Source organism: Accipiter gentilis, chromosome Z, assembly GCF_929443795.1.
Source record: "Accipiter gentilis chromosome Z, bAccGen1.1, whole genome shotgun sequence".
NCBI classification, from domain to species: domain Eukaryota; kingdom Metazoa; phylum Chordata; class Aves; order Accipitriformes; family Accipitridae; genus Astur; species Astur gentilis.
The window spans coordinates 24,093,382-24,237,560 of NC_064919.1; the positions used below are offsets into that span (position 1 = coordinate 24,093,382).

Here is a 144,179-nt window from a genome sequence, read left to right on the forward strand (position 1 = left end):
TGTGTGACGAGCAGCCCTTGTACTTCTGTGATAGCTTGACAATGTCTCCATATAAGGTGATAGATAGTATTAAACACAGTGCGTCCCTCTTGATCATTGTCAGGAAACATAATTGCACAATCTCTGACTTTTGATATCCATGACTTGCAGACCTGGTGTGAGGCTTCACTTAAACCTCTTCTAAGCTCTGAAGCTGGTAGCTGGTCAATTCACCTACTTGAATGTTTTCTTTTAACTTCATTATTATTCCTGATGCCACATGATGTTTGATCATTTATCTGGACTGCAGATGCTCTTCTGCTCAGAGACATGCTTTGTTGTAACCACCTACCATAACATGCAGCTCCTCGTTAGACTCAAGATATTTGGAAATGCAGGTTCGGCAGGCAACAAGAGGTCAGAATAAGCATAATTTTAAAGCACAACCTTTTACTCTAACTAAAAGCTTGTTGCTTGCTTCATGTATAATTGAAAACAGTCTAGATTCTCCTAAATATTTGAAGATACTAATGGGTTTAAATGAATCTGAATGCAAGGGAAGTCAGCACAAAGCATTTTATGCTTCACTTCTCCAGCTGATTTGGTTACTTGCCATGTTAGATTGCAACAGGTTCATGTTTGTGCCATGTTTTTTCTTGCACTGCAGATATGTTGCATATCCTCTGTTATGCAGAAAGGCTTTGCAGTCCTCTGCAGGAGAATCTTCTTCATATAAAAGCCTGAAAATTATTGACCTAATGGAGCTTCAAATGTATCACTGTAGTAAAGTCTAATATACAGCAGTATGGTCATGCTAATTCTGGCAACTGCCTCCATTTTAGCTTTCTCAAAGCATGTCTACACACCCTAGCCCAGACTATGCTGCACCTGCTCCATCCATGTGCTCTACTGCCCAGCTGCAAGGAATTCTTGGCAGAGAGTCAAATGCCTGCATGAGGCTTGGTGCTATCCTAAGCCATAAGTCTTGAGCAGAGGTGCATAAATTACCAGAACTCTCTCCTGTTTATTGCGATCATCTTGCGCATTAGGCTGCTCTTGAGAGATGGGGCTTATTTGCTCAGTGCTGTGCTAACTCACTCTATAGTGAGTGAAACCTGTGGTTTCTGGAGTGAGTGAAACCCTGTGGTTTCTGGACCAGAATTGATATGCAAATGGTGAGGCACTCGGATGGATCAGAGCCATACCTGTGCACACCTGGCTGCAAAGTGTCTCCTAAGAATCTGTTTTTCTTTATTCTCTCAGTCACGGAGAGGGCAAAGATCCTTATAGATACTCCTTACAAGGTTTGGAGAAAAAAGGCTAACAGATATTACAGCTCGGTCTTCTCTGCACTTGTGTTAGCGAACCGGTATAGGATAGGATTCATAAGCCCTGATTGATGGATGTAGGTTAATTTTATTATGCATAAAGTTCCACATACATAAATGGTTGGCTCTGGATGTGTGTAAGTTCCACCTCAGGACTGTACTGATATGGGAGTGCTCTTCCTGGGCTACAGCTAGCTTGTTTCTAGGTAGCCAGGAGAGCTGATGGAGGAAATTCGTGACTACTTCTACCAGAGCACATCAATATGCTGATGCGGGGGTAGGTTTCTGAAAGTCAGACACAGCAGTGTTAGCACTTTCCTCCCTTCCCCTCTTTATTTGGCTGCTTCTCACCTCTTAATAATTATTTTGAGAGGGGTCAACTAAAAAGGCAAAAGGACTTTAAGGACTTTCTTTTAAAAAAAGAAACAATATGAGCAACAAAAAACTTGGCAGATGGAGAGACAGACTTACTAATCAGAAAATCTTCCTTCCGTAGATAAAACTTACTAAGAATTTTTCGTAACTTCTAGTTAGGGGAAAAGAGCTTTCAGACAATTTCCATTTGTAGTACTGATATGGGTAATAAGTTTTATTCTGAATATTAAGACACTCATATTTAAACCATTTATTCTTTTATGCTTAGATATACTTTTAGTGTGCAGTGTATCAATTTGAATGTCCACATATGATCTGACATGGAAAGAGTCTTAGAAACTGAGTGGCAGTAAAACAGTATGCCTATCTTTGACCTCTAATGATGACAGTGATTCAGACCCAGTCTGGGGAGCCACAGTTTTTAAATAGCTCACAAGGAAAGGTATGGACTTCCAGAAAGTGTTTAGAGCTCCTAAGCTGGATGCTTAACATTTAGATAGTAAAGCTCTTTCCATATCAGATCCATCTTTATGGAGCAGCAGGAGGTAAAGAAAGGCTGAGTTGCACAAGTCTGTCTAGGAAGATCTGCAGGCTTACAATAGATAACGATTTGCAGAATTAAGAACTGCAGAGCATTTGCAAGTATAATATCTGTGAATGTATTGTTCTGACCCTGCAAAAACTTTTAAATATAACTAAAAAATACTATTGAAATCAATGTACTTAGTTTTAAGCATGGTGAATAACCCTATTTGTGATCTTACATTTCAGTCCTTACAGGCAAGATGTCTTTGCTAAGTGTCATTAAAAATGCAGGGATTAGCAACAAGACTCCAAAGTAACTGATAAATGGAACTGGTGTCTGGAATGTAATGAAAAGGAGAAGTCCAATAGCAACTGAAAGCTGAATTTTCCTATTGGTGAGACTAAAGCAAGAGGTGCATGAAGCTTTTCAACTGTAACATAGTAACTATGCCTTATGCTTTGAGAAAGATTCCTTGTCATTTGTAGACAATCTTTCAAAGTAAAATCTACATTCAACCACACAAGCAGTTTCAGAGATGTGTGAGAATGCCACTTTTTCCTTTTGGTGAGCTCAAACACTGAACATGGTGAAGGAGCTTAAGTTTTAGAAATAAAAAAAACACAGTAATTGAATTTGTGTACTACAAAACTCAAACAAGGAAAGATTAAAAGTTTTTTATCAGGAGTAAGAAAATCAAACCCATACTGCTTTGTGCTCTCCTAAAGTTTATATCTACCTTTTCTTTGACTGCATTCACATGTAGCGCTTAAGTGCTTTTCAGAACCAGGTATTTGAAGAAAAGAATCATCAGTACCAAAAATGCAGATAAAATTTTTGTAGTGAACTTTAGAGTAAATTAAGAAATTGCACTGGAGTATTCTATGATGTCATCATTTGTTATTTGCTTTAAAAACAAAGAAAGGAATCCAAAAGAATTTGGCAGATTGTTGCAGAGCCCTGTAACAATGATGGGGATAATCTTGGTACATTTCACAGCCCTGCTTGCATAAAGCTGATACAAGAATTTAGTAGGTTCAAGCTCCTGCGTCCTACTGTGTAAAAGACATTGAGAAGTCAAAGATTACAGTTGCTCTTTCACATCAGAATAAACCAGCTCAATACTTATAGCTGGATCTTAATTCAAACTTAACTCTGACAGATTGGCAAGAATTTTCAGCGTGGAGCTACAGTTCTTTAAAAACCCAGTTGTACAACCCAGATGAGAAAAAAAACATGTCTTACAAATATAAAAAAGATGTAAACAACAAAAGAGCTAGTTCAAGCTGACAGGACAAAAAGGAATGTATTCAAGCTACAGCAAGTGTATTTCACATTCAATGACAGGAAAAATATTCTAAATTAAACACAAAAAATTGGAGAAGGGACAAAAGAAAGCTTCAAAAAAAGAATTCTGAAACTTGACTATTAATTTCCAATATTATTAATCACTACTTCTAATGCTGCCAACAATGTAAAGCGGGCGGCCTCATGACCACTCAAAAATCTGATGTAGTTTAGGAGTGGGCTAGCACGGTATTAGCACTATGTAATATCCATCTTTTTCTTTGGAAATGAACTTCATAACAACAAAAGCAGAACTGCAAATACTGTGCATACTGCTTATTGTTTCCAGTCACAAAATACCATAGCCTGCTAAACAAGGCACTCCAAAGGCATGCAACTCTCCTGCTCATCTAGGGGGGAAAAGTCATCACCTTTCTCAAGGACATAAAAAATGTTGGAGTAATTCTTGACCTTTTTGTAAACAAGCAATGCCTCTGGATTTAACTTATATTCATCAGTTACATATTTTGTAACCCCCCCCAAAAAAGCAGACCCTTTATTTTAAACAGGCCTAAAGCATTTGCTCTTTTTCAGATTATGTATTTGGTTTGGGGAATTTCAGGTGCTGGGAAGAACAGCTCCTCTGTCTTGTCCAGCACAGCTCTGCCCTGACTTTCTGCATTACTACTTTCCCTGCCTGTTGCTACTGCCTAGAACTCACGATGTCTCAAGCAGCAATCCCCATTTCCTTCAACTGCATGTTAGTTAATTCTAGGTAGATGTAGTATTCCTCGGAAACACATGTATTCCTTGAAAACAAGCATACTTGTTATACTCAGCTACAGTGTTACCTTTGTCTGTAAATTGAGGGGGAAGGGGGAAGGGGGGGGGGAACTAGTATATTTCATAAATAGAAAATACTATAAAATATTTCATAAAGCCAAATAATTCTCTGTTTATAATTAGGAACTGTGAATGGAAGTCACATGTACTGAGCATTTAAGCTTACCTATTTTTCCTGTTCTGGAATATAAACCAGGCAAAAAGTCAGCCAGATCTTTTTCAGAAATGTGTACACTATGCTTTGTGTTGTTTTTTTTTTTTTTTTCAAGAAAGCAGAAGACCACATTATTTGTGCATGAAAGTAAAGCATCACAGATACCCCACTGCTGTACCTCCAGTCTACAGCAGGTTTTTTTTGAAACAGTCTTTGGAAATATTGTTAAAAGTGTCTTGCTAAGCTTGACTGCATAGCAGAAACCATGGGGATTACCCAAACATAATGTATACAGAACACTGTGCTGCCATCACACAATTGTGTATACTATAACTCTGTGTGTCAGTCATTCACCAGAAACATTAAACACAAAAAAAGGGAGTGGAGAAACTAGCAACCTAACACTTTCAAAACCCAAATAATATTAATGGGAGACTGCCAGCTTGAAAGTGGTGCTTCTGTCTGGACATACTTACCTGGCATAATTATGAGACTCTGAATAAATGAACAGGACTTTACCTGTGCTTTTTGCATGCCAGTAGCTTTACAAATAGTCAGTTTAAAAGATCTTTGCCATGGGCATTGCATAAATAATTTTATATACATAAGTATATATGTATATATATTATCTATGTGTGTGTACCAATGCATGTTAAACAAAAGCCCTAAGAAGATTTTAAAAACCCATAGCGTACTTCATAACTTATTTTCTAGGATAAACTATATTTTTAATTAATCACTTCAGAAATCGAAGCTGTCAGTGACCTTTTAAAATGACTATACATATACAGCACACTGATAGATGAATATTGATTTTTTTTTCCCCCTCCACTGCAAGCAAAGTTTAGAGAATTAGTTTTCATACTGAGAGATAATTATTAAGCTTCAATTTTGATTCTTAAAAGTTTATAATTAGGCCTTTAAATTGTGAGCTTTTTTTAGTTGTTAAGTCCAAGTAAACAAGCAACTATATGCAGAAATTAACCTTTTTATTATATTATATACTGTAGTAGTAAAGTTTGTTTGAAGTGCATGAATAAAAAGTTAGTGAAATTACAGGAGGAACAATCTAATATAGCAATAATAGGTGCATTCACTGTGCATCTGAGAGGAGGAGGGGGGAAAAAAGAAGGGTTTTCACTCATTTTGGCCTAAAATGTGTTCAGGTTTCCAGGATTCTGACATCAGAACCCAGATAACACTGGTTAGAACCATAGGGCTTTACAATAAAAGCTAAAATATTGACCATATGATGGCAAAAAGTCTTTATTTTGTGGTTAACTTATTCTCTTCTAGCTACTCTCTGATGAGGTTGGTGGTGCTGTGGAGGATGATCTCCTTCTTCTTGACAAAGATCGTGATCGTTCAGCACTGTAGGCAACATGCTTATCATAATTCTGTATCTGAGCCTCGAGGAAATCCCTCTGTTGCTGGCTGATTGTCTGGCTAATCAGTCCAGGAAGAGCTTGAATGCTACCAATTAAAGTTTCCAGTTTAGTTTCCAGAGTAACAATTCTCTTCTCAAAATCTTCACTTCTTTCATTTAAGTCCGAAATCATGTCATACATGATGTTTTGAGTCTGAAAGTAGAAGGATGTAAACAAAGGTTTAGAGAGACCTTACAGATACTGTAACAAGCAGCACAACTCTACAAGGGTTTGTAAATGCTTTTGCACTTCACAAAAAAAAGAATATGAATATTATAACAATGTCTAGTCTTGTGAAATAATTTTCCTTGTAGATACAGAATAAACCTCCTACTAAATTTGCTGAGCAGAAATGTAATGTATTTTGAGTAACACTTTAGATGACAAGGTCTAAATGAATTAGACAAAAGACAAGACCTTTTTTGGAAGTTCAGGTTCTTAGAAATGCACCATGCTAAGCTTTGTCAACAGTCAGTTGTGTAAGCCACCAGAAGACCGAAGGCTCCAAAGCTGTGATCCATCCTTGACTCTTCTGTACTTCCTCTGGTTTTAAACACCCTCATTCTTCTAAGCAGAACACAAATGTTGGCCATTTGCTTTCTCCTTAAACTGATGAAGTTTTCTTGAACTGGCTGTAGTAAGAGTAGGTGAGTGGATTGTTTTCGAAATGTAGTGCAAGGAGGAAAAACTCCATTGTATGCTTCTCTGCTTCTGCATTCCCCAGACTATCTACCCTCTACAAAACAATGTTTGGTTACAGCAAGTGTATAGGGTGTACTTTAAAATGCCATAGTGGTCACTAAAAATGTAGTCTGAAATGTGTTATGTCACAGAGACTTGGAACTGGTTAAAAATAATGACTAAATTTCTCCCTCTGATAGCCTAAACTGGATGCAATTCAGTAGACGAACTGGTTGAAGTTTATAAACCATCCAAAGGGAATGAATATTAATTAAATGACTGACTGCCTGAAATGTAAAGCACTTCAGTATCGCATGAGTTTCAATAACCCATTTCTCTGCTCCCGGTTTCAAGATGCTAGCATAACCCTTGAAAACAAAGTAGTCTATGTTAAATAGCATCTGAAAAGTCCTTATCAGTTGTGAGAAGCATTAGACTGAAATGTATTTTCAGCAACCGAAGTTGTCTGGTGGTTCTCTAAAGCAAAAGGGGAGTGAACACTGAAGAGTTTAATCTTTGCTTTGATGCACTTTAAATTGAGGGGGGTTGTAAGGTACCTGAAGAAGTGTACAAGAAACCCTTAGGAAAAGCCCATTAATGCCTCTAATGTAGCCTCAAATTAAGATCAAAGTAACTGTTAGATACTGAGGTCTAATGTGAAACCTGGAATGTTATCAGCTCAGCCCTCTAACTCTCTAGGTATTATTTGATATTAATGAAAAATCCCAGCAAAAATAGACAAGCAATTTGCAACTGAATAGCCTGTTTTACCTCATCTCAAATGGCTTAAAAAAGATTAATAAAGCCTTACAATGTATAGGCAAAGTAGGCAGCTATTACTCATTATAAAAGCTTAAAAAAATACAACCCTAAATTTACTTGTCGAAAGTCACTGCTGCATAACACAACAGGAAGGGAAAACCAGAACCTCTAATTCCAGACTGTGTGAGAGCCTGTGTACTATGGTCCCTCATGGCACAGTCACTAACACTGGATGGGAAATCTCTTTACTACACAGCACTACACTACTACGGCCAACTCACGGTTCAGCATTTACCATGACCACTGCAGTCGTTTCAGGTGCTCTCAGGATCAGCCTCTTAACTGTGAAATCTTTTTCAAATGCACAAAAAAAAAATTTATGGTGCAGTCAAACTTTTGTCAGAGCCATAAACAAGATGTTTTATTCAGTAGGCGTTACCAAAAACCACACACATATTTTCATTTTCTACAAATAACAAACTTGTTAACAATATTTGCATGTATAATGCATAACATTTTCACTTACAAACTCTTCATTTTTGAAAGGATGAATATTAAAAAAACAGTAATTGCCTACTAACCTTTGCTAGGTCCACCAAAGTGTTGGCTTGATCATTCAGCTTCCTTTGTTCCATTTTTACACTTCTTAATCTAAAAAGTGGAATGTTAAGTCAGGTTTTTTTGTGTATGTGGTCACATTAGGATTTCTAAAAAGCATGCACAAAACTTACAAGAGCAAATAACTGCATGGACAATGCCTTGAGTACTTTGTGTAAAGTCAGAATTGGTCATGTGTCTGCTACAATGAGAAGCATGCTTCTTCAACACCGCAAAAAAGGAAAGAGCAAGGGAATGTGATGTCCTTGAGAATACCATTTGCCATGGTCAAAGTTGAATTCAAGAAGGGAGATAACAATTTATCCAGACTATATGAAAGAAAGCCAAAACATTCCTGAAAGCCTCAGTATCGTGACAAGTAGATATAGGAAGAAACATAGAGCAACTGGTTTTCATCATTAATGTTATAGCAATCAAGAATCTTCCCATGCCTACATGACTAGATACAGGTATTAGCCCTGTTCTGTCGGAAATGGATTGGGTTAGCAGGTGTTTGAACCTGATGGAAATACAGTGATAAGTGAGTTTCTCATTACTTTTAAACAGAACTTCCATCTGACCAGCAGCTAAATAGCCAACACACTTGCCAATACATTTGATTTGCTTACATAATTTGTGATTCTAAATATAATTATATTTTAAACTTAAATTAGACATTCCTTTTCAGTGCACTATTTAAACTACAGCAATAGTAGTAGCAGCAAGGGTATATTTTTCTCTTTGATGCCTGCCTATCTGCATTATTATTAGTTATGCACATTCTTTGAAAGATATATACATATATATGACCTTTCTTATGTTTTCCCTGAAACAAAATCCATGTTTTTCAGATTAACTACTAGAGGAGTGGTTTGCAGATGCAATTTTCACAAATAAGCAATTTTGTTCTTAAGTACGAGTCATTTGTTCAACATTTCCCAACTGAGAAATACTCGGACTTTCAGTGACTTTTCTGGTGGCTGGTCTAAGCAGGAAATAGCATTTTTTCAAAAACAACATATCAAGTTATAAACAATGTGTTACAAGATACCATGCAGTCTACTAGTATGTCAAGGGCCAACCAAGCTAACCATTTGGTCAGCTGTCACATGAAAATAAGTTTGGCAGCATTTTGTGGCAGGTGGGTTGCTAATGTATATTCTGCCTATTTCTCAGTGATGGTGTTACTTAGAAAGCTTGTTTAAAGAAAGCCTTTTTGGAGATATTCCAAAATCAGGAAGTTTCTGTTCGTATCTTTAGTTACTGAGCACTTCCTTGCATATCTAGGCTAGCCACCATGAGAAAGTAACTTCTGAAGAGTGAAATATCTTTTAAAACACATGGAAATAAGTGTTAAGGTAGAAATCAATTGTTCACATAAAATTGACATTCCAGTGGCTTGTTACTGGCATGTAATATGCTCTTCTTCCCCTGGAGGCTTCCTTCAGAGCACAACATAAATGCAAACTATGAACTGGAGTTATTCTAAAGCAAAAAATACAGAGTAGTCTCCAAGGTATGGAGTTATATCATCACAGTCTCAGAACAGAATAATTACTCAGAGGTAATGATTTGACTGGAGAATGATAACCCTAGTGTTTTGGTGAGCAACTCTCAATTTGTGGAACATGTGTTTTCTGCTTTTCTTAAGAGTCATTAACTCATCTCTTCGCCAGTTAGTATTTTAATTTTAAAATTCCAAGAAATATGTTGTTATTGTAGCAATACAATTACCAGCCGACACCAACATGATAATTCCTCATGGTAACCAACCCAATACCTATCACAGACTGTAAAAATGTATCTCTAGATAATGGCAAGTCTTTAGCTGCAGCAGCCGGATTTAAAGAAAACTGTCAGACTTTCATTCCTAAATTCATTAAAAGAAAATGTGAAACAACTTAATTTTATGAACTTCACTTATCACAGCAAAAGATCATGATTCTCGATCGCGTTTCCATGGCAGCAATCAGACCACTGAAGTTCACAAATAAAGACTCTATTTTTTGCATGCAGACAGTGGTAAATTCTGCAAATTTAGAAAGGAACAGCTTATACAACTTACTTCCGAGCTCTATTTTCATTTTGTTGAAATAAAGAGACAAAACAAAAGAAAACAAACTGTAAAATATACTAAAACAACCAAATGAGCACAGTGGGCTCGATTCAGCAGGTGGTAAGTCCTAGGGAGTTACTACGTCTTTCAGTTAGTAACTGCCTGAAGTGGAGTCTAATTCACTTGCAATTCATGAAGAAGGAACCTGCAATAGCTTCAAACTTTCCCATTAACTATTATCTGTACATTTTCTTATTCATACCATACATAAAATGTCTTTTAATAGGATCATTTAGACTAATATTTTCACCTTCATCTTATTTAGCGTGCATGAGAAGCAAAAAAGACGCAGACCAGCTGAAGGCAGTTTTAGAGCTGTGACTGTGAGTTTGAGACCGTTACCATGATCTGTTCTGGTTTCTTGTATAAAAGTGGCCCTGAAACTTCACTCCTTTTATTTCTGTCTCCAGTGAAATGGTTGGAAAGGTGAAGGAGGGGGACCAATAAAAAAATAAGAATCCAGAAAGATGGAAAAGAGCCATATACTACCATGAGTCACTTGAGAAAAGTTCAGAGATGCAAAGGAAGAAAAAGTAATTTGCACCCATCTACTCTGCTACAGCTGGAAGAAAGCAAACTGCTAGCGAGCAGTGTTTTCATCCACAGAACATTCTTCAGCATATTAAGAAAATTTTCCTTTTTTTTTTTTTCCTTAAATACAAAACTTTTGGAAATGGGATGCAAAGTGCTGAAGGACAGAGGGAAATGCATTATTAACACAGTTGTTCAAAGTTTGGCTGGCACAGTGAGGAAAAAATTACTGCTGCCACCCTCCCCATCCCACCTGATTAATGAATTTTTAAGGCAGATTCAGAACACCACTTTACATCCTGTGAAGATCTTCTGGGCTTGAATGATACATAAACGTGCAGATCGAGCCTGCTGTGCTTTTTAGATTCTTCTCTGAACATGTGTGTGCGCGCACACACAGACATACACACAGACACACACAAAATAAATAGCAAAGATAAAACGTTAAGGAATAACCTTTGCAAACAAGGATTCGAGTCCAGCAAAGGATGCACAGGACATGCCATCCTCTGTCCCAGAACCTCTGCCACTCCTCTCTGCCTCCCAATCCTTTAAGCTAAGCAGGATGACCAAACTGGGAAAATATACTTTTTATATCCACATAAAAAATGCCTCGCCTTTTGTCGTCTTTCTATTCCTTCAAGTATTTCTGCAATAGCACAGTAAAATTTAATCCTGCAAGTTTGTTAAATATAAGATAGTAATCAAGGTTTATAGACTACTCATACCTTAAGCTTAGCCACCCATTGCTGTAAAACATAGCTATGAATCAGAGAAACAATGACTGTTAGCCTAAATTTACTAAAGGAAATATGGTAACCTGGCCTTTCCTTCCTGTCTTTCCTGCCAGATGACACATAAGTGTTCTTTTCCTGCTGGACGCTTCCCTCACATCTCCTCACAGGCTGGCTCAGACAGATACCTACACTCAAAAGTTATTAAAACATCAGTTCAAAATTAAACTTAATTTATCTACATCTCCCCAGTATCTTACGGAAACTAATTGCATAGGCTGTACAAATGGCTACCTCAGGTAGAGCAGACAAATAGTGGCATGGGTCCTGACCGTTCCTCAAGAAGAATGTGTGGTTCCTGGGGACAAAAGTCCCTTTTAACTCCCATGTAGTCCAAGGAATCGCAACTGAATCATTGTGCAATTCTGCTGGTTTTGATGTGCTTTATGACAAATATGTATTATGAATTTTAGATAAATACTTACAGTCTGGCAATACCATAATTCAGCTTAATCCTACCACTGGCTACAGTTTGCAGGCTTGTTTGCAACCTCTTAAGATTTCAGTAGAGGGGAAGAACTCATGTGAATCATGCCAGAGGTGCTCAAAGGTCACACAACAACTGTTGGCATATAGTCCCATTTTCTAGAACAGATGCCAGGGGTCATAGCTGACATACCAACATTCGATTTTATGCACTGAGACTACATGGTGGAGACAGGCAACTAATTGCTGTTGGGCTGTACAATGATGCTTGATGTATATTCTTTTCATTAAACACTATATACATACTCATAGGCTCTCTTCTATCCCATCATTCTGATTTTAAATTCTTAAAACATCTACTACAAATGAATTTTTTTTTCATTTTCTTCTGTCTATTGTAGCTTGTATCTTACTACCTGTAAGCAAATATGTAACAACAAAGGATAGTCCCAGTGGCAAAAGACAAAAAAAGTCTTAGATAATTCAAGAAGCATGGGAAACTTCTAAAAAAAATACAAGTTTGATTTACCCTAGATTGGACATACACAGCCATCATACTTTTTTTTTTTTTTTTTTTTTTTTGTAAACAGGTAATACAGTAAAACCTTATCTTTTTCTTACTCTGAGAGAAAAATCAACCTCAAGAGCAATGTTCTGTGAAGGGGAGGGGAGTGGGGAGAGAAGGGAGGGGGCAGGATGGGACATGGGGACTAAGAGTGACTATGAGGGAAAGGGAAACTAAGAGAGAAAACACCTGGAGAGGAAAACAAAGCAAAATAGTACTTACTGATGAATAGCTTGCAAGAATTTGCGTTGATGTTTCCTTACTTTCGCATGGTCTATCTTTTTAACCAGCTTTGTGTTTTTATAAATTAACCACGTTTCCCTGAGTACATTGGCCGCTGCATTTTTCACCTGTTTAATAAAAGAAAAACACCAGGCTGACAAAAGTAGCATTATGTCATGTTTTGTCTTTCTGGTATAAACTCTTTCTAAAGCACTTAAAACCCTGCCTAACTGTGGGAAGTGGGGACATCAAGAAGCTGCAGCACTGAGGGCAGAAAGCTGTAACTGGACCAAGGGGACTGTTGAGCAATTTCTGTGTTACTTATAATATTGGGACCAGCTCTCTTTGCATCAGGGAATAATTTGTCTCTCTTTTAAAGAGTTAGCACCATTTGGTGTTTATAGCAATATAAATTACAGTGAGGAAATACTAATGCATTATCTGTACGGTAATTAACTAAATTTATTTAATAGGATCATAAAATTTCTCTCTTTCTTGTTCTATGGTTATTACCTCTTAATTCTCTTAGCAATTTAAGAGTCTTTTAAATTTCAGAGATGTTTGAACATATTTTTTTTCTTTTTTTTTGTTTACTTTTTTATTCTTCTTTCTTTTTTACCATTCTCTGAGGAGATGAAAAAAAATATCTTGTCAATTAATATGGCCAGTGTTCTATTTCATAAGTGCTTTGAATTTTTTTTTTTAAATTAGGCTTTCCATAAAATTTTAAAGGTAAGACCACCTACAGTTCCTTCTTTGGTGCTCCAAAATTTGCTTGAAAACAACAGACAAAGAATTTCAGTGCAATGTTGATTAATGACAGAATGACTAGGCTACTTGCAAACTGTCCTTATTATTCATCTTTATTTTTCCTCCCTCCAAATTTATATGCTGCCAGTCACTGCAGCATCAAAGTTAAGTCAATGTCTAGGTAAAGACATTGCAGGAATGCCATGCAATAGCTCTTCCCAGCAAGGTGTCCCCACCTGGTACCTGTAGAAGTGTTGGAGAACCTCGGTCCTGACTTCAATGGAAGCACAATTACATTTTAGAGACCTCCTCAAAATCTCTACCTAGTCCTTGCATTTCCGCAAGGTATGGCTATCTTCAGGCTGTGAGGAAACCTCTCTAGTAGCCGCGTAACTGATTTGTGACCTGATGCGCATCTCAGATTTGTTTGCTTGGTTTGCTTTTCATGTGCTTTGAGTTTCATGAGTTTGAAGCTACCAAAGCACCACTTGGATACAGTATTAGACTGATATTTAGATTCATATGAAGGATAGCTGAATAAAATAAACTTTAACAGGCACAAATGAACACCAGACTCAAAATCTGGCCAATCTTTACAAAATGTTTTTCTCTCCTGAAAGACACTTTGAACTCAGCTCTCAGATTACACTAGAAAAGTGCCTGTGTTAGGAAGGGACAAATTGCTGTCTGTGGTCTAGTATCAACAAGACCGTAACCGACTCTAGTAGGAGTGTACATCAACAAGTTCTGATAGACACTCCAAGTCGGACACCCTTTATACTTACATGAGAACTGCCTTCCCACTCATCCTTAGTCTTTCCCCACCGTGACTGCCTAGGGGAGATACAGGCTGCTAGTGGTGACCAGCATCGAAACAAGGGAGCCAGCACAACCAGAGCTGTGTGCTGACATGTCCTGGAAACACAGCGTGTAGAGACATGACGCAGCTCTCTGCAGCAGAGGACCCGTGGCAGCGCAGCACTGCACCGCTGCACAGACCGGCGGTGAGTCAGCCAACCTCCTTCCCGCCTGGAGCAGAGCCCTGGTTTCCAACTCAGGCATTGACATCCCTCTCCACACCATCGGTAAGGACAAGCTCTGTTGAGCTCGTGTTGTGACTGTAAGGACCTTCTCCACACTGGCTCGTCTCAGTAACGAAAATTAAACAAATTGAGAGCACTGTGTAGCTCCTGCTCGTTTTCTTGTTCCCTCAACGCTGACCTGTTTTATTTCAATAAAGGATATCTATTGCCATGTTCACTGCATTCTTTCACTTCACAAGATGTTATTGTAATTTAAGTCATATTTCATAACGAAAACTTTAAAATTTCTTTGTATTAATTCTAATGATTTCTAAGGGTCTTTTTTTAAATAACAACCTCTAAAAATATTATTTTCTACAAACATCTTTCAAGGCACTTCAGTACTGTGTGCCGGCAAGTGAACCCTGTGCTGAGTACACAAAGGACTGGAAAGACTGTCTCGCACAAACAATGAATATGTCTTTGTCTTAAGAACATCCTTCATAGCATGAAATTCTTGTATATATCAGTCATTTCACCTCTTTTAGCTACAAAAATTTTATATATTCTCACATGCTGCATGAAAGTTTTTTTTAGTTTAATATAAGTCTTTAGTTTCACAGAATTTAACTGTTGGTTATACCAATTATCTTTCAGGCGCAAGGACCCTCTACAGAAGAGTATTCAAATCCTCAGAGTCTGCCCTCAATTCAGAGAAAAGCTCAAGGCATTCACTTCCTCCTCCTTGCAAAATTGCACCCGTGAAAAAGTTCAGTAGGAGGATGGAGCAGGAAACTATTGAAAACAAATGCAGAAATAAATTAACACACATTTCCTTTCAGTTGTCAATATAAAGTGTGACTTACTCTTTTAGTTAGCTGGGTGTCCATCATGAAATTATGCACATGTTTTTCAGCTTTGGTAAGTTCTAACTTCCTTGCCACCACAGCTACCACCAGTGCAGTGCACCCAGCACCCTGAAAACAATAAAACAAACCCCCAAGATGTTACTACTGCATTTTGCAGAGTTTTTAATTGAAGTTTCTCCTTTGCTGTGGAAGTATGGCAGGCATCAGGTGATTCATCCCTGGTAAATATAGTGAACACGCTACAGCTATTTCAGTTCAGAGTAATAGGAAAAGTCAGTAATTACAGGCTGGTAAACTGTCAAGGCATCAAAATAATTTGTGAGCAGCATCATTTAAAAGTCCTGCTTTTTTTCCTGCAGGTGTTGAAAATTTGAACACATCCCACTTCTAGTGCATAAATAAAGGGGGGGATCAAAACAACTTCTAAACCCCAGGATATTAGTAAAAAAAATGCAGAATACCCTGTTCTTAACAATTGTCTCAAGGTTACAGCAATTGCTAAAGAGGAAATAAGATTAGATTAGTATTTAGCATACAAAAAGAGAAAAGCTTCTTAGGATTTTCTGTAGGGCCTAAAAATAATAATAAATTTTGTATTTAATCACTTTAGTATACTTTCCTGTTGCTCTCTGAGTCCCTCAATGATCTTTTCCTGTAGTATTTCTGCTTATCTTATTACCATTTAAAACAGCACACATACATAAGACCATTTCTTCAAAACTTGGATGAATAAAGTATCAATTTTCTCACTTGTGCTGTGTATATGTATGCGTATGCATGTATATACATTGACATTCATGTTCACAACAGGCCAAAGCCAGCAGGTGCCTGTCCCTTTGAAATAGTGCCTTTATCAGCATTACAAATTTAAATGTTTTTGGAGGCGGGGGGGAGGAAAGGAAAGGAGGCTAAAATGAGCCATGTAATGAAAATCAGTGTCTATCATACACATCTAGAGGTATCATTTACTTTACATTATTAATAAATTCTGCTGCTTTAGTCTTTTTTTTAAAAAAAAAATACCTTTACAGGTTCTTTTTTAAAAAGTACAAAAATCACACTAAATATATGAGGCTGTGTTTAACTTGCAGGGTCACCCTAGTTGTTACTAGATCACCTGATCTAGTTGTTACTGCACCTGTTTCAGTTACTCTCCAGTATAAAGCAATCTCTTGTTGCACATTGAAGCTTACCACATCTTCATTTGCAGAGCTTTCTTCCACTCTTTCTGTATTTCTCCCATTTACTCTCTCTCCATTCCCCACCTCTGTAACTGCCTTACTCTCTCCAGAAAATCCAGAAGAAATCTCTGAATCTAGTTTCCAAAATACAAATTCCACTAATAAACACATAGGGACTGCAAAATACATTAACTCATTGGAAACTCTTATTCACACAGTGTCCTCAAAAAAATGAATCTGTTCTCTGTGCTTACTTACTGAGGCACCCAGTGAATTTTGTGAAAGTCTCCAATTAATTTCTTCATTCCCCTGGTAGATTGTTCCAAGAAATCCATCTGCTCCCTCACAAACACCTAATTCTCTGCAATTAGTTCTCACCTATCACAGCTTCTATCCCCAACCACTCTCAACATTCCCTTCAATAAGTCCTTTGTAATTTTGCTGCATTTCCTGCTTCTCTCCCATCCTCAATACTAAGCTTTCTAGCTTTGCTCTCCCTCTGTTCTCCAACCCTGAGCCAACAGAAGTACATGAAATTTACTTGAAGTCTTGCTCTCTCCATGAGATGACTCAAAATGGGGCTGTAAGTTCCTTTGCTTCTCCACATCCCACTAAGAGTTAAAAAAGAAGACAGCCAATGCAGCTCAAGGCACTTCAGAAATGCATCGAGCCTTCTGAGGACTAGGCAGGAGATGCTCTAGTACATGCCCTACCTCCCCAGAAAATAGACAGCTCTCCTTTAGTATCCTTCCTGTGAAGGAGGGCAGGAGGGAAGTGCTAATACGTATAAGACTTCTCTGCAGGCAAATAAATAAATTACCCCATACAATAGCAAGAATATGGAGAGAAAAGTAGACATCTTTTCTCCCAGTATGTCCGGATAACTGGGGCCAGGTGTTGATTTAATGACATAGATTGAGTTCTGCCTGTTTACAGCAAAAATGCTAAAATGGAACGAGATTATTGATATAGACACCAGTGGCAAAATGGCACAAAACAGCTGTTTATGCCAAGTTACCAGGGGAGAGAAATATTAGGTCCCCCTTCCCAGCCCCCCACAAAAAGGCTAGAGGAACGGTGACAGACAAAAGGAATATGGTTTGAGTTGAAATTATTCCAGCCTTTGAGATTAACTCTCATGCTTTTTCAGAGCGGCACAGCAGTTATAAGGGCCAAACACTGTTAAAAACAGCAGGTTTATATCTCACATGAAAAAAACTGCCTGCAGCAGCAGAATACTGTCACTGGCAAGCTATGACAATCACCTCTATAGTGTATATGCACTGCTATCTTCCTTATCTCCAGCACAGCTTACTGCAACAACAAGATATTCTAGGTTTGGGTTACCCCTCTTGGCTTTGTGGGATATGATGAGATCTCAGGATATGAAAATGAGCTCTTTTATCATTTCTGCAAAAGAAGGAAGTATTCTACTATCTGCATGTTTACATTTTGCAGTACCTTGAAGGAGAACAAATTATGCTCATTCTTTAAACAACTAACAGCTTACAGAAAGAAGACTGAAATTCCACTTAAGGCACATGATACTAATTAATACTTTAAGTTATGGTGCTCTGCACTATTATATGGCTCCCCTACAGATCTCAGCATCCTTAAAAATACTAATAAAGTGAGAATTATTCAAATTATGGAAATTAAATAGAAGCAATACAGTTACTTTAAAATGGTAGCACTGTAAGATCTTACTTGCCCTGTTTTTGAATATCCTGATTCACATGAAAACCAGTATGTTCAGGGCTTTTTTAAAAATCAATACTACATAATGCAGCAGCTACTTTTTTACTAAAATTACTTAGGCTACATAAAAGCACCATGATAATTATTTCAGCTGCAAGAAGGGTTCTTTTGAGAATAAAACTCTAAAAAGTCTTATATTTGATTACTGCATTTTATAATTTCCAACATCATTCTTTTTATCCTGTTTTGAAGTAAATAATAAACTAAATCACTGCTTCAAGCTCTTGCTTAACTTTCAGGGGAATTATATATAATACAAAAGAAATTAAAAATGCAGGAATGTATATATTTTCATTATCAAAGCAGTAATTAATTCTATTTGGAATTTGCACTCCTCAGTCAGCCCCCGTCCACCTTTTGCATTACAGAGTTATTGTACTGTATTTTGGCTTGGTAAGCACCCTGATTTTAAGGGCGCTTAGGACCTGCATTATGTCAAAATTTGAGGAAAAAGAGAATGACATAATATTCATAATGTTCCCTCATCAGTCCACTGCAGCTTTAGCTAGAGATACATGTATCTGGAAGCCACCAACTTCCACCCCATTGAACAGTTGGAACAGTTCATTCAAAGTGTGGCTAAAGTAAAAGATGAAAAAGCAAGTGTCAGATTTCAAAGAATTGAAAAGCACCAGTTTGTGCTAGTTAGTAAATGTTCATAACTGTCTACATCAGAACAAGCCTATTTCACAAGAAAGGGAAAAAATGGCCAAAAAAATTTATTAATTGATGCTGACTATTCAGGTTTTCAGTGATTTCAGGCAAATTTGAAAAACACAACAATTCTGCTTTCACGGTTTCTCCAAATTGCAGAATTCTTTTTCTATGCAGAAAAGTTTTCTCTGTGTTCACATGAAACGAAGCATTGAACAGTTACAAGCTGTGTTGACAATTTAGACACAGGTGTTAATAACCTCGACACAAATTACTACAACACACACGGTGTAAGCAACTTGGGCAAGCCAAAGTTAAAGTTTTACTATATTGCTCATTTGATCCATTTAATGGAAACAGGTAATAACAGAATTAACCATCCATTAATCTGATTTCTTTCAAGTACTCTGTGATCAAGGGTTTGTCAGCAACCACCAGTTTTAAAAGCTGATCTACCCTAATTTTTCTCTTTTTCAGAAAGCATGTAGAGGCTGAACAAACTTATCTACTAAACCAGAAGCCCTTAAGGATCACAGATTTAAAAACGTGCTTCTCTAAAACAAGACCAGGATTCCGCCGATGAGCTGAGCAATGCCTATTTCCTATTTGCAAGGATCTGAAGATCAAGCATGTGAACCTCATCCTGAATGCAGGATATTTCTTGCTTGATATGAACTGGTGTGTATTAGTCTTCAGTAAAAGCAAGAGTCTGAAAACAAACATATGACGCATCCTCAATCTTTCAATTGGGCAAAGCAACAAACACTGGACTGCAGTGGCATCAGATCTCTGACGGTGATGTAAAACTTCCATTTGTGAGCAGTACAACCTCGAAGCATAAGGCCTGCCGCTTTTTATGCTGGACAGAACTCCCCTTGACTGTCAATCCATCCTGTATGAAAACACTTTGATGCGTCTGCAGACAACTTTAGGATGTTCTTCATATCTTAAATTCTAAACATGCTGCTCCTGTTCAGGTCAAAGAACGATGCCTTAAGTTCAAATGCTCATGTAGGCAAGCAATAGTCCATGAAAGCCCTCCTTCAGTACCCTCTTTGCTGCCTAGAATCCAAAGTGAGTTGCCCTGATAGAAGTAAGTGTATTAAGTGTATGTGGATATATGACTCACATATATACTTAGGTATTTGTTAAACACTAGTAGGCTAATTATTTTCTCAGTTACACAAGCCTAAATGATGACCGATATTCCTTAGAAAACAAATGGGAGAATGGACTAAGTTGAGGGAAAAAATAAAATGTCAACAGGCATTGGCTTTTTGACGTCAAGCCCACACTATCTGAAAACAGCAAGAGAAGAAAGGTGAAATTCATTGTATTTTAAGTTACACTTTAAATTTAGCAACTTTAACATGCTTAAACACACACTTCAGAACAAAATAAACTATTACTTGGTGTTATCTTTCACTTTACCCTTAGGCATCATAAACTGGAACTTTCCCTATCTGTCTGCACAGTCTCTCCCCTTGGTACTTAGTTCTGAATTACTGCAAGCTTCCTTTCATCTGCTTTAAGAAAGCAAATTTATCTCTTTCTTAGCCGTATCAGAGATTGCTGCAATGGTTATTTTCTTTGCCCATCATTTTTACTATGTTACTGTGCTCTGTCCATTGATTCCCTTCTCTATGGCATCACATATAGAACATTTGTCCTCAACTGCAATATTTTATGACTCCAGGCTCTTCCATCTCATGCATTTGAGCTCTAATAAGCCCTTTCAGACAAAATCCTTTGCATCATCTCTTGACTTATGAAAAGCTCCCTGGAAACATGTACAAATTTAATATATAGTTTTCTTTCAAATTCCTCTCCTTCTTTTTTAGGATTTTACTTACTATAAAGCCTAGCAAAATCAGTGAAGGTACTGAAGATTCTGGTGTGCCAAGATCACTTGTTTTTATCCTACATAATGCCTCCTTGTTCCCCACTTTCTTTGCTATATGGAGATGGTAAACTGTTCAGGAATTTGGACTATATAATTCTACTGTCTTTATACAGTACTGGTACAGTACTGGATCAGGTTTTATGAGTCCTGAAGTGCTACAAGAATATAAATGACAATAAAGATAGATGGTAGGTCTGTATTAACCAATTATACCGTACACATTACAGTACTAGACCTGACTTTGCCTTTGTTCTCCTCCAGATCCTGCTGTGACTTGCCGAGATTATGTATAAATACACTTACTATATACTATACCAGCTGAGATGCCTTTAGCAGTCTAATCACAGTCCTCTGTCCTCTTCACTGATGCAGCCCACCCTGAGCTTTCTGCTGTCATCATCAGAACCGCCAGACCAAAGCTGACTAACTTAAAGTTACCGCAGAGAATTTCACATCATGGCAAATCACAGCAGACATAGCCATGGCAGATGGTGTTGCCGAAAGTATCCAGTGAGGGTGAGGCTATGAAATTTGGATGAAGACAATGCCTTTCCTACCACTCACAAGTGCCAAGACTCAGGGTTCACACTGGTGCAATACACACTGATTGCAAAACTGCAGAGTTCAGGCTTAAATAAAGTTTAGCATTTATATCTAACATTCTGGTAAAGGTCCAGTTTTAGTGATAGCCAAAGAGAGGTCCTTGCAACTCTTCAACTAAAGGGTTATCTAAGGCAAAGAGTGGTTAGCACTGGCTGATAAGCTGTACTGAAAATAGCATTTGGTCAGCAGAGAAACCCTGTACTCTAATCAAATGACTCTGGCATTTCCTCTTGGTTCATTCTTTGGTAAGGTTCCAAAATAACTTCACAAGATAACAATGAATTGAGCCATTTCTGCAACTACCTGGAGGTCATATATATGCCTGGAGGGTTCTAATGGTGCGAAAGGAAGCAATGCTGTATCAGCGTCTCAGCTGAAAGTCTCCTGGCAGCTTTGGTTTACTGGACTGGAAGTGAAGTGCAGTCTGTAGTGCTATAGTGGTCACAAAAATGTCCTGCTATACTTGCCTGTAGCTGAAAGAAGGCAGTTGCCACATTTCTTGCTCACTTCCCTTGGGATCCACTGAGGGAGAGAGAAGGTCCGCTTTGCAGACATATGGTTCTGGTGGGAAAGTTAGCTCTGCACCAGAAAAGGCACAACATTCCTCCTGCTGCTCTGCGTAAAATGAAAATCCTGTAAGAATTTAAACAGGCATTTTGTTCATTTGGGTCTCTAGAAGGTGGACTTAGAGGTCCACCAGGGGAGGGGGGGAAAAAAAAAAAATCTAATCTTGCTTGAAGTAAAAAAATACTCTCCATAACAAGCAATACAAAAGTTGAGGGAGGAATCCATCCACAAGACAGACCGAGGCTAAGGAAATGGTGTTGTATAAATGTGGTTTTGCATTTGTCATTGTTTACTGGGAGAGATGTGTAACTTTGCAACACAGAAACAAAACAGGATGAGTAATAGGACAACTATGCCATCTCAGCCAAAAAGGTGACTTAAAATAGTTTTCCATTATTTATACTTTCATATATTCAGTATTTGCCTGGCTACTATTGTCTTCAGTGGAGTTTGTCTGCGCCACAGCTAGAATTTTATTGCAACATTTAAACTTCTAATCTATACAACAGCAGATGACCAGATTCCTTTACTTCTAATTAGCCCATAAAGTTTTTAGCAATGTTGCAAAAATAAAAATTATGAAGAGCATTAAATGTTATACAGACATAGGAAATTGATTAAATACTCTCAGACGCAGTAATGGGTAATCATAGTGGGGGTGAAGTAAACTCCTTTTCTTGAGTAATGCAAGCTGGGTACCAAGAAAGGCTTCTGGGACAGCACAGAAAATGCTGATTTATAAAATGAAGACGATCTCTCTTCTGCAGGGGAACCTATAAATGATAGTAGTGTTAACTCCAAGAAGCCCAAGAACTGAATGCACCCTGGTGGCTTGGCTCCTGGGAAACCTTCAGTGGTTATAACAGCTAAAAAACCCCTGGAGATCAAGACAGTTTCTATCAATGTGCAAAAACCCTTTTTGCTGAGCAAGAAGGTGAAATCTGATCTCACTAAATGAGCAGGCTCAACAGACTACAAGGCTGATGGGAAACATTACTTTAATAATTCAGGATGTCAGCTACCGATGATGTTCTTGTCCAACACCTGTCTTGTAAATACAGAAGTTTCATGAGACTACATGTGAAAGTATATTAAAATTGCGTTTTAAATCTGAAGTTATTGCAGATGATATTACATTTTTTCAAAATAAAGCAGAAGTTTTGCTGTAACAGTCATCAGCTCCCATCATGTCCATGTAAACAAAGATATCATGGGACAATTGCTGTTCATTCTAGGCAGGAACTAACTGTCTTTGAACTTGCTGAAATGCATCCGTAACTCCTAGCTAGACCTAAGTGGAAAACAGTTCCCCTGGCCTCTGACACTTCAAAACTTTCCCTGCTCTACTGGTATGAACTGAAGACCTTCCAAGGGAGGTTTTTTCTCTTAATTTTTCTAATTCTAAAACAGGGTTACACCTTCCAGGAGATTCTGTTTACTCATATGGAGGTAGAGCCTCTGCCATTCCCTCACATTTCAGATTACTGCCCTAGCTGCCACTACTTCATGGATCACTCTCTGGAGATTCTCAACTCAATTTTGATAATTTATTTTTCTTTACTTCAGTTAGAAATTTCATCCCAACAAGCCATAGCCATAAAATAATCCCAAACTATGTTTGTTCCTTACTAAAGGTTCCACTTTGGCAATCTGGTGTGCTGGAACAACAATAGTAGAGGAGGTGAAGAATTTCTGAGCAGCCCAACTTTTAATAGCTTCAACCCTGATAATTCAAGCATCATTAACTGTCTTCTCCATATTACGTTTCTGCTTGACACACTGTCCAGTTAGGTTGTATTATGTTAAAAGGAATAAACACTATCTGTTCTGAATCCTGATGTCACTTACATTTATTATTCTTAGAACCAACTGAATTAAATTCTACCATATATCTGACACATGGACCCAAGATGCTACCAATTTGTATGAAACGCTTTTCATATTTTCCTGTACTCTTGGGGAACTAAAAACTGAGCTGTGTTCTAGATTTTTTAAATTCCTCTAGCAGGCTTCTTATCCATGAAACTATTGACCGCACTGCTCTGACCTTTTACTACCACATACTAGAAATTATAAAAATACTATAGATTCTTGATACATGTGCAAACTGTTTGAGGTAAACCTTTAAATAGCAATAAAATCCATTATTCTTTTACTGTTATTACAGTAAATTGAGTTGCTTCTATCAGTTCAACCATATTTATCTACTCACAAAGCAGGATATTAATCATACCTTTTCAGTTCTTTGAGTGTAATTCAAAATACATTACTGTGTTTCATAAACAATTATGTGTTTCTGCAACTCATTACAGAATTAAACAATGTAAACAAACATTTTCATAAAAATTCCCACATTTTTTAGGCATTATTACGCAAAGTAGTTTATGACCTCTTTGTACATTAACCATACAAAGTTCTATAAAATAATTTTCATATATCATTGCTCAAATCTTATGTTTTTCTTCGTCTTCTCTTTTTCAGGAATCATCATAGATGATCTGCAGCCAATGTTAACTATGAAGATAGAATCTACTTTTTTCTCTTTTTTTTACAATCTAGTAACCATTAAATTTCAAAGATGTTACAGTTCAGATTTTGCTACCAACAAAAATCATATGGATGAAAACTATACTACTCTAGGTGTCATGTTCCTCTTGTAGATAGTTCTCTGTATTTGTTGGTAAGACCAGGCTGAGTCTGAGACAAAACTGTATGCACAAACACCACAATTTAACCTTAGATGAAGAGTCCTCTATCCTCATAGCAAAAGCACCTCATCCTTGTCACTTCTTTCATGATGCATAGGAAAGGAATTGTGATTCTTTTGAACTAAATGCAGACTTCCGCAAGGACATTAAAAGCTGCAGTGTAAGAAGCTTTAAAATCAGATCTGATTAATTTTTGATTCATGATTTAGAACTAATAAAAACTAGTGTCTGTAAGGCCAGATTGTACACATTGACTGCATTGTGACTACTCTAATAAGAATTCTTCACCTATATGAGTGGTGTTCAAATGCTGTAGTTAAAAGGTGCTACTTAAAAATTTTCCAAAAGAAACATCTAATCTTGTCCACCTTTATGATGTAAATTTAAGAAAACTTCACTAATTTATTTGGTTCTTTCATAGGCTTAACTATCTCTTTGGAGTTCATTTCAATAAGAGAAGCATTTAAGCTGCACTGTCAGGATTAGGAAGGCAGACATTCTGAAATAACAGCTATTTCATTAAAATCAATCTTCATCCAAGCTATAGCCAACCACCCTGCGCATCCTTGACAGAAAAATTGCAACTCATCCATTTTATTGTAGCAACATAGGTTTGACCTACTAGTTCTGCATGTCTGCTTCTAACTGTTGGCAGTTGGCTCTGCAGGAAGATTCTGCATCCTTAACTTTGCATCATATCATAAATGCACTAGCTCACCACATAATGCTGGATGTGAAAGGAAGAGTCCTTCCCAAACCTTGCAAGAAAACCTTGTATTTGGAGTTGGAAGAATGAATTGCCATTATTTTATCTTGCATAGGTACAAGAGCTTAAAAAGATCCATAAAAATTATCCATCTCATAGTCAATAATTATGTATCTTCTCATACCTTCTCACACTTGCCCCCTCCTTTGACTTCTACCAATTTCTACTTCCTTCCTTTAAATTTTTGCTAACTTCATTATACTCCTCATAAAGCAAGGAAACTTTGGCAAATCACTCTAAGGCCCTAACTCCAAAAAGGCATTAAGGAGGTTGAAGTGCTGCCTATATAAGCAGGTCCACTTAGCACCAGCACAAAGTGCTCCAGCTGTAGCTGAGCTCAGCCTGCTGACCAGGATCTGAGATATCTGCTTAGGTGTGCACTGACAACCACGGATGGCATCTTCAGTGGGCAGACAAAACTCCGATGAACTGCATGGCATGATGAAGATGCCATAGGTCTCCCAATCTCTATATCCAGTTCCAATAACAGTGACAGCACTCATATTTCTATCCATCCATCACACTCTTGCAGACCTACCTAATGTATACAGAGGACAGAGGACACATTTGCTATCTGATTTATAGTCTACTCGGCCCATAGTCTACTATTGCTGTTTAATGAAATCTCATTGGAAAAACACTGATACATAATTGAGTTGAGGTACCCAGTTCAGTTTCATGTGCCTGTCTGTGAAGCGTCTCTGCATTAATCCATGCCCCAAAATCCATATTGCACTGTGTCAGTATTTTCATTAATGTTTCACATATTTAAGTGCTTTTCAAGGTGAAACCCTTAATTGTTCAATATGACAGTACATAGTTTTTCACTATTTGCCTTCTTTGTTCACAGTTTGTTTCTGGGGTTTTTTGGGGGTTTTTTGGGTTGGTTTTGTTTTTTTTTTTTTTTTTTTTTTTTAAATTCTAATACATTAATCAGACTTCTTCAGCTTTTTTCCTTTTGGTATAGTCTGAAAAAGCGTAAAGATTTTTCTATTTTCCAGAAGTGTAGATTTGCAGAATTTAAAAGACATCACTTGAACCAGTGCCTCAAGATTGCAGTAGCTGCAGTTTCAATAGCCAGGACAACTTGGTGCCATCAGCAAACTGCATAAAGTCTACTCCCAGGCTGGAGCACAACACAGGGTTCAGCCTGAGCAGTCCGATTTCCATCACACAGAAAGCAGCTCCTGAGCCAGAAGTGGGAGGACAGCCAGGGCACCTGCGCTCTCCCTTCACTAGGGTCAAGACACCAAAGGACCCCTCCATGGGCCACCAGTTTTGCAAAGTCAATATTAACTCTTCAGTGGGCTGTGTAACTACTCTTGTATTTACAAGTACTTCTATTTACTCTCCCTTCCACTCTTTTTAAACAGGGACATTATCTGAAAGCAAAAACTCAGTGGTATTTGGTATTGATCACACCAATCCAACAATGTATTTGCTACTTCAGATGCGAGGGAATTACATCTTCCCTCTTAAAATCACATACACGGTTTCATTTTATTTGTTACATTCATTCAACAATTATCCAGTTGTATCTTTTAATTAGACCAGCAACAACTCCTATTGAAATAAAAATCAGTAAGTCTGGTTTTTTTAGGATCTTATCTATTCCACAACAAACAATTAGTTACTGTACAAGTTTCAGAAGAGTAGCTGGTTTTAAAGAATTCTATTCAACACCTGTAAGCTTTTTAGTATTGCAGGTTAGGCTGGAAGATAGTTCATTATTATGTTCACTGTTTCATACTTCATATCTTTCAGATCCTTTATTAAAAAAAAAAAAAGAAAGAAAGAAAAGAGTAATTTCAAATCTGACTTTCTCCGATCGCTCCATAATGTTTTTCTCAAAGGTGATGTTTGCCAAAGCCATACCATGGATGTCCTTAAAAATGTAATTAGGGGTCAGGCTTTCAGTATTGTTTTACCTATCAACACACACTAGCTACCTGGCTTGTGTTTTGGTTAAGAATGCTTTCTGTCTCTGGAGGTATATATCCCAAATTCATTACCATGAGATTCTGATTGGAGCCTTGGTCCTTCCAAAGCAGCTGCAGAATTTTTAATCATAAAAAACAATCAAAGACATGAAGGTGTGTATTATCCATACATTTTATAAGTCTAATTTTCAACAGAATCTTGTTTCAGTTGTGCAAAAGAAACTCTATGTGTGCAAATGGTAAGTATTAATCAGTACTTTAGTTTTTCACCAAAGCAATGGAAGCACCTGCTATAAATAATTTTACATCTGAATCCAAATGGTGCTATCATAAGCAAAATGACAAATACATCTTACAATTTCAGCTTCTCTGTGGTTCATTCAGAGGCATATAGAATAACACTTGCAATAATCTGGAGTCTGTTTTTCTGATTTTATTTTTACCTTGTTTTCATCATAATAAAATCATAAGCCTACCCACAGGTATTCAAAGTTACAGTCCAGATGCTTCTATCATTTGCACAGTATAAGTGCAATAGCAGTGTGAAACCTATGGATGATTAGTATCAAAACTACTGTTCTCATCGCACTTTTTCAGGCCTTTGAAGATGCTAGATTTCTGTTACTGTAAGGTTTTTTTCATAATGAAATGCTGAAAAGTGCTGAACAATTTGAGAGAACAAAATAATCTGTACCTGCATCTTCAAGTATTTGCTTCTTATTTCTAAACAGTGCTTGGGAAGAAGGAAAGCTTTATAACAGGGTTCTGTCCCCATTCTGTACATCCTCGTGGCAATATATACTGTTTGTCCTCCTTTTTTCCTAATCAACTTATGACCATGTTTTATTCTCTCTGGCACCAAAATCCAGCTCAGAAAGAGCAAAGGCAAATACCCCAGAAGATGGCAGATGTGAGCTTAGCCAACAGCCTTTAAAAAAGCCTTCCGAGTCATTCCTCTGCTTTCAGCCTGTACAAACTCTGTATTGCAAACTCTGTATGTAAGGAGAAATGCATTTGCCACCACCGGCAAAATGTACTGGAAGTCTTTCTCAATAAAGGCCAATGGCCTGAAACCTGTCAGATGTTTTGGTTTTTTTTTTTTTTAAAAAAAGACATTTGAAAAAAATTGTTCAACATTACAAAATTGAATTGATTTATTTTACTCTTTGGACAAAAAATACACACCTATAAATGAAAATTTTACTAAAACACCTGTTCAAAAGGGGCAAATATTTGATTGCTTTCAGCCATAATCCCAATATACCTGTTTTAACAGAGGTAGATATTGGAGCTGCATTACTTATAATCAATGGCAAAAATTCAGAAACAAATATGTATCTTACTGTTATATACAGTATATATGATGCTCATTCTGCCCTTCACATTCACAGGGATTGATACAAGTAAAAGTGGCAGCCTGAAGCTTCTTTACTTCTGATTTAGTGTATATATGCATAAATTTCCCAGATATTTTAACACATCACCTTGTTCCCTGCCTAACGTTGACCAAATGGTGCAATACAGAAAAGTTAAAACCAGACATGAAGTACAGTTAATAAATATATACTGAATATGCATGCACTAACAATTGCTGCATTGTATCAATGGTAACAAAAACTCTTACAGTGAAAACTGCACTACGCAAATCCACTTACAGCAATGGAATGCTATGGGTAGTACATTATTAGACTTATAAGAAATAGAGTAGAAAACTATGCTCAAGCAAAATGCTTTAGCATATTAGCCACCATCACATTTCTTTGTTTGTGAGTAACTTAATTTTAAGAAACAAAAGTCAGAATGGGGGATTCATTATTAGTACTGTCCAATTACACACGTCCAAAGATAATCGAGAAAACTTGATACCTTAACATTTAATGAAAGACTCTATTGAGATTTTGAATCTGCAAATTATGTCAGGGTGGAATTTATTTCTCTGTTTTTCATTACACAGCTGCTAAATTTTACCTAAAGAAAACCCCTCCATTCCATTACCAGGAATGAAAGACCATACGAATGGTGTGAGTAAGTATATGTACTCTACAAGCCAGTAAATAAATATTTCTTTATGACTTCTACAAGTTCCAGGATTAATTGCAGCAAACTTAATATTAATATCCAGTGAATAAATTCAGAAACACTCACCATAATTCCAGTGAGTAAACAGACTCCTTTCCCACAATATGTATTAGGTACCATGTCACCATATCCAATGGATAGAAAAGTTATTGAAATCAACCACATTGCTCCAAGGAAGTTGCTAGTAACATCCTGTTGATCGTGGTACCTGAAAAGAAAAACAATTTCTTTGTCATGAAAACTTTTGTTAAACTTTTGTGCTGTCAGAAAGAATTTGCATTAACTGGTCAAGAACCATTCTTGTATTCTACAGTTATTTGCTTTCAAAAAGTCATTATTAAGGAATTAAAAAAAACCTCAGATACAATTACATCAGCAATAAAGAAACAGAAGGTACAACAATAGCACCAGTAGTAGAGGTGGTTTATAATTGAGTATTCTGTTCTTATTATTAAAATAGCAGAAACCTCGTTTTTTAATAGAATCTCTTAATCAGGGGTACAACTTCTGCTAATCCTCTGCAGTGGCGTAAGACACCAGTCTACTGTAGTTGCTGCAGTCTGAGGCAAACACGAAAGTCAGAAAATGATGTGTGGGCAAGCAGACAGCAGAGCACATCTCCATCTCCTTGGGCTAAACACAAGTCTGTGATTGGAAATCTAATCGTGAACTATCATGTAAATGCTGACTTAGACAACCTAAGATCTTCCCTCTCCTTCAACATTTTCAAGATAAATAGAAAAGTATGCTACTCTATTTATCATCAACAAAAGATCTTTACCTTAAATATAGCAAAACCTCCCTTTTGTGTTAAGTAAGTCAGCTGTTAAGTGTAATTTCCTGTGTGTCATTTGTTGTCTTAGTTTTAAGTGTTGTCTTAGTGTAATATGTTCATTTTTTCCTTCAAAGAAAACAAGTTCAGATGAATAATCTAGTCTTCACATGACATATATACCTAATTAACTGTGAAGCTGTAAGGACACATTTTAGGGCTAAAACCTGTTGTCACCACTCACTTGGGGCAGGGGGGAAATGTCTGATAGCTGAAAATAGGTGGAATTTTGCTCCCCGGACAGAGTAGCTCTGCAACAGAGACTATCTGTGGCAGCCACTGCAGCCTCAAGGTTGCAGTAACCCCCGCAGCTGCTGTGAAGACTCCGGTTAGCTATCTATGCTGTTGGATCCTCAAGTGTATTATTTTAGCCTGTCCCTAAATCCGTGTCTCACAAAGGGCCATTAGGAAATTAGTTCACAAATCCATAAGCAACCTGCTTTCCACAACTTTAAGAATTACTTCAGTGTTCTTCCTTTCTGGACCACAGTCTCCATGGTGGAGCAGGAATGCAGTGAGCACAAAGGCAGTCTCAGGAAATTCCCTATTCTCTCATTTGCAAGATATTTGCTATATATATCTGCAAAATGCCTTCTTCAAAATCCCACCTATGCCCTGATGGTTACAACAACCTAAAAACTCTGACTGCCAGAGACTACAGCAATCACTCCAAAGAAGTTTGTTCCACATTTCAACTGTACTCCTCTCTCTCCTGGTGTCACTGTTGTCTTTCTCACACACTTTATGCAATCTTTCGAAGATTTTTTGTTCTGCACCTAGAACAATGCAGTAACAGCCCACATTTGGAGCTCATAAGGATGACAGTGACACAGAAAATGACAACCACAATAGCAACAAGAGTAGTAAAAAGAACGACACAAACTTGATTTAACTCATGACCACAGAGCTCTGCACAACGAAAAGAGATCTGACATTGTTTTTTTTCAGTCTGCACTAAATGTTATGGATTACACTTCAAAAACTTAGCAAATGATGTCTGTGAAATATATGGATGCAAGGAGAGAGACATATTCACCTCATCTAGGAGGCAAGAAGAAAGGCTATGTAACATGCAAGTCCCTACAGAGTACCATGTAAGTGATATGACCCATAGGCTTTGGATGAGCTTCATGGAAGTGCACTAAAGCCACAACACATATTCTAAGGTTAGCAATTCAGTTAAATACCAACAAATGCTTACATAAACATTTACAATACATTTCTTTAATGCCTCTCTTTGGGTTTTGAACCTGGCCATTTCCACACTTCAGACAGAAAACAGTTTTCCTATGAAGACAAAAATGCAATGCAATGCTTTTTAAATTTTTTTCTACATTTTGTCCAAATAGTTACATCCTTACTAAATTTTAGCCCTACATGGTGATAATTATAGAAATCTTGGTATGACTGAAGACAGAACATTCAAATACAACTCAGTAAGCTCCTGAAATAAACACCAGTTTCACATAAAGAATGCCAAACCCTCTCTTTTAAGCCTTAAACAATGCAGGGAAAAGGTAATGGAGTCTTTATCCATTTATCTTCCTTTAACCATGCCAGGAAACACACAAGCCAATCTATATTTAGATCATTTAACAAAGGTGACATAGGGTTAAATTTCAGAAAGTTTTTCAAGTTTCATTGGAGACATGGATCTTAATTAGTAAGGTCCCCTAGATGAAATACTCATTAAAGCCATCCGCATCCATATTTAGTAACACAATTCAAGGACCTGTTCAAATGTTTTTATCTTCTTAGCTCAGCACTCTTGGATTTCCTATTCTGAATATTTCATCTGGTCGTGCTTTTAAGCTTATAGTTCAGCAATCAAATGGTGCACACTTAATTTAAAAATCATCATCAATACTTATGACTTTACTGTGACTAAGAAACAACAGATACTTTGTACCCCCCATGGGCTCAACTGCTCAAGCATGGCAAAGCATGCCAATTACAACATAATTTCATTGTCCAACAAAACCAAAAAACTCTTTTTCTCTCACAACTTTACAGGAAAAGTTGAAGGAGTGAATTCTCAAGTTAATAATCTGTAAGTAAAACAGAGACAATCTAAAAGGGTGGGCAGTGGGAGGGTATTACTGTCCTCATAATCTCATCATTTCTATGCCAGGTTTATAGACAGGTGGATTGTTTTGTCTTTGTTTTTTGTAACGTCACTCATGATTTTTGAATCTCTGAGGTTAGTAATTCTAGTACACGCCTACACCCTTCTGATTTTCATAAGATTACAGTTGTGCCAGCATACACTTCCAAGTGCCCTGCTGTGCCATTTAGGCACCACCATTGCTTGGGATTCAAGCCTGAATGAGCAAAGCCAGGGGAGTCTTTGGCTACCCTGTGTCCACAATCAGGTAGCAAATTATTACATCTATAACAAAACAGGAAAAACAATTTCTTAAAGAAGTAGAAATTGCAACATCTTATTTATACAGCCATGGGAATGGCTGAAAATGAGCATTGGAGGCATTTTGCTTTGTTTTGAGGAGGGGAAAAGAAATCTACTCATTGCCTTTTTGACTTGCTTTCGAAGTTTTGACTGAACTTTTCCCTTTATGCAGGGAACAGTAAAATGAACACAGCATAAGTTAAACTTTCTCATGTTTTTCCATTAGTGCACCTCTAATGTGTTGCACTCAAGCCACCAGAAGACCTAAGAAAAGTCATTCCTGTCACTGTATTTTTCACTTTGCTATTAAGATTACCCCCAGCAGAGCCAATTGCAATGTACATTACAGTGAGGAGAAAAGCCGTCCACATGAACACCTGGAGCAGAGCTGTCTCGCTTACTGTCAGTCATCATCAGCCACTACAAACATCTCATTCCAGCTGGACTGTGAAAGACAGCTTGGGTGTAACACTCTCCAGAATGCAACTGTGCACTTCTCCTAACTATCCATTCACTCTGTATTGCAGAGCTCTGAAATCTGACGGGAAAATACTGCACCATGAATAGCTCAGAAACCCAAAAGCTCAGGAAGCAAAGAAAAAGAAGATTTCCTTTCAGCAACAAGTTCCACACAAAGCAAAATCCAGTCATTACCAACCAAATTCTCAAACATAAGCTTTTTGTCATTAATCTTTAGTTTGGTAAACATTTTTATTTTTTATAAAGATTTTGATTTTTTATATTCTAATTACTGCAAAAATATTTATTTAAATATTTAAAGCCCACTATTCTTAGTCAATAAAAACTTGCACTAGAAACACAGTGAGCCACTTGAAGTTAAGAGCTAGTATTTAATTGTGTTAAAACTGCAGCTATAAACAGGTTGATTTTCTGGATCACATCCAGCCTCACATGGCAGCAGAATAAAGGGTCATTTAGAAAAGCTATGTATTCCCCTGAGGTAGGAAAACCCTTGGCTGAAGTCACACAGTCGTAAGTCACCCAGGCATAAGTATTATTTATCACTTTTTCTCTCCTTCTCTAATAAGGAATGTGCTAGCAGGCAGGCAGTGCTGCAGCTGGAACACACTACTCACCAGGCAATCCTTATCCTGTGAAACACTACCATCCAGTTCTCACCAACCAGTATATATAAGTCCTGAGACTACTCTAATTTAAACCAAAAATAGCTGAATGGTTAGATTTGTGCAAAAATAGCATGGCTCAATCCCTTCCCAAGCCAAACTGAGTGGGAGTTTTACCATTCATTTCAGGAAGACATAAATACATCCCTCAGCTGACAATACTGCAGTGGCTTGTGTTGTCAAAGCAATTTTCCAGATTCTTTATCAAACAGCAGTCCTTTTCTTCTGGTTTCACTATCGTTATCATGATTTTCAGTACTGCTTTACTTCAGAACTATGTTCATATTTGATGACGTTTCATTTAACTAGTAAAACATCTGCTTTTTAGCTGCACACAGTTATCACACATTGACACCCTGACATCTAAGACACATTCATTTTAAAAAGTGATGAATAAATCAAGCATAACATTAAGCTTGACCACTGGTGCATTAATTCACATTTAGCAGCTTCATTAGAGTTTATCTTGCCTCCATGGACAGCCTCTGATAACTCTGCCATCTTTGGGTTTGCTTTCTTGAACAAGTCAAAGAAAGAATTAAAAAAACAGTTAAAAAATTACCCTTTTTGTAGGGAAGAAAATGGCCTGGTTTTACCACAATCATGAAGAAATTCCTGGCCTGCACTACAATGGCAATCTAGGCTGAATTAGTCTTGTCAAACCTTAAAAACTTTTAGACTAATAACAGCTGGAAGCAGGCTCAGCCCATTAAATCTGAAACTTTTCAAGGCTCTGTTGAGACACTGATTGATCTAACCAGCTATTAGAGGTCTCCCACAGTATCAGGCCATTCTGTTACTGTTAGATGGTAGGTACTGGCAGCTTTTTATCTGTTACTACAGTGATGATAATAGACAGGTCTTTTTATTCCTTCTTACTTCCTCCTGTTTAAAAATAAAAAAAAAAAAAGAAAACCACAACAGCACTTGGAAGGAACGGCGGGGCCGACTCCTAGTCTAATGAAGTCAACAGAAGAAATTTTGCCTGCCTTAACGGGTTTAGGATCAAAAAGGCAGCTTGAAAAGTGCATGTCACACCTTGTCTTTTTCTAACATGTCTGTTGACATCCCTCAAATATTTATGAACAGCAGCAAAAATGTTCTTGTCACAAAAATCACTTAATGAAAAGACCATGGCAAACATCTGGATTTCATACAGACAGACTCACATCAGTAGCAGTTCTGAACTCAACCAAAAGTAACGGATGCGAGTAAGCTATCTGGATTGCTTCTACAGGGGTCAAAATGTTCATTATTTTTCTATTAAGAGCATTTGTGGACTATTTATGGAAAACTAATAAATCCAACAGAGAAATGCTAAATATCATTACACAAGTAGCATATGTTACCATGTTACCTAAGATGGGTAGAAAAAATAATCTAAAAGAAAACAAAAGGACAGAGGAGAGAGAGAAATCAACACAAAAATAGAAGGGTGAGATGACATATTTTAAGAAATTTTATCATTATTCTTGAATATTATTTGCAGTTTAAACATAAGCGTGAAGACCTAAAATTACTTAAAGCCCTAGCTGCTGTCAGGTGTCTACCTCTCAATGCCTGGGCAATGGGTAACCTGCCAGTAGAGAAATAAGGACTAATTGCCCTTTTTTTCAAAGGCTACCAAACTTTTATTTGACCTCCACTGGTGAAAGTCTTGCCTTGTTTTCCTGATGCTGTAAAGAGCTGATGTTCTGCTAAATCGGTATACCTGTCTGCAGCCATGGTAGATGGAGATTTTCCATCTTTCCAAGAGAAGCCATTCAGTTACAAACATAATCTGAAGATATCAAAAGTTGCTGAAGCTCCTTCAAAGTATTACCTGCCCCTTTTTTTTTTTTTAACCTACATTCAACAATGATGTAAGAGTGTTAAGGAGAATCTTTTGAATCGATTCTACAAGTATTGGGAAACTGGGAAACCTTTACATTTGTGACAGACAGCAATCCACTAAAAGGAACAGCAGCAAAGACAGGAGTGCTCAGTATCAGTGTACAAAAAAGAAATGCTGTGAATAAAGTGATAACTACTGCTTCAGAAGGTCTCAGATTATATGAAAACGCTAATGTGTCTTATGAAAGTTTTCAGAGAGTTTGTTCAAGAAGAATTTTTGCTTGCCTTGATTAAGAAACACACTCACCAGCCCCCCAAACCCCACTGCTGTGGCTTATCCCCCAATATAATCATATTCTTTCTCCCACTGTGTTCTTTTCAGCAGTTTCATGGTATTTTGTTCCTGCAGTGGCATAACTGAAGTAAAATCTTATCTCTGCTGAGGTCAGCAGCAAAGATCCCATTGACTTCTGTGGGACCAGGATTTCTTTTTTTTTTTTTCTTTTTTTTTTTTTGCCAGAGTTTCCACTGATCATCTTTTAAAATGTTTCCATTTAGTGTTTCTATGCTTATCCATTTCAGAATTCTTACTTTGCCTTTGTCTTCATCTCACATTTTGGATGCCAATAAAGCTCTGCTGTTATGAGTATCATAATGTATATCGAGATACACCCTAATAAAATTGCTAAGCTAATTAAACTAAAAAACAGTAAAAATCTATGTTTCTCCTCTTCAACATTTAGAAGCATAACAATGAAATGAAATGCTTGTTTGGGGATTTAAACTTGGCTATGACATATGTTTACATCCAACATGCTTGTTGTGACTCAGTAGAAGCATGAATAACACTAAAGATCTTGGAAAGCTGTACCCAAAGCCTTAAACCAACCATTAACTCCCAGAGACCTAATGAGCTCTGCCTGCAGCACGGATTTTTAAACATATATCCTGACTGCTTTGAAAAATAATCAAGTTCACTGTGTCTAAACATGGCTCATTTTAATAAAATATGCACAAGAGAACTAGAAAAGAAACTAAGGCCAGTAGGAATACCTTTCTATCTCTCAGAGACAAAAGCTGGGACTAACAGTAGCAGCTGCCATGAAGGTTACATGACTGATTCTTCCCATTTCAAAAAATTTGTATAAATTATCCTTTGTCCAAAATTTTGCTCAATGTTAAGTATTTGGACTAATACATTTTATTATACTCAATCGTCTTTTGGATAGATCTAGCTTCCTCACACTATGGAGCAGGTTCAGGGAATCTGCTTTTCCCAGCTCTACTGAAATTTGTTTACGTTCAACGTTATTCTGTCTCCAACAAAAACAGCTTTCATGTTTCACAGGGTTGCCTTCAGATATTAAAAACTCAAGTCTCTAGCCTTTCCCAACTCCTATATACATGTCCAGACCATGCAGAAAAACTAAGCATGATTCATATCACTCAAGTGCCAAGAGGCAAACTCAGGCTTTAATGGTTGTTGTCAGCTGCTGGATCAAGAGCAGCAATCAGCACTGAAGCAGTAAGGTCTGGAACAATCTTTATTCATGAATTTTGGCATGCGTATTACAATGCACTCCACAATTCCATGATCATATGCTACTTTTCAGTCTTCACAAAAACACAGTAGTGTGTTTTTCAATGCAAAGTACAGCTCTGCTCCAGGGATGAATCACCATAGCACAAAATACTTTATTGTCATACAACTTTCTGCCTCATTTTTTTTTTAAATGAAAAATCACATTTTAATCTTTCATAGTGCTCTGACAAACTCCCTGCATGAAGTTAACCAGCTTTGTTACAGCTTATCATTATTTTGGTGGTCTTCACCTTCTGAGCTTTCAGCTCTATACTTCACAGTTTGATTAGCCTGGATGCTCAAAGCTCCAACTAAAAACCAATGAACTCAAAGTCCTTTATAATGACACATATGTTTAAAAATAAATCTCTTAAATTAGACATCCAAAAGTTGCATAACACCAAAATTCTTCACTTTGCCAAAAATAGCGGCATGTCCCGAAGCAGCAAAATAGCCCTTTAAATGCCTCAGTATCCATACGTAAAGAAACAAGGATGGAAAAATTCTAAGGGAACAAGTAGCCCATCAGGCTTCCCACAAGACACAGGAGAAAGAGCTGTTGATAGTCTTTTTTGACTTTAGCAGCTTAATGACAAGAGCATTCACCATGGGGAGCAAACTTGCTTTAAGTCACTTCTCAAGCACAAAGCTGATAGACATCAATATCTTCATCTCACTGCCCTACCTGTTAGTATACAGATTGTGAAAATATCTGAAAGTATCTTTTTGAAGCTATTTCAACTTTAAATTGAATTCAAAATGGAGAGAGCGTGACTTTTCAATCTAGTGAAGAGAAGTTTAGGACAGGAGCTTGAGAAGGGAACATGTCCATTCCAATCCCTGACAAACCACTCCTTTGAGTAATCAATAGCTCTGCTTTCAAAGAAAAATCCAACAAGTAATCCAGAAAGTATTGAGACCAAAAGCACATTGACTAATAGAAAAAACCCTCAAAATATCCAAGAGCTGCTCTTTCTGTAGTTCTGTATATCACCTTTAACAAATGAAGTTCAGTAAAAGAAGCCACTATAAATACACAGTTAAAAGAATATTATAATGCATGAATATAAAAGAAGTAAACTGAAGTGACATAAACAAGCTTGAGGGAAAACTTTTATTTTTCAGCACTGCACTTTGTAATCTTAATTTAGAAGATATATACATGGATGTGTATTTCCTTTCTGCAGCCGTATTTTTTTTTTTACACAGTATAATCTTTGAAATTTGTCAATACCATTAAGGTATTGCTTTAATTTTTCAGTCTGTAACAGCATTGGTTAAAGCTGTGTTATGATAGAAATATGAATCATTCAAAATCAGAGTTTCTTATGAGCTCTACTGTGAATCATTCATTACATTCACCAGCAACTAATTCCCTTCTAAAATTTTCCCATACCTTGCATTTTACATTTTCTCTGGAGATACCCTGTTAAAGCCCCCCTCAGAAGAAGGAAAGGTTTGTTTTGTCTTTTTTTTTTTTTTTTAAGTTGAGATCATCAGAATCAACTCATGTCTAAAGAATCTGAAGTAATTTGCTGAAAAAACCCCCTGCAGAAATAGAAGTTTCAGAAATTAGAAATAGAATTAATCATTATGCACTTAAAATTAAGCCCACCTTTTTTTCTGACATAAAATGGTAGAACTAGGTAAAAGTTAGCCTTTCTTTTCTCCTGTATGTGGGAAAAGGGGCGAGAACCAGAAGAAGAGGAAATTATACAGCAAAGATGATGCTGAATTCTCAGAGAAGATTTTCTGACAAACTGAGCACTCTGAAGATATTTTTCTCTCACAGAACTAATTTCATTTATCATCATTCAAATTACTATTTTTCAATATCTTGGTTTTCTGCAAGCTGACGTATTGCCTTCCATAAAAAGAAAGGAAGTACAAGCTCACAACCATAATGCCTGCTTTTTTTTTGGTCCAAACTTCATGTAAATAGCAACAATTTTACCAACATACATATGTTCTCTCATGTAATGAACATTGGAAACAGAGGACCAAAAAAAACCCCCCCAAACCCCAATCCAATTTCATTCTCCTTAGAAATAACAAAATAACCTACAGATTTATCAAAATACATGTTCTGGATAAGCTGGGTAATAAAACTATCTTACATATCACAGCACCTTACAAGTAAACATTTTACAAAATCTAGGCAGAATTTTTTTTAAACTAACTTTGGATGAGAGTGGAAGCCTGTGGTCAGCGGAAAAAAATTCATTGACTGCCTCAGATTTGGGACTAGGCTCACACTCTGTATCATGAACCCTACTGAAGACTATGCTTAATATAAATCAAGCTAAAGTGTACTTATTCCTTAAATATATTTTAATTCCCTTTATGAAAAGGAAAGGCTGATTGAGTTTAGCTTCTGTAAGTCACACTGCTTGAAACTAGACAGATTTTACTGAATATTTATAAAGGCAAATCCAAACCCAAAGCCTGTGTACTTTTGAGAGTCATCGGAAAGTTGTGCCAGATTTCACAAACAGCTCGTTAGTGATGTACTGGGGACAGCACATTTAATGTTATGAAACATAAAGAAGTATAAGAACTGAAAGCACTTGTAACATAAATATTTTCCACTTACATTTTTATGTATGAAACTTCAGCATGAGGTTGTCAATATTAAAAAAAAAGAAAAGTGCTCTCCCTTTTTAAATTCTGTTCATCAAACTGATCAGAAGGCTAGGAAAATACTTCAGAGTGAATTTTTGTGATTAGAGACGCTCACTTGCTAGGGATTAAGAAAGGTTATCTACATAGAAGACAAATTTTTGTGTCTCTCTGCTGCCATATGCCTTACGGTGGAGTGAGTACATACATGGATCAACTATGGGACGGACTTCTGACACAAGTCTCTCAAGGCCAATGCAAGTTGAGTCAGGCTATCAGAAATGTAATACAGCTGTACGTAGTGCTTAACTCTGGTGATGATAATAAAGGAAAATGCTTAAGAGACCTTCACCATAGTACGTTAAAAATGCCAGATGCAGTTACCGTTTTCTTTGCGTGGTTTTAGGCCTTGGCATGTTGTCATCAAATTCTGTAATACTGGGAGTGTGAGATTATATGAAGTCTGACTCTTCCATTTTCTTCCCTACTTTGTCATTAAAAAGAAGATTAAAATAAGGCTTTTTGATTTTCCTAATTTTGTCTTTTCATGTTTGTTTCCTTTCAGGACACAACAGCTTTTGTAGGGATCATTCTCATTTTAATGACAAACTTTTACCAAAAAAGAAAAGAAGAAAAAAGAAAAAAGATCTTGCAGTATTTTCTCTAAAGACCATGCACATGAGAGAGCTCTCTATACTGCCAAATTCTTTTTACCAAGACCATTTTGTTGCCTGGTATTCTGGCCCTCATTCAATACATCCTGACTTCTCTTTTCTATTGATTTCACTGAAGCACTGACGAAAGAAATGAAATTCTGTGCTCTGAAGGAACGCAAGCAGGTGACACTTTCAGCAAGAAAGAGCAGTTACATATTGCCACTCTGTGTTGTACTGAAGGGGAGAAGCCTGGATGGGGTGGCAACTGAACTTATCTTCTGCACTACCTACACTTACAGCATGTATCTTGCAGTCTACATGTTGAACATGTCGGAAAAATCTGTTAATAAAACAGAAATCATCTAATGCCTATTGATTGTTCTATTGGTAATTTCTATGCAAATCATACAGTAGAAGTGTGAGGTATCTATGTGACTTTCATACTTAACTCTTTGGTCATGATTTAGGCAGGCAAGTACATAATCAGGGGTCATGCTTAACTAAGGATGCACAGGATGGGAACATATGATTTTGGGCATGCTGTCTGTAACTATAGTGGCTTGATATGAAAACTAGATTTAATTTCAACTGTTACTAATTATTCCTTTTTCAGACTGTGGAATGGTTTATAAAGGTTGTCAACATAATTAGTACTAAAATGCAATGAAGAGTACAAATGGGAAGATGAAATGTTAAACAAACTTGAAATCTAATTTACAGTGATCTCTTGGCCCTAGAAATGAGACCAATTCACTGATGGGACAAACACAGGGAAGCGTATAGGCTGCCCCTAGGGAGCTACTAGTCATCTTCACTTGCTTGGGAGAACTGGCTTTCTGCAAGACTTTACATATACAACAGAAACTGAATCCAGTTGAAAAAAATTAAAAAATCACAGGCATTTGTAGAGCTCCAATGTGACTGCACAGCTACAGCTTTTCTGTTACCTTAACTGTTTCAGCTGTCCTGCTTCATAAAAGTATCTGATATTATAATTTGAAAGCATCACAAAGAACAACTAAAAAAAATTTATTTTTTTTTTGCTTTTGCCCCTCATGTTAAATGAGTAATGACCACGAGCTCACAGGCCAGAGACACCTATTCCATTAGAGCAGTCATGACTTGAAAGAATAAACAAGTCTTTCATGACATGAAAGAATAAACAAGTCAGAGATACTCAGCAGATGATACGTGGTTTGGGAGAGGAATAAGAGGACTAGACACTGAACTGAAAATGTGTGTCTCATTCTAGTGGAGTTGGGACCACTTTATATGTAAGTTGTATATCTGCAGCTACAAAACATTCATTATAAAAATTCATAAACAAGGCATATTTAACATAGACTGAAAATTTTTTCTATAAGAGTTCAACTACATTTGAGTGTTACCTTTTATAGAACTCAAGAAAAGATGTGACTGTAAGTAAAATTATGTTTCATCTTTAAAAAAAAAACAAAAAAAACTTGGGTTTCTCTAGACTGCAACTTTTGAGTTCAAGAAATTTAGTCATGAGTCCCCCCAAAGGGGAAGAGGACAAAGACTTCCAACTATATGGATTAAAAATCCCTGGAAAATACATGAGATCTATAGTCTGGTTTTTCAATGCCATGCAGCTTCAGTCAATTTCTCCTTTAAGCTCAGCAATTGTGACTGAAGAGAAGTAGGTGCAGAGCTGCAGTATAGCCACACAGCCTCCTGCAGGGGATGGCTTCTGTTTTCTGAATATCTCTCCCCAAAGTGTGAGAATGCAAAATGTAAAAATACAGAATTAACAGTATTTCCTCTATTTTCACACCCCTCCCTTTGCTCCTCAGAATGGGCATAGGTTAGATTGCATTTCTACCTGTAAAATAATTTTAAACAATGTAAAAGCATTAGCAGTGCAATCATAGTTTAATAGGACTTTTTGCTGGGTAAGTTCAAACCATTTTGTTATTTGGTATAAGGACACCACACCAAACAGTAAGAGTAAACATAATTCTCTGCATGGAACAGACACAAAGAGCTTAAGTGATTTGTTCAGGATCACAACAGAACTGTAGATGGATTCTCTGTTTCATGCTTTTAATAAACAGAACATCTTCTATATCATTAAATAATAGCATTTTCCACTAAAAATTTCCACTTTTTAATACTTCTGTGAATTTATAAATTATTTGTATACATTTGGCATCCTTCTGTTGGTATATTAAAACCTTCACGTCAATATTTCTATACTACCAACACCACTACTGCCAGTTACCTGGCAGTATAATAACAGAATAACAGCAAAGCATTAGGGTTGATCCTATTAAAACCATGCTAACATTACCTTAGTCTAAATTTTTATTTCCCTTTGAAAGAAAGTGAAAATGAACTGATAGAACATGTAGTTCCTGGTGCAGATTGTTGTGTCTCCAGCAGACACTAGAACATCAGGTCATGGCATCTGCTTCTTGGCTGATTATCTGTGCTAGATCTCATTTTCCAAAAATCAAGAGAAATCATACTCCTTGCAATCAGAAATACAATGACTGAAGGACAACAGTGTCCTGCTGTGGTACACTGATTGTGTCAGCAGGTCTTCTGCCTCCCAGCACATAAAGAACAAGGAAGGCAACTGATGTGATCTGCTTGCAAGGAGATTCAACTGTTTGAGCAAACACCTCTCTAAAAGCAGTTTTACCAAGAATTATCATGCACAACTTTTGTTAAATGCTGGTACGTTTGGAAAAGAAAGAAAATTAATGCTGCAAGTATTACTGAGAGCTGACAAGAGTCTTTGGTGTTAAATTAACTAAATGTAACATATAATTTTCTTTTGAATACCTTGGAAAGAATCTACTGTGAAAGACTGCAATTTAACACCAAAGTTTAAACAGTCAAGGATACAATTTTAGAAGCTCATTAGTGTGAAGGTGTATGGTGATTTTCTGGGAAGATGAATGATTAAAAACAAAGTCAAAAGGAAAAGACATTTGGGCATGAATACTTGATCTGAAATCTAACTGTTCAATTTCAGGCAATGTTGCATCTCTGTGATTTCAGATTGCAGGAAGCTTTGCAGGTTACATCTACTGCTTTCTTTAAAGAATAAAATAACATAAAAGATCACCTTTAACTCCAGGAATTAGAACACCAAGTATCTTTTTTCTGAAACTCAGTGAAGAGATAAATAATTTTTATTAGAAGACTATTACTTAATGTAAATAATTTGCAAGGTCGCTTCCCACATACGCTATTGCATGCGCAGCAATATGCAGTCCAGCCTCTGGACTGACACTAAGGTCAGAAAGTAGTTTTCCTGGACAATTCTCAGGTTAAGCCAATTAAACTAAGTGTCTACACAACTGATAAATTTAGGTTATTCAATAACAACAAAGAATGCAGTGGCCGAAGGAGACGGGACAAAGATTAACATCATCCCTCTCTAACTACCAAAAGCAAGCCTGAAGCAGTGAATTGACAGTGCACTTGCCAAACAGCACCTGCACCAGAGTAAACTCCACATGCTCCTACCAACATACCACTGCAAATCCAGCAGTTGGTGTGCAATGTTTTACAAACTCATGTTTAAGTTGCCCCCTCAGATGTATCATAGCCAAATACTGAATTCAAAACAAAGCCAATGACCCTTCTGACACGACTGATTAATAACCAAAATACCTTCCATGCTCTTCCATACTCTCCTCCAGAGCTGGACCAAGGGAGCAGCTTCTCCCCTCTAGATCTCATGTCCTATATCCATCCTATACCTACCAGATAGGTGGCAGCAGTAGAAAACAAGCCAGAAGAGGAAAATGCACCCGGCCAAAATCACCATCACTTCAATCACCATCAAGCTGCAATGGGACTGAAATATTTTTTCTTTCTTTTACATCAAATTCGTCTAACACTTACACAGTCAGCTAGGCCAACAACATATTTTGACTCTTTGTTGTTTCATTTCAAAAACATCCAGACAGCATGAAACAGCTAATATGAAGCAAACTAAGGGCAGAAAATCATTACTGACTCACAGTCCTTTTTGCAAGCAAAGACAAGGTAATTCTGCTAGGTTTTTTTACTATTATTCTCTCTCCTGTTTGTGAAAAAGATCATAGACTTTAAAGGTAATAATTAGGGACCAGTTTATGTCTTATGAAAAAATGACACTTCCATATTGCAGAACTGTTAACTCCTAGATAACTGTTAACTCCATTTTTCCAGAGGAAATGGCCTCAAGTTGAGGCAAAGGAGATTTAGGTTAGATATTAGGAAAAAAAATTTTACTGAGAGGGTTGTCAGACATTGGAATAGGTTGCCCAGGGAAGTGGTTGAGTCACCATCCCTGGTGGTATTCAAAAAGAGACTAGATAGGGTACTTCAGGACATGGTTTACTGGGCATGGTTGATGGTTGGACTCGATGATCTTGAAGGTCTTTTCCAACCTAAATGATTCTATGATTACATGATAATTTAGCACCAGTTATTCAATCCCTACCTGTTCCCAAACATAGATTTTCACGGCTCAAGCTGACTTAGCTTATGAGAGCATGAGATCACCAGGCCACAGCTTGAACCTGCATAGGTTTTGACAGCTGAGCCCTATACTTTTGAAGATTTTGAGTCACGTCTCTACTTAACTGTTTGCTCTACTGTGCAATGACCAGAAGCATATTACTTTGAAACTATGTCCTTTTTATCTTTGTTGGTCTGCTATCGATCCTAAGAAAGAAACACCCAACCAAAGATATAAGGATGAAATAAAATGGAAGTTCAGTTACTCTGCTCAAGCCGCAAGATGCAAATGTTTAATTTTCTACAAATGAAGAACATGTTCCAAAATGAATATGCATAAGCTAGCAGTGCCTTGGGTCATACTCACTAAATGCTACTCTAACTAGAGGGAACTACACCCCCCCTGCTTGAGAGTACTGTTAGTAGCTCAAGGATTCAAGAGGTAAAATCCCAACATGGACAGGTATAAAGTCCTAAAGGAAAAAGAAGAGGTGACCGGTCAGGCTGGTTGGTCTGGCTGGGGCCAGGGAGAGTCATCCATCCATTGATGCCAGCAGCGCTGGAAGAGGTGGCAACACAGCAGCAAAGGACTGTCCCTGGGAGCTGTGGACGCCAGACCTTCACCACCTAGCTCAAGACTGCCTGGCCAGCAAAGGCTCTTACTGGTGTGGTAAGCATCCTAACGTTTAGTCTAGTAGTTCACCAAATTCCAGGTAGCTTTCAGATGCATTAGTAAGTAAAAATTGCTTTGCACTTCCAAACCGTGCATACCCTGCTTGCAGAGTCTCTTTGCCAAATAATCTGCCCAAAAAGAGGGGTCACAGCATTATAGGTAAGGAAATTAAAGTATAGCTGTAGGAAGTGAAAACTCCCAGATTGCAGAAATGGATCTGAAAAAGCTTGTTTTTAGTATCCTCATCTTCATATACAAAGTCCTGATCTTTGAAAGAGTACGTTCATTTGATCAGCCCACAGAACTCTCAATTCCTAGGTTTTCCTAGGTAAAACCTTTCTGCTTTGTATTCCAAAGTTGCCTACAACTCAAAATACTTTTAATGCAGCCTGTCCAATGAGACAAAACAAATTGCATCTACTCAAGTTTACGATTATTAAGAATACTCTTTAACATAATGACAGCCTGCCTATGTTATCATAACAAAATAAGCATGAGTGAGCAATACATCACTGCACTCCTAAGACTGGGACACAATCTTGCAGTCCTGGTATATCCACAGTATGAATCCCATTCAGTTTATATTAAGTGAATAATTTCTTTACACTTCTAGGTGATCACAATTATCACAGAAGACTATGTCAATATTAATATTAATTAAAATCTTCTGTCCTACAGTTACATCTTTAATCATTCTGTCATTTCTTGTTTATGTATCACAATATGTTTTATTGTTTCAAAGACAGCATACACTGGTTTTTACTGCTATTTTCACCTTGTAAGTAGTCTTTTGCAAGTTAAAGTTATTTGTAAATATTTAGTGAATTAATTGAATAAATAAGTGTTTTAAAAACAACAGAAAACCAAACCCAAACCAGCTGTTTTAGTTGTAGTTACTCCCATACATCTTTCTTGCTTTCTGTTTCTCTCTCACACAAACGCACATAGAGATGGATATTCTGAGGTGATGATAACATTGCTCTTCATGCACACTGATGCCAGTAACAGTGGTTGCAGATTTTTTCCCTAGCATTGCAAAACCTATTTTCAGACCTGTACACAATTCCTTACAACTGATACTTAAGTTTGTACCCAAGGCTTACCCTGACAACTTGGCATGATTTGCGTGACTTCACAGTCAGGATGCAATCATTTTAGCTCCATCATCAAAGCCCTTGAAGTCATTGCAAGTCTGGCTTCCACAGATTTTGCATCAGGTTCCAAACCAGGCTGTAGCCCTGTGGCAGTGACACCACCTATTACTGTTTCTGCTCTTATCCTGTTCAGGTGGCTGCTACTCTGGGACACTCGGTGTATTTTTTATCTTCATTGAACCTTCCCTGTGATCAAGGACTGCTTTCTTTTGCTGTCAAGCTTGGTGTCAGAAGATACACTTAAGCACGGCATCACAGATGCAATAAATGAAAGTATAGCACAGAGACCCCACTGTAGTGCTGGGCCATTCCAGCTGAACCTGATGCATGTTTGCAGCAGTGCTTGCACACCCGTAATAGGAGTACAGTTGACTGACCCTAATAGATAGTGGATTGTAAGGTTCTACTGTCAGACTGACATGAACATAGCTACCCCTCTGCAAGCGAGACGACAGAGCCTCTCACCTCAGCCTTCTCCACTTCAGCCAGTGATTGTCTGCGGGGAAAACAAGCCAGGTAGCAGGGTGTTACTCCTGCCTGGGCAGTGTTCTCAGTGCAAGTTATCAGCACGGTCAGCATCGATAAAAACTGAACAATTCATCTTAAACGGCTATATCAACACATGAAGGCATTCATCTTCATCTGAACATCACTAGTTTTTAGAAGTGTTTAGCTCCTTTTTTTCCTCACTAGAAATTATTTATTTATTAGTACTGCAATATTATATATATAATTGTTATTGTTGGATACCACTGTGCTAAGCAGTGTGCAAACACAGAACAATGACAACCCCTGGCCCAGAAGCTTGCAACATAAATAATCCAAGATAGCTGCCCAATTCACACTGACCTGATAGTTTCAGTTTGCCATTAACACACTTCAATTCAGTAAACCATTCTTGTGGAAACCCATAGGAATTTTGCCAATGGATTTCATTTAATGCAGAGCAAGGCTTAAAAAGAAATACTGGATATCACCCTGTTTTAGAGAAAAATAAATGCAAGTAGATTCATGTTCTATTTTCTAACTCAGGAATGTTCTTGATTGATCAGCCTACAAGCTCTGAATGAGTATAACATCACTGGTTTTGGAGGCATGAGTATAGGTGATAACACACACCAACACTTGCACAGTTAAAAGATTAAGAAAGTCACGTACTATGGTCCTAGCTCCAAAGTCATTGTTAATGAGCACTGTACATCTGAGAACACTGAGATCCCAGCAACACATACATACCCCACGGATAACGATGGAGGAAAAAGGACAACAAGCTTCTTTTTAAAAAACAAATCATAATACATTCTGTCTGATTCAATTACCCAAATACAAAAGTCTAAAACACACTACAAATGTTAGAATGTAGGGTATTATAAAAATATTTAAAATAAACCAGTACAAATAAAAGTGAAAAAGGTGTCTGGATTTCAGTCCAGAAATACTATTGAAGCGTTACAGAAATACTAGTATCAGGATATGAGAATTCCTGTGTTTTGAGCCAAAATGGGTTAAGAGCCTTGTCACTTGCAATGAATTTAGAAGGCAAAATGTCCTTCCCTCTACCACTTTGTCACTTTTTCTTTGAGTAACAATCTTTTTTTATACATAAAACTATTAAAAGAAGAAATACTAAGGGCAAGTTGCTTGGAACACAAAGCAAGTGAACAGATGCAACCTTTGGTTTGACTCTTCAGGCAGAGCTGCAATGTGAGACGTGCTCCCATCCCACAGACTGACCCAGAAGATGTCATGTCAGGGTAAATCTCCCTAATCCCTGCCGTGCACATCACTCCACTTTGGTAGCGCCTGTTTTCTCCAGCATTCATTTCTTACAGCCAGCAATACAGATAAGTTGTTCAGGTGGAGCTCTGCTCTTTTTCACTCCCACTAAGAGAAGGAAGCTGCCATTTCTAAACTCCATCTCAGTAATATTCCAGAAGGGCTGGTGATGGGACGTTTCCACTCACTGGGCATTGGTCTGCAGCATGACACAAAATTAGGGCTCTCCCCAACTGCTGTTAAACTTTGTTGCAGGTTTAAATATCAAATGTTTCCATAGGGATTATGGGCTTGTGTGCATAACTGAGCTGTACTGGAGGAAGCTCTGCTGGGCATCCTTTGAATAAGCAGTTTTAATGTAAGGCTTTTTCAGCTCTGCATAAACAAAACAGCACCAAATTACTTGGTAAAAGCTAAAGTAACCTGTAAATATGTCAAGCTATGGGACAAGATTTGTCTGGTGAACTGTACTCCCCAGCCATATCCCTAAGCAGATGACCTAAGCATAGGCTGGCCACTAGTGTGAGGCCTCTGCAATACTGATTACAGATTTGCTGCAAATCACTTACCATCTCAAGAACAGCCATAGCAAAAACTATAGCTGATTTTGAACTTTTCAAGGCAAAAAAACTACCCAAGCAAAAAAAAAATCTGAATGTATTGGGACAACAAATTAAAAGGGGGAGGAGCACAGAAAAGGAAAATAAAGAACATATAAAATACTTAAAGCACCTTCTGTTTCCCTCCATATAACTACTAATTTCTTTAAACAGTGAAATTCCTCCCACACTAACTATCTCCTGCATTACCCTTATAGACTTGAAAATTTAGGACTGAGTTGTAAATTCACAATAAAAGGAATTCTTTCATGTCTAAGGTCAGAGTTCAGTCAGCATATCACCTGTCACTGAAGTGACAACCATCATCCAAACTCCTCACTGTGGCCTGATACCCAGATCAAGAAACAAAAGAAAACCAGTAGTAAAGGCTAAATCCTCACTTCAGGGTGCAATTTTCAAATACATTAAGCTCCTGGAGGAACATACTATATTTTGAAGTGATAAGAAGTTGATTCCTGGTTCACTGTGATTGTATCATCTAAGGCCTGCTTTTAAGCTATTATGGAAAATAGTTTTGACTCCTTTCAAAGCAAAATATTCTAAATAGTTCAAGGTGTTGGTTGAAATGGGGAGGAAAAAAAGGAACTACTGCATTTAAAAATGCAAGGACCAGAGGATGTATCTTTGGCTCCAGTAATGAAATAAAGGTAAAAAAAATTCCAGTAATGAAATAATGGTAAAAAAATTCCATAGATTGCTCTCTTATCTGAAAGAATTTGAAGTGTGTAGAACCATTCTTGCTGAACAGAAGAAAGATAGTCCCCTGAATTATGTTTTACAGATTCAAGATTAATGAGGGAAAAAAAAAAAAGGCATTTTGCCCTTGAAAGCAGGTAAGCACTCCTTCATAGGTATTCTCGTTCTCTTCAAACTTTTGCTCTTAGAGAAATAGTTTTCACTTTGCTCACCATTCTTATGAGACCTTGGAACTATACATAAGCTTTTCCACTTCATTGTGTTCTCATACAACTCTTCTACGTATAAATCCTTTGTAAATAAAAGGGCATTTAACATAAAAAAAAAAGTTTTCCTGTTCTAGTTAGATGACCCTGAAAAACACACATAAGATCTTTTTTAAGTAAGCAAGGAGATTTTTTTTGTGCTTGTTTTTTAACTTCTTGTCTTTTGCACTCCCTTTCCCCAAGTTGGGTCTGCTATTTTTGGACTAGAGAAACACCAATCTATCTTAGCTTGATAAATTTTTGTGAAGGGATGACTATATCCACTGAGTTACTGCACCACTAATTGTTACTCTCCATAGCTATAAGGCTAATTCTACAAATCCAAACAAACTGAAGAGTATGTTCTTACTTGTATTCCAAAAATTCTTTTGCTGAGAATACACAAGCAGCATTGTTCCAAAGGGAAGGAAAATACAAATTTAAAAGAATAGCGATCAAACTCTATATGCACTAGAATAGGTGCCTCTGCTTCCTCCATTAAAAGTACATAAACAGTTTTGTCTTCAAGCAGAAGAACACATTGTTTAGCTATTAATCCTTCTGTATACACCTAGCATTGGATCAATTGTTCTTTTTTGGATCTGGGTTAATGTATATCAGACATTCACTGATATACTTCTGTGATGGATTCCCTTGTTGCCTTCATTGTTTGATAAAACAATGTATCTGATGTCTATTGGTAACATTTGCAATGAAAATGCAACCAGTTACATCTGTTTTTTGTCATGAGTTGTTCTGAGATGTAAATATTATAAAAGAGTAACCTAATAATTACAGTTAATCTATAGTCAGTCTGCAAAACCAGGAATTAAGACTGGAAGGCAGAGAATCATTCATTCATAGCACAGATTCAAGTCAACATGATGATGGGCCATCTTTGATCACTGTTGTGTTGAATATTTAACAGTTAACTTTTGCCTTCAGTTAACTGGAGAAACCTGACTGCAAGTAGCGTATTTTATTTTCAGTGAGACAAGAGAAGATAAAGATCTGTGATAAACAGCCAGCTCTGTCCATACACAAACATTATTTGATCTGTGGACAGTAATTAGATATATTAGCTAGAAAAAATTAAAATGATACATCATTGCCTCCTAGTTTTGGGGCTAAAACCATGTTTAAAACTAAATACGCAAGCTTTTTTTTTTTTTTTTTCTTTTTAAACTACTAGCAAGAATCTTTGCACTGGCACTGCAGAGACTGCTAAAGGCAATTTCCAGTGGAGTGTGGCCTTGGGATTATGCATACAGTGTAGAACCTCAGATAAGGTCCTCAAGCCAACTAAAGAATTCAGACACATACTGCAGGGAAATTAGATGGCTAAGAAACATTTTTTCCTGCATGAATTACAACTGAAAAGTCTCGATGCATCTACATGCTTGTATCAAATGAATCCTTAACATTTGCCTAGCAGTTGTCATGTGTGAACTGCTTACTGGAAGTTTTGTGATGGCATCATATTTCCAAGAATAAAGACAGATATTTGTTTATTTGTAGAGAACAAGAATGAGCAGAGAGCAGAAAAGGATTTCGCCTTCACACATAGATGGATTTTTTGTGTGTGTGTTTTTTGTTTGGTTGGTTTTGGTTTTGTTACATCAAGGAAAGAATACAGAGCAGAAGCTGATGAGAGGAAGAAATGCTGACTACACAAACTGTTCAATCTGAACTGACTTCATTGCCAGAAGTTAGAGAGAGGTACAAACAGAAACAAAAATGCTGCCAAAAATGTGCTCTCTGGGGAAGCAGAAAATCCACTTTTGTTCTCAGTTCTGCTGCTATAAATCCACAGTAACTCTGGGAATGTGATATGAACAGTTCTGGACACACAACAGTGTAATGTAGGCACACGTAGCTCATGTTGCCCTGATACATGGGCACGTTATAGCCATATGTGCATTCAGAAGGCAAGGTTCTTTATTCATTTGCATAGAAAAAAAAGAAAAGATCAACAAGAGCAACGACCTTCTATGTAACCTAGAAAAGCGCACACTTCTCACAACAGACGTAGGTCTTCTCCAGAAGAGCAAAGCAAATTTGTCAGACTTTTCATTGACATAATGCTATACATATTAATTTTTTTTTTTTTTAGAAACCAAAAATTTCTATTTTAACTGCTATAAACAACAGATAACCATGCACCGAGCTATTTCAGTAACCAGATCAGTATAGGAGACTGCAAAAAGTAATCTGCTTACAGGACTCATAATTCACATACGAAAGTAACATATTCCTAAGCGTTCTAGATCGTGTGCCTCAGAGATGTGATAAACACAAAAATCTATTGAGTTAGACCTAATAAAAAATTTAGATTTTCATTATGAAGCCCATGTATGACAGACAGCAATATAATGATGCTGGCAATGAAAAGGCAGATATTAAAACCTATGTAACATAATCTTCCCCTCAAAACAGACATAAAAACCTGAACAATAAAAAATCAAGTGTTTCTGGCATTGTGTATTTCCACCCCTCTGTGCTTTTCCCACCTTCTCCTTCCAAACTCCCTCAGCCAGATTACTCTGCAGCCCTAGCAACCCATTTATACTCAGCTGGCTGTCCACCTTCATTATCTGTGCCACATTCTGCCCTTATGCATGACCTTAAACTGCAATCCTGGAAAATACCTTGCTCACCAACCCTAAGTGTCACTTGCTATAATTAGCGTTCTGGGAGCTAACAATACAGCCATTAAGGCACTGAGAAAGACACACGTCCTGCCTTAGTTCAGTGTATATCAAGTGACCAGTCAGATGACCATTAAAGCAGTGGTCTTTATTCAAATAGATAGTCAGCTTGCCTGCCTCAACTCATAACCCCATAAACAGGGTTTTCCTTAGAGACATGGATAATGATACTCTTTCATGTTACCTTCCTCGCTATGAAATGCAGTGCTTCCAAATCTCCCTTCCTATTCCCAGGACAGTCTTCAATGAGAAAAATCTGACTGAACAGAACAACAGTCTCAAAATCAGGCTGTCATTCAGCAGCAAAGCACACACAACTTCCCAGTAAGGACACTGGCTACTGAGAGTTCCCCCCTCACCGAGGACATGGAGTAGCATGAGAATGTTTCATCTCCATTCCAGAATTTTAATATTTTAATCTATTAAATCTTATCACCATCATCTTCCAATTTGGATGGCCAGCTAACTGATTTAATACACTGAAGAAATACTAAAACTGCTAGGGCAAAGCTTTATGTAGAACTACTATATAAAAGAAATTAAAAAGCTTGGTGCTAGAGTGATGCTGAGAACCATTTAACACCATCAAATCTCATTCATGTAAATCCCTCCTCATCAAAACAAAGCCAGCAGACTGCTGCCCAATTCTTAATTTCTGATAAATATATCAAAATTCATTAGGGTTTCATGTACAATGTCAAGTGGAATAGCAAATACTCCTTCTAATGATAACACTTATTTTCAGGATCATTTTGTGTACATAAAGTAGTCTATTCCAACACGTAAAGACTCGCTTTAGTTAAAACTGAGAAAAAAAAATCAACTTAAGAGCACATGAAAGAAATTTATTTTATTTGTGTAAACTAAACTTTTAACTACTGAGCAAATCAAAGCCATTAATATCTCAGGAGATGTCTTCTGAGGACTATGACCTCTACACAGCACAGAATGGATTCAGCATCTATTTGTCCTTTCCCACGACAAATGGGTACTGTATCTGTCTCCAGCTATACAAAAAGGGATGTTTAGCTTCATATGGCAGAGTATATAGAGCATTCTGGTGTGGGAGGTTTGGGGGTTTTCTTCTGAGAGCTTTTTTAAAAATGTATTTCTCTATGGACTATGGATCTACAGGTGTTTGGTGGACTAATTAGGAACTGGAATCCAGAGCCAGTATCATTCATTTGGCAAAATACTTGCATATTCCCTCAAGGGAAAATCTGAGGCAAAACACACAAAATTGGCTGTGCAACTAGCATGAATGACCTAAGTATCTAATTCCCAAAGCCAAAATATATCCCCTTTAGTGTTTCTGAAACATAAAATTAACAATTTTGTTTAATGTGAAGGAACATAATCTTGGACTACACTCCACTGACAGAAGGTAATTATGCTAGAGACATACTAATCTAATACTTCTATATTAACTTGCTTTTAGATGTGTTTTAGTTTTAGAGGAAACACTAGCTACCCAGCTTACTGTCCAAGCTAATACAGTCACTTCAAGGACAGCAACTGCAAATTAAAATCTGGAAAATCATTACTAGCTTAGCAGAGAATTGAAGAAAATTCAGCCTTGTCTGCAACCCTCATTTCAGTGTATCTGACCAAACAAATAAACTTCTTCCCAGGATCACAGTGATGCAGAAGTGCCTCAGTTTCTAAATAGAAATAAACAAACTCACAAAATCAAAACTTTGGGCTAGCGTTGTCTTCACTCTCTCTGACTGGAAAATGAGTGAGGTAGTCTTTGTTTCTTTTACTTTTAGTATTACTTATACACTATACATTCTTGTCCTGCCATCTTTATACTAACAAATAAATGTTTTACAAACGTGTATCAGACAGTAGTTAGTATTTTTCAGTAATTTTCACTGAAAGGCACAAGTTTTATAAGCTTATTTTGAACATGCATCTATTTAGAAGTTAGTAACACAATGACTATTTAATGCTACTTTAAAAAAAAAAATAATACAGATTCTTAAACAGTGATATGTAAAACAGTGACAGCAATGGATGCTGAAGTTATACAGAGCCACTTCACAAGTGACAATCTGGGAAATGCCTGAGTAGACACTCAGGAATTCCTGAGCAGTAATTCTGTTGAAAAAAACCTGGTGGGAACAGAGGTGAACAATGTCAAACAAACAGGAGAGGCTTTGGAGAAGACAGTTATATCTGAAACGAGAACATGCTTATTAAAATACAGCTATTATAGATTGAGTCAATATCTAGGGTGCTCTGACTGCTCGTGCTATGGGGAATATTTTGAAACGATAATATGTCACTGTTAACATGGCATTTTCAGAACATTCTTAAATGATTAGTCTTGCCATAACATGAGGAAACAACATTGACACAAAACATCAACTGTAACAAACTATATTCCACTATTCTGGCAATATTAACATTAAAACCTACATCAACAGGATCTCTACAGTCAGTTTATAAGATCAGCTATTTTTCTTTGTAACAAATTGAGAAGTAATGCAAGGAGTAACTTCATAAAGTAACATAACCATAACAGTTAGTGGCTAAATTAACTGCTGATTTGGGAAATCTGCTAGCTGACACAAATAACTCCCCTAAACTGTTTCTAAAATGGGCAGACATGGAAAGTAAGAAGAAAAACAAAATGGTCAACAACCACCAGGAGAAATGCCTTAAATATGTTGAAGATCCTCCAGCTTAAGTAAGGAGAAATTCATTCCAGGACCTAAGAGCTGTCCCAGGCATTTAACCTTTCACAGAGAATCATCCTGATTTGTCTCCATAGAGTTAACCTATCTCATATTCCTAAGCAATCCTATCCAATCAGAAGCTCATTTCTTTTTTGTAAAAGCTATGTTTGAGAAATTAGATTTCAAGCTGTCAGCACTGATAGACATTTATTCTGCACCTGCACCTACACTGAAGTCTGTCGGAAGGAAAGGCTGGACAACTAGCTGAAATGAATGAAAGACTGCATCTCAAATGCACTTTTTCTGATTTTTACGGGAAGAAAAAAAGCATTATATTACTGTAACTGTTCTGCCTGCTCCCCTTTTTTGATCTTGCCAACTCCCAACAATATTTTGCACTCCTTATTGGTTTTTTTACAGCACAATAAAACTCAAAATAAAAAAAACCCAAACATCTTCCTTTCGAGTTTTACATGGCTATTTTATCTACCTAATCCTCAATAAATTTGACTTACAAACAAAATAAATGAAAGCTGATATAAATGCAGTATATCAACAATTACTCTTAAAGACATTTTATGGTATCTGTCCACTGTGTTTTAGCAAACATACTTAAAGTTATATCAAAACACTGAAATCAAATCACAGTGCCACAGTAAACAGTGTGGCACAAACCTCTATGTAGAAGTCCTTCAGATTAAAAGGGAAAGCATTCCTGACAATCTGTGACACAGAATACAACCCAACCAACAAACAAAATATCAAGGACCTGGAAGCTCCATTCCATTAAATATTTAGGTTCCTTGAATCCAAAATGGAAGAGGCAAAACAAGAAAGAAAAATAGAAAGACATATAAAAAGAACTAAACAAACAAAACAACCTTACCTTTCACAAGCTCGGACAGTCCATGCAGCAATTATCCATAATGAGATACTAAAAACCAACAGTACAGTTCCTGGACATATTGTCATTAGAGTCTTCATAACAAAACGGGTATTGAAGTTTATCTTATTTAATGCTCCAATGCTTCTAGATGAGGCATCAGTGAAAAGTTTGCTATGCAGAAGCATAACTCTGGCAATAAGATATAGTCTTAAGAACATTGGTATAGATAAAATAATATCCACATCAGCTGTTGTTGTGGATGGAGTGTAAGAAAAGGCGAGCCGGGCTGTCCATGTGAATGTATAGTTCCCAGGTATGGGATGTATAGCACACACCAGTATTTCCAAGCAGATAAAGAAAATACGTTCATAAGTCATGGCTATTCTCCAGTCATCTGCTCCATTGTCCACCATGAACAACTGAAATAATAAAATATAAGGTTAACTTTAGTACGTCATCAACAGACCTTGTTATAATTCCATTTTAAAACACCATAGTTTTCAGAGCTGCCAGTGACCACTAAAAAAGAAAATAAATACATCATTTAAAAAAATGACATTACTACATCACTATGAAGTGAAACATAACTCTGGTTAAGACAAAAAGAATTTTTTCATGCACTATTTCTAAAACTGGACATGAAACCGAACTTTGACATATAATTTACTAAGAATTCCTCATATTTTCTTTAACTGTCATTTCTGATAAAACAAAACTCTGGACCAATTAAGCTTGGTCCTTTCAAAATCAATTGCTTACTCTGTGTTCATAAAATTAAGAAAAATTTAAGAAAATGTTTTCAGAATGGATATCTAAACTATAAATTGAAAATACTTTCTAAGATGCAATATTAAGCCTGTCCTAGAGCATATCCATGCTTCAGCCAGGGTGATATTATAGCTTCTGTGGAACTATCCAAGCTTTCTTCAAGCTTCAGGCACCAATACAGATCAATGTAGGATGCAAAACCACATGAGAAACTGCACAAAGACTCAAAAAGATATCTCATGGTGAAAATCTGAAAAGCAAAGGCCAGCAAATATCAGAGTAGCCCAGGCAGCAAGGTGACATCTACTAGTAGCTGAAAATTAAATGCTGGTTGTTGCATGTTGGTTCTTGCACAATCAAGGCCTTCAGTTTACCACCCAGGAACAAAGGTACTGAAACATTTCACGCTGTTTAGTGAATGATGTTCCTGATTATTTACTAAATAAGTACTTAATCAAACAGTATTTATCACTAGTAGAAAGTAGCAGTATGCAAGAAGTTGCAAATAGGCAACTTTTCAACATAACCCATAATGACAACGAAGATACAATCTCAATGACAGAAGACCTTCTCATCAGTTTATCTACAGTCTGAATAAGGCTGTTCAGTAAATAAAAATACTTTTGCAGGATTTTTAAAATTAGATTATTCAAAAATAATGGGTGAGAAGGAAAAGTGCGCAAAGAATGTGCTCCTTAATGTAAGAAAAGTATTTTCAGCACACTACACACGATATACACAGCCAAAACCCCAATTATTCATCTGCACTGCTCTTTGCCCCTTTCCATCTTTCAAGAGTTTAAAAATACAAGCCTGATCTCTCTGTATCTGTTTTTAGAGATTGAAAACACACTGTACATCCTCATCCCATTAGGTTGTCTTTCAGTAAATTGCTCCAGTCATTTGTTTAGAAAAGTGATAACCACAAATTAATTTTATTGTAGTTGAACTGATAGTAAAAGAAATAAAGAAGTTAACTATAGTAAGAGACAAAACAAATTTCTGTGTTTGTGGACCTGTTTTTCATCCCTTTATGTTCTTTCTCTCCATCTTACTGCATTGGGTGTTGCCGACAGTGTTTTGGTACTGGGGGGGCTGCAGGTGCGGTGTCTGAGAGAAGTCAGGGGCTGCTCTGCAATGGACCCACTGCAGGACATAGATGAGCTCATCAGTGAAGCTGGTGGTGCTTCTGTGAAAGCATATTTAGGAATGAGTAAAACACTGCCCAGGCAGTGAGGAGTGAGGGAAAAAAGTGTGAGAAACAGCCCTGGAAATGCTAAGGTCAGAGGAAAAGAAGGGAGAGGAGGAGCTCCAGGCACTGGAACAGAAATTTCCCTGCAGCCCATGGACAGAACCGTGGTGAAGGAGGTATTTTGCTGAAGCCCATAGAGATGACCATGCTAGAGGTACCTACACTGCAGCCCATGGAGGATCCCGTGCTAGAGCAAGGTGGATATTTCCTGAAGGGACTGCCACCTGCAGAGAGCCCATGCTGCAACAGATACTCCTTACAAGAACTAATGCCCATGGAAGAGCCATGCTGGAGCAGGTTTAGCCTGAAGGGCTGCAGACCATGGAGAGGGCTCATATTGGTGCAGGGGAAAAGCATGAGGAGGAACGAACAGCAGAGAGGAACTGCTGTGGAATGACCTCCATTCCCCGTATCCTCTGTGCCACTCACGGGGGAGAAGATAAAGGAGTGGGGAATGAAGGAGAGATGTTGAGCCTGGGAAGAGGGGAGTGGTTTAGCTTTTGTCTTTGCTTCTCACCATCCCACTCTACTTTTAACTGGCAATAAATTAAATTAATTTTCCCCAAGATGAGCCTGTTTGGCCAGTGCCAGTAATAGGTAAGGGATCTCCCCATCTTTATCTCAATTCACAAACTTTTTCATCTTATTTTCTCTCCTTATCCTGTTGAGGAGGAAGAGTGAGACATCAGCTGTGGGGGGGTCTGGCAGCTGGCCAAGGTCAAGCCACCACACTTACATATAGATCTTACTGCCATAACAATACTATTAAAGACAAAGAAACACAGTGTTGAATTAAGCTAAAGAAACACTTGGTGAATTCAATGTATGCAACATGAGCACAAACACTTTCTTTTACTTTGTGGTCATTCTGCAAACTTTGGATACTAGATATGCAAATTGGTACTGAAGGCCAATTTATGTATTTATGCATGTATGTATGTATGTATTACCAAAAGAGTGCTGGTTTGCACTTAGCAAATGTACTACTTGGCATGATGGGCCAAACTTTCAAAGTACAGTAAGGCTCAAGTGTATTTGATTCTTGTGATTAGCCTGTACATGCTGTCAGTCAGATCACAGAAGTGCTACATCAGTTATGAAGAGGTCCAGGTATCTAGAACACCCAGAATACAGATGCATAGTAACCAGCTTAACTGAAAAAGAGACCATACCATATGTCTCAAATGCTGTGTGGGTTTCCAAAGGAAAGAATAAATTAACAACAGAGTTAAATATTTCAATTCTTAGATAAGTATCAACATGTTAAACTGGCAGTGTTCTCAAATTTCTTTTAAAAGTTTCAAAATCTGCTGAAGAAAGCAATGGTCTTTTGTCCTCCCTTTTTACCTACCATCTTCACAGATTTCAAAAAAATTGCAGAAAGGCAATTCAAGAAAAATGATACCTTAAGTACTGATTCAGTTTAAAAGATGAGAATAGAAGAATGTTGAGTTAAACTTAGGCATTAAAATTTGATCCTACAATTTTCATAGAAGAAGTTTTTATTTAATCACTGGGTTTTTTAAAAACTTTAAGATGTCACTATGGAATACATACTTGATAACATAGCCACCCGTCAGCAGAAGAAATCCTAACATGCTACAAAGAAAGAAGTTTCTCAGTAGTGCTCAGTGGAACTGACTACGTTTGCAGACACAGAAGATCCCTATCAACTTCCTTTGACCTCAGCCATGCCAATTTCTTCTAAGGAAAGTAATATTTTAAAGTAATAATATCAAGCATTAATAACCATGCACTAATTTCAAGATACTACTCCCCATTTGACTGGAGAATGATGCTAGCAATAAAAGAACATAATAAAACAGTGAGCAAACTCTTCCTATAGAATTGAGTCCTGCGCTCCACAGAGAAGGCCAAACTCCAGTCAAGGTCAAAGATGTTATGCATGTTCATAGCTTTCAAATTTCTTATAATTATTTGGTGTTGAAATCTTACGCAAGTACTTCATCAGTGTTCTGCAAGGTTCTTCAAATACAGAACTCTCATATAGCTTTACGAAGTCTGCACTCTACAAGAAAAATTTTAAAGTTATTTTTACCTGAAATTATGTAATGTATTTACAGCATGTTGTATATAAATGTAAGACATAAATCAATGTTTAACTTCAAATAAACTTGGTATTTGTAATTTCACACAGTAAAAACATAAAAATAAATATCATTATCATAGATGTTTATATAGTTATGGGTATATTTACGTAACACTTTGTTAAATTCATATAACACCAGATGAGAAAAAGAGAAACACATTCAAAGTAGACAGATTGCACACAATGAAAACTTAGATCAGAGACTCCCTGAAGCTACTCAAAACAAAAGGAGAGAAGTTAATTTTGTAAATCATTAGTATATCAAAACAAATTCATAGCAGGCTATCAAAGAATGTTGGTGAATGCACAGAACAAGGAAACTAGCCATTTTCAAAAAAATTCTTTATAATCCAGGTAAAAGAACAAATCTGAAAACTATCCCTGTGGGGATACATTAACACAGGAGTAAAAAGGAAGCAATAAACAGTGATAAAGTAGCATCAGCTGCCCTCCTGGAAGCATTCCTTGCAGAAGGGGAATCAACTGTACTCAGATATATTGTACCAATTGTTTAATTTAAAAATCCAAATGTAAAATGGTTAAATATTGATATTGAAGCAACTGAAACCGTATAAAAGAACTGATAGGACTATAACGCAGAGTAGTAAAATAGAGCCTGTGGGGCTGCTGATTTACCAAAATTTTTGACCAGACATTTTTCTATAGTTTGTAGTTCCCAAAATATCATTTATACAGCGAAAGAGACTATTATGGTACTCGGAAAGGGAGATACTGCTTTTATCTCACTACTCCTAGCAGCCGAGTTATCGTCCCACAGCACCCCATTAAGTATAAATGATTTAAAACCATATGGTGGTGGGAGATAGACATCTCAAGCCTTTAACACAGTTCCCCCGAACTAGGGGATGAAAAAGACCTTTTTCATTCATCAGGAGGCACATAACCAAATGGTCTGTAAGTTATCTAAAGCCCTGTCGTTGACCTTGGAGAGCCTGCAGGAGTTCCTGACGGCTGCTGTATTCCTCATCCTAAATACAAAGCCACAGAGCAGAGATGTTAGTGGGTTTAAGTCATGCATAAAGTCACGAGGCATCAAACGTCTTCTGCATGCAAAGCACTGAAGGCAAAGAATATGTTTTTTCACAAAATTACATGAAGGCGTGGCTATCTTATATCTTCCAGGATGCTTCCCACATCCAGAGTTAAACCCAAACTTTCTATCAGGTCATTAAAAATTGATCCACAAGGTCTTGTGGATATAGCTATCTACAGAATGAAACATGCTTAGTTCATTCAAATGGGGAAGCTAGACTGCCCTATCACTTCTACATATATACATGTACACAACCCCTCCCCCCCCCCCCCCACTTATAAAAATGCCAATTTAAACAGAGGATTGTAAAAGCCTGGTACTTAGCTTCAGCACAAAAATTATTATTTGCATAGTGTATTTATTTAAATTTGACATCTCTGTGCAAAATTAGTTTTTCATAGTTACTGGTATTTTGCTATAAACACCGTGCATATCAATGCATGTAAAGAAAACTTCATGTTAACATGTGCTGGTGGCTAAGCAGCCTCAAAATACTTCTCTCAAAGACTGCATTTAAACCTCATCATCTCAGGAAGGAATGCATAAAAGAGGCTCAGATCATTTATAGTCTTTGTAAACCACAATTTTCAGAAGTGCAGCATCAAAAATTTCACATTAAAATACATCTGATTAATACATCTTAGTTACTCTGACAGGCCACGCATAACCACAACGATTTAAAAATACAGATATGTGTTAAACAATGCTCTTATTAGGTTTGTCTATGCCTTTTTTTAACCTCTGTCCCTCAGATCATTATAAAAAAACCTACCCCAAATACTCTATGAGATTTTTTACCAAGACAGGACATATATGGTCACATAAACTAACACAGGGTTAAATTCTGCCTAAGCACGCAATGTTAAATTCCACCTACCCATTTTTCCCTTTTGTTTTAAATCACATTCTGACAGTATTCTTTTTAGGTTTCTCTCTCCAAAGATATTCAGAGGCATTGCTCAGTATTTTTAAATGGTACTGGCCAGACTTACAGCTCTATCGTTCATCTCTAACAACTGTGAAATAGCTTAACCCCCTGACAACCTACAATGCCAAAAGACCATTACAGCACTCAGCAATTGCTGGGACGTACGTAATTTCTTTTAATATAGGTCTCTCCATATATACGTATGTGCTCCAGGGACCCAAAGAAAGTGAGATGCTCCTAAAAATGCCCCTCTTTCTGCCCAGTAACTTTCTATGCAAGTAATAGTGTTAAGAATTGAAATCCAAAGACTACAAAGGAAAAAAAAGACATTCAAAGATATCAAGATTTCTTTCCCAATTCTATGGAGAAGAACCCCCTGAGAAAAGAGTAATTATGCATTGAACTAAGAAATCATCAAAACCTTATAAATATACAACAAAATCAAAAGAATTCGATAATTAACTTATTATTACTAATAGAAAGGGCTGATCTAAAAAAAAAGATTAATATCAAACCAAAAGATTTTTTCACTTTCATTATTAAAAGGATATTTCACAAGACAATCTCCTAATTGAATTTAGTTTGGACTCTTGCTGGAACAATCACAGCTGAGCTTCCTCAGATCTGTAACCAACAGGGAGATATTTAGTTATATGAATTTTTATGAACCTTTGAACCAAATCAGAGGTCCAGAAATAAAAGTCCACCACCCAGGGTTAGTATATTCATTTGAGATACTCAGCAGACCCACCAGTAAGTGAATGAATTAAACTGATTGAATCAGGAGTTTCTACAAAGTCAATGTCCATTGACACTGTCCATTTCTTCAATTTAACAATATCCTGAATTTAAGAGATATTTCATTATACCAAAGTTTCAGGTCCCACCCTCTCCAGCTGCTTAAAACACAATGAGAAGAAGCTCCTTAAGTTACCCCATGTGGAAGGCATTCATCCAGCGCCAGCAGCAGTTCCCAAAAGCTCTTCTGACTGGGTTGACAGTCAAAAATGTTCTCCAAGCAGATACAGAAGGAGCATGACTTAATAAAGCTCTGTATATCACTTAAGTGCAAGAAGAATAACAGAGAAGGAACACTTGAGATAGGCCTCCTGCATAAACATGCAAAATGGGAAAATGGGACCAGTTCACTAAAACAGCATTAATCTTGTTTTATACTATTTATTATTCTGTTATTTTAAAAGCAAGGAAGAAATAACAAAGAAAATAAAAACAGTATGTACGTTACTACATAACAGATGTATTTACTAGAGAATACACTGTGTGACCCAGAGCAATCCAGAATAGCTGCATCATACAACTGACAGAGATGGAATGAAAAAGATACATAGTTTTCAACCATGGCTTTTTTCCCCAAGAACCTAAGGACTGAGCAAGGTTAACTGGATCTAGCCAGCCCTTAAGAAACATTTCAGCACCTACCCTACCCTACCCTAATCACACCACAACTTGTTCAGAACTAAGCTTCCATCAGTCGCCACTCCACGCTACTCCCTGCCAGAGTAGAACTAATTTTTAGAATGCATTTTTTAAGAAACTTAGTGGTCTGTGTTATATTTTTCCCCATTTTGACTACCTCAGAAATAAAGTAACTCTGATTCTACAATCTTCTTGCAGAAGCAAAATGCACCAGGGATAACCATCTACATTTCAATATCTTTATGTTGTTAATTTTAAATTAGTATTTTACATTATTATTTTACAATTCTTCATTTAGGATTTGTTTTTCTTCATTCAGTACTAAAAATAATTTGTTCTACAGATCACTGCAGGAAGAAATGCCATCTCCCAAAACGGCTGCCATCTGCCACTGTTCCCAATGCAAGAGAAGCCTCACTCTCTTCAGGGATGATCAGCTTCATTACTCCTAGGAAAACTGGAACCAATTAAAAAAAGGATGTATTTTCTGAATAAATCAAAAATACTTTTGTAAATGAATAGGAGAAACAGAAGTTAAAGGAAGAAACACTGAATCTCAAGCTAGATACAATGAGCTAACTCATTCATTCTGCCAAAGGAGTACACTGGTGACTAAACTTAGGAACTTGTTCTTAAGGAACGACTGGTACCAACACATCATATACACAGGAATCTGTATTCTCAGTTCCTCCTTTAGTGTTTACTTTTGACATAAATACTTCAGGTATTTGGGAAAGCTTGCATGTTTGTTTTTAAACTTGGTAAATTTTTATTTAACTGACAATGGATGAATACACATCAGCACCACAGGAACTATGAAGTCCCTATAGTGTTTTTACTGTCTCAGAAACACAGTTAAACTGGGAACTTAATTTAAGGATACATTTAAAATAAATCCAAATCCAGAAATGCAAAATCTAATTTTTTAAGTGTTGTCCTACAGCATGACCACTTAAATAAGGGAAACTAAGAACTAGGCAGCAGGAAAAGCAGAGTGGACTTATATGTACTTGTGTATTTAAAAATCCTAATATACATAGCCACACACTAATCCTAAGTTTATAGAGGCATTCCTGCAAGAACTGCTTCTGTAATTCACCCTGGCAAGTAAAACTGGGAGGGAGCAGCAATAAAGCAGCTATTTAGTTAGTACCTGTTACTCCTGAAGGCCTAAAGGAGGCTTCTGGCCAAACCATATAGCAGATAAAAGTCTTCAAATTCCTTCCAAGATTAAGTTAAAATATATTTAAGAAGGGCAACTTTCAACATCAGGTTAAATAAACATAGACACGAGTTTCTTTACAAGTATTTACCTGTATTTCTTTATCGGTAGAATACTGTTTTACTTAATCATTACTACTTACTACTGCAGCTGCTTCCTCAGGAAAAAAAAAAGAACAAAACCCAAAAACTCACCCAAAAACCAAACCCCACCATATTCTGTCAAACACCTCTTAGCATCCACAGTTCTTGTTGCTGCCCCATTAATTATTTGAAGGTTACAACTTCATCAAGTCTGTCTAGTTTACTGCAGCACTCTCAGGTAAAAGATGCTCTGTTCTCAAAGCTACTTTTTTTTTTAAGAAGTCTGCAAACCAAATACATGAAACAAGTTTGCACGGAGTGCTGCCAACCCCCTTATCTTCCATGATTTAAACATAAAATTGGTATTCAAAATGTTTTTGAAAGCTTTATTTTCACAACCATTATGCTCAATGGGATGGTCCCTGGCAGCAAAAAGTCTGATGTCCAGCAGTTAACACAGGATGATACCAGCCACAACTTACATTAAAAAGTCACAGGCGAAATGCAAGAATTACTAATTTTGGATAAGATGACATCTCTGATCACAGGCTGGATATAAAAAAACATGTTCATCTTTTTTATTTTCCTTCCAAGTGCCAAATGGTGGGGAAAAGAATGGTCTGCCAGCTTATAGACCCTCTGCTAAATTTCTCATCTGCCTCCACTGCATTGCCACTCTGTTGCTGGGAGACAGACAAATGTCTATTCATATATGGCTGCACATAAAGATAGAGAATCAAACATTTTCCTATCTGACAACCAGATCTGGAAAGCAGACTGGTCATGGGTAGTCTTGTATTAATTATTTTTTTTTTACACATTTTGCCATTAACTTAAAGCTATATGGAAGCTGAACTGGGCAGGCATCAGGCCCAGCACTGGTCTATTCTACTGCATAAAGAATTAGTTATTCTAAATTATCATACTGTAGAAATCACAACAGAATGCAAGTTATTGGCTTTTACCATGAAGCCCAAACCTGAATGATAACAAAAGGAGGGGGTAGGCTTAGTGTGCAGCAACTTTACCCATTACACCGTTTGGATGAGGTTCATGTTCAGTAGTAGCTGTCACAGGGTACCTTTTCAGTTATACCAGAATTTGGATGGACAAGAATTTCTCCTCTATCAGCCCATTCCTTACACAAAGCCCAAGAACAACTCTTGGGCAGTATCCTACAAAGGAATCTACAGTCAAAGGAACCCACTATAATCCTGGTGTAAGCAGCTGCACAGCCAAAAGTGAATTTTACAGCTACTGCAGAGAGCAGCTCAGTGGGCAAAGGAAAGTGGGTGAAGAGCACCCTTGGCTTATTCATAAATCAATGTCTGTTCAGGAGTTTCCAAATCTTCTTGAAAAGGTATTTTAATAATGACAAAGGTGTTAAGGATAATGGGGATGCTCTAAACTGAAAGGCTCTAAAGATCTCACTAATGTAGATACTCACAAATACGTCAAAACACACCTCAAATGTGCATGAGCTGTGTAAAAATGATAACTAATGATGTATCAGAAATGCAGTGAGAATACCTTTGATGAAAACTTCATTAAACATAGGTGCTATCAGTGAATGCTCAGTAATCATTATTGCTAGTTGTATTTATTATTTGTTTCAGGTAGGAAATAATTTATTTTGTGCTGTCTAGCCACAGCTGAACATTCAGTCTTTCCCCAGTTTCCCAGACTGAAATCAGAGTTCCATGCATACGAATTTTATGGATGCAATAGTACAGACTGAATCAAAGCTACTATGCAATTTTTAATTAAAGACACGCCTCATTCGCTGGCTGCAACAGATCTTATTCTTAAAAGCATAGCAACAATCACAAAACACGAAATACTATTCACCACCTGGGATGAATCTTTATTTTGTTACGAGACTGAAGATGAAGCATTGCTTCATAATGTGTTATTCTAGTGAAAGACACTCCCGTCAGAGGTCACGGGTAGGGCAGGTGTGAATGTCTGCATACACCTGTAGTAATGCTACAGAAGTTGCAGTGCTATGAAAGCTGGAATAAACAATTGTAATAGGAATAAAATGCTTCATAGATATTCCCAACAGTATCTCATTAGGACATACTGTGGAGCACTGCATTCATTTTACATTGCAGCATTTGGGACACCCGCTAAAGCAGGCGGAATTCTTGAAAATTATAGGCATAGCTGGATGGCAACAACAGTGTCTTATTTAGGTGACAAATGACTGATCTGAGCATCAGACTACAAGACAGGCAAGCCTGAGCCTCAAATGTAGTTAGGAAGCCTTCCCCAGATTACTTCCACAGCACTTGAACTCTTGGTCTCAGTGTTCCCTTTTGTAAAAACAGCATTTAAGTGACAGAAAAAAATGTGAGGATTCATCCAGGTAATTCCCTTTAACAATCAAACCTACAATATAAATTCTTGTTATACATGCATTTATCTCTTTACAGGCTATCTTACACCCACGCATCAAACCACAGAACTGATGTATAACTGTTTATGAAAGACACACAGCTACACTCTAAAATACTACGAGCAACAATATTTATTGCAGACTACAGGTAAGAAAGCTCAAGAAGCTCTTTACCCACAGGTGACAATAAAATCTATGGATATGAGCCCATATATATTTATTTCTCAATTATTTTTTATTTCAAATATGCTCTTTTACAAGCAAAAACTCTTCCATTGCCTCTGATGTCTTCTTCTGAATACCCATACCCTGTATCAAGCTAGGTCCCTTCCCACAGACACATCCTTACCAGCAGCAGTGGCTTGGCAAGACAAATTAGAGTTACACCTCTACAGCCTTTTAACTATTTATGACCCCCATGGCTCCTGCAGTCTGCAGTAACTTTGTGATATGTGTTCAGTTAGAACTCAATAAACAATACTGTTGGTCAATCATATAACAGGGAACCTAGCTCTCCTCTATTCATCAGTGTAGCTCTACCTAGTATGCAAAAAAGTTTAGAACATGCCACTTTGACAGAGTGGGTTTTTCTTTTAATGAATATGTTTCTTTACAGAAAAAAACAACCCAGAGCAAATTACTCTTAAAAAGACTATGAGTAGCAATTTTAAAATATAAAGATATTTAAGACCTGCCCCTTGTTTTCACTTATATGGGATTCACAGGGGTATTTCCATCTGTCATGAAAAGATTTAGTATCTCCTCAAACTGAGTTTATTTCTGAAAGGTCTGTCAGTCTCCACCAAAATGAACGAGATAAGGAAGCATCTTAGAAGATGCGCAGATCCATCTTCAGAATTCATCCCTCTTCACTCCCTCATGGAATATCTAACATTCATGCCCTTTTGTTTTTAAAATGTCAATATAAAATTATGTTTATTAAGGACTGTGTTTTCACATAGACAAAGGAGCACAATTGCAGGGACTGTTCAAGAGGGAAAAGCTGAATGAGTCAGTAAGTTACAAATATGTGATTCCCAACAACTACATTAAAACAGTATCATATAAAATATTTATGTATGATATTAACTGACCATTGTTGACTGCAAAATATATTTTATGTTATTTAAAAAAAAAACATATAAAAAGTTATATTAAATTCTGGGGTTTTTTCTATTTTTTTTTTTAATTGTCACAATATATAACTTTTCTCTTTCCCGCAGAACAGAGCTGTGGAAACTTCCCACAAAATAACTTGTTTTTCTGCATAATTTACAGTTTATTTTCAGTTAATAAAAGAAACTTTGTACAATGACCAATATATCCAGCTTACCTGAAAGCTAATTACAAAATCAATTACAACCTCTTCACTTAGGGGTAATTTATGTCTTAAAAAAGAACTTCATAGGCTCAGAGCAGATATTCACCCTCTAGTAAGAGAGTGTGACAACAACTTCCGTCATCAAGATCAAGGGTGAAAACAGCTGATTGAAGTTGCATGAAGCTTCCACACAGCTTTTTAACTCTCTCAAGTCCTAAGCAGCAGCCATTCCTGTTCTGATCTTTGCTCAAAACGGACCACAAATATGTCTCAAATCAAATTCAAAGCCCAGAACACTTCATTTAGTAGATCACATACAAACCAGAACCAGAATCACAACAGCATCAATCCACACTTGTCAGTCTTAGCACACTGTCGCTTAAACTCAGGCAAACCAGAGCTGCAGTCAAGTACCTGACAGAATTTTCCGATCTGAAGTCCCCCCAGTTGAAGGATCTGACACGTACAATACTTTCACATTAAGATGGGCACACAGAATGTCTCTAAGGTCATAGACAGCAGTACCTCTGTTAATTTCAGCTAAGCTACACAATTTACACAAATCCAGAATCTGATCTCTGGTTACAAATGCTCTCCTCCAACAGGGGCAATAACATACCTTCTCACACTTCATTGCACTGCTGTGTCTTGATAAACTTCTAACAGCCTCATTAAAAAATGCTCAGAATAATGATGCATATGAATAGATAATCCTAGGTATGGCCAAGCCAACCATTCAGCATCCTGACCGTCAGGTACAACCTCCTCCTACATTCTAATGGAGCCTGTTGGAAACAGAAGCATCTTCTACTTCAATGGAAAAGGCCCCAGATCCTCTGGGATGCTGACCAACATTGAAGTATTTTCTAGCCTGCTTTCCGTGCCATATACATTACGGTGCTGTGTTTCAGAGACACGGGGCACCTGCAACTTTTCCTATGTCAACAGGTTCTGCAGATATTAGCTATCAAAAATGTACTGAATGAAATTAAAACGAAGTATTTTCACAAAAATACTCTAAAGTGTTAATTTGACAGATATGGTGTCCTTGGATTCCTATATGATTTTCTGCTGTTCAATACACATATGAAATGCTCTGTTTAATACACATATGGGACATGTATTAAACTTGATTGGTAGAAGTGAATTTTCGAGTCTGTACACAAAGATACTGTATCCTGGATCGTAACTGCTACACAGTGCGTTTTGTTGTTGCCTGATCTAAGTCCTATTAAAATAAATAGAAAAAAATAAATCACTAATTTTCAACAGGCTTCAGATCAGAATAAAAGTATCACTTGAAGTTTATTTCTTGATTTTCACCCATTATTCAACAGACTTGCTCTCTGTGCTTTTAATCTAACTCATACGCTTCTGCAGCAGTTTTACTGTCTGTGTGTGCAATCCCTGATGTTTCAATATGCCTAAGCAAAGTCAAGTTAGACTCAGCACAGAGTCAACAGATCACCAACAAGACAGCTAATGAAATGCACATGTACCACCCCAGTGAAGGCAAACCAATAATACAGATAAAACCAAATAAATAATCTGGCTTGCAGAATACCCATTACTTCTTATGACAGGAAACTATAAGGGAGTTTAACTTCATAGTTGTTCATGAGTGCAAAATTTTTACAGCAGAACTTTCCACTGATGTCAAATTCCCATAAACAGTGTTTATTACTATCATGCATTATGGAATTTATTTGCACAATAAATAGCTCAATATATGTACTTATTACTATTCTTTGCTGTTTCCTGATACTGCCTGTTCTATTTCTTCAAGTTTTCAGAAATAGGGAAAAGAAGACATTCTTCAGCAAGATATTTGGCCCCTCAGCTGTGATACCTTTCCATAAAGTTAATGAAGACTGAAAGCGTTTCACTCCAAATCCATCAGTAGCACATTATTTTTCCACCACTTCAGAACCATCTAGGGATGGAAGGTGCCTTCTCCCCAGAGCCCTGGGAGGCTCTGCTGTGAAAGCAATGGCTTAACCTCAACCTTGGAGTTTGCAAGACTTTCCACAGGCGTTCTATCTAAGTACAAATGAGCAATACATTTTAGAAGTGGTTTGAAATGTCAACTGACATACAAAAAAAAAAAAAAAGATCATTTCTATTCACTTCTACCAAATACCAACAACTTTCATGTTTCTGTATGACTGAGAGCATTTGTATCAGGGAGAAACAAAAGAGGTTGAGATTCTGTCCAGGAGAGCACAGGTTAGCATTACTCAGGTTACTACTATTCAGGACAGGCAATAGAAGGGCAATGTTTATTTACAGAAGGGACACAGTAAGCAGTCCAGCATCAAAGGAAAAGCGATCCAGTGGATATATTCCTCCAGTGACCACCACCCTTCAAGAAATACCAGTCTATGGTGGAATGACCTATGGAATACATTAAAGGCTTCCTACTGGCAACCTCAGAATTTTGATTTTAATCCTTTGCTCTGAGTAATACAAGGAAATGCCAGTAGAGCTTCAGGAGTGCATACTTAAAAAGAATTTCTATCTCCAGCAGACAGAGAGGTCTACTCTTCAATAAAACGAAAAAACCTGCAGCTATATTGTGTGAACTGCCACCCAAAACTTTCTTAAATTCCCTTACATTTATTGATCTAACAGCAAATTCCTCTAAGGAAATGTTGAATGGAACAATAAGTTGTCTAGGAACTACAATTTTAACCACGTTCCAGCCTGCTGTTTTAATTATGTAAAATAGTATTAACAAACTGTTTATGCATGAAGTGGATAATTTATACATCAAAAACTATTATGATAATTGGATCATGCTATCTTCTTAGCTCTTCCCTCCTCCACCTCTTCAAACTGTCAACTGGAGTTAACAGTCAGAGAAATACCTGTTCTAGGCTGGGATAACGATGAATTACATTTTTGCCATTGATCTCCCAAACACAGGGCACTTGCTCTGAAGCACTGAATTGAGACCTACAAGAGCTCGGAGGCAGAGCGATGCATGTTTCATTATCTCCGAAGTGTGACCTTTTTAACAGCATTACAGGCATGACAACAGTGGACCAAAACGAGGACACAGAGATTTGGGGTTGTCACTATCCTCAATTCCAGCACTGCTACTGTTGTTCATTAGAGTTTGGGGTTTTTTTCTAGAAGGGGGAGAGTTGTGAAGGAAACTCGCTTGTAATTTTTATCGCCTTTTCTGGAAATTATAATGTAAGCTGTGACTTATCATTTAAAACCAGCTGGTTTCACCTGACTTTTACTACAGTCTTAACACTAACTCACATTGATTAAATTTAGTAACAGCTCACACTTTGTTCTCAGAGTTACACAGAATAACTAAGACAGTGCAATCCCTGAAAACCTATTTGATGAACGTATTTTAACATTTCCACTCTTTCACAAGGCTACACATCATCCATAGACTTAGTCATTCTTCTCCAAACACCGCAGCTAGGCCCTTCTGCAGACTTTGGTCTGTCAGGTGCAGAGCTCTGGGCAGGTTCCAGGGAATCCCAGAACAAAGCCCTCTTGCTGGCCGGTTCGGAGTGCCAGGCGGAAAACAGGCCCGGAGGGATGGATGCACGTGCCGCCGGCCGGCGGGGGAGCTCACCTGCCGGCGGGGGCGGGGGGGGCGCGAAGCTGCCCCACCCCCCCCCCCCCGCCCCCAGCTGCTGCGGGTGCGCCGGGCCGGGCAGCGCGGAGCTGTCTGCGGTGCTGAAAAGGCGGCGGCGGCGGCGGCAAACGCCCTCCCTGCCCAGCCCTCCCCCGCCCCGGCCCCCCCCCAAGCCCCGAGGGACTGAAGGTGCTCCAGCTCCTGCGCCGCACAGCAGCCCCTGCCTGTCTAAGCGGGGGGGGGGGGGGGGAAGACGAGGAAGAAAACTCATTCGTCTCACGCCGGTACACTCCTTCCGGCTCTTGGCAAGAATCCCTACAAGTCTTCATAAACTTCCCTTCCAGCTCCCTTAAAATGCTCAGCAGGTCTGGGACAGGCAAACTCCGGAGCTTGGTTGACCTGACTGGCTGACTGTTTGCAAAGCAAAGCAAAGCATACCGGCAAGGTCGTTTGAACGGAAAGACTAGAGTCACCCGCTATGCTGCTAGGCACTGCCCCGCGGACTTGCTGGCGGCATGGCTGTTCAGACTTCCTACCAATAAATCAAGGTCACAGACTACGGAAAAGAATGAAAAAGCTGATTTCCATTTGCCAGCACTTCAGGACACCAGGAGTTTCTAAACATTAAATCTGCATGCAGTAATAATCACTGAACTGTCAGCTTTTTATTCCCCATCATGTTCTGTCTCATGCTTTGTAGAAAAATCTACTTATGTTTAGGTTGGTTTGCTTCCGCCAGAGTATGAAAGATACCACACCGCAAGCAGAATACATTGACCTTCTTCTGTTCTATAGAACAATTTTTCTTCTCTCAATGAATTCCTGCTTATTTACACCATATCTACCGGTAAAGTCTAAGTACGCTTCAGACAAGAATTAGAAAGGAATGTTCAAACATGAACAGGATTGACAAATACCTGGTGCAAACAGTCCTCCAGGACAGATCCATCCATCTGTGGGCATGATTCTACAGAAGTGAATCATTCTACTGCACATAGCAGGATACTTGCTTGAATTAAAGGCACGTGTGCCTTTCAGAAAACAGTCGGCTTTAAAGATTACTTAAAAACCATTACATTATCAGGCTTACGCAGTATTTTCTTTTGCCTGGAGAAGATTCTGTATGTTCCTAAGCCAAAGTGTTTTAAAGGTACTTCTTGTTTTCAGGTGTCAAGTGTAAGATAAATTTACAATTGTAGATGGATGTATATTTTTGCTCTGCCTGTTTGTCATGTTATTTTTAAAAAGTGAAGAGTGTGTACAAAACCAGACTATGCCTCAATTAAAAAGCTGTCAGGTATCTAATAGCTGCGGGTGCTACTATACCCATTCCTTCAAACAAGCTCCTTGGGAAAAAAAGAGAACTTTTCATTTTCAACATGAATGACAGAGCCCCTTGAAAATGCAGCTCACTCCAGGTCCCACCATGCCTACTGCAGTTTTCGATGTCTCTCAGACTAAAACACAGGGTATTGCTGTTTTACAGGCAGGTATACTTGTTTTCTGTACTTTTCAGGCAGCACTGAAAACTATACTAACCGTGATTAAGTCACATGATTGCACAACTCCTTCCATGTAGTCACATACCTGAGCAAGTTCTTTAAAAACAGTCAATTAAAAACAAAAACAAACAAAGCAACAAAACCCAAACACACCAGAATTACAACTTTAGTGTTTTAGAATTGTTTTTTCTGATCTGTAACACACTTCTAAGGGAATGAAAATTTGTAACTATTTACCTGAAAAAACCCCTCCAACTGAATCTTGGAGTAACTACGTAGTATAAGCTGATGCATACAGGGACCTACAACTGTTTGGTTATCTTGCATAAAGTTTTCCATTTAAAGTTTCTGGAAAATGCAGAGAGTAATTCAAATATTTACAGGGATCTTTTTTCAGCTTTGCTCTTCATGCCTCAAGCACCACTTGTGGGAAGATACACCACAGAAGGCGGCTCCCACGTTGCAGAAGCACCACTCATTTATTTTCATACAGATAAAGAAATCTCTTCATCAGTACTCCAGTAGTTTATAGAGATGTTCTTTCACCAGAACACTTGTTTACCGAGTACAATATCATTAAACAGCTTTCAGTGTCTTTGATACTGATGCAGAGAAACTGGGTTCTGAGCCAGGAATAGAAGTTTTGCATGTGCAAGGACTACACAACAGGATCCAATTTGGCACAGAGTCTTCAGTAACATAATACTTCTCAAACATTACCCTAAGTAGGAGACTATGGTACCATTTCACATTGAAACTACAGCATTCATTTGCATAGAAGCAGGGTACTACAGAATTCTGAATTATTTTTTTGTGTGTGTGTGTCTGTGTGTGTACCGATTGGTACCAGTGGAAAAGTCTTCTTTGCCCTTGAAAGCTGTCATTTCAGCTTGTAGCTCAAGGTGTCTCTAACTACTCGGAAATAGCAAAAGCACTGATGCATCTGCGAGTAAGGTATTTTTCCCTTCAAAACTTTGAAATCTATCTGTTGTATGTTGCAGTTGAGCTGAAATGCCAAATTTTAATTTCTTGGTCAAAAAAATTACAACTGAAATTAGAACTAAGTCCCTCAGAGAGAACCTGTGACATTATTTGTGAGACTCATTCTACAGCTTTGATCCTTATGTTCCTTGTACCTTTAGCCCTACCTTTTTTGACAGTCTTCCTCTGTCACACTCCTACCAGCTGTGCGGCATTAAATAAAACAAGTCAAACATAGGTCTTCCCTTCCTCTTAAACATTCTCCTAGAGCACGCTTGTGTCTGAGACAGCGCAGTGAAGATTACATACCTTGCACAGTGAAGACAATTAACCTTGCCGTCAAGAGAAAATGCACAGCATGGCATTTAGTCATTGGGAAATAAAAGACTGTTGCCGTTGCCGTACATCCGCTACGGAAGACGGCAGGCATGTCACCGAGAAAGCGTGCTATAGCCTCGGGGCTAAGCGACCCTACAGCACAACTGCGGGCAACTGTCCCTAGCAGGCAGAGCTTCCTGGCACATATACGCCTGCCGTGTTTCTCTCAGGGCTGAGGTCCATTCACCAACTTCGGCAGAAATGGATCACCTGCACCTTCTGCACCAGCGGGAAGTGCCAAGTACTTACCACCGCTGCGCCCTGAGACAAACCACCTCGCACCCCCAGCTACGCCAGCGGCGCCCAGTCACCCACAGAAGGAAACGTTACCTGGATTTCCCGTGCATGGTACACGATGATGAGCCCGAGCAGGATAATCGTGGAGAGGCTAATAAGGCATTTCAGAGCGAGGGAATAGAGCGACTCCTGAAAGAGAAAGACACCGCCGTCCCTCAGAGACCCTACCGCGGGGGCCGCTCCCGCCCCGCCACCGCCACCCCCGACCCCGCGGAGGGCCGCCTCGCCTCACGGTGCCGGGGGCGGAGCGGGGGCCGGCGGCACCCCGCCACCGGCCGGGGCGGGCGCCCCGGGCCGGGGCCGGCAGCGGGACCGGGCCAGGCCGGGCCGGGCCGGAGGACGCGCGGCCCCGCCTCGCTGGGGGGGCTCCCTGAGGGGCCGGGGCCGGGGCCGGGGCGGTCGGACCGGCTGCCGGGGCGGGCCCGGGCGCGTCGGCGGCGAGTACCTTGGTGTAGGCGCCCCAGGAGAGCTCGGTCTCGATGACCATGACGACGATGCCGAACATGCCGAAGATGAGCGCGTAGTCGCTGAGGCGCTTGCGCTTCTCGAAGAGCGCCCGGCGGTGCCCCAGCTTGTAGCCGATGTTCTGGTTCTTCTTCTTGCTGGGCTTGCCCCCGCCGTTGTTGGCGCCGCCCGGGCCGGGGCCGGGGCCGGGGCCGGCGGGGCCGTACAGCGCCAGGTTGTTGGAGTTGTTGTGCTCGGGCTTGGAGACCACGATCTCCGGGGCGGCGGGGGTACCGCCGGCGGCGGCGGCGGCGGCGGGGCTGGCGAGCGGCGGCTGGAGCGGCTGCGACTCGGAGTCCAGCTCGTGTAGGTTCCTGCGGGACGAGCTCAGGTTGCTGAGCGGCCGCATGACGCCGCCGTTGTACCTGCAGCTGCTCATGGCTATTTCGGTGAAGGGGTTGCTCTCGCGGCGCTGCTGGTGGTGGTGGTGGTGGTGGTGGTGGTGGTGGTGATGGTGGGTGCTGCTGCTGCTGACACTGCTGCTGGGGCTGGCTGCCTGCTGCTGCTGCAGGCTATGGCACTGGTGGTACTGGGGGTACTGGTGAGGCTGCCTGGACGCGCCGGCATGGCTGGAAGGGGTGAGCTCGCTGACGTTCAGCTGGCTGCCCTGCCGGGAGGAGGCGGCGGAGGAGAGCGGCGAGGAGTGAGTCCGGAAGGCGCCCGAGAGGGGCGAGGAGGCGCGGAGCAGCAGGGGCAGGTTATCCCCCGCGGCTGCCGCAGCAGCCCCGTAGTAGGCGCAGTTGTTGCACTGGAGGCATGGGCTCTGCTGCTGCTGCTGCTGCTGCTGCTGCTGCTGCTGCTGCTGCTGCTGGAGGAGGCTCTGCTTGTCCTGGCCGTGCTGCTGCTGACAGTGCAGCGGCGGCGGCGGGCGCTGCTGCTGCTGCTGCTGCTGGTCGGGGCCGAAGCCCGCCGGGAACTGCCGCGGCGCGTCCATGCCGTCGCCGTTAAAGCCGCAGGAGGACCGGGCGGTGGTGCACCCTGCGCAATGCGTTATGGTCGGCAGGGGAGAGTCCTGCTGCCGCCACGAAGGGCCCATCCCGGCTCCCGTAGAATCCAGCCGCCGCGTCCGATTGGTCGGGCGGACCAAAACAAGGGGCATCACGTCACCTGAGGGGGGTGGACCGGCCGCGGCGTGAGGCGGCGGGGGCGGCGCGCGGTCCCCCCGCCGCCCCGCCCCGCCCCGCCCCGCGCGGGGATCCCGCCTCCCGCCCGCCCCGCGCCCGCAGGTAAGGGCTGCCCGCGCCCCCCGCGCCCGCCTCCCCCTCCCCCCCCCCCCCCCCCCCCGCCGCGGAGAGCCCCGCGCGGCGGAAACCCGGGGGCGGGGAGCGCGCTCGCCCCCGGGATCGCCCCCGCCAGGAAGGGGCCTCCGCGGCGGGGCTCCCCGGCTCCGCGCCGCCGCTCACATCTGCGCCGCCTCCGGAACATGGGCGCCGAGCCGCGCTCCGGAGCTGTCCAGCGGCGCCTGCCGCCGCCGCCGCCGCCGCCGCCCTGCAAAACACAGCGTCGCGCTCGCTCCCCTCCGCCGCCCCGGCGGGCCCGCGCCGCGGCCTCGGGCCGCGCCCGCCGCGGGCCGCCGGAGGGAACGGAGAGGCCGCGGGCTCCCGTGGGGCCGGGTTGTTTGTGTGGGTGGGTGGGGGGGGCCCTCCCCGGCACATCTCGAGCCTGTCACGAAGCGGGGAGGGGGGGGGGGGGGGACGCGGGGGCGACGGCGACTTCTGTCGGCTGCTCCTTCCCTCAGCTGGAGAAGGGAGAGCCGGCCGCCGGGGTGTGAGGCCTCCACCCGGGACACCGCGGGGGGGGGCGGTTGGGGGCTGGAGACCTGCTCCGGCGGGTCGGCAGGAGCTTTACCGTGGAACGGCATCGGTGTCACGGAGTAGCAGTGTTCCCCTCCGGCTCCCGCGTCCTGGCGGGCAGCGCCAGCGCAGCCCTTGAGTTGGTCGCCCGCTACCATTTTGCCTCTTCCCCTTCTTTTCCCTCCCAGACTCTCACTGAATAATTCATTCCCACAGCTCCCTTCGGCAGAGTAATGTCTGCAGCAGGGAAAGTCTCTCCCCTGCATGTATTTAAGGCAGGGTTCTTTAAGGGAAGAATCGTGAAAACGGTAAGTGATTTGCCTTGTTACAGCCATGCCATTCTTGTGACCTAGGTGAGATTACAAGAGGAGGGTTGTTTGGTTTTTACCCCCAGTCAAGCGGCACTGTCTTTGCGGCTTGAAAAATCAGCTGCAAAATTTGATAGTGTGGAAGGCTTCCTTACGTCTATAACTTCTCATTAATGTTAAAGACAAGATTCACTACGCATTTCTAGGATAAAAGCCTACGTCCTTATAATTTCTGCATCTCACACACATTAAATTTCTTCGGAAACTCTACACCCTTGAATGGCTTGCATTTTAGAGTTGTCATTAACAAAGTTTTTAAACGTTTCAGTGACACCTGACCAAGGTGTACCTTTTAAAGCAAGCACACATTGCGCACACACCACAGTCAAAGAACCCTCACTAATGTAGTAAATATCGTGGTTGTACAAAATAGACAGATTATTTAGAGAGTGACCAGAAATTAAAAATCTCTAAGCATAGGTTGTTTTGGAAAAATCACCCATAAATAGGAGTATGTGTGATATACAGCATCATAATGCCTTGTGATAATTCACAATTTGTTTAACAATCAAGTTTTGAATAAAACACACACACATTCTGGCATGAATGATAAAGCACTTTCCAAATACATCACTCTGTATTTATAAATTACACTGAAGTGTATTTCGATGCTCTCTGTTGCACTCGGTTCCCCTGAGTTCTAACGATGCTGGTTATTTTTGAGAATGAATGGGCTGTTTAACACAGCTATAGATCTTCCATTGTTTGTTTGAAAAAAGGCGATACTGTAATTCCATCTCACTGGTCCTGTTTTGCCTGGGTTTTTGAACACACTTGAATCGCATGGATCTTAGAAAATGGAAATCTTATGGAACCCTGGCTTTTACCACTCTCTAAATAAAAGTCCTGCACAAGTGTGCTCTCAAAATGTATGATCTGTGAACTAGTTAAAGGTACAGATAGGCCTAGGTTTTATCTTTCCTTTTCCATTCATGCCACGTCCTTAATGTTTGCTTAAAGATACTTTCTTTTAAGTGTTCTCCTTAACAGAAGATAAAGTCCTTAGGACCTAATTTACCATGAAAGGCTTTTTAAGAAATTTGTAAATCTTCATGTTTTATTTAGAAGTCACCAAGACTTTGTCTGGTAATTCCATCCAGTCTGGTCATGCAAGATTTTAATAGAATTGTGAAGAAAAATTTGATCTTTTTAAAGTCTTGGTACACTAAAATACACAATAGCTGTGTTCTAGATGGAGAAATGATGGCATTTATTTTTTTAATTCATATATAGAAGTTGCAAATCCCAATTTTAATACCTCTACTGCTGCTATCCTGTTTATTTGTAGAAAGCAAGGACAGTGCTGTTACTAGCTTTTAGATATTTCGTATACTTGCTTGGTTGTTTCATTATGCGAATAAACAAATGAATATTCCCGTGTTTAACACAAGAGGTCATACTAATCACACAGCATGTTACAAAACTAATCAGCTAGGGGTTTATTTCAGTTCTGTTGTGCAACCTGGGATATCTCATCACAGTTTCAAGGTCTAAAATAACAATGGTTGAGAGTTTGCATTTTCACAGCTAAAGAGGTGAACCTTCCTCTTTATGACACTGATTAATGAGCTGGAATAGAAAGATGCTATTTAATCTAACGTCTTTCCCTTGTAAAATAATTTAAGAGTTCACTTTTAAAAATGAATGTATTTGTTTTCAGTAATAAAACATGTTCTTCATGTGAACTGAATTGTTATACTCTTTTGTATCGCAAATAAATTAGCGTGGGCAACTCAGAACTGCTAAATCATACTAAACTGGTATGGAACCAGTGAACCCCTATGGAACAAATATTAGCTGTTTGGGATTGGGGCTTTGGATTTTTCCTACCTTTTCATTATATACTGGATGGAACTGCTCTTACTGATTATCATAGGTCCTGCTGCTGCTTTGCCAAAGAGGCTGCTTTTACACATACAAATGTGTGTGTGTGTGTACACACGCATGTGTGCACACACCTTTGTAAGAGAGAGACAATTACTGCAGATCTCATTTGATAATGGTGATTATTGGAGACGTTTGGAAAACAGATTTTTTTTCCTAAACCCACTAATTGCAAGAACAAGATAAATACTGTTGAGCAAAACTGTACCAACAGCAGGACAGGAAGTTCAACAGACACAGGAAAAATTAGATTTCTGAGAGGAAAAAACCACTATGAAATATTTGAAATGACAGCTAATGGCTAGTCATTGAAAAGCTCACAAAACAACATCCAACGGAAGTGCAATACCTACAGGCTTCAATAAAAGGTGTTAGAAAGCTATTTTGGCTGTTATCCTATTGCCCCTACTCATACCAGACTTAAAATCACTTAGAATTCTCAGAATCACTGAGAATCCTGCACTCATAAAAAAGTAAAAAAATATAGAAAGATAGTAACAAAAAGGAAACAAAAAGAATGAAAAAAACCCAAAAAAGCCTAGGAAGTTCCATTCTGTAACAGTAGTTTGAACTCAAAGCATATTTTGCACAAGACCTAGGATTTTCTAGAAAGCAGTAAAGGAAACAACCTTGTCCTGTTCGGGAAAAGCAAGCAGGTACACAGCTCAGTGTATACGCAGAAGGATGCCATTCAGTGAAAGCAGAGTCACATTAATAAAAACAGAGGTAACACTGGCAGCAATAGGCTATCATGAGATCACTCAGGGGTATCCATGCAGCAATAAAAATGCTTGGTGAGACAACACCAAATGACTGCAGTACAGCTGCCAAGACGATGGCGTGGAAACTAACCATATGAGCCACATGTGTAAATTACCTTTTGCATACCATCTGGCAGGGCTTTTACCCACCAGATGTCTGACATTCACCCCAGCAACTTCTGTTGTCAAGTAGTTATATGCCCTAACTGGAATCCCACTCCTGTTGGACCTGTGCTTATTTCAAAGATGTTTTGATAATGTTCCACAGTAGTGGGTGAAGGAGAAGAAATACCAAATAATGACTTTGTACAGATAATACAGCTGCGTATTAGAAGGAGGCATGCTTTACTGTTTCCACCTTTGATTTTATACCGTTTCACTAATTTGCACTTTCTTCTGCTTCTCCAGCATATCACCAATGAAAATGCAGATTCACTCCAGTTCAAAACCTTCATCTGTTGTCTGGGACGTGATGGATACAAAAGATAAGGACACTGTATTGACAGCTTTAAATGGTAACCAAAGTTTTTAAAAGTGTAAATGTCTTAACTTATGGAGGTGTAGCTTAAGAAATCTGTAGAATTGCTGCAAGCCTTTCCTCCAGTCCAGGGGCCTTCCTGAAGGGATGGAGTTTTTTCAATTTTTTTCTAACAGTATTTTTTATTACTATTAAACATGTTGAAAATATTGGATGGGGTCCACAAAACAGCTGGGAAATTAAGCATTTCTTCCCTTAATTCACTTTTCCATCCTTTCTGGAGATCCCGCAAACCTAATAACTTTCTTTCTTGCCACTACTTTTTTTTCATTGTCAAGGGATACTGCCACCTACGAGGAATTTCTTAGCTAGCTAATTGCATCAGCATTAATACTATTTTGCCCAGCCAATACAGCTGCTCTGCAGGTGACTATTACATTAGGTTTAATCTGACTACCTTTTATTAGTCTCACAAATTGCTGTAGTTTTGGAACAGAACTTTAACTCAGTACAATTACTGAAATAATAACATCATACAGTATTTATTTCAGCCTATGCAAAAGCACAGAGTGACTTTGTGTGTGGGGGCAGTTATCAAGTGTGAGAGCTTACTTTTAACTTTACAGAATCCAGTATTTGAAGAATTTTGACCTGTTGAGTCATGAGACAGTGTTACATCTAAATATAAGATCATACCTTGCAAACGTGGTAGTGCGCAAATTGAAGATGTTTGCAGTGCTTTTCCTCTCCATAAAATATGTCATTTCTGATTCATGTAGCAATTGATTCTAAATAATTAAATTTCATTTGCCCATGTTTGAAAAACAGGTATTTTTTTCCATTGGTACTTTACCATCAGTGCTTCCATTTTACCATCAGAGAACAGTTACTATAGATTTGCACTGGCATTGCTGTGTTTGGAAAATGCATTATAGGTTACTTAGTAACATGATCCCTTATTAGGCTCTAAAACATGAAAGATGGAATTTGCTTTTGTCAGGCGACAGATATGTGGTGTGTATGATTGCTTTCAAATCTTAAATGCATTGTAGGTTCTTCAGTCAGTAGCCCTGCCAATTCAAAGCATGTATAAAATGTAAGATTGCTTCTTTGATTGTGTTTACTGGGCCCTTTTTTATTTGTTTCTGCAGACCTGATACCCTGAAAGACGCCACAGCTTCCACAGCATGTTCAAATCCCATGTCACAAAAGTCTGTTTGTTTGTTGCTGTCACCTTCATACCTAAAGCCTTTTGGATATGTTCATAACACACACAAATGTCAATGTATGTTGTGGTCCTGTTCGCAGAAATCATATCTGTAACAAGTCTGGAAAATTTATACGCTTGCAGAACAAATGGAAGCAGGGAAAAGATGAAAGCCAATGTCCAGTTTTATGTTACCTGCAGTCCCACTTTCTCCTCAATATATGCTTAATTGTATTTGTATGGTTGTTTTTCTAATTTATGAGATGGCTGACTTGAGAAATGAGTTTGGGACAGAGGAATGGGGCAGTCACTGAGGGAAGAGCATCTCACTTCTTCCTTCCTAGTTATGTCCATCTGCAGCATGTTCTTTTCTACCCTCTCCTTCACATTACCCATCCTTCTCGCCCTTCCCTGCTGCAGAGGAGACAGGATGCTTACTCGTATGGTACCTGACAGCACCTGTGGGTCAGGTGGTGGAAGACAGGGAAGAGTTCTGCAGCTCAGCTTTTGTCAAAGTACAGAGTTATTCAAGCGATCTGTGCTTCAAGCTGGCTCTGGCTTGATAAGCTTAGAGACTGAGCAACTATTTGAGGTGACATTCCAGAAAGTGCTGGAAAGTTTTATAAAACTTTCATTCTCTGAAGTATAATTCTTCTCACTTCTCTCCCTTATCCGTTATATTTCCATACTACTCAACAAAAAATTAACTGTGTTTTTGAGGAAAGGACTAGACAGTTTTAGTTATCAAAACTACGATTAAGGAGAAAGGGCTTAAGACTTTTCACATAGCCTGTAAAATCTTTTCCCATTCAGAAAATATTTCTATAGAATTAAACTTAGTCCCTTCCAGCTGGGTAAAAGCCATCTCTGCAACCCAATATATCAGATTAGTAGCTCTTTTATTAGCAAAGTGACATTTAAAAATTTGTCTATCACTGTAGACTGCTTTAAGAAGTTAGGATAACCAGACTGTTTCTCAAAGGAAAAACTCTAATATTATTTTGTTTAAATTCTGTCTGCAGCTTCACATGTTCAAAATACATTCTACGTTAGAGTAGTCTGATGCAGAAATGGGAAATATATGGACCGTATGGTTTCTTCACTCCTCACCAGCATTTTAGATTTTTTATCTTTGGGAAAGATCAAAACCAAGTTTGAAGCAGAAAAGATCTTCTAGCTTTAATTATGAAACCTCTGCCATAACTATTACAAAGTATGTCCTAGAAGTTCTTTCTCAGGCTAATTTTCCTAATATTAAAAATGTATCAGTGTTCAAGCTGGTCTGAATAAAACTAGTTTTTCTGTCTCACAGAAGCCTACCCTCTGGACAAGAAAGCCACCTGTAGGGCATGATAGGAATCCATTTTCCCGTTTGCGATCATTACTGCGGAAGTAAGAAGGCAAATAGGTAAGAGATCTTCCTGTTCCATCTCAGGAGACAGCAATGCAGATGTGAGACAGTGTTGAGAGCAACAAATCATCAAATTGTCACATACTATTTGGTAATGCAATTTCTTTTTAGGACAGAATTCCAGTGTTTAGCAAGCCATGTTCTCTAAAGGGTGGGGATGCAACATCCACCTGCACCTCCACACACCTTGTTTCTAGGCACCTGATCCCTGCTGCGGAGCTCAAGCAGGTGGATTGGAGGGGTTAGCAACCCAACATGCAGAGCTTGAGCTACTCAGGAGTATGAACCAAGGATAGGGACATGATCTCAAGACCAACACTTAACTGATGACTCTCCTATTCAGGAGAATGCTCACCTGATGGGGTAGGAGCCTAAGCATTTTCTTTTAAACACCATCAGCTGTTGTGTTCTCCTCTTAAATGTAAGCTAGATGGGTCTGGGTGTTTCTTCTCCACATAAACACAGTAGGGAAGAAAAAGTGATTTTCCTTTCTGCCAGACTGAATGGACTCACACGCATATACCATCTCAGAGAGCAGGTCCTAAAAGTCAAGCTGCATCATAGCTGGGGGAAGGAACAACCAATCTTTCCCCTTACAATTTTCTGCCTATGAAATGTGAAATGACGCATGAGGTCAGACTGAATGAGAGTACACAAGACACATGGATCTAGCCAAAACCCAGTCACTGTCTTTGGAGTAGGAACAGGAATACCCTGCTAGGAGATGAAGAGAGACCCATTTACAGACTCGTCTCCAGGAGCAGTATGCAAATACCCACTGAATCCCCACAACATCTACCATTGTCCCCTTTAGAGGAGCCACAGGAGTGGGTTGGCCATCTCCAGACTCTCTCATGTTCAGGCTTCTATGGCTGCTTCAGCACAGTAGCAGCGTTTGAATGCTCAGGGGAGCACGCAGCACTTGGAACCCCAGATCTTAAAGCTACTTGCAGAACTAGCCTGAAGTCATGGCATTTGCTAAAAATTTCTAACAAGTTCTAAGTGTTTATTCTGACATTCAAGAATCGCTTATACTTAACAATACCCCAAACTGTGGTCACTTAGTCTTGCATATGAAATTCAGCATTTCATCTCTCCTGTTAAATATGTAGGAAAAGGATTATTCACTACAAGCTAATGTCATATTCATTTGTCATTCAGTTAGCATGCAGTTGTCAGTTTGGGTAAGTTTTTGTCCTGCTACCCTTCCCATGCATGTGCTATGTAATGGACAGGACTGTCATTCCAAGAGGTGAAGCTGCTACATGACTACATGAAGCTGCAAGTTCAAAGTGATTTTAAGTGTCTGCATGTGTTCTTTACTAACTCTTTGACAATTTCTTTTTCAACTGCACCAAGCTTCTTTATGATTTATGCTTTATAAGCATGTTTTGTACAACAGAAAAGGGAAAAAAGACTTTGTATTTGATGTAAAATAGCCACGATTTTATTTATAACATGTGGAATGTGGCATTAATGAAGAAAAAAAAAAAGCCACATTGTAATAGGTTTGGCTATGTTTATTCACAAAAACCGCCTAGACTATTTTTACTTTGATCTACCAGAAATTTACTCTTTAAACTCCTGAAGAAAACTTACCAGATTGGTATTCAGCAGTAGCTAAAAGGAAATAGTACAATTGTCTCTCTGAAATGTTCCTATCTTCTAGACCTAGTGGCCAGTTTTACAGAATTTAGAAGTTTGATTGTACTTTGGTTTATGTTTTTTGACTGCCGTGAAAGTGGACAGGATTTCTAATTTACTATTAAATGACATGACTTCGCAGAAAGTACATTCCTGGTTGTATTTCCCTATTAAATTAGTCAATGCTACCATGCAAACAAAAGCAGTATCAACACAATTAGGTAAGATTGCAGAACTATGTGCTGTGGCAATTCCATCAAGTCTAGAAGTACTTATGATGAGGAGTAAAAATAACATACTGCTAAATACATATGCAGTGGAAGTTAGAATGAACTGTCACCTTTTCACGTATCTGGTTGAAACTGCAGTTCCCCCAAAGCTGGATGATCATTTGGGTTTTTTTCCCCCTGGCAGGTACAACATTTTCCACAAAAAAAGCCGGTGCCTGTTCCTAAGCTGTTATGTGACAGAAGTAAATAATCTGAAATTTTGTTGGAAAAATAAATCAATAGAGCCTATCTCTGCTTTCTCGAATAATCAGCTATTACTCAGCGATCCCAGTTCACACCTTTTTCATGGTCCATTCTGTGTATGAGGGGATTAGAACAGAAGTTTTTGTACTTCTCCTTCTGAGGCTTTTACATTTAGTGTTAAACAAAAGGTCACAGATTGCAGTCATGCCTTTGAAGTCTGGTGGCTAAGACTTGAAGGTGAATATCATCATTTTTGCTCCTGCACCAATGAGTAGCTGTCTATCCAATACAGAAAAATATCAACACAGTGGCACAAGAATGTCTCTGCTCAGAATTCCAGTCCTGTAGGGCTGGATCCCCCAGGCAAAGCCAGGAGGGGATTGAAAGTTCGCAATGTCCTGGGTGACTGAGTCTAACAATAGGACTACTGAATAAGGGAGAGAATAATGCCACCTACTATGAAATTATGAGTTCATCTATTTTCATTTTATTGCAACAACTAACCCACTTTTTTTTTTTTTTTTTGGTAATTACATGTTATTACATGTTGAGACTTTCTGGTTTCTTCAGGGATGAAAAAGAACTTCTAAATCTGGTTTGATGTGAACCTCAACTTCCTAAGTACTCTGCTGAAAAGTAAATTATTCACAGTTTTTACTCCTAACTTTGTTCAACTCTGTTTCAAGTTTAGTGCTTTCATTTCTGCAGGCAAGTATTTACACAGACCAAATGTGTGTGCTAGTGAACGTTTGCTCATGTCTTTGTACAAAAGTATCTCTTTACAGATGTAATAGTATATTTTGTAGACATAGTCTGAATGTTTGCTTTTGAAAACTGTCCTAGAAGACAGTGGCGGATGTAATTGCAGAATCTAGGTCAGGATGATAGATGTACAGCAAGTGAAATACAGGAAGTATTAATAAAAAGCCATACAATTATAGGTGTGTCCTGGTTTCAGCTGGGATAGTGTTAACTGTGTGTCATTTTCAAATGAAATGTAATGGCTTACATTTGCAGAAAGGTGTCAGGCACAAACTCTGCCAATATGTTTGCATCTACACGTGTACTTGTGTAACTTCAGGTCTGCAAGAACACTGGGAAGTTAGGTGCTAAAGTACTGGAAATGGATGCACAGTTCCCACACTGGAAGGAAGAGTGGCACTTCTGCCTATTATGAGGCAAAGTGTGAACTTGCATGAAAATGCCCCCTAGTATGCTTATAAACAATTTCTTTGTAAACAGCTAAAAGCCATTCAAGTGGATCAGTATTGCTTATTGGTCTCTGATCTGTAATATAAAAGTAACTCATGACAGTGGAGCTAGAAGTGAAAATAAGACAGCAGTCACTATGAAGGTATACTGGAACTATAGAGATGAACTATGTGAGGTGGAAAGAATGGTAATGAGGGGTAAAAAAAGCTGCAATTCCAAAGTAGATGTGACAGCAGATGTTTAAAAAAATAATCTGAGACATAGAGACTGAAAAGTGTAATTATAAGAATGAGAGGTGGTGTTTGGCCAGAAATACACAATATACATGCAAAAGAAATTGTCTAAATTTGATGTGTCACCAGCACTGAATTTCTTAAAACGGAAGCATGTCAGTAATTAAATGCCAATGATAAATTCTGAGAACAAGATCTTATCCATGTAGAATACCAATACCATTTTGGCCCAAATCCTGAACAACAAAAGTTGGTTTGCTGATGTAAGATACATGCTCTTTTCTACTAGTGAGAATATCTTTCATCTTTACAAACTTGATGTAGGTCCTCAGCAGATGGAGGAGACGACTGACATGTCCCTTCTCTCATGCATAGCTTTAGAAGGCAGATAAGGCTTGTGAGCACCAGGACTGCCCATCTTTGTAATCTGTGGGGAGAAGGCAGTGCCCAGGCTCCAAGTTTAGGCCAGTGTCCTGTCCCTGACAGGAGCTAATCAGAGATTCTGTAGATGGAGACTGCTAAGCAGTTGGCAGTAGGTACAGGGATAATCCATCCCACTTGCTAGTGGTTACAAGGACAGAAGAATGGGGGGTGCTTTCAGGCTGACTTTAAATTACATGGGTGACAGAAGCCTGGTGACCGGTGTGGAAAGATGGGTCCATGTGGAAGGAGAGACAAGCATAGCTCTGCTGCTGGTAGAAGCCCCTTTCCAGTGCATCTCCACCATGCAGAGGGCCATCAGGGCGGGGGTGCCTGTCTGGTCTCAGCTCTGCCCCATAGTAGTTTTGGCAGTGATGACTACAAGCTAATAGGTTGGATCTGTCTTCCAATGTCTCTTATTTGAAATGCCAGATATAAATCTAAATCGATACCCCAGCCGCCTTCTAATCTCTCTGAGTTTAAAGCTCAGATTTACCGAGACAGTAATTTGCAAAGGTTCATATTTATGAGAAAAGAATCCTGTTATAAATTTTGAATATTCCCATTTCTAATACTTCATTTACTTGCTGCTAACTTTTCTGGTAAGAGACAGAAGACACAGGTCATGTTCTGTTTTTCTGTAATATGTATTTTATTTTTAGGCCCTTTTATTTAATACACTATTCTTATAATGTTGTGGAGTGCAGATATTTAGAAGACCACTCAAAAAAGCTAAGTAAGGAGGGCTTGTAGTATGCTTTTTTCACAAGTGTTTTCTATGCCTGGCCAGTAGAATTATCCCTTTCTCAGCCTCCTTTAGCACTGAAGTGCCCTTCTTGAGAGAGAATGTGCAGTACAGCACTTCAGAGAAGGTGGCTACTGCTTTGCCTTCAAAGTTATTAAGCTATTCCTGTTATTTTTCATCCTATGACTTATGTATGTATCTTTTGCTGTGACTGCATACTGAAGCTGTTCACTGAGCTACCTGCAGTGATGGGTAATATTCCCACCGCAGCTGACTTTGTAAAAGAAAGTTTAAAATTGTCCATTTATTGCTACATTAAAGCCAAGGTTCCCAACTTTATATCATTTGTTGAAGCCAAGCTTATCTACGAAGTCCAAGCAGAGAACTTATAATTAGTGACCAGCCCACCCTAATAACATCCTTTATCCTGTAAGGCATGTGCAAAGATTAACCCAGTTTACTTTTCAGGACACTTAAGAATGTTCAGGTTTTTCTAAATGTACGTGTAACAGAGCAGTGCAGTCAAGGGGACAGATTCATTTCTGCTACACCTGTGAAGAATATGGCTCAGGCACCCAGCAAGTTATGTCAAACTCTTAGATGCCGTGTGCCAGATCTTTTGGAACTTCTTAGCTGATGTATTTTGCCAAACTGACAATTAGATCAGGTGCTTAGCAATTCTGAAAATTAAGCTAATTACTATGATACTGACAGATATAATACTCTTTCTTAATTCTAGTACAAGCTTTTATTTTTCAATACTAGGCAGAAGAAGGGTGCAAGTATTCCAGGCCTAAAGAAAATAGTGGCACAGTGCCAGTGCAAGCAAAGACAGGTGATTTGCCTGGATGTAAAGACTTTTTCTAGACTAAACAAGACAGTGTCTTTCGTAAGGTTATCGAGAAAATGGATACTGAATATGTGCTTCATGAACGATCTGAGAAGAAAGTATTAGGCTAATCAGTAGTTTTGATTTAGGACAGCTATTTTTCGTGGTGACACTGATTCTCTTGTAGCATTAAAGTACAAGTATTAAATAAATATAGACATCATATTAAAAGTAGATAACTGGAATTATGCTAATACAGGGAGGAGGGAAGTACATGAAAAGAGGCCTTAAATATTGAAATCAGACATACTGGAAAGTATTTTCTCAGTAACAATATGAAAGTGGACACAAATAAGACATGTTAGATGAGAAGAACTTTCAAGGAGAAGCCCAAGAAATTCGTATCTGAAATTTGAAGAACTGTGCACAATGTTAATCAGTTTGTCCAGCTGCTGTAGCACTCTTATATTTCTGTGTAAAGAGATTGCCTAAATATGTTTATTGCATGAACATGTTCTTGTATATATTCTTGATTTATATATGAATGAATGAAACAGGCAAGAAGATTCAAAGCAGAAGACTATCTCTCCTTCTTACAGAAAGCAAATCCATATTTTAGGCTTATATAGTTACCTGGCACAATATAGCCTCTTGGGAATCTCCAAAAACAGAATTACCTAATAACAATTTTGTATAATTCTAGAAATTTCCAGTGCTAAGCAGTCATACCTTTACATCTATTTTACTGAAGAGAATCCTTCTCATTTTGTCTCACTGAAGGAAAATGAAAGAATAAGGTCACTGAGGAATTTTAATATGTTTAACAACATAATACGTTTAACATTTTAATATGTTTAAGTCTGAATAAATAGTTAATAATAATGAATAAACATGAATTGATTGCTAGCATTTTCCCCCACAAATCCTGCTTGGAGGAATAATATTTATTGCAGTAGCATTTCTTGTCCATCATGGATGTAAACATCCACTTTTTACAATAAACTACGTAAGATTATTGTCCTTTGGCAAGAGGAGTATCAGCATTTTTATAACTTCTGTTAAAAAATCCTTTTGCATTGTCTTCATTTTCTCTGAATATCTGCATTCCCTGAGTATCTCAAGAGTGAACCTTTTAGGGGGTGATTTTTGGCCACTAAATTGCCCATCTCTAGTCAACTTTTTCCAGGGATCCAGATGAGCACTAAGTACATGACCAAACTAGGATGAAGATGTGTCATAATCCTGGTACTGGAGAAATGATAAATGATCAGCGAAGCACAGAAAACCATTGGCAAAAGAAGAAACTATTAGAATAGAATCCAGATTAGGAGCTTGAGAATAGCTCATGATCTTATCTTTGAAACTGTATTTTCTTAATTTTAGAAATTAATTTGAAAAGGTGCTCACTAAGGTAGACAAAGGCGATGTATCATAGAAAACCCTCTCACATTTCAAGATTTGCCTGTTTTGAATAGCTGCTCGTAACTCATAGAATGAGTTATTGAATGGTTTGGGTTGGAAGGGACCTTAAAGGTCCTCTGGTTCCAACCCCCCTGCCATAGGCAGGGACACCTTCCACTAGACCAGGTTGCTCAAAGCCCCATCCAGCCTGGCCTTGAACACTTCCAGGGATGGGGCATCCACAGCCTCTCTGGGCAACCCGTTCCAGTGCCTCACCGCCCTCACAGTCAAGAACTTCTTCCTTACATCCAATCTAAATCTACCCTCTTTCAGTTTAAAGCCATTACCCCTTGTCCTATCACTACAAGTCCTTGTAAAATTTCCTCTTGGGCTTTCTTGTAGGCGCCCTTTAGGTGCTGGAAGGCTGCTGTAAGGTCTCCCTGGAGCCTTCTCTCCCCCAGGCTGAACAACCCGAACTCTCTCAGCCTGTCTTCATAGGAGAGGTTCCCCAGCCCTCTGATCATCTTCATGGCCCTCCTCTGGACCTGCTCCAACAGGTCCATGTCTTTCTTGTAGTGAGCTCCCCAGAGCTGGACGCAATACTCCAAGTGGGGTCTCATGAGAGTGGAGTACAGGAGGAGAACCACCTCCCTCAACCTGCTGGTCACACTTCTTTTGATGCAGCCCAGGACATGGTTGGCTTTCTGGGCTGCAAGCACACATTGCCAGGTCATGTTGAGCTCATCAACCAACACCCCCAAGTCCTCCTCCTCAGGGCTCTGCTTGATCCACTCATCGCCCACCCTGTATTTATGCTAGGAATTGTCCTGACCCATGTGCAGGACCTTGCACTTGGCCTTGTTGAACTTCATGAGGTGGATTTCTTAATCATGGTTTACATTAATTATTTCTTACCTGAGTAAATCTTTACAATAATTGTGTAAAATTATGAACTTTATTACACTAGAACATAAATCGTATAACTGTAAAGCGTTGCCCTGGTTTTGGCTGGGATAGAGTTAGTTTTCTTTCTAGTACCTGGTATAGTGTTAAGGTTTGGATTTACTATGAGAATAATGTTGATAACACACTGATGTTTTCAGTTGTCGCTAAGTAGTGTTTATACTAAGTCAAGAATTTTTCAGCTTCTCATGCCCAGCCAGCAAGAAGACTGGAGGGGCACAAGAAGTTGGGAGGGGACGCAGCCAGGGCAGCTGACCCAGACTGGCCAAAGGGGTATTCCATACCATGTACTGGGGGGAGTTGGCTGGGGGGGCGTGGGATCACTGCTTGGGAACTAACTTGGCATCGATCGGCAAGTAGTGAGCAATTGCATTGTGCATCACTTGTATGTATGTTCCAACTTTTTTATTATTATTATTATTCTCATTTTATTATTTTTATTATTATAATTATTATTTTCTTCCTTTCTGTCCTATTAATCTGTTCTTATCTCAACCCATGAGTTTTACTTTTTTGTCCCGATTCTCCCCCCATCCCACTGCGGGGCGGGGGAAGTGAGCGAGCAGCTGCATGGTTGCTGGCTGGGATTGAACCACAACAAGCATTTAATCAGTGAAACTCTTCACTACTGAATACCCACTCAGCTCCACAGAGCATCACTTAACCTCTGTGACAAGAACTAGAGGTTCAAATGCTGGGCGCCACATCAGCAGTAGCAATAAATTCAATAATTTCTCAGCAGTTCTTTGGTATCAAGCCACTAATACAATCCAGAAGCTTTACTTGCCAATTACAACTTGAAACGTTACAGAATACACTGGAAGAGTTAGTCATCTAACTGTGAAATTGAGAAGCAACACATGAACCTGATTTAGACAGTAGACAACTGGCATTTGAGGGACGATGGCACTTCATAAAAATAAGATGCTACCATACAGTACACAAGATAGACTCCCAAACCCAGACTGTTTCCTGGGGCACATTATTCATCACTGCTCCCTGCAAAATGGAGGGGAAGTCAGAAAAGGAAGAAGAGGATGCAGCGGTGCCTGTGCCATGTTTCATCTGCTCAGCACACGCCCAAGATGCGGAACAAATACGGTCAGTATCTGCCTCTGCTTGGTGAGCTTTAATGTGCATCTCTTAGCTCAATACTTTAGCCACTAACCTAGAGGGTTTTCTGAAATGGGTCTCTTAATAGAATACACTTTAAACACTCATTAGTGCAGGGACTGGAGTCCAGGCTTCCAACTCCCAAATGACTTCCTCAGCCATTAGTCTGTAGAGCTTTGCAATGGCTATTTAATTATTCTGTTCAACAGTAAAGTAATTGAGAAAACCTTACCCTATATTCTGGCAATTAGAGAATCCAGCTCAGAGGGATTTAAGATTTTATCACACAGGAAAGATCTACAGCATGGTCTCTCACATGCTAGGAGACAGTCCTAGCCCATGAGATTATTTAATAAGTGAATTTGTGGGAACAGGTAGCAGCGCCTCTGTTTTGGAAAGGGCAGTGAGGGAAAGAGAGAAAACATATAGCAAGTCGCAAAAATGCCTGCTGGAGTTGGCTGTGATGGTGGGAGAGGTAGAAGAAATATTCAAAATCAGTTTGTTCTGATCAGATGTAGAGATGATCTGGGGGCTTACCTGATCATTACATGTAAGATTTTATTCCTGGGCATCCCCAAAACCCAAGTGACTCAGGAATTTGACTGATAGAAGGGAAAGCATCTGCATAATCAAGCAGCAGATGTGATGGAGGCCTAAAAGCCTTGAGTCCTGATCTTAAATCCTTCAACAAGTCCCCCATAAAGAAAAGATCCAGATGGACAATTTGAATACCTATTCCATATTGATTTCTGAGAAAAAGAGGATATGGGAAAAACAAATAAAGGAGGGAGTTTCAGGCAGAATTTATCTATGCATTTGGTGATTCAAGACGCAATAGCTGAATTACTAACTGCAGAATATATAACCTCTTGCTTAAGACTACATCAACACCAGACAGCTGGCAAATGGCCAATATGATGCCAAGGTTCTTGGGAAGATAACTGACACTACAGACCAGTAAACCTGATGTCAGGACTGCAAAACTGAGTAAGAACTGTAATAAAAGATAGAAGTAATACACACATGGATCAGTAAGATTTTGGGAAAGAATCAATTTTTTTTCTTACCCTTCAGGTGGGGCCCTATCTAAAAATTCAATGGATTTCCTTGAAGAAGTCAACACAGTTGTGTTAACAAGGGAGAACCATTTAATACACTTGGATTTTCAAAAGACAGTTTAGTGGGGCCCTGAAATCAAGTTTGCAGTAAATAATCACTAATTTTTTCCCCCACTGTATAATTCTTCTCAAGCATTAAAATGGACTGTTACGTGGCAAGGCCACAACACGAAAATTTACTAAATAATTTCATTTACTGAGGCAGAATAGCAAGTCACTTCATCAAAACATTTCAAACCCATTAATTCTTACAGTGTTTTTTTTCTCTCTGCATATACACTTTATATTTTTAAGTACTAAGAGGATGCATAGCAGCCCTGATAATCTTACTGCTCTTCCACCAAGGCCCTACTGTAAATAAATAAAACAAAGGAAAATGCAGTTGAATATGAACAAACTTTGCATTAAAATACAGCATATCTTTATTTTGCCTGTTGTGAGGGTGTGAGTCCTGGCAAGAATACCCCTGCTAAGATGGCTAGGTGACCAAGTCAGTGGACAAAGAGAGAGACTCCTCCAGCAAACTATTCAGGGAACTAAATCCTGAAAAAGCTTTTTTGCTCTGATTTTAGAGGAAAATTATTCACATGACTGAGTTAGCTGGATAATGAGAGCAATTAGATTTTAAAGGGAAACATAAATAGCCTTTTATCAAAAGTGATAGTTTAATCAAGGATGATACACAGAAAGGTTTCTCCTCTTCTGTTACAGTGTATTTTTTCTCCCTTCACCTGCCACCCTGTGTGTCTCTAGTGGCAATAGCTTGAGTTTTGTACATAACTATATGCAATTGCAGACTGATTTAATTAAAAAAAAAGAAGGGGAAGGGGGCAGAATAGGGTCCTTGAGTCACTTTTTAACTGACAGCTGGTCAATACTTTTCATTCAACATTTTTCTTCACCTTCCCAAAAGGAATCTTATGCCTAACATTTTTTTGTCATGGGGAGAAAAAAGAATTTTCAGATTTTGGGATTTTATTCCTTTTCCGTTGCACTCTATCTATCTCCTTCAATAAACTGGATTTGGAGAACAGTTTTAGCTGGGAATATTGATTTCAATTATATGAAGAGGGAAGATATAGAAGGATTATTGAAAGAAAGAGGAAAAGAGGAACAGTGTTGAGAAATGCTGATCTTGCCAAAAGAGAAGCACTGCTGTAGTGGAGATACTCAGTTAATGAAAGATAAGCCAAATCCTCTCTGTATATTAATTTCACCTTTGAATTCTCTGTCTTTCATCTAATGGGAGTAGCATTAGCAATCTACACAAAAATAATAGTGCTTATCTTGTAACCTTGTAAATGTAAGAAAAATAAAGGAGAAATGAAGAAATTGAACTTCAACATTTGCAGCTGGACTATTTATATCCAGTCTATAAATATATAGAGCATTCTTTTGTACTCCCTTTGTTTTATTGTGCTCCCTCACATGGCTATGCCAAAGACAAAAAAAGCATCTATTTTAGATTTAGTTAGAGCTTTTGCAGCACACAATGTTGCAAAAAAGACAGCTTTCTAGTTCCAAACTGCTTCCCATAATATTTGTACTTTGTAGGTGACTTGCAAAAGCTTTGATTTTAATTTGGGGGAGATTGAAAATTACTGAGGCATCAGAGAACTGCATAATACTTCTAGATCTCTTCTTCACAAATTGAGTTGAGAGCTGGATGACACAGTATGTTTCTTTATCCCATAATATGTGTAACCATACCTTATGTTCATTTGCTTAATTCATCGGTCTGCTTCCTGTTAAGTGCTCTGCTAAAGAATCTAATCTTCTGTATCTTTTAAACCATTTTTCTTTCTTTTTTCAGAAATGACCTTGAAATTTTATCTTTTATTTCTTGATAGATACCGCTTGATCTACTTACAAGATAGATTTCTTGATACTCACTGCTTTAAAAAGGCCTGAGCTTCAGAAGGTGCTGAGAAGCCAATCTCAAGTATCAGGCCTTGTAAATGCATGAGACTGGGCACCGAAGGCAGTGGTTCCAATGTCAGTGCAGGCTTGTGAACATCTTGGTCTTACTACCTGCTCTCTGTAAGTGCAGCTGATGCAAAGAGAAATATCAATCCCTATATAAAATCCCTATCAGAATTGTGTTTGAGCCTACTTTTTAGTCCTCTGTTTTCTGAAGAATGTAAGCCAAATTCTTCACCTCAAAATGAAATATTTGGTAGGATCAAATGCCTGCGAGACTAAGTGAAAAGATACTAATTTCAACAGATGCTGGATCAAACCTCTATGTACAGTAATATCAGCTACTCTACCCTCTCTGTATCTATCACATTTAGCACACAACGTTGTGAAGCCACTCTGGCGTCACAGTGCTGAGCATTGCAAAAACCTAACTTTGATGTAGTGGAACCCAGCCTTAAGCACCTAGGTGGCTTGTGCAGAAGAAAGAGGGATTTGCAAACAGGATCCACAAGAGCTAGCTAGTAGGTAAACACAAGTGTAAAAAATGTATGCGGCCCGTTCCCCAGGTTAGTAAGCATTGGAGGTGAGCACCTCTCTCCACTTTCAATTCAGAGCCTGAAATCTCTCCTGAACACACGTCAGTATAAAAGCAAGCCAGAAACAGGAACAGCATCTTCCCTCTTACATCATCATCTTGGAGTTAGAAACTCATCTCCTACCGTTTGGAAACCCTCCCAGACTAATATTTTGCTGTGTGTATCTCTCTCCTGCCAAAGCATTGAATAAAGTCTTTGAGGAAGAAAAAGAAGAGAAAAGGAGCATGACTATACAGCCTAAAGGCTCCAGCATTCAGTGAGGCAGGGATTCCTGATGTCCAAGACTCTGATAGTTGTCCTGTACCAGTATGGAGCATCACCTCCATCTCCTCTTCCAGCTGTGTTTTGAAGAAAGCAATGTCTGTGATTGTATTTAATGAAAAGTGCAGTCCTCTAGATTTTGCACAGCATGTGCTGTACAAAAGCCTACCAGACCGCTGCCTCAAAGAGACTGATGTAGTAATATCTAATTTCTGTGTCCAAGTGACATTATGTGTTAACTGCTCAGCTGTAGGGTTCAGTTATATGGAAGTTAGTTATTGGACCTGAAAATAGCTCATGGTCACAAGACTGTTCCAGGTGCCTTTAGAAGGCCTTGAACAGAATAAATAAGAAGATAGAAGAAGAAAGATCCCAATTAGGAAAACACAGGTGCACATTCCACGATAAAGGGAACTTGGCACTAACAACCTCAATTCAGGGGCTTATCTTGACCAATTGGACTAAGGCAAGTCTTGTATGCTTTAATTAACACAACCAATTATGTCTTATGTTTGTGCGCGTGGACAGTACCGATGTAACCAATCACCGCTTATGCTTGTGCGTGTGGACACCAAGTGCTTGCATGTAGTAGCCAATCAAAGTCTCTCAACAACTTAGAGAATTGTATAAAAATGATTAGCTAAGCTCAATAAACTGGCGACTTTAATCATCACATTGGTGTTCCGTCGTCCGGGCCCCGCACGGATTAATCCCTAAACCCTACATTTGGCGACCTCCGACGTGATCCGAAGAGGAACAAGAGGCAACGCTACTGAAAAGGCGGGGGAATTGCCGCGGACCACGGTGGCTTGAAAGACAGCACCGGCACTGCTCGAGAGAGGCAGGACACTGCTTGGGAAAAGCAGGTAAAATCGTAAGCTTACGTTGATAAAAAGGGCGGCAAGGGTTTCGCAGCATCTGCGAGGGAAAAGACAGCCGGAAAGATATTTATGAGGCTGGTTGAAAAAACAGAGAAAAATATTAAAAAGGACAGAAACCTTTCAATTAGTGTGGGTACAGCTTTTGAGCTTAGTACCTGGAAAGCTATCGGAACCTCCCTATGGGATGAAATTAGTGACAGGTCTAAAGAAGTTAAAGGTCTTGCAACTTTAGGGAAATTGATTAAGATAACTTTGCAAGAAATGAAAGCAGATCATAAAGCATCTGCATCTGCTTTTGCTGCTCTCTCTCTCCAACCGCAAGCGAAAGGGAAAAGCGGGGAGAAAAACATAATGCAGCGAGAGAGACTTTTTGGAGCTTGTCCGCCTGCTCCTGTGCTCTTGACTTCTGCTCCACTCCCTGGGACTGCCGATATTAATCAGACATCTGACAGTTCCCAAGCCTCCCTAACTGTACAATTAAAGGAAACTCTACAGAATCAGGGAGTGAGCAAAAATCTGCCTATGAGAAAACAGCCCCCAGATACCACCGTTCAACATGAACAAATTATACCTATCATATACCCTGATTCAAATAATGCAAACGAGGATTTGGCTACTATAATACAAGAACAAGAGAAAGCTAAAATACATGCTGAAGCTCACGCTGTAGCACTCACGGTAGCATTACAACTGATGGTGCGACAGGGAAAAGGAGACTACGGCCCATACAAAGACCCCCCCGCGTGTCACTGGTGCAGTCAACCAGGGCATTTGAGACGTGCGTACCCTCAACACATAGCAACGCAGCCTCGATCTGTGCCGGCACGGACTAACAGCAGCCGGTCAAACTTTCCTGGGGTCTGTGAGAGGTTGCAGAAGCCTCTGTACATCCACAAAAGCTATCGCTACACAAAGACATACGAAATGTACATGATGTACAAAAACTTGTCAGAGACCTGCAGTGGATCTGGCCTTATTGTGGTATTACAAATACAGACTTACAACCACTGTTGGACTTATTGCGGGGCAGCAATAGCCTAACTTCTGTACTACATCTAAGTGCGCCCGGGCAGCAAGCCTTGACAGCAATTGAGCAGAAAATCACATCATCTATGTCTGGCAGATATATCCCTGATTTGCCCATAAATTTGTATGTATATAACTCAGACAAGGAAGTTGCGGGAATTCTGGGTCAGTGGGATGAGCAACAAAAACAAAACCCATTGGTAATACTAGAATGGATATTCTTGCATGCTAGCATGTCAAAAACGGTAGTCACTAGAATTGAAGCTCTGGGGATGTGCATTCAAAAAGCAGGGGTAAGGGCGATAGAAATTTCAGGGAGGCAAATGGACAAAATGATTTTACCTGTGTCGCTTGATATTGTGAGTAATGCCATGATGAAAAATGACTGCCTTGCAGTAGCTCTGCTGGACTTCAAGGGGGAAGTGGATAATCACTACCCCCCTCACCCATTATTTAAAACAATGTTAACAATGGAACCACACTCTATTTGCAGTGATAAGCCGCTGGAGGCCATTACCGTTTTTACTGATGCTAGCAGCAAGACAGGTAAAGCAGGATTTGTATATTTACAGGATGGATCCTGGAAATCTGAAGTCATTCTGTCAGAGGGGTCAGTACAAGTGCTCGAGCTATTAGCCGTATGCTCTGTTTTTAAAAAATGGGATAAAACACCTGTCAACCTTATTTCAGATTCTCAATATGTCGTGGGGATAGTCAAACGTATGCAGAGGTCCCTACTAAAAACTGTAAACAATAAGCAGCTGTTTATGACACTTTTAAAATTATGGATGTTACTAGAAAAACGGACAGACTTATTTTTTATCGATCATGTTCGTAGCCATACAACGCTGCCGGGATTCATTGTGGAAGGTAATGCGCGCGCAGATCAACTGGTAGTGGCCAATGCAAACATCTATTTTAATACACCCAAACCTGATTTGTTTGGACAAGCACTGCTATCCCATAAATTTTATCATCAGTCGGCAAAAGCGCTGAGTAAACAATTTAATCTTCCATTGCAGCAAACCAGAGCTATTCTTGCTGCTTGCCCAGACTGTGCGAATATTCCAAACTTAAAACCACAGGGGGTGAACCCCCGGGGATTATCACCATTGCAAATTTGGCAAACAGATGTTACGGAATATCCCAGTTTTGGGAGATATAAATTTATTCATGTATCTGTTGACACATATTTGAACCTTATGTGGGCTACTCTTCATATATCAACCAATGCTAAAGCCGTAATTAAGCACCTTTTGGCAGCATTTGCTGCCATGGGAGTGCCAACAGAAATTAAAACAGACAATGGCCCGGCATATCGCGCACGGTCATTAGAAACATTTTTACAGATGTGGGGGGTAGCTCATAATTTTGGCGTACCCCATAATTCCACTGGTCAAGCCATTGTTGAACGTGCACATCGGACCTTACGGGGGAAGATATGCGGCACTGTACCCCCCAAGAGTTAATAAGCAAAGCACTGTATGTTTTGAATTGGCTACAGCCACGTGGTACTGAGGATCAGATCCCAATTAATAGGCATATGTGTGGGAACAAAAATGTTGATAAAAATCAGCCGCAAGTTTCAGTATTCGATCCGTTTTTACAGCAGTGGCAAGGACCTTGCAAATTATTTACGTGGGGAAGAGGGTATGCTTGTGTTTCCACAGGTAATGAACAACCCCATTGGATACCGGTGAAATGGGTCAAGCTGTGGATCGAGCGACTAGATGCCATAAACAACTCAGAAGAGCAAGAGCAAGAGGCAGCGGAGACGTCAGCAGGTCCCGAAGCCCTAGATAGACCGACTAGAGAAATCACGACGGAGACCGACAGTCAATGTGGAGATTAAGAATGTGTGTAAAAACCATGGAATATGATATCGGTTTTGGATATGTATTTTAGTGCGAGTGGGTAGAAAAGATAGTGAATCATAAAAAAAAAATAAAAAAATAAAAAAAAATTTTTTTGTTGCTAACAGTTAGTTAAAACTGAAATTAGAAGTAAGGTCATAGACTCAGTTAAGAATCTAGAAATAGGGCGATGGGAAACTCCATTTTTCATTAATAACCCCGGGGCGAGATTATGCTTGTGTTTTCACAGGTGCAAGCCCACAATGGACTTCCGTTTGATTTATATGAACATCATCATCCGAAGCATCATAGATGGTGCGGCAATACGAATACCACCTCAGCCAAAAACTAATGCGTAGGTCATCTTAGCTAACATAACAGATTAAAATTGTCAGTGCATTACAGCCGCATCACAAAGCCCATGAACGAACTGATAAGATAACTATGACTTGTACAGTGCGCCTGGCCAGCGAGTGCATGTGTCATAGGTTTTCAATTGAGGTGGATTTTGGCACCTGCCGGCCACGTGTGCTAAAATCCATTCCTCTGCAAATGTATAAATACCGGGATTTTCCGAAGAGCATCAGGCTGGTGTGCAGCAAAACCATAGTTGCCTCCGTAGGGACACCCACATAAAACTGACACCTACTGATTGCTGGGCTAAGTTTGCGGAACAAGACAGCAATATGCTATCAAAAAAAAAAAAAAAAAAAAAAAAAGAGAGGGGAAGATGTAGGGTTCAGTTATATGGAAGTTAGTTATTGGACCTAAAAATAGCTCATGGTCACAAGACTGTTCCAGGTGCCTTTAGAAGGCCTTGAACAGAATAAATAAGAAGATAGAAGAAGAAAGATCCCAATTAGGAAAACACAGGTGCACATTCCACGATAAAGGGAACTTGGCACTAACAACCTCAATTCAGGGGCTTATCTTGACCAATTGGACTAAGGCAAGTCTTGTATGCTTTAATTAACACAACCAATTATGTCTTATGTTTGTGCGCGTGGACAGTACCGATGTAACCAGTCACCGCTTATGCTTGTGCGCGTGGACACCAAGTGCTTGCATGTAGTAGCCAATCAAAGTCTCTCAACAATTTAGAGAATTGTATAAAAATGATTAGCTAAGCTCAATAAACTGGCGACTTTAATCATCACATTGGTGTTCCGTCGTCCAGGCCCCGCACGGATTAATCCCTAAATCCAACACTCAGCAAAGATAAGACAATGCTTCCCAGTGTAGGAAACCTTTAGAGGCAGAAACTAAGGTGGTTGTGGCTTAGGTCCTGTGGATTAGCACTGAACAAACCCCTGAAGACCTCCCAGGTGAAAGTTAGTCTTTGTGAATACTTACCATATTTTGCTTGTTGCTTTCAGCTCGACAAGGGGAAGAGAGGGTATAAAAAGCCCTCTCATCTTGTCTATCTATGGATTAACACAGCAGCATAGCACAGCTGCAGTCTTGAGCTCCCTTGTGTTGCCATTTCTCGGCATGCCTACATTATTCCAGTGATTCAGAGTCTGCCTACATTTCCCATGTGACTGGTCCCTAATAAGAAAGAAAAGACAAAATATCCATGGTTCATTTGAGGTCCCTTATTTGTGATTCATTAGCAAAAAATCTAGGGTTTTGTAAAAATATGTTTATTGAACTCAAGCGAGATGTCTAACAGCAGCAATGATTCTGTCTTTGCTGGTGTAATACGTCCGGGGTTGAATTTTAAGTATTTATGTGTATTTGACTATATTCATCCTTCTAACCACTTTTTTTCCCTCATGAGAGTTGTAGATCTGTTAATGCAATAGATACAAATTGAATAAACAGAATTGTTGAGAGCACATTACCTTGAGCTAGGAAGGACAAATTGCTAGTCCAGCCAGCTCAGGTATGTCCCGCAGCCTTGTTCCCTGCACTTATGGTCTCAAGGTGAGCAGTGGAAGGAAGCAAGACCAAGTCTGTCTGACCTCATTAGTCTAAAAATGCCCTAAGCCTCACTGCTCTCCAAAGCTTCTGTCTTAATCAAGCATCTTCTTCCAGTTATTTGTGATTCATGGTCTGGAGTTGCCTTTCTGTGGTAGAAGCCTCTCTCCTTTTGAAAAAAAAATTAGAGCTGACAGGAATAGACATAAAAACGCAGCCTGGAACATTTTTTTCCAGAACTTGGATTCAATGCCTCCTCTGCTTAAGGTAATTCTCAAGGAGAGCCCAGGTCACCCTGCTCCAGGCTGGGCTTGGGGACAAATGGCACCTACAGGCTTTCCTCCTGAAGCTAGGCCACAATATGTAAAGAAAGCAAAATTCGGTGGACCAGAATGAGTTAAGATTTCCTTGTTTTTTCTTTTATAAGCAATTACAGCAAATGCATTTAAAATTTTCAGTAAATTAAGAATACCAGCTTGAATTACATATTAGCAATTACTGAAATTGACTATAAATATACCATATATTATCAGCTGCAGAAAGCACTTTTCTTCTGTTGGTAAAAGAATTGAACCTTATCATCATCACCAAACTAATAAAGTAGGTTTCCTGTTTCCTTTTCTATATAGTTCTCGTGACTTCTGCTGTGTAGTCACAGGGGTACCACTAGCACAGGCAGATATGTGTAGCGATAAATATGTGGAAGCCAAATAAAATCTTTACTTAGTAGAGTTTTTTGAACAGGCAGAAGTATGTAAAAAGTCGGAGCATCAGCTGGCTATTTTATTTGTGCAGTTCTTTGCAAAAACACTGACGATACAGGTTAATAGAGCTGCATAACAAACACTAGAAATGCAGGCATTTACAATGCATGGAAGATGGTAGTGTAGCGGTTGTTGCAGCAGAGACTGGCATGTCAGTGAAGTGATTTAGCAAGAGAAATTTTGCTAGACATTAAGACAGACACTAATGAGGTGAAATTTCTCTTCTGCATATGTCTTTGACTGAGCAAGGGTAACTTTGTTATCTTTCTGTTCCTATCTTCTGCATTTGCTGTCGTGCCCTAGACAAGCTTAAAGGGAAGAATTGCATTTATTCAGAATTATGCTTTCCTGTGCTTCCTTACCCTGTGATTTCTCAGAGCTCCTCTCTGCACCAAGTCTCTTAGAGAAACTCTGGCCCCAGCACATAGCCAGAACAAGAGATGTGTGCTGTATGTGTGCCCTGACCACAGACCTTCCCCTGGTATTCACACAGAAATACCCCTTTCTTCTCAGCTATCTTCCTCCTTGATTCGCGAAAATTGAAGTGTTTTTACATCATGCTATGAGCATGTTGTAATTTCCATTTTCCTTTTAGCTACATTAGCACAGCCAGGTATCTTTCTGTATGTGGGCCAGTCCTATCCTTCTTTCCAGTAGCATCATGATTTACAGTCTGTAAGCTGCAAAACCAGTGCAGTTACATTGCTCATGTGTCAAGACTTGGGTGGCTTGTTCCTAGTGCAACATACAGCCTTAGCACATCAGAAAGCAGAGCTTGCCTACACCAGTATGTGGATGGTCCACTCCGTCTTCTCCATCTGCAGTAAACTCACTAAAATATCAAAGTTATTGAAGGTCAGGAAGCCACTTTTCACCCTGAAAAGATCCTGTTTCTTTTTTCATCACTATTTGCACATACTTAGATATGTTAGCGAGAATGTTATGGTTGAAATCCTGCCTGTCATACCTATGTGATTAATCACATTATGAGCTAAACCTTGAGAAGGGGTGAACACTTGAAAGCATAATTCATTACATCTTGATATAATCAGTATTCATAGTTCTCATTGATTTAAGCTATCGAGTTCAGTACCTTCCATGAATAAGTCTGGATTTGACCCTAAATATTTGCCTCTAAAAATAAAATCAATTGTAAACAGAATAAACTCTGTATCATCCAAGCTGTAGACCCCAAGATAGGTAAATATTTAAAGATGTGATTGTAATTGTGGTCTGCCATTCCCCTAAACCATTGTGAAATGATAAAAATAAACACTCTTGTCCCTTGGTTAATTTTTGGCATCCTTCTAAAGTGAAAAGGAAACTAAAATGGTATGGAATTTAATTTGATAACATAGTGAAAAGAATAAATATTTCCAAATAGACAAACGCAGGACTCAACAACTGTCATTCCTTTGCCATTCAAAATAATCAGGCTGTGCCTGATCAGAGGCAAAAAGTCAAAACTTCACAGAGCAAGCTCCCTTCTGCATGCAGGTAGCATCATACCAAGCTTCCAGAACATCCCTGAGCTGCTGGGTGCATTTTTTACAATTAAAGATTTCATTTTTAAGAGGCAACGTTCTGTTTTTTCAGATGTTTGTGGCTTCTGCATTTATATAACATGTCTCAGATTTCATTATTTATTACTCTACCATCATTCAACCTGTCAGCTTTTATTCAGCCATATGAAGCATTAAATACAAGCACATACAAAGCTAGAGAAATCTTCATATAATCTGTTGATAAATAAGTGACATAAGTGTTAACATAGAATGGAAGCATTAACATAATTGACAGCCTTATATGACAGCATGTGTCGTGGTTTAACCCCAGCCAGCAGCTAAGCACCACGCAGCCACTCACTCACTCCCCCTGCCTCCAGTAGGATGGGGCAGAAAATCAGGAAAAGAAATAAGAATGGTTTAATAGAATATAAAAAGAAGAAACTAATATTGGTAATGATAACACTAATAAAGGGATGGCAGTAATGATAAAAGGATTGGAGTATACAAATGATGCACAGTGCAATTGCTCACCAGTTAATCCCCCGAGCAGTGATCCCCCTGCCCCCACTCCCCCCAGTTTATATACTGGGCATGACGTCCCATGGTATGGAATACCCCGTTGGCCACTTTGGGTCAGCTGCCCTGACTGTGTCCCATCCCAGCTTCTTGTGCCCCTCCAGCTTTCTTGCTGGCTGAGCATCAGAAGCTGAAAAATCCTTGACTTTAATCTAAACATTACTTAGCAACAGCTGCAAACATCAGTGTTATCAACATTCTTCGCATACTGAACTCAAAACATAGCACTGTACCAGCTACTAGGAAGACAATTAATTCTATCCCAGCTGAAACCAGGACAGCATGGTAGCCATCCTAGTAGGAAGATTCAAGTCATTACACATGGCATTGTCCTTTAATGACACTCTGAGAAATTTCTCAAGTAGGTGAACACTAAAACAGTGTCTGATACAACTTGTAGGTACTACACTTAATTCTGTTTCTTAAAAAAATACTAAAAAATAAAATACTAAAAAAAACCCCAAAACCAAACTGTTATACATCAAAGTCAAGCTTGTCATAATACACTATACTGGAAGGCCTCATCCAGACAGGACAACCCACTACATACTTGCCACTGTAAGGTTCTGGGAGATAGTCACATCTCCTGCCACATGACTACAGAAGTGGATTGGGGTTTGCATTTAATATTGGGCCAGACTGAATATTCATGTCTCCACAGAGACACAGTTACCTTTTTCCCCTGCCCCTTTTAAACAAGGTAACCCCAGTTGGCACTAGACTTGAGAGGGACCTGACACCTGAAGCTTGTTCTGACACTGTTAGACTTGCATTCTTTTGTAGAATGCATTCGATGTAGTCCTTGAACAATTTTGCATTCACAAAACTGTAAGCTAAAGAGACTGCCACGATGCTTTTACTCACAAATGTTTCTGCATCTTCTATGAAATTACCTCATTTAATACAAGTTAAAGAACAGAAAAAGGTTCTTACTTCACCCAAGATTCCTAAAGATTATTATTCGGTTTTAAGAATTTTGCAGTAGCTGCCAAATATTTTAGAAACCAAGTAAAGGCCTGGGAGAGGTTCTGTTTATTGTTAAAGGTGTTGTTTCAAGCAGATAGTGCAGTCTTTCCAGAGGTGATAACTCACAGCAGAGTCTAGCCTTCACACAAGGGCTTGTGCTACCTAAGACCTCTGTAACTCAGTGAACAAAAGGTGCATGGCATTCTTGAGTACGCTTCTAAGAGATGCACTATATTAATTAAACTGAGCAAAAGACTGGAAAACAGACTGTGCCTTTAGCTCAAGTACGGAACACAGTGGAAATACTTCAGTGAGCAGGAGTTTCAGCCAGCTGGATTTAACCAGTTCTTATTATATTGTGATTTGACTAAGGCCATAAGTGGAAAAAAGAGTCTTTCCAAGGTCTAACCCTAAATATCTTTATTAGTACAGTATCTCATGCTGTTCTTGCAAGGTGCATTCCTTGTGGCCACAGGTCAGACTAGAAGTGTAGCAGCCTAGACCTGGCAATAGTAGCCAGAAAGGCATCACTCACTTTTTGGGTGAACTGCCCTGACGTCTTCCCAGCAGTCAAACAAGCCAACTGCATAGCTCCAGGGTAACTAGCTGTCTGCATAAAAGTGGTGAAAACCCTGATATATTTATTGAAAAATTAATAATAAGATTAGGTTATTCCTTACATGATAAAAGGAAGATTCTCATTTAGGTGCAACAAGAATTTGTATTTGGGACAAGGGGGCAAAAGAAGAAGAAAAAGGAGAAAAGGGCAGAAATATGGAGCTTTTTATAAAAAAATCAGTATAAGGTTATCCACAGTGAGTTTACTTATTTGCCAGTACTTGTGTTGTTAATCACAAGCATTCGAATGCTCACATCTGCAGCCCAGATATTTTCAGTACATGAGTTTGCATGTACAGAATAAGGGATTAGAACTTAGAAATTGTTTTACAGATCAAATCTCAGCCTATTTTATAATTCCAGACAGAATCCAGAATGTCTTTCTCTTCAGACCAAAGTCATTGAGGAAGTTAGACAAGCTTAACAGACCATTTGGGCAATAAAGAAACATTGGAAACAACAACAACAAAAAAGCCAACTTCTTAAGATTACTCCAGAATATTCACTAAATCAAAATGGCTTACTGTTTTGTTTGTTGATTACAGCAGGAAATATCATAAAAAATTCTACGAGTCACATTTATTGAAACATAAGAACTGCCATTTTCCCCCCTACAAAAGAGATATAAATTACGTTTCTCGCTGAAAGAAGAAACCAGGGTTTACACATACATGGTTAAGAGAATACTCAGCTTTCAGAAATGGCATACCCAGAACAACAGTTTCTGCCTCTGCCCACCTTCTGTGCAATCCAGTCTTGCTATCTAAGCCTCATGGAAATACTGAGGTAAGTATCATGTAGTTTTTATATGCCCTTGTTTAATGTGTTTGTGCAATGGGAAACATGGAAGTAAGTTGTTAGGCATCACTACCTGTAATATGGAAGGGCTTGATTAAAAAAAAACAAACCCAAAAACCCCAAACAACATTGCTATATAACTCTTGATGAAAAACTGAATTTTGGGAGAGACAAAAGTCCAGCTTCTAAACTGCATGTATTAAGTAGTACTAAGCTCTTGCAGTACTAAGCTGGGTAGAAACTATGGCTGAGGCTGGAGACAACTGTGACATCAACAGAAAGTTATCATATGCAGGTAAAATGGAAGACAAAACCTGTTTATCCCCTCTATACTCCTTTCCCAGCATTTCTTTACCCTGACAGCCATGAACAGAAAAAGCTATTACATCTCTTTTCAATGCATCTCAAAGCACTTGTCTTTAAAACATGGCTCACAGCTCTCCTTTTCAGCCCATTGTTCCTTCTGAAACAACGTGCAGAATTATGTCACACCTCAGCTCTGCAAAGAGAGAGGTGGACACAAACTTTGGCCTGAGCCAACGATGTGCAAGTGACTTCTGTAACTTCATGGAGGCTGCTTTAAACTGTATTGGTTTCAAGACTTCAGTGTCAAAGCCCTTTAAACTTATTGGTGGCTTTGCAAGTAGGAAAATGACAGCAGAGCAGACAGGAACTAAGGGACTCAGTGCAAAGTGACAAGTTATTTATATTGGCAGAGCATAAAGTATACAACTACCAAGAAGATACGAAAGCAAAGACTCCACTAAGGTGTTACTGTGGGATCAGTCCTTACTTAAGGATGAGATGTATACCTAAGTAACCACTCTCCATTTCCCAAAATCATTTTTTCACTAATAACCCAGTATATCTCTTTGTTCCAGCTTTTTCCTGGAGGACATATAATTGAGGTTTATGTGATAAGTCTCTGTAGGCTGCATCCATCAGGCTTATATAAAGCTAGTAGAGTGCCAAAGAGCAATCTAGCCAGCACTGGCTTTCCATCACAGAAAACTGGGATGAAATAGACCTCAAGATGTCATCCAGTCAATTCCCTTAGCCAATTCCCTTCTGGCATTCCTGCCACCAGTTTGGCTAACCTAAAAGCCACAAATAAGGGAAAATACATTGCCCTCCAAGACAATCTCCTCAAAGCCTAAAAAATTCTTAGCAAGCTTTGCAGATAGACAAAAGACAGTAGATGCAGTATCTCTTACTTTAGGGAAGGTGCCGTCTCTCATGACCTTCCCATAAGTATACTGCAGAAATACAGTCCAGGTGGGAGCTACCATGAAAAAAATATAGAATTGATTAGAAAAAATCATAGTCAGAGCAGTTCTTCATGTTTCACCATCAAACTGTAAACATATATCAAATGGTTTTTCACATTAATGATCCGAATCCTTGAGTAGACAGTGCTCTTAATAAGTTTGTGTGTGTATGAAGTGGAAAAGATTGCACTCTGGCAGATAGAGAGCATTTAAAATTATCTTGACAAGTCAAGGAAATAATCTGTGCACAATATTATGTTTCTATGGGAATAATCAACTACAGAAGTTCAACCTGAAGAGCATCTATGCAGCAGTTTTGCAGGAAAGGAGCTGGTGATGGAATGACTCACAGACCAAAAAGGCTTTACCAACTCATACTTCTGCAATACAGCATCATCTGAGGTATTAATAGTCAGTCAAGACTGACTAAAGAACCCACATGAGTATAAGTGTTTAGTAATGGGAATACTCTGCTCCAAGTGCCACAGTTTAGAAACTGTTATATTAGTGGAAAGTTTCCAGAGGAGACTAACAACAACTGGAAACATAGGGGGCAGGGTGGGTGGGTGAGTTGGAGATAACAGGGATATTTATTTAGTCTAGGGCCTACACCACAGTGAGAAAATTAATAAATATTTCCCTGTGTCTCCTGGATGTAGGAGAAGAAGCAATAATCCTGAATAGCATATTGATTAGATGTCTTTGATTGTGTGGATGGTTAAGGGCAAGAATGGGTTATCTACAAAAGATTACAGCATCTCCTAGAAAAAAACTTTTGTTAGGAAATTTTCAGGCAGAGTTCCTGGGGTTGGGAATGAACTAGATATCTTAAAAGCTCCCTGCTGGCCATATTCTTTGTTGTTCTATCTGTAACAGCTGAGCTTCCAGCTCCTGCACTCAGCTAGTTTTAGAAAAGCTCATGACATATTCTTGGCCCAATGTATAGAACAACTCACCAACTTAGATCATTAATTTCCTGCTGCGGACCTCATCTACACAATGCATGCTGTTCTTACCACAGTCAATACTGCTGTCTCTCACTGACCTCTCCAGCACCACTATTGAAAGCCTGTTTCCTGACCTACCTCGTGTTTGTCTTCCTGACACATTACTAGAGAGCAGATTACTTTTCCAAACCCATAGTTTGGCTTTTAATTTATATTTATTTTAAAAAACTTACAGTAATGCTCCAGCCATGTTTTTTTTCATCAGTAACTCTGTGGTGGTGACACAATTTAAGGTTCCACCTATTAGCACACAAAGACAGATAGTTCTCCTTACTTAACATTTCAAGACTATGGTGTTACGCCAATGCCATATGATGCAAATGTGAGCAACACTGTGTTTGCATGCTTACTGGAGCACAATATGCAGTGCAGCACAATGCCATGTGTCAGGTTTTGTCTGATGATGGCAATAACCCCTTGAGCCAAATGCTTCAGTGTATCAGAACAATAGATTTTTATTTTTTTTTTCTGTTTCTAATTTAGAGTAACAAACGGGTTTTATTTATTTCAACTATACTTAGTTCTGGTAATAGAGTTGGATTGATACCCACAGAAAACAAAGCAGTGTGTTCACCCTTTCTTCTCTGTTATTGCTGCAGAAAAACGGCTTTAAGATGCAAATACTTGAAATATGGTGTAGGTGATCTATCTGATGAAAAAAACACTTAAATCTTCTCTGTCACCCTGCTAACATCACAGAATTACCTTCAAGAACACTTTTTCTTTTTCTTTTTTTTTTTTTTTTTTTTTTCCCCACCACAGGAAATCACATAACATTGCTGAGAACAAGTTCGTGTCCTAAATTACAAGAATGATCCATACTTTGGCTGAAGGAATGACAGTGCTGACTAGTGGCAAACTTGTCTCAAATCTCAGTCATCCTCTCTGATTTTCATAGCAATACCAGATACAGAAATTTCTTCAGTTACTGCTGAATCTTCAACCCCACTTCTTCAGAAAAGCATTAAAAAAGTAATGAAAACTAAATTCAGACATCTGAAATCAGCCTTCAGCATGAAGATGCTAGGCAAGTCTGGAGTAATAGATATCAGAGGACAGATTATCTCAAAAAACTGACCAGAACACAATGTTACATGCACATCTCAAATTATGCTAATTTACCAAGAAGAATGAAACTTAACAGATCTCTAAATCAAGATGATGGGGTGATACTAATGGCACACCTGCCCCTTCATATCTCCAGCTCACTCAAAAGTGCTGCTCCCCAAAAAGGAGAACTTGGTTGCAGCAGTCTTGCTACATATCTTCTCCATCCAGGACTGTGAAAAGCGTACACATCTAAGGATGAATAAAAATGTAGAAATAGTTTGGTTATCATGTGACATGCCACAATGTCTCAGTTTGTCCATGCAAAGCTGTAGTTTGTTTTCACTGCAGATTTTCAAAGATATGGTTACTCCAGAGGCACATCCCTCTCCAGGAGTCCTCTAAGACCACTGCATCCTTCTGAAGCAAGGCAAAGCCCACAGGTGAAGCAAGCAAGAAGCAGGGAGAGAAATATTTCTCTTTGAGGCCTTCATGGATTGAATTTCTAGAAGAGGCCAGTTCACTCTTGTCACATGGCAGAGTTTTCCCTGTAGAAGTTCTCCTGACCATAACCATGGAAAGGGAAAAGAAAAAGACATGCACTATGCAATCTCCCTCAGATTCTTCTGTACAAGCACAGAAGAAAAGACTAAAGCTCCTTGCAGTCCACCAGAGATTCTTGACCTGCAAATCCAGTTTGCTAGGGTACTGCCTAGACGACAGTTGTTTTAGAAATTTCCTAATGGAGATTAACACTCTGGGCAACCACTTATTCAGTAATTCAAAACCAAATCCTGAACATACACCAGTGTTCCAGACCTCTTGTCACTCTCCTGCAAGCTGCATAATCTATGGACACGTTGGCACAAAAAGTGTGTGCTAATTAATAGATTCATTATCACAACGTGATACACATCATCAAGTTTTTACGTTGTCTTTGATCGAACAGTCACTGGCAATATTACAATGCATAGTAACTACTTTAAGTTATCATATTATCATCCTTCTATGCATGTTTAAAATTTGCATAGCTGCAAAGCATTAATTTTGTTCACATTTGGGGTTTCTGTACACTGATGTCTCACTTGAGCAGTTTAAAACAAGAATTGAAATCTCTCTGCTAAAACTTTTCTTCATTTATTTTCGACACCCCGAGTGACATTTTAGCTGCCTTGAAAGTACTTCCTCTTTGTAATGAGCAGGAGGCACTGTTGCTTTTGGATCATAATGTCTCTCTTCCTTTTTTTTTTGACCAAATTATCATTTCAGTCAGCAGAATATTCTAATTAATTATTTGCATGCATCACTCAGTAGCCAAAGTAGAAATTAAAATGCCATATATCTTCATATCTTATGAAAGGATTTCCATATAAAAACAATTAGCAGTTGCGGCTTTGCTGCATGAGAGCTAAGTGCTTGATCTTTTACTACTGTTGTGGAAAAAACACCTCCCTCTGCAGGCCCTCTCCACCCCAAAATTGGAGGAAGCACCTGAGAAAACTGTGTGGTCATTTTGCCCATGACAGAGAGTATCTGTTGTGATCTTGCCTTGGATCTACATGTTCTTTTAAGAACACTGAGACAGTCACAGCTCCCTGGAGGGAGGGCAAGGGAGAGGGCTTTGCCTTTCTACTTGGCCCTTCTCAAGCTGAAGAGCCATCTGAGGGAGGAGATACTCCAAGAACAACAGCATTTGGCTGGCAAAAGAGCAGTGGGCAGTGAGTCTTACACAGACCCTTTTTACTTCTGTCCTCATTTGTTGTTTTGTGTTTTCTTTATTTCAAAAGAATTATATTTCTAGCTTTTAAATGAAAAATGTGATTTTCTGATTTTACGTCTTTTGGTCTTCCCTTGGGAGTTCAGTATAAGGAGAAGATCTGAGCAGATCCATCTCAGAGTTTGGACCAGGTTAGCCTCCCATCCAAATGCCTATAAAGCAATATATCTTCATTGTTGGAAACAGATGATACTTCCCCATCACTTTACCATTTAATGTGAAACATGAACACCATGCAGTGTCATGGTCACCAGGCAGTCTAAGCATGGCCTATTGCAGGTGCTTGAAACACAGTCAGTGCATGCTGCAAAATGAAGAGAGTAACAGCAATGAATAAATGAAGCATGTAGAAAAAGAAATTGGAGGAGGAAAAAGGTCAAGGGACAGGTTTTTATTTTGGGGGGCTATAGAAGAAGGTTTTATTTAGGGACTCTGTATTTGGGGTTTTTCCCTTTTATAGTTTTTAAAGCAGGAATGTTACCTTACTGCATCAAACACAAATAGCAATATTTGAATCTTATGAGCAAGGATCTTCTTACATATCATACATAATTTTGTTCCAAATCTGGCCTGACAAACAACTGCACCTAATTCAAACAAGTTTAAAGACTGGAGAAAGAAACATAAGGGGAAAGATTATAGCCTGCCCAAAAAAACCAGAACCCAAATACCTCTCTCTACCAACAGGACAATGGAAGTGTTAATTTTAGTATCTATAGTTACATTAAAAGCATGAGATAAATGTTTCTGTTTTATTAGAACAAGACTCATGAAAATAACCTAGTTTTACTTCCACTAAGTGGGAAATGTTATATGACAGCATTTTGAGACTTAGGTTCAAAACTTTAGTTTTTAATGAATTAATACATGTTACATTTCATACAACCTACACATTCAGCAGAGCTAGCAGGAAATCACTGTTTTACTGTCATCTCCAAATTAATGTCTGTCCCAAATCAGATCACAAAATGTTGATGTTTCCCACAGAGGGGAAAGTTCCCACAAAAATTTCAGAGGGAAACTACTCAAAATATGCAAATTATTAAGGACTGCTAAGACCTTCCTAGTCCAAGAAAAATAAATTGTAATGTTTTGTTTGTTTGTTTGCTTGCTGTTATTGCATGTAGAGAGAAAATTAAGCTTGAAGACCTCAAAATCATTTACTAATTTATCAAAATCAGTATTGGAATAACAGGTTGGAAACAACGTGTTTCAGCATTTCCTTGTATACTTCCATCAAAACAGGATGGGAACCAGAGACAGATGCTCACTGAAGCAATTGCTGCAATGGTTTATTTTATTGCCCAAAATGAGAGTTCAAGTCCTAAACCAGGGCCAGTGGGATGAATCATGCTTGCCTTCCTTCTCAGAGTGAGGTCAGCAACTTGGTTAGGTTAACATGGTTTTCTTTGTCTTAAAGATAATGATGAATGCTGGAAAGATCCTTTCCATGCATTTGTTTTAAGTTCTGGCAAAGAGACAGTAGCAAACAACCCTAGGAAAACAGCTTTTTAATCCACTGCATTTCTGAAGTGAACATCTAAGTGAGGCTTGATAAATTTTTAACTGTTTTAATTCTACCATCTAAATGATGGAGACACAATGACCTATAGGAACTTTTAGCACCATACTAATGAAACATGCTGCAGACTAATCCTTTTTCTTTTCCTTTTTCTCTCATGAGCTGTCTCCTGCTTCCCACAGACTGTTTTGAAGCCATGCACATGCACACAAGGTTGTGTTTTATCTTCACTAACCTGTCCAAAGCTTAACTTAACATGAATGCTGGAAGAAGTTACGTTAACAACAAATGTGACTTAATGGACCAAACTTCCCAGCACACAGACTCCTTTCTTTAGTGAACATGAAACAGTGGATTTGAGCTAGCCAAAGGTCTGGACTTGAAAATTAGTTGAAACGAGTAACAGCAGTCCTTGCCAGCCTAAAGCTAATAAACCATACAGCCACCTTCTGTGCTTATTACACCCCCCTTCCTGCATAGAAAGAGGATGTTTAATGTTTGCTAGGGACACACGGCACTGAGCTGCACAGCTTGTATCCCATTACTTTGCTTTACTTTAAGCTAGTACTGGTAGCTCCAGTACTGCCTCAAGCCAATGTTACAAAATGGGACAATCAAGGAGCTAAACCCACCTCCCAGCCACTGCTCATCCCCAGTGCAGCAGGGAATGGGGACAAGGAGATTTGATCCCCTTTACTTACAGTGTTTAGGTGATATAGCAGAACTGTGTACAAAAACCCAGTTCCTATAAGGCACTGTCATGGAGAGCACCCCAGGTTTGCGGAGAATACACTGTATACAAAGAAACCAAATCTCAAATCTGACTTTGACACGGATGCAAAGATTTATTTACTTATTTTTACTGCTGAGTATCAGATATAATTGAACTGGTCATGAATAAAAGTCCTAACAGGACATGACAAAAAATGGAAAACGGGAATGATATTACTGGGTACACATACTGCAGCAGCAGAGCAGCTGACTGTACACAGACCCTGCAGGTAATATATTTCTTGATATCCTTCTAGAGCTGTGACCACCTGCTGAAACACTTTTGGGCAGGTCTTACAGCTAAATGTCCAGTTGGAAGTGGAGGAACCTGACTGCTGTCACATTGTCACATCACAACTCTAAACTGTGGGCAAATTAAACTTAAATGGCGGCCACCAAGCGCTGGGTTTGTTTAACAATGGTGCTGTTGGAAATGGGGATGTGCTAACGTTTCATTGCAGAAAGGGCATGAAAAAACACAAGTTATTCCTAATGACAAGAGAAATAAATTGCATTTTGAAAAGCCAGAGGAAAAAAATGGACTGGCCATACAAATGAAAAAATAAAGTGAAATCTTCAAGATTAGTTTGTGTTTTATTAACAGTCAGAATTAGATCAACAGAAGTAAATATACATCTTAAAAAAATCTCAAATATGTCTGCATGAAGTTATTGCAGAAATATTGGCAGCAAAATCAACTAGCTAGTCAAAACCAAAAATTCCAAGTTATGCTGCCCTTAGAGATTCTTTTGAAAACCCAAAATAAGAGAGAATTATCAAACCTTAGAGGGAAACTGCGTGGCTTTTGAGCATTTTAAACATTTATCTATTCTCATGTAATAGGTTAAAATACTTTCTTTTTGGCATTTTGATTTTTCTTATTATGGTTTTAATTCCAAGAGTGTCCTAAAACACAAACTTCTTTATCTGTGAGAGTTAAATTATTAAAAAAAAATCCTTCTAGTAATCACTAGTCAATTAAAAATAATGGTGATATGTATACCCACTAGCTGAATTCTGCTGAATTTCATTTGATTTTTTGCCTGTAAACAGGAAAGAGTCCAAGCTGATTTGACATCTGGCTTGATCTGATTAGAGACTGGGCCTAGGTTTGTTTAAAGTACAAATGGCTTTTTTGTGGAATTGTGAAGCAGTCTGCAAGTAAGAGCAAGAAGGAGTGGCTCTGAAAAAGACCTGTACATCTCCAGCCAGGATAATAATACACAGATGTATATGTGAATTTTAGCAACAAAACCACACAAGTCTAGCTTATGCAAAAAGGCCTGGTCGTTTGTTTGTTTGTTTGTTTTGAACAGGTTGTTTTCATTAACTAGACCTTTATTTCCAGGACGGTAAAGACGTGGTGCGACCCACAGCTTGACACAGCCTGCCAGGCAGCACATCAGCTACCATGAACACAATGGTGCCTGAAGACACCCTGTGGAAAGAAGCCTTTTTGCAAGAGAATTGCAAGACAAATTGCTGGATTTTTGTTTGTCTTTTAAAAGCCACCAAACTTAAGTAGCAAAACAGATGAGAGAAAAAGACAGAGTCAAAATTTACAGGTAGATACGTTGCAGCCACGGGGGAGCTGAAAGAAATGCTAAGAGAGCACAGGGTGTTACGACTTGACAGAGAGGGAAAAAAACCCCAGAGTTATGATAAATGCCCATCACACTGTGCACATTACTAGCTATGAAGTCCTCCTGTTTCTCATCATACTAATTTTGTCTTTTCCTCAATTCAGAAAACTATACGTGTCCCAAAGATCTACATATATTTTAACATGTGTTCCTACATTATCAGCACAGTGGAGCTCCTATCTTGGGCTAGGATAGTTTAGTGCAGCAGCAATACAATAATAATAATAATAATAATAATAATAATAATAATAATATTCTTTACAGATCCTGTAGGATGCTAAGTTTAAGGATTTTTGAGCAGTTAGTGTTACTATGGGAAGTGATTTCTTTATTAGCCACACATTCAATGTATTTATCTCACTCTGCATTTACATGAAAACTGTTCAATGATTTTGTTTCAGGGCTACCTGAGTTGCATGGAAAGAAGTGTTCAGTTTATTAGAAATTAATCCACTGCAGTAAAATGTTTGTTTCTATAGTAAGATGCTAAATTAAACCAGGCTACAGTATTTTCTGATGAAAGTTGGATGCACTTGTAATTCCAACAGCCTTAAGGAGTGACAGAGCACTTCCAAATTCTGACAGCCCCTGCAAGGTTGCAGAAACTGTAGTGCCTAGACTGTGCCTAACTAGCCTACTGGTGTGGAAAATTCCATTCATAAAATGGCTGTTAATTAATTCTGTTAATAAAATGGCTGTTATTTATTTCCTATAGAAAGGAAAAAGTTTTTCTCTTTTTACTGACCAAGAACTCTCACAATTTCCTTGCCATAGTAAGATAAAATAAAATCATGTCACAAATTACGTCAGATAACAACAACGAACATTTCTGTAGGTCCAGGATGGATTTTATGTCAGAAAACATATACATTCATCTGAAAAAGTTGTGGCATTTGTCTGCAACATGGGAAACAAAGGTCCAAGATTCAATGGTAGTTGGTAGAGACTGCACTTGAACCAGGGTTAAATTTAAGTGTTATGAGTTTCTCTTTCTTTTATAGGTTCTCTTCTCATGTTATCTACCCTACTGATGTATGCCACATAGCTAAGGTAGAAGCAGAGGGGTGTGATGAAAAGGCTTTGATTTGTCCCCAGCCCAAGTGCACTCCTATGTACAAAATAAGTCTTTTCTCCAAAGAGCTCAGAGAATAAATTATCACACACTTTTGGAGAATCAAAAAATAGCTCAGTTAGTACTTTTATAACTAACTATGTTAAGTATTTGTGGATCCATGGCAAAAAATGAGCCAGGACTCAGGCAGTATTTTTTTAATTTTTCCAATTCACTAAGAGATTGCCAATGTTCAGTATTTTTGCAGAAGGCATCCTTTTCCCCTCCACAGACATTTTCTCCTCACTCTCACAATAGGAATAAGTAAATATATATATACAAATATATATAAAAATCAATGTTTCAGACTCATTGCATGAAAACCAAGAACAACACTTACTATGTTTATGCTTCACATATGTCATAGATTTTAGGCATCCTGGAAGAAAACAATCACTCTGGAAATTTTGTTCACATTTTATTGCTTCAAAATTGTTGTAAAACATAATACCTGTAACATCCTCCATATAAATTACCTTTTTTAACTACCCCTGTAAGTCTAAAATTATCATCTGAGGTATACTGCAATAAAAGATGTTAGTAAAGGGTAGGAATGTGGCCCTTGTGAGGTATGCATTTGTAAGAAATACATATTTGTTTTAACAGCACACTCTCTGAAGAGTGATAAACTGTTGCTACAGAACAGTAAGTCTTGTGTCTAATTAGGCTACATCAGAAGTGACAAAATACGAGGTTCTTAGAGAGCTAATGGCATAACAGCAGATCATCCACAGGCTACACCTGCTAGCTACTGGGGAGCTGATAAGTGTATGATCCCTTGGGATCTAATTCGACAATAAAACCTACCAAATATTGACAAGCAAACCCACAAAAATTACTGAATATCCAAATATTTGCTGATACACTGCAAAAGCAGGTGGGCAGAATTTAATCTGGTCCCTTGACGACTATTAACAGCAATATCTAGTATAATCTGGCCTGAAGATTTACAGCATGACAGAGGTTAGAGAACAAAACTTAGCTTCCAAGGCTGAGACCCCTAAATCCTCAGCATTTCTGCATACTTCTGCTTTCCTGTGTTACAATTCTGTGTATGGGATATGTAGTAGCTTTCAAATATTTTGATTATTACAATCTTTTATTTTAAAAAGCCTAGAAAATAAACGGGGGGGGGGGGGGGGGGGGGGGGGGGGAAGGTGTCCAGATATCTGAAGAAATGCACGTACAAGAGGGCTTGAGGGGAGGGTTGGAGATAAAGAACAGAATCACCTAAGCTCAGTGGTACCTGAACATGGAGTGTCAGGAGGGAAACAGCAGGATATCATACTTCTGCTTCAAGTTCTAATTTCTACTATTTGTAACTTATAGTCATATGTGACAAAAGTAGTTTACTAGTGATCAAAACCAATCCTATTTTAAGAATATAGGACCAGTACAAGTGCCTTGCCCTTAGTGACAATAGCAAATTGGCAGGACTGCAATTTTCTGATGCTCACAGTATAAAAATTCAATGTGTGTGTGTGTGAAATTGTATCTGCCACTAGGCTCACAGTTCAGACAGAACTGATTATATCAAACACATACAGTATGCAGTAGATTTTGGCATCATCTTGATAATGTGGCAGATCTCAATAACCACAGTGACAACTTTATTGAAGTATGTGACATGGAATCAGTGTTATTTTGCATCCAAGTTCTGGGCCATTAACATATTTGGGAAGGAAGGGAGTACCTCATAGTATCTGTCCTATTATCATACCTTTTGCTATAAAAAAATAATCATTTTCCATTAGCAAAGGGCAGCACTGATTCTTTATCTGATCCAAATCCCACTCCCACCAAAGCTGCCAGAAGAAGCAGAGGCACAGTATTCTTGTGCAGGTAAATTTCCAATGATGTGTCTCTCAGTGAACACTATCTCCATTTATCATATGACCACCTGCTTGAAGGTAGCAACTTTTCCATGTGTTTTGAGAAAGAAAAGCAAAATCACAAGTTACAGCAGTTTTGAGTCATGCTTCTTCAGAAAAGAAGGAAGTTGCCATTGGCTCATAGAAAGTTTTCCAACACAGCTGCTTTTCCTGGAGCTTTGACAGCAGAACTGTGCCTCTGAATTGTAAACAGAGCTGCTGCTTTGGCTGTCAGAAATTTGGTTCAAAAATATAAACACTTTTGAATAAAATAGGCTTGGACTGTAATACCCTGTGAGTTATTGAAAAAGATGTGGATACAATTGGTATCTATTCTTTCCCAAATGCTCAGAAAGCACAGCAACAGTAATTATTTTTCCTAAAATGCATTTAAACTCACTCCAGCCATTGTTCAGTGATTTGTAGGCTCGGCAGAAAAGCAGATGGAGTGCTTTGACCATTGTTTATTTTGCCAGCCAATTTTATTCCACTGTTGTTTCATATCCTTTCTCCTGCTTGTTGCATCTGCTCATTTCTTCAGTTTATACTTGAGTAATTCCCCTGGGCAAGGCCAATTTCTGTGTTGCATGTGGATGGTGCCTAAAACAGGATGGCTCTGCCCCTAGTGCAGATCTTTGGAGGCAGAAGTTAGACACTAAACAATCTTTTGGTGCCACTTGCTATCTTGAGTCACCTGAGGTGTAACTTCAAGTTTTTCATCACTGTAATTTTTGCTCAATTAAGAACTCAGTAGACAGAAAAGTGCACTTCACCTGATGGATTTCAGAGACAGAACGTGTTTAAGAAGCAGCAGAAATACTGTGAACAATGGTCCACTCAGCCTTCCACAGCGGAAAAAAAAAGTGAAAGGACATGAGCAAAGCAAGGAAGACTGTTGAAAGTCCTGTCAAAGCTACAAGCAGTATGAAGTGATACTGAGGAACCACATACGTGCTCTTCGGTATTTGATTCTCTGTAAGCCCATTGATAACAGAGGTGCACTAATCACCATCTCTCTTGTTCTAGTGAAAATGCTATTACTTGCTCTGAAAGTAGGCTCAAATGAACAACGAAACTCATCCCAGTTACCTAACTGGAGACAACCCAAACCTTTGGCTACACAGACTGCTTTGATTTGAAGTGGCTCTCCCACAGAAAACAAGGGGTGAGTACTAGGTAATAATACTACAGTTCAGTTTCCAACAAGCAGAAACAAGTGCATCTTTAATCAGGTTTCCTAAGCAAATTATTCCTGAAAAACTATGCCATGACTTTTTTAAAATGTCACTGTTTTATTATTTAGCTCTCTTTTACTTGTTACTTTTCAGTACTATTTAAGAATTGGTACACAGACAAAAAGCAGCTGCTTCCTTTTGATTCGTCTTAATGTAACTAATTTACTTAAACAAACAAACAAACCCCCCCAACACATCAACTTTGATCAGTGCTTGCACTATATTCTCCCACTGGACACCTCAATCTGTAGGTCCTCATTTTCTGCTGTATGGTCTGTGTATGCAACTACATCACACCATCATGATGAATTGCTCTTGTAGGGATCAGCTGTTCCATTTGTACATTCTAAATAAAGAGAAGGAATGCTTCTGAGTTGTTATTTAAAATGTAAACACTTTGTAAATTGCTGGATCAATTGAGCTGAACGTGTAAGTGGACTTGTCCTATGTCTGTCTAGGTCCTTTCTGCGGCATCACTACTCCGTGAATGGACTATGAAGTACTTCAGTTCTCTGGCAGTGCAGCCTGAAGATTGTTCTGTCCACACTGACCTGGCAGCATGTTGCTACATTGCCCCTTTATGAGGAGCCAAAGAACAAATTCAAAGAGAAATGTGCATCGTGTTGCAAAGCAGCAGCACAACAGCCCAGTGGATGAGAAATGACAGAAGCAGCTAAAGCAGCAACAGCTGCCCTGAAAGGAACAAAGAAAAGGGTCACTATTGTAAGCCAGAGCACGTCTCCATGGGTGTCCCACCCAGTCAGAGCCCAGATTAGATGGTACCTTTTGACACAAGTGTACAAGAACCCACAGTGAAATGGAAGGAGATGCCAGATGGCAAATCCAACCAAGAGAAACCACTGCAAAAGCTACCCAAGCTGTCACCAGCCATCAGACAAACTCCACTTGCGAGCTGTTTCTCTTTACCCACTTTGGGGGGATTCTGGTATTAGATTGATTATTGTTCAGAGCCAGCATAAAAAAAAGCCTTACTCTCAGTTGCTCACAGATCTGTCTAACAGCAATAAGAGTAACAAAGAACTTTATTGCTAAATAACTCCACCAGGTGAAAGCTAGCAAAGGTTATACAGAATAGGTCACTAATGCTACTTCAGGCATAAGACACTGAAATTACAGTAATCTAGGCAAAAGGAATATTAACTAAAGTATAAGCAGTAATACCAACAGTTAGATGAAATTTGAACACACCCTTTACAAGAACCTCAGAGATCTGCCCGAGCCCCATGAATCTGTGTTTGTGCAGTCACATGCACAGCACTGTTACCACAACAGCTATTCCAGAGACATTCCAGAGCAAATGGAGCTCCTGCTGCAAGCTGGGTATTGAAAGGAGTGGCTTCAATAGGAGTGAACAAAAACAGTTCCACCAGAGAGTGTATTGTAACTTAGGGCGTACAGTAACATGCTAGGAGATGGGCAGTGAAATCACTTCATGGGCAAAAGAAAGACTGTCCACAGTGAGCTGCTTGATGACAGGAGAGAAGGCCAGCAGCTTCTTTTCTGGTTGTTTTTGAAGAGATTGATGCAAGAAACACACCAAAGGGCTTAAGCAGAGGAGGGACCCACACTGCTGAACTCTGTCTGCACAGAGGTTTGGTGGCTGAAGAATGCCAAAAGCCTCAGTGCTTGAAGGCCAAGAGGAAATGGAGCAGAGAGCTTCTGAATGTCTGAGTTTGGGGCTTAGACACTTCTAAAGAAAGCTAAGGCACATAAATCCTTTTTTTAAACATATCCCTCCTTGTGAAAAAAGGCATCACTATAGGATATCATGAGGTTCTCTGGAGGTTTTAGGGTTTTCTTCTTGTCTGTGGTACCAAATTTAAGCCAGAGAAAATGCCATAGAGAAAAGCAGAATGCACTAGTGTAAAAAGTGTTACATGAGACCAAAACCTGCCTCACAACCAGAGATGTCTGTAAAGACTGGATGTTCTTTGATGCATTATGTAACAGTCAGTTACTTCCAGGACTCCGAACAGCAGAGACATCCAGTTGCAGCAAAACATTCAGTTACTTCCAGGACTCTGAACAGTAGCAAAACCAATTATTTTTAAAACAGATGAAGCTATGACTTTCAAAAATTATGCTGAATAAATTTTTGTCCATCTGACTTCTTGCATATGAAAGTGCATTATTAAAAGTAACACTGGGTCACTTTATCTTTTGTTTCAAAATAAATGTCTTTTAACTTTTTTCTGTGAAGGAAATAAGGGCGGAATAAGAGGAAGCTGAAAAATGAACACCAACTCTTTGAAATGGAAATTGCCTAATCGAATATTATCAGTGATAACAGATGATTTGTAGAATGTGATAATGCATCACAGAAATGGTTTTTGAAATGCTGATGCACATAAGCCTCTAAAATAGATTTTTATTGCTATGGTATGTCCAAAAGGTTTTGTCTTCCCATACCGCACTTTTCAAGTAAGCCTACACATGCTAAGATGGGTAATGTACCTGCTATATTCCTGAAAAATTAATGGTTTTGAAAGAACATGTAGGTGATGCAGCAGGCATGACTTCTGCAGTAAAAGTAAAAATCTACTGCTATTGTTCCTTGGGCTTTGATTTGTAAAAATTTTAAGTAGTAAAAAAAGATTACTAAAGTATCTATAAATTTTGGAGATTCCAGATGATGCTTGAACTTCAAGGTTTCAGACAGCTAAAAATTAATCACAAACCTTAGGAAAGTGGAGTCACCTGCGGGGAAGAATGAGGAGAGGACTTGTAAGAAGTTGGTTTTATTTCAGATCAATGTCGCGACTTTGCAGTCTTATCCTTTTTTGTATAAAATGTTACCAGTGTGCCCTGTTTTTGTTATTAAAGTGTCTTCCAATGATGGCAAGAGAAGAAATCCTAGCAACAAAAAGGCAATTTCAATTTCTAGTTTATTCGACATTTTATATGTTTGGAATTGTATTTATATGCATTGCTCAGTCACGTGTGTTAGCTCTCTCTTTGGGATTATGCACTTTTTGATGTTTGCCTAGACTATCTTCCACTGACACCAGTGCCCTTCTTTAATTGCGCTGCAGCAAAATCAAATCTGGTGAGACTGAGCGGTAACGTCAGGGCTCAGCGCAGGCTGGAGGTGTGCTGGGAGCAGCGGGAACTCCCTGGGGGTGCAGCTGGGCAGTGCATTGGCACCCAGGACCGTCCCACCGCCCCAGCCAGGGTGCTGCCCTCTGTGCAGCAGTCAAAAACACCCTCCGTGTCTCACGACGACTCTGGTAGAGAGCACCAACTCATCTGCAGCGATGTCAAGACACGAGATGTCCCTTTCTCTCATCCACATCATCCCTTGCAGACTACTCCAGAACTCTTTTGTCTCAGAAATATATACACTGCAGGAAGAGGGGATCCCTTTAATAACGTAAGGAGCAGGTGTTAACAGAGCTGTCCTCCTACCACAGCTCCTGGCTTTGCACCCTTTATGTGCCTGGGGAGTGGATACCAAGCTGAAGGTTTGCAATACTGGGAGTCAGCAAGTGTGGGCTTCACAGAGGCACTGAAGCTGACACTAGTTTTCACACCTACCAGCTGCAGAAGGAGGGAGAGAAGAGCCTACATATGACATACGGACCCCAGCTAGTTCATTTTTTGAGCTCTAATGTGAGCAATAGCAACAAGAGACAGTTGATTAGGGCACACAGTAACAGCGATAAAGTGGGAGAGGAGATCCCGACAGAGTCAGCTGCACACCAGGCTCCTAGATGACGGTCCCTGGTCCTGACGCTGCAAGGTGAAGCTCCTCAGGGCCGGATCCCAGTCCTATAGGGAGAGCCCATGGTATGTGGAGGGCATTAGTTAGAGTGGGGAAAGAAAGTGGGGAGAGAGGGAAGCAGCCCTTTCCCTTTATAGTAGAGCAGGTTCGATCCACAACAGACATGTGGTTCTTAGTGACAGGGAATTGCACAGAAATAACCTTTTCACCAATTTCTACTGATCTGCTAAAACAAGCACTTTAAAAACATGTTATTTCAAAACTCTACAACTAAGATATTTCTCAGTGAAATCTGCCATGGTCCAGATGCACAACAGATATAAGGGAGACAGTGAACATTTACACCAGTCCCCTCCTACAAAATCCTTAGCTCCTTACCCAAACTACTGTATTGTGTATTTCCAGTGCTGAACTCCCCAATTCAAATCTGTAGGAAACAGCTAAACCAGATTCATTTTTGTCCTAAAGTGAGGGAGCTCTGGTACACATAATGTGTGCACCTCAAGGTTTCATTGATCAAAAGGAATGTGTAACCCACTCCTTAGCATGTTAGAGGGTCCCCTTCTGTGAATTACCCAAAAGAAGATGCCAGAAAGTAGTTGATGGAAGTAGCCCAGAAATAGGTACTAGATATACCTGACACTTCAAATAACTCATATGTCTGTGCAAAGTGCAACAAATATGAAAAAAAAAGCTTAAACAAACATTTAGTTTTTCTAAACCATATTGTGACTAATTGTCAGTTCTATATTTGAAAGAGTGGTGATTGGCTTGCATCCACATTGAACTTCTGAGTTAGTGAAAGTTTCAGCTGGTGATTTCAGTTTGCATTCATTACAGAAATGAAGGATTCAAGCTGCTTCATGTCTAGACAAGTTGGTTGCTTTTGTGTTTAATAAAAATAGCTTTCCCAGTTAGGAAATAGGTGCAGGGAGGGAATGGGTTGTTTTCTTAAGTACCATAGGAATAATTCTTTAAAGAATCCCGCCGATAGGAATAGTGATGACAAGAAGTTTGACAGACTTCAAGAGGCAGCTACTACTTACATTTTATGAAACTGGGACCATTTACAACAATATAGGGCTAGCCTCTAAAATCTAGAAAGTAATTTTTCCTTGGTTAAAAATGTTTCACCCTCCGAAAGGCTAAATATAAAAACCTACAGAAAGCATTCATTTCAGCAGGCTTTCAATGAGCCACCAGAAGATGTTTGACTGAATGTCACTATGTCCCTTTTACAGGCATCTAACACTCTCCCTTCATATTCTTAAGACTGTCTTCCCTGATATTTGGGTCATTTATGCACTGTACCATGAACATTTCCTTAATTAGAAAGAAAAGCCTAGAATTTTTATTATTCCTTTAAATGAAATATAGAGCCTATTCATTGACACATAAAGTGAATGAACCCATTTTGGATTAACTAACATCTTTACCTGAATTTTTTACTTACTTCCTTCTACTGTAGTGTGACAGATGCTTTCACACCATTTCTGTTAGAGAAAGTTTTTGTTTGTTTTTATTTTCTATAAGTCTACCTTGCTTTGTTCCATTCACTTAGGTGCAATGATAGAGAAATGGAAAGTTTTTGTCATCTCTTTCCCACAAGGAAAGTCTTGCCTCACCCTTGATCTCTAGAGGACATCAGTTTAGGGGATTTAGACTGACTATTGATAAGTAACTTCCTCTTCTTGTGAAAGTATAATGGGTGCCACCCATTGTGCCACCGACAAACATAGAAGTCCATTCTGAAGGAGGAAAATGAAAGGAAAATCTGAAGTTAATCCCTTGCTTGTTTCTAGCTGAATGCCTAAGAACCAGCACAGAAGCAATGAAACTAAGTAAAATCCTGGAATTCCTGATGCAGGTGAGGATTTTGGCAAGTACAACATTGTGGAAGGGATTTCATACACCATCATTTGGAAATTCATATTTGAACACCGAGCCAAACTACTGCTCCAAGGTCTGAAACATCTTTGCTTCTACCAAAATCAAATCCCACCTTTGCAAAATAATTCCCAGTGCTAAATACTGCCCCCTTTTTTAATGTTGTTTCATAGTTACTTTTTTTCCCTCACGGCCAATATTTTTCTTTTCATCTATTTCAGAAATGTGTTTTCAGAGAATCATTTATATATCTACAGAAGCACTTTATCTTAAGCAAGTTCTCTTAGCCAGGGATGGTCCCTCTCCCACTTAAACTCCTATGAAATCTATTTATTTATATTCTGATAAGGAAGCCAATAACAAGAAAGTATACGTTAAAACTGAGAAAGATTAATTCAATACAAAATCTTTTATTATGACTTTATTGCACTTTCATTAGGCCGAGCGCAAGGTCCTGCACCTGGGTCTGGGCAATCCCCAGTATCAATACAGCCTAGGGCATGGATGGATTGAGAGCAGAGAAGGACCTGGGGGTACTGCTGGATGAAAAATTGGGCATGAGCCAGCAATGTGCGCCTGCAGCCCAGAAAGCCAACCATATCCTGGACTGCATCAAGAGAAGGGTGGCCAGCAGATCAAGGGAGGTGATTCTGCCCTTCTACTCTGCTCTCATGAGACCCCACCTGGAGTACTGTGCTCAGCTCTGGCGTGCCCAGTACAAGAAAGACATGGACCTGTTAGAGCAGGTCCAGAGGAGGGCCACGACAATGATGAGAGGGCTAAAACACCTCTGCTAGGCTGAGAAAATTAGGGTTGTTCAGCCTGGAGAGGAAAAGGCTCTGGGGAGGCTTTATTGTGGCCTTTCAATATGGAAAGGGGGCTTAAAGGAAAGGTGGAGAGAGACTTTTTACCAAGACCTGTAGAGACTTCACAAGGGGCAATGGTTTTGGACTGAAAGAGGGTTGATTTAGATAGGATATAAGGATATATTTTTTACGATGAGGGCGATGAGGCACTGGAACAGGTTACCCAGAGAAGCTGTGAATGGCCCATCCCTGGAAGTGTTCAATCCCACGTTGGATAGGGCTTTGGGCAACTTGACCTAGTGAAGGTTGTCCCAGCAACCCCCTGGCATGGGGGTTGGAACAAGATGATCTTTAAGGTCCCTTCCAACCCATTCCACCCATTCTATGATTCTATGATTTTATGACTTCTTACTGATAGATTTAATTCATACAACAGAATATTGTTTTTCTACACAGATCACTCTGCATGAGGAGTCAAAGAGGTAAGAGCCAGGTTTGTGCATCTTATTTCACATTTATTCGCTCTCCAACCCCGTATGTCCCCTCCTCTGGTAGTCCCAGTCCTTCTGCGTTATCTCAAAAGACCTTCTATTCCAAATGTCATTGCTTGTCTGCAACCTTGTCCTTTTACTGATCTTTCATTCCAGTCCTGAGTTTACTGCTCTTTCCTGGTATCCTTGACCACTTGCAATACTTCTCCCCTGCTCCATTAAAACTCTGTCCCACAAAGTTCTCAACTCACATGTCCAGCTTGGGGCATGAGAAATACAGTGTGCTTCAGCCTATATGAATATACACATACACTGCTTGTACACTCAAAGTGAAACGCCTTGCTGGGTTTGACAGTCAGTCAGTCCCATGGAGAATTATGCCCATCTTTCACAGAAGCCACAAACAGCTGAGAGGAGTTCTTTCACTTTTAATTAACCTAATAAGAAACTGAATTGGTTTTAAAGTTATTTCATTAACCATTTTGGGCACTACGGACTAGTAGCTAAGACCAACTCTTTCAACCATCTGCTTGAGAAAGCTGGTTATTAGAGCTAATGGCCATCACCTAAAGGCTTTCAGGTGCCTTGAAACAGGCAGTCCTACAGGAAGCCAAGAGGAACTCTTTCCTTCTTTTTTTGCAAATACTTGAAATACAGTAAGTCTTCATTAAACCTTCTTACTTGCCAGGTGGTTATTTTTCACTGTTTTCAAATTTTTTTTTTTCATTCACGCAAAACAGGCTGCACAATAAACAACATAAAATAGAAAATGGATGGTTAAACTGCAGCAATACTAATTGCAGTATGAAAAAGGTTCAGGTCTTATAAACCCTTCATTTTTCTGTTTCCATGGCAAATAATGGCATCTTAGTCCACTTCTAAATGACATATTAGAAAAGAAATGACATTTTCATTCATTCATTCTACAATAAACTGATGAATTCTCAAAAGGAAATGCAGCTTTAATAGGTATGTAAGCGATCATTATAGAGAACCCAATTTGTTAGGAATTTCCACCTAAAGGCATTTTCAACCTCAGTTTTTCTCTATTAGCAAATGTTGACTTTTTAATGAGATCATTGCTGCAGTCTCTGGTGGTGCTATTTCAGTTTGTCTCCAATTATAAACTCAGTAGGTCACAGCACAACCTTAGGAAAAAAAAAAAGAAAGGAAAAAAAAAAAAAAAGGAAAAATCCACAGAGAACCAAACCTATCAATAGCCCCATTAAAAATATCAAGTACAAACTCTGGGCTGAGGGGGCAGCCAGCAGACACAGTTCCACAGTTTCATTTTATGCTGAAATAAATACTAACACATCATGTGCCTGGGGATTTCAGTCTCAGAAATACGAGCATCTCAAGTACTCCAGGGGCATCACCTCAAGCCTGCAGCAGAGGAATGCCAGTCTTAGGAACATCCCTGTCAATTTTCCACAGTAAGAAGGAATAAGGAAATAGACACATTAGCATTGTAGGCTGTATGGGGAGTGCGCTTTTGAAGATAATTTCCCAATCGTCTCCACATGTGCTCGTTCATGCCATAAAGCAGGCTCAGACCATAAAATCTATATTCCTGCTGGATGGCACTGGGGAGGTAAATGCTCTCCAGGGACTTGCCTAATGCACTCCAACCACTAATGGGCATTCAGATTAGAGGACCAAACTAGCACTTCTTTGAAACAGCCCCACCCCACCTCCAAAAAACATCAGAGTGCCAACACCAGTACTGTAGCACTAACCTTGTCAGCTCCTAACAGGTCACACTGCTTATGAGCATAGATCCAGGTGAAGTGTAACGTGACAAGAGACAACTGAAACTCTGATGCTGTAACTACATCACTGAGAATCTTTTCCTTGACCTTAAGCAATTTTCTATTCCTCTTGAAAGTACTCAGGAATTTTAAAAACTAACTCATTAACAGAGCTTCCTTACAGAAGGAAGAGTTGTCTTTGCAGCTACCCAGTAAGCAATAACACTGAAGGATGGAAAGGTTACAGGAAATTGGCATTATCACTAGAACAACTCAGAGCACTGTTTTGCCCAAACCACAAGGGGAGAGGGAGGAAGGTTGGGATAAATTGACTGTGAATACATTTAGACTGGAGATCAGAAAAAGATTTGTAATGCATAAAGGAGTCCGAAGTCAAAAGCATCCCAGAAGTTGCTGTTATCACTATTTCTAGCCAGTTCACGGATAGAGCTTGATCATATTTTTAAAGGGATTATATGAAATACCTGGCTGTGAATACAGTAAATTAGACTCTGTGGCCCAGTAAATCTCTTTCACTCTTATTTTCTCCTAAACTCCCCAGACAGAGATGTACTATGGGTAAGTGTGAATATCAGCAGGGATGAGGACTTGTTCCCACCCAAATCCTATGTTACCGCTGCCTTAGTAGGTGAGGACTGGCACAGTTTCTTCTTGTCAAATTCTCCTTCCAAGCCTGTAAGAGAAGAAGGACAAGACAGCCTAAGTAAACTGATAGGACACCACTGTTCCTCATGTTGCTCTCTCCCTTCCCTGAGAATTACTAACACAATAGTGGATGCTTATGTTAAAAGCTTCTTTAGTTTTTAGGGAAGATTTGCAACCAAAATCATGGTATTTTAGCAGTATATATAAAAATGTTTATCAATCCTGATATAAGATACTAACTTTTAGGTAAAAACACTTCCAGTCAACGTGGCAAGAAGCAAAGCAATACTGCTGTACATGCAGGTAGAGATGTGTGTATCTGTCAATGGTGAAGGATTACAAAAATAGACAAAGCTATTTCTCACTTCATTCAAAGAGCTGAAAGATGCTTCACAAAAAGGAAAGTCTGCACTATTTCAAAGTTTTAAATGCAGAGACAAATGAGAGGAGCATACTACTTCACCTTTATTACAGAATCACTAGTGTCCTACTCTGCAGATAGCAGTGCGGTTCCCCGGGGTTACGGGGAAGCCCAGAACTGACCTGTCCAAAGTTACAGAGCAAGCTGGCAAAGTCAGGAACCTCACTGTCATCCTCAAGTAATACAACTTTCCACACACTTTTTACCTTCCCTCAGTTGGTTCGTTTTTAGTACGTCTCTTATTACTTGCCACCAAGTCTTTATCACAGGCTTTTCTTTAGCAATTCAGACATTCACCTTGGCCAGCGCTCCATAGGAAATAGCTCCCTGTGCTGTTAAGGAGGACATGTGATGCAGCTGTATCATCACCGGTAACAAAATGAAAGGCTGCAGGCTTATGATCACCAGGAAAAGAAGATTTGACACAGCAGAACAGAGGCTCCTGAACAAAATACTTTTAAGGTCATCTTGTACCATTCTGTCATCTTTGTTCTGCAAACACCAGCCATGACAGTAACTTGGGTTCATCCTGAAGTATCAGTTTCTTTTACTTTAATTGCCTCAATGACATCTCTTTTTTTTTTTTTTTTTTCAAGGAGAGTGTTCTTAAAGTAAAAAAAAAAGTTTATGTTAACACTACATGAATGTGACAAGAAGCCAAGTCATTTGTATAAATGCCCATGAAACTTTGTACTTAGCCTCCAGGAACTTTAACAGAGAACCTGTAACCGACAAACACAGCTGGCCATTGCAAAAGGAAGGAAATGGAGGAGTGGATGAGAAGGCGGGGAGGGGAGGGAAGACCTCTCTTCAGACTTTAACAAATAAGAGAGATTTTAATAAACACTAGCTTCTGCTAATGGCACCATCCATTTAATTGAAGCTGGCCTACAGACTATCACCATATTCATCATTTACACCTGGAAATAAACAGTGAAGATAAGCTGCAAAACAAAACTCAATGGAAATTTATCTTATTATCTGTCAGTACAAGTCCAGAAGAATATCATGTGATTTTGGTTTCAGGATGGCCTCAGATTCTACTATGCCATGGTCATACTGTTTAGGGCTGCCACAGATACAACTCTTTCTCCATCCAGAGAAAACCCCTGAATACCTACATTAACAAAAAGTGTATAGATAAGCACTTTATTTCATTTTTGACATCAGGTGTTTGAAGAACATAGCTCAAGGCTGTAGATAAAGCTTCCCAATTATACTCAGATTTGTCATTATTAAGACTATCAAAATAATTTCAGACTTACCTTTTACCTAACCATTCAGAAATTACTTCTTACAGACCTGGCTCTCCAATGGCCTTCCCTCAAAGAAAACTTTGCAAGCTTAAGGACAGCAGAGCTGTTGTCCTTCCTCCTTTTCTTCAACTGATACTTTTATGAAATAAGCTTAAGTATTCTGAGAAATACTGGGCATACAGTGTGGAGTTGTGGTAGCTGCTGCAGAAGACTTACTGAAAGCAACCGATGGATGTCTGAAAACTGAGATTGAAGACACTCTATGCATTGAGTGGTCAGAAAATTGGTGGTGAGGCTGCTTTCTGAAAAACACTCGTCAGTCCCAATAATGATTGCTTCATGCAATGCCCATCAGTGTGGCAATACATATTTTTGTTTGGGGTTCTTTCAAAAAAGGTAGGGTAAAACAATATAAATATTATACCAGAGCTGATGTTTTTTATCTTGTTACTCTTTCCCCTACATTGAGTGTCTTTTGCACTCCTGCAGATTGTTTCCCTTCCAACTGCACCTCCCTTACATCTCAACATTAGGTGTCATAGGTATCTTTCAAGTTTTCTGCCAAGTCTGACACTCCATTCAGCCAACATGCTACGTAACATAGCATCCTGAGCCTATGGGAAAACTGGCATACCCGTGACATTGCTGAGCATAACAAAACTTTAGAGAATATCATGCTTACAATGGAAACAGAATGTTTTGGCAGAAGGACACTTGGAAAATGAATAAGTAACTGAGCAAGACAGAAAAAAGAAATACATGGAAAGGGGTTCAAAATTCAGTGGACAGATGTAAAAACTAAGAAACGAGAAATAAACAGAACATGAGGATCACTCACTGGACAAGAATCACAGGGAATAATTCCTCTGAAGAGAGATTTGTAGTAAAGTCAATAGCTTCCAATGAGGGCATCTGGGATTCCCTGAGGTCAGTGAAATTTTTGTCACTGAGAACAGAAGGATCTGGAGCTTCATGCCCAGAGGCTTGGAATTCCTTTCAAGAGTGCCTGTTTTACAGTAATGAAATTTCCTTGTTAGAGCGAAGATCAGACTATTGCATTTGTCTGAGCCAGCAGCAGCAAGAATGTTTCTGGAGAAAGTGAAATACTACATTAGTGTATCAGAAAAAAAAAAAAGAAGTTGAAAGTACCTTTAAGTGGCTGGTGTTTACTCTTAAAAATCCACCATAATTTTAATTTACATCAGTTGTGGCACTTAATGGTTATTTACATCCAGCAGTGAGCCAACACATCATTTTTGGTACCAGGTAGCACATTTTCAAGGCCTTAAAGAACCGCCAAGAATTGCAATAGGAAGAAGTCCATTAGTTTCCAGCTCACCTTTACTCTACTGGGAGAAGTCCTTATCTCCCCACTGGGAGAAGCGCCCAAGTTGTTGCTGTAATAAATACTAGTTTACAAATGCTGGATGAATTTTAGCAATGCAGAGTAAATTCATGGTATTTAAAGACTTCTATGTCTCAGCTCTTTAGTTTTAAGTATCTCTACCAAGGTAAAAAGCTATCCTATCACTGACTCAAATTCAAGCAGCAACACAATTTCAATGTCCCTAACACCTCCTAGAAGCTGCAAGATTTAAAACAAGTTATATTTTGATTAGAGGTCTGCTATACAGGACACCTGCATTAAGTACCTACAGGCTGGTTGCAGGCACATCTCGTGTGTCTAGAGAATAACCCAACAGCGTTGTACACTTGGCCATAACATTATATGTATATTAGTATTTCCTACACTAAACCAGTTTTGCAGCCATTCAGGCTTCAATTTTCTCCCTGTTCAGTGTGCTCCTTTGGAAGTAACCTGAGCTGCCACCCAGAGACCAGCACTGCTCCTAGCCAGGGATGCAAGAGAGTGAACAGGACTATGCACACACGCAGACATCATTCTGCACTGCCAAAGGCTGGAGGTATTTGCAATGACCTCAAGCAATTTGTTGCAGGCTGCTCAGCCAGAATGCAGCAGAGCAGGGCACTGGATCTGAACCCCACTTGGATGTCACTTTATAATGAGTAGCATTTTAGGTAGTTATTAAAACTGGAAAAAAAGGAACTTAGACACCATTATCATTTGCTCTGGTGAAGGCAAGCTGTAGCTGCAAGTACTTGTCTGACAATTACATTGCACAGCACACTCATCATTGTTTTTAAAAATCATCAGACCTGAATTATTTCTAACTAAAGGAGAGTTTATAATTTTCGACGGCTTCTGTCCAAAATTAGACGGTTTCCATTTTAGAGGGATGAAAGTACCTGTGGCTCTCAATAAAATAAAGTAAATTAAATAAAATTATACCTTTCAATTTCAGTTACAACAGTCATAGAATAAAACAGCACTGACAGAGGACTCTCTGTCAGCTGCTTTCCAAACATTTTATAAAGGAATGGAAGCAAAAATGTGTGAGAAAGAGTGAAGCAAAGCAAAAGCAGGTACATGACTGTATTTGGTGCAGGTGTCCAGGTGTTGGCAGTGGGGGTATTTAAGAAAGGGCAAAACCACCAGACAGACAGAGGAGGACAGAAAAAAAAATAGAAGTGTAAAACAGCAGCATGAACGTGAAGGTCTGAGAAGGAGGAGCAGGAGGAGGTGCCCCACGGAAGAGGAGATATCCACACTGCAGTCCATGGAGATGAGCCCACACTGTAGCAGTTCATGAAGGACTGTATCCCATGGGAAGGACCCACACTGAAGGAGGGGACTGGTGTGAGGAGGAAGGAGTGGCAGAAAGGAGCTGTTAGGGACTGACGACAGCCCCAACTACCCATCCCCCTGCACTGGTTGGTGGGCAAAAGAGGTATTGGAGTAAAGTTAAACCTGGAAAACAGGTTGAAGGAAGATGTTGATTTAATTTTTGTCTTTGTTTCTCACCATCCTACTAATTGCCTAGTAACTGGTAATAAATTAAACTAATTTTCTGCAAGATTAATCTGTTTGGCCCATGACAGTAATTGGCAAGTGATGTCCTGTCCTTACCTTGACCCACAAGCTTTCTCACCTTATTTTCTATCCCAGCTGTGCTGCAATGGGGTAGTGAGGGAGCAGCTGGGTGGGAGCATGGCTGCATGCCAAGGCTAACCCACCACAACGATTTACTGAAGGTCACATAGCAATTCACAGTAGAAAAGCCAAGAACAAAAAACAGCACTCTGGCTTTCCACTCCAGTGTATGTTATTGTTAGCCAGCTCTCTAACCTCCCCCAGGATATAGCTGCAGGAGGACAACCCAATTCATACAGACTTGCACAGGAAACATCAAGGTACAAAGAGTAGCCAACAAGAGCCCTGAGGCTGTGACTAATTCCTGACCCCGGGCAGCCTGACAAACTTCAAAGGAAGCATTGCATTGGCACAGTATGGCTGGGGCTTAAGAGGCCTTACAGTTGATTTTTAGTCAGTGCTTTTGGCACTAGCCATATCAGAATTATTTCATGCAAATAACGTCTGCAGAGTGTCAAGAATTCATGTCAGAATAATGTTACATTACTTTTACACTCGGATTTATCATCTGCAGTTCACTCTAAAGACCTAGCTGTTGTAGAAGGCAAACTTTACACAGGAGAGTAGGGGAAAAGCAAAAAGCCTTAAAATTTTTTTTCTATTAAAATATTCACATGCCTTCTAAACTACCACCATGTCATCATCTCTGACTTAAGATACAGAAACTTTTAACTTTTACGACATACATTTGAAAAACAGTTTCTGTCTGGATCAGAAGAGGTGTAAAATAAACCACAGACCAAGTATATTTGCATATTTAAAGTAACTATAAAGGAATTTCACTAACATATCTACAGCAAGTACTTTTGTGGAAGAAACCCTCAGATTTATACTGGATTTTGGAAGAACTCCAATTTATATTGGAAAATGTACCATTATATGGGAAAAAACCAACTTTTTTCTTCTCCTCTCTAATGCCATGCTAATTGGCTCTGTTCCAATTCAGTACACTGCCAAAAAAAACCTACAAAATACCCCAGTCACCATCTGTATATAGGGATATACACAGGGCTTCCAAAAGAACTAGTAAAAATCACATTAGCATGAACAGGCATTTCAGTCTAAAGGCATTTTTTGGCTTTTTGATCTGTAAGAGCTACCCACTAGGACAGAACAAGCATGAATCTACTGTGGCACATAGCTGCAAATGGTCAATGACCACATCAATTGTCTTACAATTTTTTACATTTCCCTGCAAGCAGAGGCAAAGTCGGTTATTCTGCTAAGCAAGTTGTCAGGTGTTTATTCTTAATGTCCCATAATTTCAGGATCTGTTTGTTTTAGTATGTGTGTTGTGCCCTACTATTTGGGCACAAATGCTTGAACATTTTTTCAAGGTGCATAAGTGGTAGCAACCTACCTATGACAGAAAATAATGTGAAAAAGTATATTCATGGACTAAAGTTGCACATTTACGAGACAAAGACAAAATAATCAACTGTTTCAGTACTTTTGCCTCATGCACCTCTGGCTGTATTTCAGCATTTTCAAGGTTGCTTACAAAAATAGTAATATCTGTTACAGCTGTAGTAACACTTGACAAGTTTTGCACAAGTTTTGCTTTCCCCTAATAAAAAAGGCCAGTTAACTTTTTATGGAGGTATTTATATAACAACCCCTTGCAAGGCAAGGTTATTACCAAAAATATTCTTGATCAGGTTAGCATCATAGAAGTATGCTGTGCTTTGTATAGCACTGCACTATGCCAACAAAAATTAAAAGACGTTAATGTATTTCTGTGGATGTATCCTGGGACATGCAATCAGGACATGTAATCACTCTCACAAATTAAATATTTTAAGATGCATTCTCAATAGATTAACAAACACAAATATAATCTTAAAGCTTTGATCCTGTTTGAATCCTCAGGCTATAGAAAGTCTTTGATTTTATACCAACATGTTACAGCTGTGAATTAGAACAGCCCATAGAAAAGTGGCAACAGAATCAAAATTAGTTTGGTCATGGTAAGCTTGTGCTGAGTCTACAAGACAGAGTGCATAGCCAACAATTAGAGAAGAGAATAATGTTGGAGTATATGCTAATGAGTCGGAAAAGATCTCAGATCAATAATGATAAAGTTTTTACAGTGAAAGCAGAAGGAAAGGCATAGACACTGTACCCAGTAAGTAATCCAATGATGACAATCTCATCTGGCTTTGAATTTAAAACAAAAATATTCATTGTGCAAATACCTCTAGCAAGAAAATGCCCGTTGCTCTTTCTGTTTTATTCATAACAGTTCTTAACAAGTGATGCTTCATTCCTGCTCTTCCAAAGCAAAATTGAGAGGGTCTTGGGGGGGAAGCTTTCAAAGTTCCTGTCTTTACCCTTTTGAGTAAAACATAAGTTGCATGGGGGAATACAAAATAAAGGACAATGTTTTCTATCTGCCACTTGTATTTCATCAGTTTATACTATGAATTCAGATGTGACACTACCCCCAAGTACAGCTATTATATAAATGTACTCTGTTCTTTATTTGAAAGTAAAGCAATACATTTCTAAGGTTTGAGAGGTGCTGTTGGTCCAGTAAAGCTTCAGACCAGCCTTTTTACTTGTATTGAATAGCAACCCACAATCTAGGTAGCCCTGCTCATCTCAATGTGGAGCAGAAACACGGATTTAGAAAAGGAAATACTTGCATTTTCAAGTAAAGCGTGCTCAAATTAAATGAACATCAGTTAAATGAGAAGCTGGAGAAGTTTAAAGAAAAATGGATTGCTTGATACTAAAAAATGGTAAAGAAAGAGATGAGTAAGAACTATATAATCTTGTTCTCCTGTGCTTGAAGTTTTTGCCTCAAAAAAATCCAGCTCTTAAAAGCACCTACATGGCAAACTCTGTGTTTCCCTAAGTACAAAATAACTTCTCAACTTACCTGTTGTGTCTGTCTATCAGCTCAGAAGGGGTCCTGTTCTGACATCTTGTCTTTCAGCTGCTGGGATCAGCAAGTCTGTCCCCAAAGGGCTCTGGGTCCTAGGATGTGATGACCAACCATAGACTCTGTGACCTCCTCTACCACTCACAGTCTTCTTGCTTGCCTGTGCCTGTGTCACCACAAGAGTTCCTTGTAGGAGGGAGTGCGAGAGGGGCAAGACCTGTGGGTTTATTTCACTCGCTCCCCATTTCCAGCTGAGGCACTATCCTGTTACTTCAAGTTGCACACCCTTAAGGTGGATAAAGCATCAGGTGAAGAAGAAAATGATCATTTGTTCACAAGGCTTAAAGTTTAAAAAGAAATACTAATAAAGTCTTCCAAGCTATAAAACAACCACTTTCAGAGTCATTCAACTTCTGCTGCTCAGAGGAATTGGGAAGGAATACAGAAAGGAACTTCTGTGCTTACAGGGGAGATATCTGACAGGAAAGCAGCTTATTGAAGGGGAGGGAACTGGCTATAGAAACATTTGCATGACTGACAGCCTCGAGTGCCATTTTCCTACTGATTTCTTTTCTTTCTTCTGCACAGTGAAAGGGACACCTGGATACAAAAATAATGCACAGCTAATTGTCTTCATGCCCTCAAGAGATGATGTCTATTTGCCTTTTAACCCAGCTCCAAGAAACAGGCATTTCTATGTATAGCTTTGCTACGCTTCCTGCTTCTGTATTTGAGGATTAGTCTTGTAATTTACATGTCACAAAGCATACTGAGCTTTTAATTATTTCGGTTTTACATAAGAACATATCATTTAACTATAAAACTTTTCCTCTTGCTTTTGGATAAAACTTTAACTTGCTTTTGGGTAATCCTGCATTTCTGTCCCTTTCATTGGAGAAAGTTCAGCTAGAAAGGCAGTGTGACCCTGAATATCAATACTATTTAGTAAGGGACAGTTTTTAACATTCTTTGTCACCCTTCTTGTGTTACATGTCCTCACTGATTTTAGTGGGGATGCTTAATCAATGGAAATCCTCAGTGGACAAGTAGTGGGAGCTATGCAGAGTCTGGTCATAAGTAATTATTTAAAGCTAAAGGAGAATGTTGGCTTGAGGTCCAGAGCCCAGTCTGCCATTTATCCCAAATTCAACTGATCAAGCAGAAACACAGTTTTCCCTTAATCAGCTATAGCTAAAAAGTAGGTAGGATAGACAATGAAAATTTATTACCTTTTTTTCCTTAAAAACATCAGTTAGTTCTTGACTTTCTTACCAAGTAAACAATACAGATTGTTCTGGCTTTCACTGACTTTTCTAATGTCCCTGTTCACATTAAAGTGCTTTGTATGAAGTCAAATCTTGTCAGTGTTGTGCAAGGTGGACTGCCATTACTTTTCAGATAACAGTCAAATTCCTCGTGGAAGAAATTGTTAACAGACTACTGTGTAAGAACTGTATTTCAATAAGTCACACAGGCTTTTTTTTTTTACTTTTAATGATCATAGGTTTTATTTCCCACAGTAATCCATAGATTCATTTCTCTTTGACTCCAGTCAATTTTCTGTATATTTTTGGAACAACAAATTGCATGTCATCTCTGTGTGTACAGTCTTTCCAGTATGAGAATCAATCACTGATTTTAGAAGATCAGTCTTATCTAACCTTTCATCTAGCTTTGCTTTTTTTCTTAATTGCATCCAATTACTGCCCTTTGAAAGAGTACTGGACATTCAGAACAATTTCATGTCTCAGCACACATCATTATTATCAAGTGGGATGATGGCCTGCTGCTGTTAAAGAATTAGTAGCTTGACATAATTTTGAGGGGAGATGGACATCACAGGTGGGCATGGAAGCTGCAAGTGCAAATACGGAATGAATAATGTGGTTTTTCTCTCATGATGCAGCTTAAAGAGTTATATATTACAATGCAAATGTATTTTGGAGTAGATATTAAGAATATGTAATTCTCCAGGTACAAATATGGACAAAGAACAGCTTGGTATTTTAGTCCAGAACCTCCAGTTCTGACAGGACTGAAGGGAGTATGATATAGAAACATCAGTCAGAGCATACGCCATGTAAGCAATCTGGTGAACAAGATACCTAAAGAAGAATCACACATTATTTTAGAAAGAATGCAGCACATCTATTAACTCCCTTGAAATTACATTGCCAAATAATGCACTGCATTTCTTGTAAATGCTTCTGACTTCACAATTCTTTCTAGGCAAAAGAGCTTAATTTCAAAATATTTGTTGAGTACCGTTCTTCTTATTTCATTTTATGTGGTGAGTGATGCACAGAAGGCAAAGTAAAAGAATTTAAACTAAAGTTACTCACAGGAGTAACTACTGTACTAAAGGGAATTTGATAAAGAGAGTGAAAAAAACAGGGAGAGAAAGGAACAGATGGCTTGAAGAACTACCTGGTTTTCTATGCAAAATGCACACAATCAGACTGCTTGGGAGAACAGTTTGTCTAACCCGCTGATCTATACAAAGTCAACAACACTTGCAGCTAGAAAGCAGCTCCTGTTATACAATGTAAGTCCTTCCTTGCAGATTGTGTTAGTTTCTTCCAGTCCCTTCCCCACAGAGCACTTAGAGAAGCCTCACTGTTCCCTGCACGACACCTTTTGAGCCTCAGGCAGTGTTGTCCAGACGTATTCTTCCTGCTGCTCTTCTCGTGACTCTCTGCAGTGTTTTTGTTTCTTCAGAGAGGAGCACATCCTACAGCTGAGCTTGGGTAACCCCAAACAGAGCAGCACTGTTATTCCCTTCCTTCCTTATACCACACATCCTCCCTCCCCCCCCCCCCCCCCCATGAAGTACCACAGAAGAGTGTTTGCCTTTTTAAGGCTGGCATCATATTATTAACATGAGTGTCTGTCTGCCTTACAAGCGGTCTGAAAAGTACCTCAAGCCTTTTCAGCTTGATACCAAACTATGACAATCACTCAGAGAATAACTGATTTCTAACCCATTATGTTTAGAAAAAAAATCATTATATTACTGTAAAGAGTGCCTCACAGAGTACTCTTGGACTTGGTATAAAGGCAGGGCAAGTGACATCTTGCTTTACCTTCTTCCTAAGTGAGCCAGCTGCTTTGACAAAGAAGAAAATCATATTAAGCTGACTATCAGATCTTAAAAAATATTCCTGCTGGCTTTTTTGAGTTGTGGACTTCTATACTGGCTAACTGAATTTATTTATCACCTTATTTACATCACAGGTTTTAACATATGGAATTAACTTTTTTATCGGCTCTTTCCAAGAATCAGATAGGTTGACCAGCCAGTACTTTTTTAGTTGCTCCTCCTTAAAAGACTAAATGTTATGTCACCATTGTCACGAAACTTATTAGGTAACTAGTAATTAGTTAGTTTTAAATAATAATTAGGTAACTAATTATTAGTTACCTAACCAGTGGAAGAAAAGAACAGATCTTCCACAGTTAGTGAGTATACCTTCCATTGCCTATAATGAGCAGGATTGTAGTGTTCATTGGTGGTTGGTATTTTACTGTTGATAGATAATATAGATATCTGATTTAATAATGGACTGTTTACACATCTGAGCTACCATAGCCACTAAACATTAAAAAGCATACTAAATCCTGAAAAAAAAAAAAAAAGCAGCTCATCATCGTCTATGTACAAATACACACACGTAGGACAGCTGAACAAAAGATACCCAGCTGATAAGCTGTGGGTTTCCAATTTCTACCCAGCAAGTTTCAATGGACAAACTCCATGCCTTTCGCATGAGTGCCAGGGAAAGATTGTCACCCTGATCCTGTGTTGCTCAGCTGCGAGCCCACTTTGGCTCCAATATGGGTCCCTGGCGCACTGTGGGGCTGCTGCTCTGCTTTCCTCCGGCTTCACCAGCTGCAGCAGCTGGGCAAGGACAAGGGGAACACCATAGTTGTCAGTGTGTTAAATACCAGGGGGTTTGGTAAGGAGCCTCCTGGAAACAGTGAGCTAGCAGCAGCACAGCTCAAAACCTGACCCTTTCTCCTTCTTTGTCATGAACCTTTGCTGATACTTTTCCGTTCCAGAAGTGTAGGTTTTGAAAAGCTGCTTGTGAAATGCTTTATCAGAAGATTGTGGGAATTTCTACCTCCCGAAATTTGGCAGAGGGCTGTGTTTTCTCTTTTATTTCTGGAGTCTCAAGCTTTGCTAACATTAACTGCTGTTACCCTAACTTTAGGCCAGCTAATCTGTTTCTATGTCATTCTCTGTTACTCTGTTGTGTTATTTTTTAATCTTACATCATCTTCATTCTCACTTATTTCTTCATTGCACTGAATATTCTTTAAGTGCTTTTTTTTCACCTTTGCTGCTTTGCATTTGGCTTTGGTCTTACTTGCATTTTTTTGTTTTACATCTGAAGAAGTTGCTTTATTATTAGTTTGTGTCTTGCATTTTGGTTGTCAGCCTATTTTTACCAAATGGCTTTCTTTCCTTTGCTTAACTCAGGAATATCTTTGTGTTAATGAAAATGTACAAAGGAACTGTTTAACTTGTGGTTTCTATGAAACTATATGAAGATAGAAACTGTAAGTTAATTAAAAATGCAAAGACCTATATTTTAAGTAAATGTTAGCTAAGCAATGCCATCTAAAGTGTGCCAGATATGTAAGGGAGAAAGGAAGCTTATCAAAATATGTTTTGTATTAAAACTCATTGATTAACAGCGGAAATAATACTTATAGTTAAAGAATTAAACTGGTTGTTCTTAGGCACTGCATTTTGTAATGAAAGAGCTAGTAGAAAATTTCATGAACTGGCTAAATAAACTGAAATGAGAAAATTATCTTTTTTTCTCCTGTTGCAGAGATGACACTTTCAGAGGTGGTGTAGTGCTATAGCAAAGTATCCTTTCCAGTTAACCCATGATGCTGATCACTTCTTTCCTTTTAATGTTCAGCAGCAAATGTGTTCTGACTGAATAAAGTTGAAATTAAAAGATAGTAATCTTAAGCCTTGCCAAATTGCTATAATATAAACTTCCATGTCTTTAAAAGTTAACTTTTCTTTTCCCCAAAAGAAAACAGATCACCTTGGCAGAAATGTCTTATGTTTCTACTAAATTGTCGATATAAAGATATCACTTCATTCTGGCCTATCTATGTTTGTCAAGGAAAGAAGCTGAAAAGATTGCAGAAATAGTAAATATTAAATTAGCTTAATGATAGGAGTAGATGATTGACTGCATTGGAAATCAAAGTAGTGTTCTTCTCAACACATACAGCAATATAGTTAGATTTCCTTTGCTGACAAAATAATTACGCTACAACATATCCCCCTCTCATACTCTGTAGGGAATTGCCAACAGCTTATTTACTGCCTAAAGGGAGAATATTGATTTGGATTTGTTGGGGAGTGCTGTTTTATTTATTCATTTACCCATGGTATACCATGGTAGGGATTGGATTATGGCTATAGGTTCAAGGTCTTGTCACATCAGTGCTCTGAGAAACAACTAATTTGTCTTGCTCCTTGCCAAAGTCCCTGTTTGTCCACACTGTCAAACCACTAGACTGTCTTCCAGTGAACCCTGACAGTCCCTTGAGGAATGAAACCCAGGGAAGGCACTCCATTGTCCCAGTGCCTTCCAGTTACCCTGCAAACCAGTGGTCTGCATAACCTGCATTCCCAGAAAATATGCCAAAAGTTCCTACTGCATTGGCCAAATCATCACCATGCTATAGTGCACTCAGCTCCTTTGAGGTCTCATTCAAAATGCTTTCTCCTCCTGACTCCCAAGTCAGCATCTCATTCTTAATGAAGAGCACACTACAGCAATAACTGGTGACAGCTGTGCAAAAAGCATCGACATGCTTGTCTCTGCATGGGTTAAAAGTGTGCACACAGGTACAGTTATGGCAAGAACACCTGAAATGTATCTAGACAAAGATCAGTGTTGGGGTGGACCAGGTAGGGAATACGTAGATCACAGACAAGTGCTGAAACAGACTGGATAAGCTGAAAGGGGTGTCATGAAGTCCAAAACGAGGAATAAATGCCC

The 144,179-nt window shown here is 39.0% G+C and overlaps 1 protein-coding gene and 1 long non-coding RNA gene across 4 annotated transcripts; one reads left to right on the forward strand and one right to left on the reverse strand.

Moving 5' to 3' along the window:
• Positions 1 to 5,551: 5,551 nt before the first annotated feature.
• On the reverse strand, positions 5,552 to 77,345 carry KCNN2 (potassium calcium-activated channel subfamily N member 2). The gene is made up of 8 exons (XM_049794878.1): positions 76,180 to 77,345; positions 75,768 to 75,863; positions 56,403 to 56,821; positions 29,477 to 29,618; positions 15,249 to 15,359; positions 12,611 to 12,738; positions 7,941 to 8,010; positions 5,552 to 6,069 (listed from the first exon to the last, which is right to left on the reverse strand). The coding sequence occupies exons 1-8, from the start codon at positions 77,335 to 77,337 to the stop codon at positions 5,782 to 5,784; spliced, it is 2,412 nt and encodes an 803-aa protein (XP_049650835.1). The 5' UTR covers positions 77,338 to 77,345; the 3' UTR covers positions 5,552 to 5,781.
• A 621-nt stretch (positions 77,346 to 77,966) lies between these two features.
• Positions 77,967 to 91,337, forward strand: LOC126035857 (uncharacterized). 3 transcript variants are annotated; one of them, XR_007505053.1, is made up of 5 exons: positions 77,967 to 78,339; positions 81,453 to 81,559; positions 83,752 to 83,942; positions 84,026 to 84,137; positions 86,810 to 91,337. It is a non-coding gene; the product is annotated as an uncharacterized LOC126035857 (long non-coding RNA). The 3 variants fall into 3 exon arrangements; XR_007505052.1 differs by having other exon boundaries at positions 84,042 to 84,137; XR_007505054.1 differs by having other exon boundaries at positions 84,042 to 84,137; positions 86,828 to 91,337.
• Positions 91,338 to 144,179: the final 52,842 nt, after the last annotated feature.

Excerpts from the sequence above, each read along its gene's own strand:
- KCNN2 (XM_049794878.1), bottom strand. The coding sequence starts at position 77,337 with ATGCCCCTTGTTTTGGTCCGCCCGACCAATCGGACGCGGCGGCTGGAT. Across the intron at positions 29,619-56,402 it reads ACTGTCCGAGCTTGTGAAAG|GTACCACGATCAACAGGATG; the intron begins GTAAGGTTGTTT and ends TTTTCTTTTCAG. Across the intron at positions 8,011-12,610 it reads TTCTTGCAAGCTATTCATCA|ATTAAGAAGTGTAAAAATGG; the intron begins GTAAGTACTATT and ends TCCACTTTTTAG.